Genomic DNA, 144,179 nt, shown 5'->3' with positions numbered 1-144,179 from the left:
TCCGAGTTACTCCCACCATGCCAGTGGTCCAATGTCCCTTTGGCCTCAAACTCAGCCCTTATCTACCCCATAATATCAATCAGCACACCCCCCTCCCATAAGCATGGGCTTCCACCGTGGGCTTTTGCAATTAACAACAATGAAGCTTTTGCCTTCAATTATACACATTCACCAAGGTATTAACAGCTCTGCTGTCAATTAACAACTTCACACCCAGATTGTATATCTCTATCTCTGTGTGCGGCTTCACTCTTGTGGGCTTCACATCCACCGCATTCCCTACGCAAGTCACATCCTCATCACCAACCTGCCAATGACCCAGATCTTCTTGCACGCATTTCACACTCCCAAATTTAGACCGATGTTTACAGCACCACATTCTCTACATACAACATGTTGAGCAAAGCAATGTTTGTCATTTGCCAGATGGTCCGTGTTCCCACACCAAAAACATTAATCCTTCTTCCAATTGTTTTAGGCCCTGCTTTCTTCTAAAAGGTTGTCCTCCCATCCTCTTTTTGTCCAGCGTTGTTGCGATTTTTTGATTTTTCACACATATTCGCAGTTGGCTCCTGCGTCCCAGCCTCAACATCAAGATTCTTAATGCAACATTCAGTGTGCTCCACCATTTTTGCAATTTCTATTGTACTCTTTAAAGTCATATCCACACCAGTGCCACCTTCTCGCCAGAATGCTTCTCTCACCTTGTAATCGCAACATCTGATCATCAGTTGATCCCTTAAATGCTCATCTCTGCAGTGATCAAAGTCACACTTGATAGCCAGTCCGTGCAGGACCATCATAAATTCATCAAAGGATTCACTTTCTTCTGATCTCACACTGCAAAGTGATACCTTGTAAGAAACGTTCTCTTTCTTCGTAAAATGTTTGTCTAGCATCCTCAATGGTATCTCGAAACTATTTAGGCCTTCCACTTCAGCAACAGGCAGGTCTGGCAGTTTTCTGAAAATAGCTTGCCCCTCCTGACCCAAACAATGGTACAACAGCATATCTTTTCGGTATGCCGCAAATATACGCCCCATACACCCCATGCAGCTACTTCAAACCTTCTCTCCAGTCACACCACTTGATCTGCGATTCACCTGTTGCTGGCAAAGAAAACACACATCTTGAAATATTCATCTTTGTATCAGTCAACTTGAATAGTGCTCCTTGTATCAGTCGATCAATCCCAGTCACACCTTGATCCCTGCACGAAAACTGCAATCAATCCGATAATGCTACACTCCATGCGGGACATGATCACCTGCCTGACCCCAAAATAGCTGGCAATTGGGTGAATTCCTGGGATGTCCTGGGGGCGCCTGGCCTCAAAATGGCATCCACATCCAACGGGTCAGACCTGGGACCTCCCCCAATGGGTTATCAGGAAGCACTGGTATCTCTGCATCCCAGCGAACATGGGTTACACCCACCTTGTGTCCCGCAACACAGCGACCAATCCACTAGCAAAAACCTCTTAGCAGCTGTTCACGCACATGGATGGGGCTGCAGTCTGGCTCCATGCACATCACACTTGGTACCAGTATTGTAAGTTATAAAGCAAGGTATCATAAATGAAGATGCAACTTCTACGTGAACAATTTCTTCTTTTATTCCGGATGCACTGGGTCTCATCAGATACAGTGTTAGCAGCCCCAGCCTCTTTATTCTACAACTGCCTCTCTTTTGAAACTAAACATTCTCTGGCACCAGGATTCCAGGTGGTTCTAGGAACCTAGCACACAATCCAGAACCTGGTGTTGGTGGATTCTGTTACATAACAAATAACTCACCTGGCCGTTTTATTCTTGCCGATTCTCTATGGCTCAGAATGTTGGGGTAGCTCTGGCAGGCTCTGTCTTGCTAGAGTAGTCAACACATTTATGAAACAACTGTTATTGATCCATAGTTCAACCCCTAATGCCCTGGTACATTTGGAACTCGATGTATGTCCAATCAGTGATCTGGCTTCTCTCTCTCCAACATTGTACTGGGTGAGGCTTTGGACTTCCAAAGATCTGGGGAAATATTTAGATGCATTGAAACCTCTACTGGTCTTAAGGGTGGCAATACTATTCCTTGGGTGGCCTGTGTGAAAAAAAGCTTGTATGATATCAGTGAGGCCAGACTGTGGGAAGAGCTGCAAGATATAGACAAGGCCACCTATAGAAGAATTAGGAAGGCTGCCATTATCATGTCAAGGAAAAAGATGATTGAAAATGCAAGGAAAGTGCACTGTGGTTCTGGGTATATCTGCTCTAAATCTGAATTTGGTCTAGAAATCTCACCTATCTATCCCCTACCACTCACCCATATGCAAAATGCCTTTTTGTAAGACTGTTCCTTAGGACCTACTTTCTGTTCTCATGTGCGCCACAAAACAACTTAGGGTGAGACATTTATGTCCCCCATTCAGGGAAGCTGGTGTTTGCTCAACCTTTGAGGCATTGGAACTATGTAAAGGGACCATAAATCCATTTATAGTAAGTTGCGTTGCTAAATATGTCCATAGAGCATGGGTTTAAGACAAAAACAGATGGGTTCAGTGATAGAGGAAATGTGACTCTGAAATTATTTTAACATGAAACATGGCCATTATTTCTTAAGTGGTATAAGTGATAATTTGACAAAGATACCAATTTCTGTCATTATTAAGGACCAGTGGGGCTGTGATTATAATCTCCCCACTGGACTCTAAAAAGATACTTATTTTACTTCCTCTTTTCATTTTAGTGGGCACTTTGCATTTTCACATTATGTTTTCTTTTGTACTTGTAATGAATTTTGATACATTTTATTTTAATTATATTTATTCGTGTATGTTTTCATCTTTGTAACTTTTGGAACACTTTGGAACACTTCCGATTGTAAGTTGGCACTATATAAAAACATGTTATGTATATTCTCCTTTCTCAGTGTTCTTCTTCACTCATAGGCATGGTCTATAAACTGAAAAAGCCATATTTTGACATACACAAACAATGGACCTGATGTAGGACCAATCACCTAAAACTAACAACTTCTTGAATGCCACACTTGTGTTACTTTTGGTATGTACCTTACTCACCTCTTTGGCTGGAGGACAATTAACTCTGATCATGTCATGGATTGCTTGCATGTGCTCAGAGTGGGTGCAGCTGATGGCCTCCAGCTCCCTTTGCCTCTGTTCCATTTCCCCCAGCCTTTGCATCACCATGCCCAATGTGAGGAGGAGGGTGTGTCTGTGTCTGGCTCGGGGGTGTGCAAGCACCAGAGGCGTGGTGGGCTCTGGGGTCTCTGGCCGCGCTGTTGGCCACATGGTGGGTTCTCCGGTGTGGGGGCGGGGGAGGTTTGCCTGTAGAGACTGCACCCTGGGGTTGCTGGCACGGCCGTATGGTCAGAGTCACTGCTGCTGCCACCCTGTTCCTCCAATGTCATGTTAGCTGATGGCGTGTCCTCTGTGGCAGTGTCCACAGCAGCAAAGGTGTTGAGCGGTTCTATTGGCATGCTCCTGGTAGGCTCATCTGGGGGTGTAGGCCTGCTCCTGCTGCGATGGGGTGTGGCGGGCTGTGTCTTCCACCTATGGGTGGCATGTTTGCCCCATTGCAGGGTGGTGGTGGTGGCTGTGTTGCAGCATGGCACAATCCCATATGGGCCAGCCGCCTCTTCGTCCTCCGATGCCTCTGGCATTGCTTGTGTGCCTGTACCGGACATAGGTGATAGCGCTAGCTCTCATTCCCCCACGTGTTTTGGCATGCATGGCATTTCATACATGGTGATAAGTTGATCCCCGGGCTATTGAGCCGATGAATAGGTCTGGTCTGGGGCGTTTGCAAGTGGATTGACAATGATGGCAACAGGTGCAGAGAGGGGGGGGGGCACATAGGAGGTTTGCATTTGGCCAGTGTCAGGATGGCAATATGTTGTTGCTGTGCCACCTGTTATGTGGCGTACATGCTTATGATCCCCATGCACCCACGTTGCCAACGCGGATGGTATGGGGGGTGTGGGCTACATGTCACTGGCAGGTCCCTATGAGGCACTACTGTGCTCCCACCTTGCGTGTGTGGTGCATGGCACTTGGATGTGTCCCTTGGCTGCCCTCTAAACTGCTCTGACTCATAAGGGTGGCCTTTGAGGACTAACAGATGGATGCTGCAGAAGGTGGCTGATGTGGCACCCACTCACTGTACAATATTGCAATGCGCGACTCATGGGTGTGTCCACTGGGGCATACTGTACTAGGCTGTGATTGTTACATGCACATCATGGGGGGAGGGGTCACTCACCTTCTGCCTCCTGGCTGCCGGCACCCGCCTCTGCCCATCCAATGCCCTTGATGGCCTCCTTATCCAGCACTGAGCTGCACTTGTCCTCCCATGATGTTAGTGCGAGTGGTGGAACTGTCTCTCCACCCGTGGCCATGCTGTCCTGCCTGTTCTGGGACAGCAGTCTCCGGACATGCACAGGCAGGTCGTTCCACCTTTTTCTACAGTCTTCCCCATCCCGGGGGACGCTGGCAACTGCATGGACCTTCTGGCTCTCGATCTGCCAGATGGATGTGCGGTGCTGGCCAGAGGTTTTATGCTGCCTCGCATCATACAGCACCTCATGGTGTGCCACAACCTCACCCACAAGCACGACCAGCTCCCCCTCAGTGAATTTAGGCATTCTGAGGAGATGGTGTACAGATTTGCCCTGTGCCCTGATCCTCTCCTGAGACATTGTGGATGTTTTACTGTTGTGGATGGCTGCTGTAAGTGGAGATTTTAAATTGATTGTGTTTTCCAAAATACCACCACAATGCTTCCCGTTCCGGCAGCACGCAATTTCTACAGGTGGTATTAGTGCTGCATCTCCAACAGTAGCGCTATTAGCTTTGATCTTCCAGCGGATGCCCTTATTTTGACGCAATCATTGCTGGGGCCTAATAGCATTACCTTTGGGGCGCGTGCATGCCAGGTTGAGATGCAGCGCAAAAACTGTTGCATGACCTGGCGGTAACGCTATTTGCACCCAGCGGTAATTGCGCCGAGTTACTGCCCAACTGGTGATTTGGCCTTAAATCTCCTGGGTGAACAATTACCCAAACCTGTCAGATATGCACGGCATCTGAGGAGTCAACAATGTTGCCCCCTCTCCACAGATTGCATCTCAGTCAGGTCTTATGATAAGCTCAAAGTCTACATCTACTGTGAGGAGCCAGGAATGAGACTTGGACACAAGGAAATCATGGTTTTAATGAAATACTTTTATTTAAATAAAAGAGGGGGGGGAAATGCCACCCTGTCCCTGCTCTAAGAGGTGTTTCCATACCTATAACCAAAACTAAGAATCTGTTAATGTCAGAGTGACCAAAGCAAATGCGTCCAGTGTCCAAAGTACTATTCTGGCCCTCACATTCTAACACAAATAAATCATAAAGTGAAAATGCTAATGTCTTTCACTTTAAAGTGGTTCACAAATGTTCAAAACAGAAAATGTGTAACTCCAACACAAAGATTTCTTATTCCAGAGGGCGATTCCCTTCATTGGATTTCTCCTCAGTTGATTAGTTATTCAACAATGTCAGTTCCTTTTGTTTGCTCTTGAGGAATAACAAAATGAGTGTCCAAAACAACATGGCTCTTTGTCTTGTTACCTGATGTACTTTCCTGACAGGTTTTTACTCCTCTTCTCCTGAGCAGCACAGCCTTTTTGCTAATCCTGATGTGCTTTTCTCAGGGCCTCTTTAATGCATGTATTCCCTGTACAATGTACAACTTGTCCTTGCCCGATTTACTTCCTTACTAGGGATTCCTCTTAAACACACACTTGCAACTTCCAGGGGTACTCTCCTGCCAGGCCTTTCTTGGATGCACACACTTCTAACTGCCTGGTATACTTTCCTGCCAGGGATTTCTAGGATGGACACACTTGCAACTGCCTGGTATACTCTCCCGCCAGGGCTTTCTTAGATGAACACGCTTGCAACAGCTTGATATACTTTCCTGCCAGGATTTTCTCATATATGCATTTTACACTTTTAATTTGCCTGGTATACTTCCCTCACAGGGCTTTTCTCAGGTGGGCTCTGTGCACCTCTCCAAAATTGATAGTCTCTGGTTTCTGCTTTTTCTGATGTTTTTTCTGCCTAGTATTTTATCCTACCTGGGCTTCTTTTACATGTGTATCGCATACACTCACAAACTTGAACGCCTTGTGTTTTCCTTCTGTTCCCTCTTTCGAGGAGATACTCTTTCACTTTGTCTCTCTCATGTGCTTCATTACTGTTTACTTGGTTTTGGCATGGCTGCCAATACACCGTAGTGCCCCGACTACCCCTGGGTGGACTCACCTGATTTGGCTAGCGTATTTTCTTTCTCCCACAGTAAGCCAGCAGCGGTTGTTTGGCTTCTTCTCTTCAGTTGATGTATCTTTTTCTTGGCTTCTCTACATCACACAGCCCCTGCTGGGCTCTTCTGCTTTGTGTCTTCATGCTCCGAAGGCTGCCTCCAAACACTTGTGAACACTGGCGAGCCATCTGTTGACTTCTGGCTTTCCCACAGCTTTTTTCTTCTCGTTGTCAGCTTCCCTGCTTTCGGTTCTCGAGCCGGTCGGCTCCATGGCTCCCTAACCAGCCTCACGTTCTTTAAGCTCATTGCGAGAGAAACAGTTTTCTCTTTCCAGGCGCTCACTCCAGTCAGCTTTTCCACTGGTTAAAATCTGCAGGGTATAGGTTTGCACTCACAACAACTAGAGTGTAGCCTGTGTTCCTGGCCTTCCTTGATCTTCATTCCTCTGTTCATCTTTCTCCTTGCAGTTCTCTGGTAGTTATGTGGATGGAAGTCCTTACTTGAATTTCTAAAGGTAAAGTCTGGAAAGTCTGGGTAATTGTTCTTTTAGGGTAAGTCAGTAGTAGATGACTTGTAGGTAGAAGTTGATACAGTGTTTTCATTAATTTTAGAAGCTAAGTCACATCATGAAAACTTACATACAGCCCCCATTAGAAGGTCTTCAGCATCTTTCCTAGGTGGATTGGGGGGGGGGGGGTTACAGTATGCCATTAAGGCATTAGACAGGGATGGGGTATCCTCAAAAGAAGAAGGGGGATACCATGTCTCATCCAGCAAGGGACCCTTAACTCCATGAGGTAAGGGTCACTTGTCTCCCCCTCCATGGTCCTCCCTAAAATAACAGCCCCAAAGGTTCGGATCAAAGAGAGTCTGCCTCAGCCTGGCCACATTAGGGAAGGTTCCTGTCATGCAAGCAGTGATGATGTTGCCAGATTCATCACACTACCCAAGTGTCAGCCTTCTTCGCTAGAACATCAAGCCTTTGATCAGAACGGAACATAGCCGTATCCTGCACAGGGCCCGACCCACGCACCTCCATACACCTGCAATAGATACTGCTTGAATTGACTCACCCGAATACAATACAGCGGAGTCCCATGGAAAACTGTGGTCCAGCCATTCACATAATCAGTCAAATTACTTGCCTACTCCCATAACAAGCTGTCACAGCACCCATCCTCTCATCTGATATCTATTGGCTGTTATTACGGACCCAGCCATTCCCTACCTACCTCATGCTAGCTAAAAATGCACACAAGCATTTTAGAAATCGTTCCTACACATCTCATCTCTCTGACTATGGTCTTCCGAAGGGCGTTCATCCCCACAGAGCTTCGAGGCCAAAACAATGGCAGCAGGCGCTATACAAATGCCATATAACATAACATATAGTACATTTTAATCAGCCAGCAATTGTTTTGCGTACATTGTGCTGCCTCATAGGTTGTAGAATGTAACAATCATCATGTCAGTTTTTGATTTGGAGTAAGAACCAGCATGCTAGCTGGAGATTGTAGCTGGATAGCTTGCTATCTCATTAATCATTTGCAAAGCAGCCTTGCACAAGTATAGCACCACAACCGCACCCTTGCAGCATAGGGAACTTAGCCCTTGAAAATTGGGCCATAAGGCAATGTGTCAGGGATGGTGAGGGCAGCCCAGAGTGGTAAAATACATTGAAGAAAGTGTATGGGTAGGAAGGTGTTCCTTTAAATAGGTTTGGTAGTGCTAAAGTGGATCGGGTGGTGTAACAGGCACTGTTGCACTCACTATCAAATGGATGGCAACGTTAAATGTACGGTAATTTGTCATTTGTATAATTTCTTTTCCCATTAGTATGGTCTCAAGGTGTTGTAAGGTGAACACCCTCGGGGGACCGAAGGCCAAGGTATGTGTGCATTTTATCCAATATGAAGGTGGGCAGGGGTGGCTAAGTCCTACAAGCTACCCATATCGAGCTGGCATGTGGATGGGTTCTGTAAGATGTCTGGAGAGTATACGAATGCAGGAGACTCATTATGTGTCCAGCTAGATTGAATTTTTGTCTTGGGGGATAGCTTCATCCTTATGGCAGAGTTGTTGTGCGATGTGTCTTAAAAGTGTTGTGTGATAGCAGTTGCCTGCGGGTGGGTGACCTTGCCTTCAGCTATCTTCCATAAGCACTGAGTGTGATATGTAAATGTGTGTTCTGGCTGGTTTATTGGTTTTGTAGATGTGGCGTGGATTCTGTCCTCTGGTCTGCTAGAGTTTATTCACTCTGTCTCTATGTACATTTCATGGCAGGTTCGTTGCTGCCCTGTTCTACCTGAGAGGTGGTTTAATACACTGAAGTGTGGCATGGGTTCTACAGGATGCAGGGTGGAAAAGCTAGGTCTTAAGGGCCTTCCAGAAGTCAAGGTGATCCTCTATGTCTTGGAGGCTAAGGCTAATTGCGTTCCAGATTGATGGGGCTTGGACAGAGAAGTAGATTCCCTTATTCGTGCTGATTTAAAGAGAGAGATTACAAGGATGTAATGATCACAAGCTTCTGCCTGATCACAAGCTTCTGTTGGGTTGATAGCAGATGTGTTTCTGTTGAAGGTATACTGGGCCAGTCTTGTGGAGGGCACAGTGGATGATGCACGTGTTTGAAAGTGGCTTGTCACCCAATGGAGCCATTGGAAGACACAGAGGATGTGTTCTCTAGGACCAGGGGCCAGGAGGAGCTTAGCTGGTTTTGGAACCATTGGAGCTTTCTGAGGTGATAAATGTGGGGGCGCCCATGTAGAGGGAATTTGTGTAGTCTAGGCGGGAGAGGGCGATGGCCATGATTGCAGTGACTCTGTGAAGGTAGGAGAGGTAAGGGAAGATGCATCTGAAAATGCGGGGGTGTACGTTGCAAGATTTAGCCACAGAGTTAATGTGGAGTGAGAGTGTCATATCAATATCGCGGTGCATCCCAGGTTCTTTACTGCTTTGGATGTGGCAGAGGAGTGCCTAGAGAGGATGGCCAAGACGTGGGTTGGGGGAAGAGAGCCGTTTTCCTGCTGATCATGATTTTGGTTTTTCTGGGGTTGAATAGGAGGTGGTTAGCCATCATCTAGTGGTCGATGTCTATGTGGCAAGATGCAAGGTCGGGGTTGGGGATGGAAGAGTCCTTAAGGATCTTGAAGATGATCTGGGTAGATGATCTGGGTATCATCGCATAGTTGAAGAAGGTTAGGTCATCTAGAGGTTGAAGACTGACGGGGTGAGGTGAATGGAGGAAGGATGGTGTTTGTGGAGTTCCTTGCTGCTGATACAGGCATTGTGGATTCTGTTCCAGTAGACAGATTTTTTGGCCTGTTAGCAAGGAATGAGGAAATCTACATTAGGGCTGCATCCCTTAAACTGAGTCAGTGGGGTATGTCAGTGAGGATGCTGTGGTTGATGGTGTCAAAGGCTGCCGTGTGGGAAAGGAGGATAAGTGTAGCACAGCCTTCTTTATCTGTGGTGCTTTTGAGGTCATCCCAAGTTGAGAATATGGACTATTCAGTTCTACAGAAGGGTCTAAAGCCAGAATGGTCGGGTCAAGGGGGAGGTTGGATTCGGTGAAGAGGCAAGGCTGGAGTAAGCTGTTTTACCAGTATGTTTGGGTTAGAAATAGGTCTGTAGTTGGCTGAAAGGAGAGTCAAGGAAGGCTTTTTTTAAGGAGGTGTTTGATGTGTGATGTCTTGAACACTGCTTGGAATAAGCCTGATGTGAGGGAGGAGTTGATGATGGATCTCCTGATAGCGCTGGAACAGAATGAGGAAAAGTTATTTTTGTTTTGAGGAGGGCAGGAGGACACAGATCTTTCGGAGTTCCAAAAGGCGACTGCTAGCAAGTAGCTTCAGGAATTTGGGTCGGGAGATGGGAGAGAAAGAGGAGAAGACATGGCGGGAGATGTGGGGTTTGGAGGGGGCTTCCACGGGTGTAGGAGATTGGGGCTGGATTGCTGGTAGTTTTGCATCGATGGTGCAGTTTCTTTCTACTAAAATGTTGTAGAAATGGCCCCAGTGAGCATCACAAAGTAGGTTGGAGTTGGGAGATGGGAGTGAGCGCACAGGGGGCCATGAATTCTGAGATGATATTGTGGAGTTCCTTGCTGCTGATACAGGCATTGTGGATTCTGTTCCAGTAGACAGATTTTTTGGCCTTCTGTATTTCTGCCTTGTAGACATGGATCTGGCGGGCATAGGCAGCTCTGTTATTGGGGGAGGGGTTGGACTGCCATCTGTTTTCGAGGATGTGGTTAAGTGTCTTGAGGGTTTTGAGAGAAGAGGTGAACCATGTAGGGGAAGGGCCTTGTCTGTGGGAGTCCAATCTGGAGCAGATGAGAGGTTTGAGGGCATTGAGAGCCATTGGTCAAAGATGCTGATAGAGGGTAGACCTCCCCAGACTGATAGATTTGGGAGGGTGAAGATCAGGGAGTCTGTCAAGTCCGGAGTTACTATGACCTTATTCCACTGTGGGAAGCGGGAGGACGGTTCGTGTTAGTCGAGTGACTAGGAGGGACGGCAATCAAAAGAGAGGAGAAGATGGCTTCGTAGTCCGTCCATATGAGTGGTTGGGGGAGCATGGAGATAAGGTTGGAGGAATGGAATATTGCCTCTGGGATATGTTCTGAAGTGTGTGTGGCGCCTGATACCTGTTGAGTCATGTTGAGGAATTCCAGGTTGTCCACGAACGGTCAGGCCTTGGGGTTATGAGGGGCATTGAACCATATGTTGAGCTCTCCTAGCATGGTGAGAGAGGGGTGGGCAACCAGAATGGCTGCTAGGGAGTCACTTAGAGAAATATATGTTAGCCGGAAAGTCTGTAAAAGACTAAGAAGCAGTGCGTAAGAGATGGGTTAATGAGAAATTTCACTAGCCGGGATTTGCAGTCTGCCTTGCAGGCTTGTTCATCTGAGTGTGAGATGAAGAGGTGTGATTTGTGGGGGATGGCAATCCCGTCTGCTCTGCTAGTTCTGTTGTGAGTGATGAGTGTGTAGCCTGGGGGGTAATATCTCATGTGCGATTGGTTGGAAGTCATCAGAGAAACCGGTTTCTGTCATGAGAAGGATGTCTGAACTTTCAGAGGAAATAAGGTTGTATATGTTTGTCGGTTTTTGACAACAGATCTGGCATTAATGAGGATGCATGAGAGAATAGAGGAGTTGGGGTAGTTGGCTCCAGGAGAGGTGAGCGCTGGATGGCAAGTGAGGGTGGTGAAGGAGGGGCTGGGAGGGGATTCCCTGGTGGAGGCACCCGCGCGGGTGCAGTGTGAATAAGGGGGAGGGTAGGAGGACAGGAAGGGGGAAAAAGAGGGGGAAGGGAGGGGGAGGTAGATGTGGAGTGGTTGTGGAAGGCAGAGATTAGAGGGTACGGGTGGTGCGGATTCTGTGTTTGAGGGGAATCTTGTATGCATGTATCATGCGTGTGAGGGTTGGCAGGGCAGCCAAGGACAGGGTGTTGGCAGGGGAAGCTCGAGCGGCAGCTACGGATGTAATGACTGAGGTTTACGGTTGTTTGTTCATCTGATAATTGTTCGTGGTGAACTGTTTGATATAAATCTGTTTGCATGCGAACAATTACCAGCCGAAGTAACAACCCCAATCCCTCTTCACACTTAACCCAAATGAGAGCACTCCCACCCCACCTCCCCTTCTTACCCGCTTGCTCACCTCCAGATCCCCGCAACTTTATCCGATCAGATATGTCACTCTAACGCGGGTCGGATCCGACGCTGCATGGTCCTTTTTCCTTTTTTTCCCTTTTTGTTTCGGTCCCCCGCCTCCCATTTTGAGGAAGTGGAGGACATCCCTGCAATTCCCAAGGACAAAAATATTGAACAACATGGGGAGCTGGGACACCTCCGCAACCCCCGCTTCACATCTTCAGTATGTTTTTTAACTGATCGAATGATAATGGCCTAATTCGGTCAAATGTACCATTCAGCCGATTATAAACGATCAAATAGGCCAATACCAAGACTGAGGCGGCATGGGGTCGAGGTGGGAAAGGAGCGCAAGGGTGGGAGAGGGTGTTGTTGGAATGTTAGGGGCAAGGACTGTGGGTGACAGAGGGGGATGTCTGAAGGGGGTTTGCTTCCCCCAAAGGCTGGATGAGTGGAGGGTGCAAAGGAAGGAGGTGTTGGCAGTGTTTCTGGCGCGCCAAAGTGGCCCTCTGATCTGGGAGTTGGTTGGCAAGATCAATAGTCTGTTGCATCTGCTCTGGTGGCTAGATTGGTTAATGGGCGCCTGCCATACTATCAGTGCACTCAAAACAAGCTAGTTTAGAGAAGGAAGCAGAGTTCAAGGGGACCCTAGAATCCAGCCTGTGGCTACAGTGAGATTCAATGCAATAGCAACACTCAGAATGCAACTAGATTTAACACAGTGGAACTTCGAGTGGCTAGCGGTGGTTCAAGCACAGCTGGAGTTGTTGCATAAAGAATATAAACAATAAATATCCTCCTGATTGGATTGAAGATGTCAAAGCGTCAAAAGAAGGATAACTGCATTTTAAAATGTTTGTCTGCTGGGATTGACATTATTTGCAGAGTGCATGCATAAGGAAAAGATGTCTCTAGGCTCCGCGGGAGTAGTGTACTATGACTGTATTTCACCTTATCTAGGGGGCCAAACATAGGGCCTCCTTCCGAGTTTGCTGGTCTGGAAATAAGGGTGCCGGTAGCAATTTATCGGCCCTCTTTAAGGACTGGCAAACTACAACTCTGCCTGCCAGGGCCATTGCGCCAGGCAACTGTGACCTGCCGGGCGCAAAAGCCCCGGAAAGCAGAGTTGTCACGCAAGTGCCGTCACCGTTAGTAACGCTATGTGTGCTTCCGAATCCCCATTGCTGTAGAATGGGACTCCACGGGAATGGGGACCAATATTATCCAGCGCCTGACTTACCGATTCGCTGGGACTTGTAATGTCTCGGTGGCACCGGGAAGTCAGGTGCCAGAAACGGTGTTACAGAGTTGGCGGCAACCCACCGGTGGGCTACAGCCGACCTCGTAATGAGGCCCATAGAGTAATATAGTGTTCCACATTTAGAGATATGCTCATGTTAGTGGTTCACAAAGTTGGGGAGCACTTCAGCTGCAGATATCATTCAGTCACAGTTGTGGAAGGGTAAGGAGGAGGAAGGAAAGAGGCAGTAGAAGAACAGGAGAAAGGAAGAAGAACAAAATAGGTAGAGGAAATTGATGCAACATCTCATTAGAAATGAACAGATTGTGATCATTTTAGGAGGCAGTCAGAAAGATGATCTGCGAGAAAGTGTCAGCACTCTGAAAGAGCAAAGTCGTGAGAGATCTCAGCAGGGAAGGCCTCGCTATTCGAAATCCCTGTTAATTCAGTGAGAAGCCTTACTTCCAACATCCTATCATAGACCTAGCAAATTGCTGCAGAGGTGAATCCCATATGCAGGTGCTGAATTCAATTGCTTGATATCATGACATGGCAGTATCAGACTCTGAATGGAGAGTATCAAACAACTCAAGGACGAGAAGCAAACATAAGGAGTTTGATGAATAAATGTCAAGAAGGATGCGTGGAATACTTAAAAGCCTAAGACTGAAAGTAGCTCTTTGTGCATACCGGCAGGAGGGAGGATTCACAGGGATGGATGGATTTATGACTAGATGCCCTTACAGGAGAAGCTATCCTAAATTGTGTGCTGTGTTTTGCATTTTCTTTATCTTACACATTTCCCCAACCTTGCAAATACCCCAAATCAAGCCGGTTTTGTTTTTTTCAATGCAATATAGCTGCAATAGTCTTCTTGGCAGTACATAGTCCCTATTTTCTGGGTGACATTCGAAGGTAACAAAACCAATTGTTTGCATTGTTGCTTAGATTGATATCCCAAAGAGAAGAACATCTGAAAGAGTTCACCATGTAAAGGCAGAAATAATAGTTGACTGAAAAGAATCCATTGGCAACACAAGGGCTACCAAACAAAAGTTGAACAAGAGTTCCAAGAACAACTTGAAAGGTTGTGAAATGTGACAAATAGCTCAGCAAAACGGAACTAAGTGGCAACGAAACAACCACAATCGTGATTCTTTCAGGTGTTGGGATGAACCAGCACTGTCTTCATGAGGATCATGCAAACCTAGTCATTACATGTCACTGACCTTGTTTTAAATGACAATTAAAATGCTCTTTGTCAGATCGGTGGCCCCAGAGAAAGTATAATCTTAACAAAGCCATCATATCCAGCTGTTTACATCAGAATAGATTATTCTCTGTGTGGACATCTTTGTATTATAAGGTGCAAACAGTGCAACAATTTAGCTCAACATATGCACTTCTCCCAAAGTACAAAAAATAAACCATTCAGAGTATCATTCGGTTCACTATAATATACTGCATGGTTCAAATAACATGGTGCCAAATGGTAAACTAACAACCACTACACCACTGCTGAAGTAGTGTGAATATCATAGCAGATAGCGTGGAGGCAATGTGCTCACCTCAGCAACAAGACAAGGCCATGCAATGTGTATTTTAATAAATGGGAGAGTTAATTCTGCTACAGAGCTTCACCTTCAAAGGGGAGATTATATTCTGATACAGAGGCTACCCTTCAAGGGGTAGTGTTTATTCTGATACAGTGTTTCCCCCATTGAGGGAGGGGTTTTGTTCTGCGACTGAGTTTACCTTTCAAGGGGAGAGTTTATTCTGATACAGAGTATACCCCTTCAAGCGTGAGATTGTATTCAGCTATACAATCTCCCCTATAAGGGGGAGCGTTTATTCTGATACAGTCTCCCCCCTCAAGTAGACAGCTTTAGATCCACCATTCAAGCACTGGTCCTATCCCACCTGGATGGGGGCAATGCACTCCTCAAAGGCCTCCCATCATCCGCGCTTGTGCCCCTGAGAAGTTAACTACACGTGGCCGCACACCTCATCAAGGGTCTATGCAGATATGACCACATCAATCCAGCTCTCATCGACTTTCACTGGCTCCATTTCATTTTTGGACTTTCACTTCCAAACCACAATGAAAGTCTACGTTTCTGTGAGCTCAGTTAGAAGGCAGATATGAGTTCTTCAATGGTTGCGATATTTTAGTGTGAAACAGATGAGCTTATTATGGAGGAAAGATTTTGCATTGTTCACTCAAGGACGAGCCGAGAGGGGAGTCAGAGATGTGCAGATGCATTCATAAGGGGTGCTGGGAGCGAGCGGCTGAGAGATGAACTGGATTTTTCCACTCTTGTCTCCCATGCTTGCTGTCTGCCCTTCGGCCTGGTGCAGTCTGCAACTTATGAGGGGCAGGGATTTGTCCTCCTTAAGAAGAGAGGTATCCTGAGAGGAGACAGAGAATTGGATCCCCGGGTGAGGAAGTCTCGCTGAGAGGGACGATGCTCCGCTCCAGGCCCCGTAAGTTGAAGCGTGATCTCTCTGCCTACCTGCCTTGGGACTGGGTGGTGTTTTCGTGGCCACAATTAAGGAAATCACACAGCCGGTAAATACCTTCATATCACAAGCCAGATCTTCAGCCTGAAAAGTCAATTACTTTTACCTGCACACCAATGGTGGAGTTCAAATTGTAAAATTACCCTGCAACATGATTTAAAGGAAATATTTGAACAGAAAAGCACATATTCTTCCCTTCGATACAGAACAATATTTCTACAGGAAGATTGGAAAGAGATCATAAAGTCAGCCTCTCTGACTTCTCGCGCCTCTCAGCTTCTCGCGCCTTGAAACACTTGTGTATAGGTATAGGCGCGTTACAAATGCCATATCATATCATATCTGATGCTTACACTCCCACAACCTTCACCATGTAATGCATAAAAGGTCTGAGTTGAACCTTTCTTGAATGAAAAGAAATTACATTAGTGGTATAAAACACTACTGTACATTATCTTTGGATAGCACTATTATATTTGTTTTTGAAAAGCAGTAAGCTTTCTGTAATACCACCAGTAATATTCCAGAAATACCACTATATTACACTGCAGCAGTATTTCTATCTAAAGTTCTGCAGTTATTGTAATGAGGCTCAATGTCTTTGTCTCCATAGGCCAAAAAATGGTCAAGGTAGGACAAAAAAAGATCACGGTATCGCCTCTTATTAATAGTGCTTTGGAAATACATAACACATCAAGGGCTACAGTGTGACAGAATTCCATCTGGCACAGGCGCAACAACCCTAGCTATTTTTGATGTGCATTCAAATATAATGATGCAGGTAATTCTGTTTCTGAAAGTGAGGTCTGCTAACCATGCCAAAAGCAAAGTGCATCCATGTGTCTTTGCTGCACCATTCTCCTGACATCTGCAGCACTGTCTCTTTAGTGGCCCAGGGCAGGTAAAAGGTCACATATGTATTCCTGATAGTTGCTGGACAAAATATCCCTGCAGGAAGAGGTAGCATTTGAATAGCTGTACCTTGTCACAGATGGTCTCCAATATCCACAGACAGAAATAATAGTTGGTGTTTTGTTAAAATAATAAAGAACTTGTCTGGGAAGAATGAGATGGTTGAAACTCAGGAGGTGCCTAAGGCTCTCTTGTCCTCTATTTAGATTCTGTAACTCCCAGAATATGCCCAACGTACTATAAAGCAAGGTAAACCCTACTATATTAGTCTTTCTAATTTTGATGGGGAAACCTAACCTTAAATGCCAAATTATTATTATTACTAAGGGCCATGGCCTTTTGTAACTATCTCTCTCTGGGACTTTCTAAGGGATACTTCTGGTTTGTTGGACTGACTGATGTGGCCAGGGTTTTCTCTTCCAGTCTAATGCTTTCTCACACTCTCTCACTCTCACAATCCCTCTGTCTCTATCTCCATCTCCACTCTCCTCCCTCGATGATCTCACTCATCTCCCTTTCTTCCAACTTGTACCTATTTATTTTTCTGCTCACCTCTCTCCCTTCCCAGCTCTTTCTATCTGCTCCCCTCTCGTTTTTCTGTCCCCTCACGCCAGTGACCCTCACAGTAGCTGCACCTACTCCTGTCCCTCATACCTGCTCTCCATCTCCTCTTCCCTCCCTGTTTCTTCTTATTTCTATCTTTACCCTTCTCCTCTCACGTCTCTCCCTTAATAGCATCTGTCGACTCCTCTGTCTCCTGATCTTAAACACTCTCTGTCTCTCCCAACCACCTTCTTTCTTCTTCTCTGCACCCTCACCACTTCTACATGTACTTCTACTCCTACTACCACCTTTCACTCTCTCCGCAACACTCCCCTCGCTCACTTCACAGAGTGCAGGAGCCCCTCTACTGAGACCAAACATGATTCAAATTACCTGTTCTATGGAATTTCTTCCACTCACAAGGGTTTACAACAACATTTTACGCACTGCCCCCTTCACAGATGAGAAATATCTATTTGCATATCGGTCTGGTCCCACCCACAAGGGCAGTTCAGCACTGAAATGATAGGCAATTCTCCACGGAAAAAGAGTACCATCAGCAACCCTAGACACGTGTTTCGACCTTGTTGGGGCTGCTCAGTAGGGTGAAGTGGAGTCTATCTAAGGCACAGTGAGCAAGGGGTTGCTGTTGGTGACTACCCAAGTGGGTGGGACCAGACTGCTAGGCAAATGGATATTTTTCCTCTTTGAAAGGTACAGTGAGCAAAACTGTGGTTGTAGACCCTCCTGATTGGGCGCCTTCCCATAGGTTATTTTGCCATGTTTGTTCTCGGTAGAGGAGCTCCCAGACCATTTTGTGAATTTTTTGGAACATTTGGTTTCACCAAAGGTTACCTAGGGACATGCAGATGTGGACCCCTTGCTCACTGAGCTTGAAGAGACACCGCTTCACCTCACTGATGAGGCCCGACTAGGCCGAAACACGTGTCTGGGGTTGCTGTTGGTACTATTGTTTAGAGGAGAATTGCCTAGAATTTTGGCGCAGGACTGCCTAAGTGAGTGGGACCAGACTGATATTTCTCCTCTATGAAAGGTACAGTTAGCTAAAACGTGAATGTAGGCCCTCCCGAGTGGGAACCTACCCAGATAACAGGTTATTTGGCCATGTTTGTTCTTGGTAGAGTCCAAGTCTTTTTGTGCATCTCCTTACACACACCCTCCATCACTTACCCTCACGCCCTCTCTAAATTCATATACATTTATCACCCTCTCTCTCTCTAACCTTTCTTTCACTCACCTTTTATCCCCCCATTAAACTACACTGAACTGGGACCACTCTCTTACACACAATAGCGTTCCTGCACACTATCAGAACACGGCTAAGGTCTCCTCAGCACTGCCCTTTGCCTGGTCTCCTGATCCAATGCCGCTCAATCTGATCACCCCCAAACCTCTTGCATTCTCCTCTTTTCTGGCCTGGCATTTATATCCAACCCTTCCCTCTTCCAACATTCCTCCGATCTTCCATTGGTCCACATGGTCAAATTCTCCCCTTGGACAATTTCTGGCTCATCTATCCATTAAAACCTTCAAATTACCCTTTTCAATCTATATTCTAACGTAGCAGCCATGTGCTCAGGCTGATGACTTTCTTGTTGACTTTCTTCATGTGCTGGTGAGTCTTGCTTTCAAATCAGTTTGGGGATGATGTATGTGTCTCACCTGCTCCTTTGCAGTCCCGTTTCACTCAGTTAATTTTCTGATGCTCCACCATTCGCCTGGGGTTTGTATGTCAGGTGTTGGGCATCTCATCCCTCTTTGGCAAGACAAATCCCAGTCCATTTGACTTTAGTTATCGATTACATTCCGCTGGTTCCAGTCCAGGTTTTCCTGATTGCCCCCAGGTGCACTTTGAGTTGCTGTCCTGAAAAAGACAAATGAGAACTGTGGCTAGAGAAGAGCCTAAAATGCATTGTGTAAGGGGTAGAAGTACAAGCAGACATATACATTGTTCACTCATGGGTGAGGCAGGGATCACCCCCATACCACCCACAATTCCCTCTCCTGCCTCTGGGGTAAGATCAGCTGCTCTGGCATACACTTTGGTAGGCCACCCAACCTCTGATCTAAATATATTATTGCTCTTTCCATTCACTACCCTTACTTCAAAGCACAGGGGCACCATTGACATTCCACATTCGATTGTGTCGGAGGCGGCCTCTTTTGATTCTTGGGGAGGTGCGGCTTGACACACTTGTGTTCCTGTTCCTGCAGAGGGTCAGTTACTTTAACTGGAACAGCTTCAGAGAGAGTCAGCAGTGTGAGGCTGTGTGGTTGCGTGGGTGATGCACGTCTATACCGGCCGTTTTTTTATTATTTTTTTTTTACCTGCGCTGGTCTTTTTCTCCTTCTGATGGCTTTTGCTAGTGGGACCAAGCGGGGGCGAGAGTTTTCGTCGGCCCGTTGTTGGAGCGGCAGACTGGACTGCTGACTAGGCAGCGCAGTGATTGGCGTCCGGTGAGTCTCAAAGCCTCGGGCAACCTGCTTCACCTTCTGCCGGCGCTGTGTCTATTAGCTGGTAGAGCAGCCGGCCAAGGTTTACTCTGATTGCTGCTTCAGCTTGTTGGGGCGAGTGGCTGCAGCTCAGGTACTGCAGCTTATTTACCGCCTTACTACTCGCCTACTACTCACCGCTTGCTGACTATTGTAGGCAGGGGTGGGGGCAGGCAAAAGCTTTTTGAGTGGGTGCCAAATAAATTTAAATTACGGGCATGGAGACTGTCGGATTGATTCCTTTGATCCCTGCCAAATGTTTAGAAATTGGCAAATACTTCTGCAATGGCTAACAACAGCTACTTCTATTAGCACACCTATGGTTCAGACTGCCCCTGTGCAAAGCACAAGAAATTATAAGACGAAAACCCTGGTAGACGCACATTGAGTATACAATAAGTACCCTGGTTCTTGACACAGACTAATTCTTAGGTAAAAATGAGCATCAGCAATTCAGGATCAAACTACAACTTGCGCAGAAGGCAAGGTAAAGCTTGCGCAGGTGGTATGGTTAAAAAGGAGAGTAAAGGGAAAACTAAAAAATCGGTACCAGTGGCTGTGAAAACCATTACCTCCTTTTTTCAGACCAATAAACCAGCTGACAACCGGCCACTCCTGGAAATTGTGGAACCACTCACTGTTCATGGCAGCAACTAGCAGGACAAGTCTCATGAGGGAGAAATAGAGAATAACTCGCTTCTGGAGATGTGTCTTTCTATGCAAAGACAAATGACTCCTGCTATGCCAATGGCACCGGAAGACTCTACAACGAATCCCTTGTCACCAAACTTAGCGCAAGCACCGAAGGGGACTGAGAGGCTCTGTCTCGCCCAATTTGGAGGCACATGCAGATCATTTGTTAACAGAACTATCTACTGACTCCTGTGCTAAGGAAAACCCCATACAGCATATCAATGTATTCACCAGGTCAGAGATATTTTTTTTCACGCAAACAGCGAAGACTGGCAAGAAGGGCCGCCATGAGAAAGTGCCCTTGTGTCGAGGCGTCCCCATTACCAGTAACTGCTCCACTTGGTAAGACTATGAAAAAGTCTAAGAAAAAAGCTGCACGGGCGAAAAAACGCAAACGTGTAAAAGATGGCCGCCTGACAAGCTGGTTGATCGCTGAGAAGGAGATGGATGCTCCGGTGGCCGAGGTTAATTCGTCCGAGCTTTCGGCTTCCTTTATGGAGTCATATCCTGACAAAATTTCTTCTACTCCATTAGGTAGAAGTCAGAACTTGCCTTCAAGGGAACAGGTTAATTTAACTATGACAGAGGCTGTCCAAGCACCAGCAGGGAGCAGGAAGAATATATGCATTATCAATAACCTATACCAAAAAAGCGAATCTGACTGGTTGACAAGAACTGAATTTCTGACAAGATTGCATTCAATCCCGCAATTGAGAGTATTAAGATCGGAGGACTTTGAATTTATTGACCACTCAGCTATTTGAATACTAATGTATCAGCCATTCACAGTAAAGTTCAATCTACTATACAACTAATGCGATTATATAAAGACAATTTAGTTGAGGTTGATGTTCAACTTGATGTTGACCCCGAAAAAGAAGATCCGACCTGCCCTATGACAAAGACTGTGGTGCCCAAGAGCAAAATAGTTGTTCCTCCCTTACCTAACGAGAAATCACCACAGTTGGAGGGCATTCAAAACATCTTGAAGTGGTTGGCAGAAGCCCTCCCAGTGGTCCTCAAAAAGGAATTAAATTTCTTAATAATGTCTTGGAATTGCACGGGCTTTAACCAACTGTTCTAGCCAGGAGGTTCACTGTCTGAAATCACGAAGTACCCATGTTTCTGTTTACAAGAAACATGGCTTACTTCGCAAGTGGTATTAAATGGGTATAAACTGTATCAATCCATAGCCAACAAGGGTCCGTGGGGGAGACCATTTGGGGGACTAATTGTGGTGATTGCACATAATATGAACTCATGCCAAATTGATAGCAAGCTTGATGAATTTCTTATTGCTGTGGAATTTGAACTACTCACTGTAGAACATAAAGAGAAAATCTGATCAATTACTCTTTACTCGCCGCCAGGCACTGCCCAAAATGAAATTATAGAAGAATCACTACACAAAACTATGATAAAATGGTTCTTAAAACAGGGTAACAAACTAATTGCGATTGTTGGGGATTTCAACTGCCATATACTGGGAGGGAAATGGCCCTCATGCAACCCTCTCCTAAGAGCTGAGTGTATGATGCTCCACACAATAAAAGATCTGGTGGGGCAGCAATGGCTGAGTTTCGTCAAATCTTGGGATATGCAAATGATTAATGGAAGAACCCAGGTAAAGAAACATGGGGAAATGGCAAACGCATGAGTACTCTCGACTATACCTTTGTAACATCTGAATTGGCAGCATGCGTCAAAGATTTTGAGGTAATTACTAACAACTGGAGTGACCATGCTTAGCTCTCTCTGGCAGTGGCTTTGGAGGAGCCTAAACACACCTCCAAATCCCTGGGAATATGATGGTGAATCATGCGGCCACACAAATTAGTTGGTCAGAGAAGAATATAGCAAAAGCGGCTCTTACCATTTCGGAGGCCCATCATCCTGATATTGCCACCTTTCAGAGGATGACGATTGATAACATTGAAAACTGGATCGCCACTTTCTCCACGAAACATGCTTAATCTAGGACGGGAATAGCCAGGATCGAGCAGCCCAGGACCAATGTGTGAGATCTCGAAATTAGGGACGCCAAAAAAGCACTCAGAGTAGCAATTCTAAAAGCAAAGAAGGCATGTTCCACCCTACTCTCCTATAGTATACCTGCAGGTCACTTAAGAACAAATACAAAGTATGGATTAAACAAAAAAAATACTTAATTAAACTTAAACAATGGAAAGATACTATACGATTACTTTGTACTAAGAACACCCTTAACATGTGGGCACTACTTGGGGAAGAACGAGGGAATAGGCTAACACCTATGATTAATGGGAAAGATTTCTGCAGGAACGTAATATCCCTTGTGGTGAGATAGAGAGCGGTGTCAAGAAGATTGATCCTACTTGTCCTCCATTTACTATCACGGTAGACCAGCTTATTACCAAAATAAAAGCGCTAAAATCTTCTGAGGCTCCGGGGGCGAATGGCTTAGCAAACATTGCGCTAAAGACCAAGCCGTTGTTTTGGGCAGGGCGCCTTAAAATTCTATTCAATAAAGTATTCAGTGAAGGAAGAATACCATGCTCAATGGCAGAAGGCTACACTTATTCCCACACACAAAAGAGGCGACAAGTTTGAACCAGCAAATTACAGACTATTATCTATGCTGGATTGTACCGGCAACATTTTTGCCAGCTTTCTTCACAACGAACTCCAAAGATGGATTGACACGAGGGGGCTCCTTAATTGCTTTCAGAGTGGTTTTAGGAAAGGTTATTCCACTACGTATAATCTGGCCTTTCTTGATATTTTACGCACAAATGCAAGGATAAATGGGAACCCCATGTGTACGCCCTCTTTGTGGACTTTAAAGCTGCTTTTGACCGAGTTTGCTGAGAGCTATTATGGTTTAAATTAGAAACACTTGGTTGCCCTCAGGGACTTCTGTATTACTTAAGACTTCTCCATGAAAATAATATGGCTTCTTTGAAATTAGATTCACAAGGCAATATGACTGCACAAATAGTACAGAATCGAGGTGTCAAGCATGGATGTGTCACGGCACCTACGTTATACAATCTCTTTGTTTATGACCTCCCGGATGCTATTTCTGCAGTGCATAATTGTCCTCCTAGAATAGAGGCAGATGCCTGCCCGGTGCTTGCTTACGCACATGACTTGGTCATTCTTGACCATACCTTCAGTGGTCTACGACGATCAGCCGAAGCCTTATGGCTTTTCACTAGAAGGAACAATCTTATAATCAACTTGGAAAAGATCCAAGTTATGGTCTTCTCCGGCAAAAAGATTGATCGTATAAGTCTTGTAGTGCAAGAACTGGCTATACTTTACACACCCAACTATAGATATCTGGGTATCGAATTTGAGACTACGAGTCTATTATGTATTCAAGCCAGGAAAATTAGAGCCGCTGAAATTACGGCACTGGTCTATCACTTCACTACAACCCATGGGGGTTTCAGAAAATGGGCAGCACAGGTTTTGTTCCAGCAGGTTCTCACCCCCATGATGATTTATGGGCTTGAAGCTCTTCAACAGATCGACCTTAAGTGGATACAGGGAGTGGAGAGTAAATTCTGTCAAAAAGTTCTGGGCCTCCCTACCTGCATCCCGATGGCTCTCATCAGATTGGAATTGGGGTTACAATCTTTGAAATCGATGGTCCTTAAGAGAAGGGCGGAACTCTACCTGAAGATTAGTAGTGCTTCTAATAACCAATTATTAGTTTCGCTTCGACATGAAGTTGGCAGGGAATCTAAGAAGTCGCTCCTAAAGGTCAATACTGACCATCATTTGGCCATAATTAACTGGAGTAGTAGACAGGGAGAATTCATCCTCTCTGTAAAATCTGCTCTGTCAAGGAAAATAGATCTGAGTGATTGATTAGAAAATTATCCCCACCTTGAACATTTAAAAAAATATCAATTTGTGAAATATATGTTGTATAGATATAAAAAGCCACAGCATTATTTAAATCTGTGTCCTGGGATAAGACTTAGACGATTTATCCTGTTTTTTAGGATTAACCATCTTCCAGTCCTAGAAAATATGGGTGTAATACATAAACTAATAAGCACTGAGCGCAGCTGCAGATTATGCGAGGATAAAGACTCGGTTGAGACAGGGAAACATTTATTGACCCACTGCCCAAAGTTGACAAGCACCAATTTTAGACATTATGAGAAATATGTACATAATGTGGATCATATAAAGGAGGCTATCTCCTGGTGGCGTAATATTAGTTCTGTGAACCTGAAGTGTTTCATAGCAATGTATAACATCTGGCTTGTGATCGAGAGTCTATAAGGAATTTCTATTTGAACACTAGTTTCTTGTTTTTTAGTTTTCATCATGAATGTTTTCAGTCATATACGGACATAGAATACAGAATGTTCATTGTAAATGCAAGATAATGCCTTTTAAGGTTTATTTCTTTCTTTAGTAAGTGTATGTTTATATTACTTTTGAATTGTTAAATTGTATTTTTGTTTTTTTCTTTCTGTTTTATATTTTAATGAGAATGTTTATATATTATTTGTATTTATGTGAAAAGTTTATTTATAAACTGAACCACATTAATAAAATAAATACATATAATTCTCTGCCCTAATCAATCTGGTGGCAGGGTGATCTGCAAAAATAAGTAATGTTTGGTTGTGGTTTGGTGACTGATAGAGCACACAATTATGAGAGCCACAACAACTTCATATGATGCAAATAGCCATTCTGTGATCCGAGGGCCAGCTATTTCAGAGAATTTTGGATTAATGGCTAGTCTGGCTTTCTCCACTACTACCAAGTGAGGAAAAAGCCAGGATGCCTTGTATACTGATTCCCAGGAACAAAGGGTAACACCTCCCCTCAAGGCTCGGGAACTCTTAGCAGGCGATCTCCTAGGAGTCAGTGTTCTAATGGCAGCACTGAAAGAAAAAAAGCTAGCCGCACACCAGAGTTCCTTTGAAGTTAGAGGCCATGAGAAAGGGGTGGAGCTCGAATAGCCAGAGAGGAAAGAAAGGTTTTCTGTCAGTGCTTTCTTCCTTCATGTCCACTCCATTTCTTGCAGAAAAAGGCACGATGGGTGTGATGTCAGAAGGCAAGGGTCCCTTGTTGGCACGTGAAGGAGGGGACTCTAGCAGGCTTTCTTTGGACCACTCTGCTGTGACATGTTACCTTTATAAGGAAGGGGTCTTCCACTACTTCTTTGATTTATCATTGACTTACACAAGAACAAGAATAACTTATCTGGACCTTTGTTTGGGCTACAGTCTATCCCAGAGCCCTGTGACAAGGTGGTGGAGACAGAAGGCATCCAAGGCAGAGGAGAGCTGGGAATAGTAGGCTGAACTGCTGTGTACCAAGGCCTCCACTGCTGGCTACACTGAAACTAGGATACTCGCTGAAGGTGACAGAGCCTCTACACCCCGATGCTAGCAAAGCTCCCTGGACTGGGAACGCAGAGCAAGAAGGGCTCACATTGTCTTGGAGCCCCTAGAGTGGAACTCGCAGCAAACCAGAAGCCCAGGAGCAGCCAGGCTCCTATTTTGACACCTCAAGACACTTCCAAGACATGTTCACTGCTTTTGAGCCAACACAAGACCTGTAGTGCTGATTGTGGCACTTTAAGCAAACTTGGAACTGCTCGCTACATCTCAAGTAATCTGATCTGTACACAGTCTCAACTCAATTGCGCTGATCACCTCAAGCAACCTGACCTGCTGGAATCCATCAGACTCACCATTGTGAATGCTGGCTCAACCCTGCAGAAGCCATCGTCTCGCCACTGATAGGGCCGCTGCTCAAACCATTGTTTCACAGTTTCAAACACTGACTCACCCCTTCAGGAGCCTGCACCATCGAACTGACCCGAAGCTGATCACCAATGGGATCACACTGACTAGAAATACCTTGACATCAGCTTCATAGCAGCTAAAGTGCCAAGAAGCCTGGCTCAATGCTGTCAAGTCTCTTAAGACAAGAATATGGTACTTCTAAGCGGCCCTGTACCCTTGGCCCCACTTTCTGGGACCGTAGTGACTCTTGAACCGCTTTACTCAGCCTATCCTCAAGACATATCCTTCAGAACAATGGCATTGTTGCAATTTCTTGCCTGCATACCCCTTCTCAAGTATGCAGCACAATATACATTATCTGTGTTTTCTCTACAGGTTTGCTTTTATGCTTGTGAACTTAGTTATTTTATTTATTCATACATTTGTGTGTTTTAGCTTAAATCAAGCCTTTTGTGCATAACTAGAAGCATGCATCAATAAATAAATGTTAAATACAACACATTAAATATTAAGTGCTATTCACTTCCATTGTACATTATTATTATAACAAAGTTCACTTAATTTGTTTTTAAAACATCAATGCAAAATACAACATGCACATCTAAAATACTCTTCAATGATTATTAATACCAGATTGTGAATTAAAGGGAAATCTATTTTCAAATGCAATGCATTCACAGGATTCATGTATCAAAACCTCCTCCACTAGCTACCAATTTCTCATCACCACGAATCTGAGTGATTGCTGTGTCTCTGATCAACTTCTACCCACAGCATTTTCGTGATGACAGTTGACAACTCATAACTAAAATGAGGGAAGCAATTAAGGCGCTTTAAGTAGAGGTGTTATAGTCCTCCAGGTTCTTTCACTTTTAGGGATGCCACTTTTCGGCCCATCACATCCAGAGTACTCAAACGAGTTATTCTAAACACCATAAAAAGCTTCCTACAATGTTTGTCTGCAAATTTCACCACATATTTTTTATTTTTTCTTAAAGTGCAATATGCGTTGTATGTATTCATTAGCTAAAACTTTACTCCTGAGATTACATTTCTTCCCAATCCTTAATATATGGAATAAAGCAAACCATACCGAACGTTATAAGGATACTAGGCGTTCCGGGTCTAAATAGAGAAATGAGGCCAAAGGATGAGCTTCTTTATAAGGTCATGGAACTATGACTTGTAGTATCCTTTTTACAAACAGTATGGGGTATTTTATCACCACAGACTTTCATCCCTTTTAAAACCTGCCCTTCAGCTTAATATACTGTAAGACATCAACCATTTCCTGATCCATATAATCAATGTAGAATCTGTTTGGATTTTTTAAAAAAACGAATATGCAGCTTTGAATGTGTTGTAGAAACATATTTTAATAAAATATTAACGACTCCTGGACAGAGATCCCTTATAAGAATGAGTTAAAATTGAAACTGGCCACATCGGCCTCCCAAAGTCTTTTATTGCATAAAAGGTTTGGCAGTTACTCTTATGAGCCATTGCTAATTGTTTTATAAACAAAAGGTGGTTCCAACTGTGACGCATGGGTTAGAAGGGAAAATGTTTTTGTCAACTTGGGATTGGAATAAATTGGAGGACCATTTCTGGAGGAGGGTCTTGGGCCTTCCGTGGGGCAGCTTGATACAGATCATACAACATGAGTTTGGTTTATTTTCTTTATTTGCAATGGTAAAATTTAAGTTTCTGTCATTCTTTAGGAAAATTATTATGGGCCAAGGCGATTCCATGCTTCCTGTTTTAAGATCTCTATTAAAGGATCCCTCAGGGGTGGGAGTCAGTGTTATCTGGAAGGAAAACTGCCTAGCCTAGTTAGATGATGCAAATATATCAATTGTCATGCTCACATGGAGACCGACTAGAGCCAAGCTGAAACTCTGGAGAGTGGATTGGTGTAGAACAATTCAAGAATGTCATGGCTACAAGATCTTTCAGAATTATACTCAGGAATGTAGAGCCCTCCACTCTCTACCAAAAATACCTAAGTCGTTTTCCATCACCGAGAATGAGAAGAGGGTTTTTAAAATTGAGACTGAATCTATGGGTGACAAGGGAAATAATGGGTATAAGAGATAGGGCCCAATGGAATCAAGGTTGTGACGGTTCTGTACAAAGCAGGTAGAGACATTAAGACATTTGATCACAACCTGCCCAGAGTTGACTTCAAGAAGACAAGCATTTTTGCACAAGTATTATGAGAATTATACATTTTTGACTGAATAGAAGGTATGGGAGATCATTTTCAGTGGAGAAATTCCAACAATGACTCGGCCGAATATCTTTTTAAAGAATATCATGAAAAGCTTACCATTTTGATTGACAAGGTAGCACCCTTAAAAACAGACTTGTCAGAGATAAACCTGATCACCAAAAATGGTTTAGTCCAGAACTGGATGCACGGAAAAAAGAGAAGCGTAGGCTAGAATCTATCTGGATTAAACATCAATCCAAAGAAAATAAAGACGCCTGAAAATAAGCTGATAAAACCTATACAAATAAATGTATAGAGAACAAGAGAGATTTCTATAACTTAGAAATTGAACAAGCCGCAAATAGTTCTAGAAAACATTTTGAAATAGTAAAGCTACTAGAGAAACCCAATGACGTCCAAGCTCCCTTTGTGCCCACCATCCAAGACACTCTGACAGTGCAGTCGGCACTAGAGGAGAAAATCATCAAGGCACGAAAGAAAATCAAAGACAAAAAATAGTCCAGGGTCTTTACAGGCTTTATGCCTCTCAAAAAGACTGTAAAGTCCCAAGCCAGCCCCCCTTCTCATTCTCTGAAATAGAGATATGCGGCATGGAAAAAATACAAAAATCAATGAGACCCAGAGCATGTTCAGAATACACCACTCCTGTTAAAATTCTTCTGAAATATCAGGAAATCTTTTCTCATTTTCTCACCATGTTTGTAAACAACTCTTTTAGGGAAGCAAAGGTACTCAAGTACATCAAAACTGTTGAAACTACACCACTTCCAAAAAAAAACAACCCTGACCCCAAAGAAACGAACAACCTTAGACCGATCACTAACTACAATGTACTGCTCAAAGTCCAGGATAAAGCAGCGTACATGCAGTTTCAGTGTTTCATTGAAGTAAATAATATCCTACACCCCAAACAGTCAGGCTTTCAGCCTAACCATAGTACTGAGGCAGTTCTAGTAGATCTTCAGTTACACATGCTTCAAATCACAGAAGAAGGCAAAGTGGGCATCCAGGGGCATCCAGACCTTATTGAACTTATCCACGGCCTTTGATCTGGTGGACCATGGTATTCTCAAACACATACTATGCCACTTGGGCCACTGCTCAGACTGCAAAGCGGTGGACTGGTTCCTCACATTCTTGATGGAGAGGCAGTCAAGAATCCAATGGGGTCAAGCACAATCACCTACAGCTCCCATCTGGTGTGGTGTCCCGCAGGGGGCAAGTCTGTCGCCACTACTTTTCAATCTGTACATGAGACCCCTCTGTTCACTCATGGACGATCTGGGCGTGTTATTTACTAACTACGCTGATGACACACAGCTAGTTATTGAAATAACAGGAGTGTATACTACTGACGCTACAATCCTATCTACCATTTATCATCATGTTGAGAACTGGATGTCAAACAACTACGTTATCTAAAAATAGCAACAAGACACAGCTCATGATCTTTGGCTCAACAGCCACACGTGCCAAACTTAGTATTGATTACACCAGCTTCCAAATAGGCGCAAGCTGTATCTCTGTTCTCGATAAGGTGAAGACCTTGGGCATCCAATTGGAGGCCGCTCTCAACTCTGATGCGTGTGTCAATCAGATGACAAAAAGCTGCAACTACTCCCTCCACCTCCTGAGAAATGTTCAACTATACATTAGCAGAGACAACGTGGCAACTATCGCCCGAGTCACCGTTTTGTCCAAATTGCCCTATTGCAACACTCTACTGATCAGAGCCTCAACCAATAATGTAGGGAAGTGTCAGGTACTACAAAATAACACGGTTTGCATTGTCAATAAACTCGCAAAACAAGAGCACATTACACATCATAGGAGGAACCTACACTGGTTACCCATACCGGAACGAATCTACTTCAAAGTAGGGTCTGTTGTCCACAAATGCGTACATGGAACCGCACCAATTTACCTGAAATCTCTCATACCACAGTACCATCATGCTGGAGCACTGCGGTCAGCCGACAAAAAGCAGGTCAAATGCCCTAAATATAAATGTGAAAAAGGCTTAGGAAAATCATTCACTGTCAAAGCGGCAAAATTGTGGAACTCTGTCCCTGCTGCTGTTACAAGTGATGACAATCTAAGAACCTTTAAGAAAGCCCTGAAAACTCATTTGTTTAAGTAGCCTTTTTTACTTTCCCTGGATTAGTTCCGCTGCTCCTGTCCTATGTTTGATGGATATGTCTTTTGTGCATGTATTTCGCGCCACGACGCCTGCGGGCTTTCGGCGCAGTACAAATACATAAATAAATAAATCACCACATTGATTATAGCAACAATTAGATTTTTAGAAAATATTGATATATGAAATAGATTTGGAGAGGAGTGTGTATATACTTAAGTAGTATTTAATAACGTTCTTTTTAAGTATTACTTGCTGTTTTTAATTGATTTATGGATGAGGATGATAATTGTTGTTTTACTGGAATTAATGTTCTTGTTGATTGTATTGAAAGGTTGGTAAATTCCGGCAAATCAATAAAAATAAATGCATAGCAAAAACGTTTTCATTTTGTACTTTAAGATAAGTAATAACATGCAGCTTCTTGCTGACATGTGTTAAACTCAGCAGTGCACAAATTAAACATTCTACCATAAACAGTTCCTTGGCAATTATTTGCTATAATGTTAAACAAGCAAGGAATTTGAAAAGTGTATAATGGAATTCTGACTTTTGCTGTCTCAAGCAGGAAACATTTTGATGTCATAATCAAATCGTAACAACTGATTGCGATGCAGTTGTGATGAAATGTTATTACAGGTCAGTTGTGATGTCACCACTAGCCTGTAATAAAATAATAGGGATATTGCATGCTGCCATCTTTATATATAAAGTTTAATGTTTCTATGTGTATAGTAGAAGGACCGGTCCCGACACGAGGAACAAAACCTTTCAAGGTCCTAGGGTGCACGGTTCATAACATATTTGCACCGCAATGCACCATAACAAGGTGAGGCAACGGGTGGAGAGAGAGAGAGAGAGAGAGAGAGAGAGAGAGAGAGAGAGCACAGATGGTCCCAGTATGCAGCAGCACACCAACTCTCGCCCTCCCCACCAATATCTGCTCTGATGTACGTCAGCCAGCCACACATGCCCATTCTCAGTGCAGTTTACTTCAGATGCAAAGCACATCAAGCGATAAGTGAATCAGAACAGCGACCTACAGGATTATTGAGTTTCAACAATTGATGAGTGTTATGTCTGCCTACAGAACCCGTTTGGTGAACGGGTACTTTTGCTAGTGTATTATAAATGCTTTCTTTTTGCTGCAACTTATCAGCGCTGTTATCATTGTGCTTCATCAAGTCGTACCTAAATCGATTTTTAGAAAAGAAACATTCAATTCTACAAACGTATTTAGCTCTATAGCCTTTGTAGCGCTCATCAGATCACGAGGACAAAAAAAAGAATAAACTGCATATCATTTTTTTCTTTTCAAACAGTAACTCAACCTCTTGGAGAGGGACGTCAAACCTAACTCCAAACGTACATACTTGGTTGGTGGATTTCTTTCTAGCCCCAACGAGCCCCTCACCAAAGATTACTGCAAGACCATAAGTAATGTCAGGAATGATTTTTGGCAACAAGCTTAGATAAGTGGTAGCAACGCGAAACCACAATGTTGTTGATCAAAGCTTCGTAAACACAATATTGCTTTGATAGTTTTCCTTTTCATGTTGTCATTTGCCAGACCCTGGTTTATGCAGGTGTTCTGTTCAATCTCCACACAGCTAAATGTTTCAGCACATTTCAGTGGTTCTCTCTCCAAACATTCATGTTATTGTTTAATCAAATCTCTATATTTTTGTAGTTCCATGATTGGACATTCTTTCTTTTTTTAATTTTTTATTTATTTTAATAAATTGATTTAACATTTTTTTCAAACTAACAGAACAGACGAAGATGAAGAAGAGAGAATCACGTTCCACCATGTTAAATCCAGTTCCTTTGGTCAAGAAACAAAAAAGAAAAGTAAAGTACTAGGGAAGGATGTGTTTGAAAGTTTGTTCGGGGTAAAGCTCCTCCAGATCTTGTTGTTTATGCAAGGTTTGGGATGATAGAATTTATCACGTACACCGAAGCAATGTTCATGTTGATTTTCTCTCCACATATAAGAGCTTTCCAGCGGTCCTCTACGTCCACTGTGACGTGGTTACACAGTATTGGAGTCATATGTAATTCTCTCAAAGTTTTCCATCTTGTGCAAGTCGTCAGCAAGTGCCTGATCGTTTCGGTCTCTTCTGTTGGAGCACAAAAGCGACAGGTTTTCAAAGTTGATCTTCCCTGAATATAGTTGGTCTCATTGGTGTTTAGCAGGTTCAATCTCATTCTAAGGAAAGTGTCTCTGAATGATCTATCTGGGAATCTTTCAGGTAACCTCTCCGATGATTCAACTTTGTAGCGATTGCAGGTGTTATCCTGCTAAACTACTTTTAGTTGCATTTTCGGTTGTTTTAATCCAGTCAAGTCCAAATAGTATTTTTTTTTTATCCTCATTGGATTTTCGACCAGGTCCCTTTCTGTGCTGCTTAGTTCTTCTAGGGTATTTTTGCGCCGGTTGACCGATGTGTTCAAAGTCTTGTTTGAAGTTTTAGAAATCTTATCATGTATAACTTCAAATATTGAAGCGCAAAAAGAAGGCAGTGTTTTCTGGTATAGGTTTAGTCCCTTCCACTCCACAATTGCCTCCAGTGACCTTAGGGCCAGCTTGTTTCTGATTCTGATGGTTCCCGCTGAATTTGGTAGGTTTAGAACTGCTCGCCAGAACTTACCCTTTAATAAAACCACATTTCTGTAGTCATGTGGATCAAACCCTCTGCACCGTATGTTATTGTCGTGACCACCTTATTCCTATAGAAGTTAAGCAATACAATTGTTGAGAACCTTCCAAATCTTTTGTCCATCAGACGCACCTGTGTTGACAGAACTGTGACCTTGTTTTTTGGGTACACTTGTGCTGGTGCCTCTATAGAGCTGTTGTTAATAGTGACCCCAAGGTATTTGATTCAGTCCACTTCCTCGATCATTTTTCGCCCAAAAACCAACTGGGTTTGTTTTTTCTTGGTTTAGCCTTTTGGAGACAGATGATTTTAGTTTTGCTTTCATTTATCTCCAAGTTGTTCTCACATAGGTAGCGATGAAGGCTATCTAGTTGTCTTTGAAGGCCTATTGCAGTTTGGTCGATCATAATCAGATTGTCAGCGTAGAGGAGCCTTGTTAGTTTTATTTTCCCCACCTTGGGTGGGAAAGACCGTATTGATGGTTCAAAGTCAAGGAGGTCGGCAGTATAGAAGTTGTAAATTGCCAGGGCAAGGGGGCACCACTGCTTGACCCCTTTCCCAGATGGGATTGACTCGCTTAGAAGGCCTCCTCTATTTAGGTGAATTCTAACCAAAGTAACTGAGTGTATCTGCATCAATGGATCCAAAATTTCTTGAGGACAATTTCTCTTCTAAAGTTTTTGCCAGAGCCTTCATCTGTTTACCTTGTCGAAGGCTTGGGTCAAATCTACTGAAATGATGTATATTCTGGTCTTTTCCTGGTGACTCTGGGCTTTTAGAATGTTCAGTAACACAATATTCGCTGATGTGCCGATGTTCCGAATGAAGCCCGTTTGAAAGGGGTCAAACCAGCCCTTGGTTTTTGTCCAGTTGTTGAATTTAGTCAGTAGGAATGATCCAAAGATTTTACCTATGATGTCAAGCAATGCGATTGGGCGATAGTTTTGAGGCTCGTCCTTGTTCCCTTTTTTGAAAATTGGCACAATTGTAGCGGTCTTCCATGAGCAAGGGGTTTGATGTTTTCAACAGATTTTATCAAAGACGGCTTTTATGAAGGTCGCCCGTTCTTCCAGGTTTTCTTTTAGCATTGCATTACTTAGACCGTCAGGCCCTGGTGCTCTCGGTGTGGTGAGTTTTTTGATTTTCGATCAAATCTCCTCTAGGCTTATACCCAAGTCCCAGTACTGCTGGGAGAATTCTGTAACGGGTGTTGAAGAGTCTCGTTGTCCTTAAATAAAGTCAAGAAATGCTGTTCCCATTGTGCTTCGTTGACATAGTTTTGCTGAAGATCATGGGTAGTTGATTGGTCTTTAATCACCTGCCAAAAGACTCTTGAGTTTTTCTTAGTTAATGCTTTGCGCACATTTTCAGCATCCTTCTCTAGGACAGTTCTTTTATGTCCATCTACCCAGTTTTTATACTTGTGGTGGCGGTCTTCACTTCTGCTTTTAGAGTTGGTGAATTGGATTTGGCTGCCGCTCTTTTGAGGCGCCTGACAATGTTGCGTTTTTCTACGAGGTCCTCATCGTAGCAATGTCGTGCTGTTTGATCTACCACTTCTCCATTAAATTTCTTGGTTTTCAAATGGTCGAGTAGAGTCACGAAGTCCACCTGGTCTGAGCCTTTATCCCGGTTCTCGTCGGACACTGCCATGCTGTATTTTCCAGTTATTATTTTTATGTCATTCTATTTCATCTGGAGGCGATTACCACCATTATTTACAGTTATGTCTGCAATCATCGTTGGCCGACAAATTTGTAGACCGCTTGTCAAGATCACGAGTCTCAAGTTGTGGTCACTGTTTTTAGTTTGGATTATCTCGTGCCTTGTAATGTGGTCTACCAAGTCAGTGGATACGAACACATGGTCAATGTCAGCTGCCTGGTCTCCTCGTCGCCACGTTGTAATCGCCAGTTTTGTCACTGGGCAGATTAACTCTGTGGAGACCAGGTTCCTAGCTTTCATAGTTTCTGACCAAAGTTTCCATCGTTGTTAGCGTGGTGGATTTGCTCTCTGTGTAGTCACAGTGAAGTTTGGTGTACCCCCGGCTGCATTTAACTCACCTGCTATTAAGAATGATGGAATGTCATGTCTTAATAAAGCCATGTCAATAGTTGAAGTGACAATTTCTATGAAGTCTCAAGAAGAGGTCGACTCCGGGTTCCAGTAGCAGTTGATGATTATCAATTTCTTGGTATTCTTCTCTGTTGTTTGGGGTTCAATCACTGACTATTCGACTAGAATTGCCAAAAGCAGGTCCTCGCAGGTCAAGACTTCCTGTCTCGATAGGCCTGTCCCAGACTTTATTGCCATCAGCATCCCAGAGGGCGGGCGACCTTTTGTTCCTTTTTTTGAAGGGGCCAGTCTTATATCATAACCGTCCATAGCTGGTGGTGTAAGCAGCCATGTTTCCTGGAAGCAAAGAATGTCATATTCGCCCAGGTTTAGGTCACTGGGTGTTGTCAGGTGTTTGAATCCTCTCGTATTCCAGGATCCTAGTTTTAGCTCTTTGCCTTTTAGAGAGTTAGTGATTGTTGGCTTATTTTTCCAGGGGACGCTATTCTCTGGTTGCTATTCAGTCGGGCACATTAGGTGAACCTTTGATGTCCACCTCTGTGCCTTTTCAGTTGTTTTTTCTTTTTTACTTTGTTGTTCGGCTCTTCTCTTGGGTTGTCTGGGTAAACATGATTTTCAAGGTTGTTCTATGGATCTCTCTCTGTTGATTTTGATTAGAGCCGACCTTCAGTTGTGCACTTTCTGTGTCTTCTTTTGAGACTTTGGTACTAGGGTTGGCCGGAGTCAAGCTATGTTTATCTAAAGCTTCTCTTGTTGTGGCCTTTTTGTTGTCCTCTGTTTTTTTTTTTCTCCGGTTGCTCTCTGCTTGAAAATATGTCGGGTGTCTACACTTCTCGGGTTTGGCAAGTTGTCGTGATGTTGGTAGACTCTTAGGTCGTAACCCAGCTTTCAAAGGTGGTCTGTTCCATCGAGAAGTGTATCTGCTACTGAGGGTAGGTTGATGTGGAGGTAAATTGAGTCTGTGACGCGTTTTTCTCCAAACTCCACGATTTGGATGTCGTTCGGGGATATCAATCTTAGGTTCGGGACACAGCAGAACAGCTGTAGAATTGCTTTATGGTTTAGGATCAAGCAGTCTCTTTTCCCTAGAATTCTCGTCAGTTTGACAGAACTTGTCCTCCGTGAAGGTTGTGAGGAGTAGCTTTTTTTCATATAAGTGTTCGGCATAGGGTTTGGTGAAACTTCCCTACTGACTTCTTTGTTATTACGCTTGCCCTGTCTTGTGATTGGACCAAATTGTTTATCAAGGGACCTTACCTTGTCTCGTTTATCAGGGTATTGGCATTTGGTGTGTACAGCTGGTGGTTCTCTGCTGTTTGGCACCGTCTTAACTCAGAGTACTTCTATTTCTTGTCCTCCTTTCTCCTTTAACAATCGTTTTTTGGACAGGTCAGGAAAGGAAGGGAGGGTGAAGTGAGTGTCTCATTTGTTGGTAATCCTTCGCCACTTGAGTCAGGTGAGGCGACCCTCTCGTCTGAGTCTCGACAGACTCTGATTACAGACTTCGCTATTCTCAGTGTAGATTGTGGTGGTGTTACCGATACTGGGACTTCATACTCTGAGTTTTCAGTTAAGTGTTCTGAGACATAAAACAGGTTAGTTGAGTCATTTAGATATAAATCTATGACGACTGCCTCCCTTCTGTGGTCCTTATGCTTTGGTGTCCCTTGTTTATGCTCAATTTTTTTGAGCAAGTTTCGATGCCCCTCAACTGGGGATGATTGTGTTTCTTCAATTCTTAGTTTTGCAATACCGTCTTGTTTTTTCACCTGACATTTGGTCACTTAATCTTCTTGAAGTCCGATTGAGTGACAGGGTTGGATTTCCCGTGGTTCCTGATGAGGATAGGTCAGTTGGGAGTTGGGAGGAAAGTGGTTTTATTTTGCGGTGAATTGGTAGGTTGAGTCCTGACGTCGTTTGCATCTGTATTCCAGTTTCTGGTAGAGGTTTCTCTTATGGGAGATGATCAGGGGATGAAATTTTCATGTCGGTCAATGCCAATATCCCTGCTTTTGGATCGTGATAGTGATCCAGAGTACAGTTGAGTTATAGCAGCCACAGGGATGAGTAACTGTGGGGTTACGTTGTCTTTTCTAGTACCGGTTTGGGTGGTAGGTTGTTTTTTGTGCACCATTCCCTGATTCCCTGTTTCTCTAAAAGGGAGTTTCCAGGGTGAACGTTTTTTTGATGTTCCACTGAGTCCTTAATGGAAAAGTCATCTGTTTCAACGCTGATAACTTTTTGTGGGTCTAGGTTCACTCATTGACCAGTCAAAGGAACTAGACTGGTGACGTTTCTCGTTCCATCATCTACTGCCATTTGCTGAAGTTCGGCGTCTGAAACCTCGTGTATTGACACGGGTTCGGTTTCCAATAACTCGTAATTTGAAAGTTTCTGTTTAAAGAAGAACTTTGCCAAGTCTCCTGATAGCAGTGTTCTTTTGGGACAATCTTCCTATAAGATCTCAATTTGTCAGGAGGTACTAGCTCCTTCCTAACAGGACAGATGTTTTTGGCTTGGTTACGTTTTCACTTTCTTGTGGTTTAAGTCGTGTGGTTAGTGTTCTTTTGTCCATCAATCTCTCCTTTGTTTTGTTTTTTGCTATTGTAAAAGGTTTTGATTTTAGACTAATCTCTTTCTGAGTTTTTGTTTTAGAGGTGCCCTTGTTGTTTTACCCACTTGATTTGTGGCTTGCGCTGGGTTTTGGCTTTCCTCTAATGGGTTGGGTGTTAAGGATGACTATTCATGTCATCCTTAGTCACTGTCTTTGTCGTAGGTCCAGAACATGGGGTTTCCGCAGGGTGCGGATTGTTTGTCGGAACTGTTTCACATTTGTGGTTTACACCGTTGTCGTCATCAAACAGAGTTCTGTTCAAAGGAGACATACTATCATGACTGATGCTCTCACTGAGGCCAGGATCCATGTTGATCTCCAGGGTGTTTGTAGGCAGCGTACTCAGGGTATGATAGATTTCCGCTGTGATGTTCCTTATGGTTTAGGGATCTTGGGTTTTGCAATCCAAATATGGTGTTAATGAGTCGCCTTCTGTACTGGGTACAGGTGGGGCCATGTGAGTTTCTGTTTCTTATGAGGTTGCAATCTTAAGTTCCATAGCTATGGGGTTCATATGCATCCCCAGCCTCTTGTAAAGTGTGGGATCTGATTTGTCCATCGGACCCCCACCCTCACCCACCTCCTGTATCACATCATCACTGTGTACCTTTACCGCCATTGTTCTGACAGGTGTGTGTACGGCTGGTGAGAAGGCTGTTGCGCCCTTTGTCGTGCAAAAAGCAGGTTCAGTGTTTATAATTGGGGTGTCGTTTTCAACACTTTCCGGACTATGTGCATAAACGGCGTTAGGGTGAGAAGGTGTAGATGTATGAAAAGTTGCCATTTACGAGACCTCCTGATGGAGGCTTACCTTTAGGTACTGAAGTGGCACTAACAGGGTCAGGGTCCGCCTCCAAGGTATGCTTGTCACAACTCCTCCTTGAGCTTCTTAGGTGGCAGACTTCCTCCATTTAGTTTAGCCCTGTGTCGCACAGTGCGTAGGTATCACTACCACCAATTACCAGCTACCCAGCTAAGCAGCGAAACAGCAGGTATCAAAACGCCCTCAACTTGCATGAGCTCTACGCCGCAAGGGCAGCTGGGTCAGATTTTACAAGACCCGCTTCCTTGTGGGCGGATCCAACACCGCGCACAAGGGTGCTGGTAACAGTAGTCCGAATGTCCGTGTGATTCTCACAGGGTCATCATCTGGCAGGTGAATCCAGGCAAATCCACTTGTGCAGGCAACAAAAAGCACAAGCAGCAGAGCTTCTCCTTCTCTCCTTCCCCCTTCACGGTGAAACAGCAGGTATCAAAGCGCCCTCGACTATTATATTTCAGATGTTTGGATTGATACTGCTATCACTTCACACCCCTCTGGAGGTGTATAGCCTGCCCAGGGTTTGGGTTAACCCACAAGGTGAAGGAGGTATACTGTCAGGCTGTGTCTGCTTTGACTTTATGCTTGGGACCACTGCTGGTTTAGTAGTAGTGTGGGGCTGAGAAGACTGGTTGCCTCTACTCATCTCGGTACTCATGCAGAGCAGTAGTGATTTCTTCACAAATGGAGAAACACTAGCTCGTTTCCCTGCCTACTCCCTTATTTGCTGCTCATCCTGCTGAGTTAACTTCCCACTCACTGGTCACCCTACCTTATCTACTGATCAATACTCATTCATTACTCACTGTGACTCATTCATTGCTGCTGTGAGTGCAAGGGTGTAGAAGTCCTGGCTTTTTTAATTTGTATTATTTAAATAAAATTATGTGGATAATTACATCTCAGAAAGGGTGGCCTGCTAATCAGACTACCTTTTATAAGCTCCATGTTAAAAGCATAACATACACCTCTGCCTTACAGCATCAGTCCCCTGATCTGCAGCACCTGCTCTTAAGCGGCAGAGAGCAGGTTCAGAGGTCACTGGTGCCCTTTTAACATCTGCTGTGGCAGCAAAGTCACTGTAACACAGAGGCTTGCAGGTTTTTAGATAAATATCATGAATATCATGTGCTCATGAAAATGAAAACCAATGCATGAAACCCAAATGCATATTTAAAATATTGTTTTTATTTGTTTCATAACAAATTAATTAAAAATAAAAGTATTTGGCTTCATACATGGCTTCGACTGAACAGTTGACCAACTATTTGGTATTTTCAGGGCTCAACTCGAGGATACACACGAGTGGACGGAGTCCACCCACTTTTTTCAAAGGGTGGACTCAGTCCCCCCAGCTAAAATGAGAAACATTGAAAGTCTTCTTTGAATTATAAATTAAAGCAATCTCAGGGGTGGCAGTTCTCAGGTTTGCAGGCCGGACACTTCACCACTGCACTATAGAACCTGATGAAAAATAACAAACAAGTACAAGTGAAATGTCCCATTTCGATATTGCATTTTCCAGGGAAAACATTAGTATTGGTTATTGGAGTTTAAAACATGCACACCTTTTAACGTTTAAAAAATACTATTAGAAGAAAATCTCCTGTCTTGGTTTTGTGTGTGTGTTAATTTTATGAAAGGCAAATGCCATTCTTCCTGTGCAAATAGGGTGGTTATGTAAAGCTATTTTAATGAAATGTGCATATTTCATCTGGATATGCCAATTTCTGGCGACGACACACCCCACTGCGTTGGTTGATGCGTGTCCCCACTTTTATTTTTATGACTTGACCCCTGGGTATTTTGGCGAATCGTAAATATGCTATTCGCTACATGCCCATCTGTATGGAAGTTCATTTGAGGAGGCAACTGTGAGGGTGAGTCATGATGACATCGGCCTCAGTGAAAATCCTGTCACGACTGCCTTCTAGAGGAGTGTTGGCACAACATCAAGTGTCTCGGGCCAAGGATGTGTGCACGGTGTTGATGAATGAGGGACCATATTTTTCAAGTTAAGAGGCCTGCTGCTATTATTGGCCTGTGAAAAAGCACTTTAAATCAGACTGAAAGCGGCCCCACCGTAAGCTTATTGCAGCAAGTTGTAGTGGAAGGGCCTGGTGTTGCTTTCTATGCAAGCGCTTACAACCTCTTATGCTATTGTCGACTTTACTGTGTAGACCTTATGCTGCTTGTTGTAATGGGAAATAGCATGGTCCTAGAGCCTCAGACATTTTAGTAGCAAAACTGCAGTACAATTCCCATATGTTTCTGCTGGGTGAACTACTGCTCCATTGGCAAGAGAATACTTTAGAGTAGCTTGTGCTTGCACATGTTGAAGTTGAAGGGCTCACCTTCCCTCCAGAATCCTTTGATCTTCTGGCTCCAACTCTCTGCATGTCAAACTTTTCTCTAAGCAGAGAGTGGGAGGTAGATCCCTCTCCTCGACTGGTGCCTCCCTCTGGAACAGCTTGACTCCCCCCCCCCCAGACTTGAGCCGGATCTTCTTAAATTACGGAAACTTCCCAAGACTTCCTTTTGTCCTCTTCTTTCCCTCTCCCCCTCCTCTGCTAATTGCCCCACCAGCCTCTGCGACTGGGGCATGGTCCCCTCAGAGTCATACAGGGACCAGACCACTCCCTACCAGTCCCTCCCAGCATCCTGTGCCAGCACTTGCCCTCGGGTTCCTTTTCCCGGACTATCCCAACCCAGTACTCCTGTCCACTGCACTTCCCCACCCTTTCCTCTGGCACTAGCCGCCTCGGCCTGAATAGCACTGGTCCACCCTCACACGTGGGGTTCCCCATTCTGCACTTCTCCCTCTACCCCCCTGCACTATCACCTTGTCATGCACTTACATTTTAGGGTTGTTACAAGGCCAATAAAACCGTCTCTTTGTTCTTGTTGTTGTTTTGTCTTATGATTCCCACCCCCTACCACTTCTTGTCTTGTGGCACCTCGAAACACTTCTGCCTAGAGGCCATACAAATGTCAAATAAAATAAAATAAAAAAAATAAACGTGATCAGTCAGAGGAGGTTTTCAGGGCTGATGGAGTGATTGATAGTTATGGACTGTTAGGAAACCTGGCCATATCCATTCTATGCTAACAGGGGACATGTCCCACTCCTGCCGGCCACCAGTGGCAGCCCAGCTGGACCCAAAGATATGTTATGGCCACATGAAGCGCAACTCCACGTACTCCTCGTAGGTTACATGGGGAAGGCCTACCATATCAAGTTGGCCGCATGGATTTCCAACAAGCCCATTCCAAGATGCCCAACATGCGCGTCTCGATGCAAAACATCAAAACGCACTTCCGGCACTTCCCATTCTCTCTCAGCATTCAAAAGGAGAACCCTGAGCGACTGAAACCCATCTCACAACTTTCCACACGGTCCGTGAGAACCAGCCTGCCCGAAATCTCTACCCCCTAGGTAATTTAGTTTCTTCTTGACTGAATTTCTGCTTCTCAATGACAAGATCATTTAGCCTTTCCTATTCTTGAACTAGAGGTCCCATTAGCATTTCTCAAACACCCCAACCCTTAGAGTTTCCGTCAGCCCCTGGGAAGCAACGTGGTTCAGAGGGCCCAGCATTTTAGAGACGAACACTGGGATTCCAAGGTTGGGGGTACGATCCTTGTGTTCTAAAGTTGGGAAATTAATAGGTTTATAACATCTACTTTCCCCTAATCTCTCCTGCTTTCTCACCCCGCACAGCCCCTGAGTCTCACCTTCTGATTAACCAAGGAGACTCATCAAATCAGTCGCTCCTGCCTGGGAGAGTGGATTGTTCCTTCTCGCGAGTATTCATAATACGGCTGAGGTAACCCTCTTCTTTTTCTAGTCGTGGCATATCTTCGCATGATCCTGAGAGATGCCTTTCCTAGTTTCTCGAGGTCTGACATGGGCAGGGGTGTGTGTCCACACCCAGAGTTCATGGGCTCACTTTCATGGAAGTTGATCACAAGTTGATGCCAACAAAACCATGCCTTCCCACTCACCACAAAGACCACAATAATTCCAGATCACAATGGTGTAAAACTGTGTGCCTCATGAATAACCATAAAAAGATGCATTCATGAAAGTGTGCAATCATAATTGCCTCTTTTTTTAAATGGTGCTTCACATGGGAGCACAAGTTCTTTGACAAACTAGTTATGTTTCGTTTTAGTTTTAGGTGCCTCTCCTCAGGCCTACGTCTATGACAAAGCACAAGAGGACGGGCATCCCATTGGACTGCATTACAAGCTGAATGAAAAAGTGTATATTTATGTGTTGCTTACACTTTCCAGCAGCGAGCATAGTGAAGGTTCCAATGACCCCATAAGTGAACAGGCATTGAGCTGACACACAAGCCTAAAAGGACTCCCTGGCAGCTGTGAGGGTATATTACTCCTAGGAATATTCAGCAGGAGTCCTTTGCAGGAGCTCTCCATGACAGATATCACCAAGGGGCAGATGCAGCAGCCGTTTTAACATGTGTATGCGGAGCTTTTTAGGATTAAGAATCATCAGAACACACACATATATATCAAGTTAAAGCCATGTTTTATTAAGTATCTCAGGATGGGTTTGGGATCAACTACTTTCATTTCTAGGGGAATCACACTCGAAACAATAATGGGTATTTGTAGTATTACCAATATTTCATCCCAAGCGTGAGGGCTCGTGGCGAAGCAAGCACGAGAAGTTCCCCAGTGAAGCACGTCACAATACGAGACGACGTATTGTGCTGGGGAGAGCAACATTCAAATACTAACGATTGCTCGGCAGCTGGTGGAGCCTGATAGCATACATCTAGCGTTCCCATATATATATATATGTATATGTAATAAAATATATGAACTCACCTACCTGCTACGTGTCGTTCCTGACACTTCACGTGGCGACGAGGATTCGGGCTCCACCGCCTCCTTCTACCCGCGCGTCCAGTTTGCTGTTTCCAGGACGAGGTTTGCCTAAGGAACCGGGCCGCTCCGCTCTGTTTCCCCGAGCGTAGTAGTGGCCCACTGCAGACTATCGGCCGCTCCGTTCCCATGAACGTAGCAGCGGCCACCACTCAATCGCACTGCTGCCGAGCCAAGTAAGTGTAAGTGCTTCCGCTTTCGTTTCATGTGAAACCAATGACCTTAATCTCTGCCCTCAACCTACTCAGCCTGCCGTGTTGTGCTTATGAGAGTCAATTACCGTATAACACGGTATAGAGGGGCAAGGTACTGCAGTTCAGTACATTACGTGTATAGAGCGGCAAGTAAAATTAACACAGCACTCAGTGCATTTCAAGGAGAGCACGAACATTCAAGAGTGGATGTAAACAGGATCCCAAGGATATTACAGTAACACACAGCCATCACTGTGTGCATCCATAATCAATACCAAGTCTCTAGAAAAAAAAAGGGAAGTTTCATCATGGCATTCAGTGGTGTTCCACCTCCCATATTTTTCTTAACAGATGTAGGGGAACCCTCAATACCCTGGAAAAGATGGATCAAAGCATTCGAGCACTATGCAGGAGTAGTGTGCGGCCAGAATTGTAGTATAGAGAAGAGAAAATCTCTTTTATTACACTGCTTAGGGCCGGCTGGACAAGAAAAATTTGAAGATTTGCCAGACCTATCACCTGAAGAAAGTGCAGATTTGAATGACTATGAATGTTCAGTAAAAAAATGGCCAAACATTATGAGAAGAAAATAAGCACTATCCTAGAACGGTACAAATTCGGGAAGAAGGTTCAAGAAGAGGGTGAAAGTGTTGAACAGTATATAACCAATTTAAGGAAATTGGCCAGAACGTGCAAGTTCAATGCACAATTGGATGAGAGACTACGAGACCAATTCATGTTAGAGTGCAGAAGCAGCAAAGTGAGGGAAAAATTATGGGCTGAAGATGATCCACCCCTTGACATAGTTCTAAGGATAGCCAAAGAAGTTGAACATACAGAAAAATGTGTTCAGGAACTAGAAAGCAGAATGCAGTCTGTGGAAATTAAACAAGAAATCCCAAAAAACAATAGTACTATGAACGTAAATAAGAGCAATGAATCAATAGCCCAAGTGATGGAAGTAATAAGCGGTAAAGACAAACCGGAGAGATCTCGCAGATCATCATGGAATGAAAACAGAAGAGGTAGGGGCGGACCCAGAGTATATGAGAAAAGAAGAAGTCCACGTAGACAAAGAACTAACGCAAGAAGGAGAAATGAAGGAAAATGCTTTAGATGTGACGGCACGGACCATTGGGCTGATAATCCGGAATGTCCAGCTTTAAAAATCATATGTGGTAAATGCAAGGGCAAGGGACACTATGCCAGGTGTTGCAAAGCATCGAATACCTCTATGAACTGGATTGGCAGTGATAATTACAGTGATGTTGATGATGATGAGTGTGTTTTTGTTATATCTGATGAGGAACATGAAGAAGAAATGGAGAGTCCCAAAGCCACAGTGTGCATAGATGGAGTGGATATGCACATGATGGTGGATTCCGGTGCCAAATACACGCACATACCACAAGGAATGTGGGACAAAAGGAAACATGAATATTTGCATGAACCCGATATTCGACCCAGAGCCTACGGTGGGATAAAAATAGATATGATTGGATGGTTTTGGGGTACACTCAAATTTAAAAACAGAAAAGCAAATGGGAAGATTTATATTACAAAAACTGGGAGAATTCCTTTGTTAAGCTGGACCCATCAAAGCAAACTCAAAGTGAAGTTGGATGCAAGTGCTGATGAATCAGTGATGAATATTGGGAGTGATGTAGCAAGGAAACATTTAACATATGAGGAAATAGAGGAAGTGATGAAGGAAGTTTTCAAGAATGAGATTGGATGTTTACGTGGATATTCGCATAAAATCAGAATGAAACCAGGATGTATTCCGGTGGCACAGAAAATGCGCAATGTTCCTCTTTCTATGAGAGAAGAAGTAAAGAAGGAAATAAAGAATTTGGTGGAGCAAGGTGTCATAGAAGCCATTGATGCCAGCGAATGGGTGTCCCCGTTGGTTGTCTTAAGAAAGAAATCTGGGAAATTGAGAATATGTGTCGACATGCGAGAACTGAATAAATGTGTAATTCCGGACAGGCACCCACTCCCGAACATTCAAGAAATAGTTTCTACGATTGGTCCATCGAAGCGGTTCTCGACCCTTGATTTAACCTCAGCCTACCATCAGGTGAATTTACACAAAGAATCTAGATGCATGACAGCATTTATTACACCTGACGGCCTATATCAGTACAAGAGACTACCGTTTGGGCTTATATCAGCTGCATCTGTCTTTCAGAAAATTATGCATAAACTATTCGAAGGAGAACATGGTATAATATGTTTCCAGGATGATATATTGATACATGCTGTTGACCAGAAGACACATGATGAGAAATTGCAACATGTATGCAAGAAACTGTGTGAAGCTGGCATGACTCTGAGTAAGGAAAAATGCAAGATAAATTGTGATACAATTGAATATTTGGGACATACCATATCGGCTGAGGGAGTAAGACCCAAGAAACAACTGTTGGATGCGATAGAGAATATGCCAAGGCCCAAATCTAAGGAAGAAGTACGTACCTTCATAGGTATGGCAGAGTACTATTCGAAATTCATGCGTAATTTTGCTATGCACACTGTTCCCCTCCGCGAGTTATTGAAGAAGAAAACATTTGCATGGGACACAGAATGTGAAGAAGAATTTACATGGATAAAACATGAACTAAACAAAGCTCCATCATTGAGGAATTTCATAAGTGGGGAAAAGACCATTATCACGACAGATGCCAGTAATGTAGGTCTTGGTGTGGTCGTCACGCAAGGATTTGATGGTAAAGAGAGATTGGTAGCCTTTGCATCCAGATTGCTGAAAGGAGCCGAGAAAACATATGCGGCTATTGAAAAAGAAATGTTGGCCATTAAATGGGCTGCAGGGAAGTTCCGGAATTTCATTTGGGGCACAGAGGTGGAGTTCCGCACGGATCACAAGCCATTGGTCCATGTTATAATGAATAAAGGATTGGACAATGTCTCGAATCGTATGAAAAGATGGGTCATACTCCTGCAAGAATATAACTGTACAGTGAAATATGTGCCAGGCACGAAAAATCGTGCTGCCGTCTGTCTTTCAAGGCTCACTAATGTCTCAGAGGTAGATGATGTCGAAGATATGGAATCCGAAGTTGTATTAAATATTGAAGGATTATCTATATCAGAGAAGGAATGGAATGAAGCAGAGGATTCGGACGACACATTCAAGAAGTTGAAACGCATCATTTTGGACGGTAGTCCATTAACAAAAGCCAAATATGAAGAAAATGGACTATTAGAATATTGGAAAGTTGCGAATGAACTAAAGGTGGAGAATGACAGAATCATGAGAAGTGACAGAATTGTTCCACCTGTAAGTTTACGTCAAAAGATAATTGAGTTAGGTCATGAGGGCCATCAAGGAATTGTAAAGACGAAGAGAAGAATACGAGATGAATTCTGGTGGCCAGGATACGATCTACAGGCTGAGAGAGTTATACGTGATTGTATCCTTTGCAAAGAAAGTGATAGGGGATGTGTGAATGAGAAATACCCCATGGTGGTGACTGAACTCCCAGGTAACATTTGGGAAGACCTTGGTATGGATATAGTAGGTCCAATTTACAGTGAGGGTAAGCAACAATATTGTCTAGTGATTATTGACCTTTTGACTAGATGGGTTGAAGTCATGATTAAACCATGCATGACGGCTAAAATGGTGGTTGATTTTTTAAAAGAAGTATGTGGAAGGGAAGGTTTACCCAAAAGTATACTGACAGACAATGGAGTTCAGTTCCGTTCAAGAGAAATGCAGAAATTTTGTGTGGAGAATTCCATTGTGCACAAGAAAAGTGCTATATATCACCCACAAACCAACGGGATGGTCGAGCGTTTTAACAGAGTGCTTAAAGGTGCTGTGCGATGGGCTTGGGCAAATGGTGTTAAATGGGAAGAAGCTGTTAGACAAAAGATTAATGCACACCGTTTTACAACACACTGCACGACTGGCCTGTCGCCATTTGAAATGAGTAGAGGTCGGAAAGCAAACACTAGGTTAACACCATCCTGGTTGAAAAGAATGACTGTGATAAGGAAAGATTTCGGAGATGCATGTCAGAACATAAGAACCATGCAGTGGAGGAATAAAAGAGCTCATGATGTGTCTGTGGGGACTAAGGGAAAAAGACCACCATTGAAAGTTGGAGGACGGGTGAGAATTAAACTTCCACCTGTTTTAAGAGATGGTCCATGTAAATGGTCCAAACCTGTGGGAGTCATTGAAGTGTTTAAACATGCAGTGAGGGTTGAAGACGGAAGAGTGTGGAATATGGAGAGAGTATGTGTGTGGGACACTCCTACAATGAATGCATCTATGCATGAAGATCGTGAGAAACCAAAGAAAGTTATGAATGTTAATAGTGCTGGTATTGTTGAGAAATGTCAGAGAGATGTAGTATGAGAGAAAGAATCATCGATGATTTCCTTGCCAAAACCGAAAACAGATATTTCAAGTACTTCAAGAAGAGGAAGAGTCATTCGTGATCCCTGCGGATTGAAAGACTTTGTGTGGGAACACTAAGCTCAGAACTTTTGTAAAGAGTTAGAATAGTTGTGTCATCAATTAATGTGAGAAGGGGAGATGTGTAGTATTACCAATATTTCATCCCAAGCGTGAGGGCTCGTGGCGAAGCAAGCACGAGAAGTTCCCCAGTGAAGCACGTCACAATACGAGACGACGTATTGTGCTGGGGAGAGCAACAATCAAATACTAACGATTGCTCGGCAGCTGGTGGAGCCTGATAGCATACATCTAGCGTTCCCATATATATATATGTATATGTAATAAAATATATGAACTCACCTACCTGCTACGTGTCGTTCCTGACACTTCAGTATTCTTTCAGCAAAGATGCAGGGACTGGATAACTTAAGCTGCCCCGAGTGTCTCTCATGGACTAACATTTCTAGGTGAGACTCTTCAGGTCTTTTTCATAATCTGGTCTTTCCGAGTGTCTGAGAAATAGCCCTTAACATGCTCTGGGATGTCTCTCTCTCAACTTGGTCTCTCCCATTGTCAGATACTGCCCTCAGCAGGCTCTTGGATATCTGTCCTAAAGCTGTGTCTTGAATATAGCCTTTAGCAGGCTCTGGGATCTCTCTTTTAAAGCTGGAATCTCCCAGAAGCGCAGAGATATCCCTCAGCAGGTTCTTGGATTTCTACAAGGATGTTATTTCTAAACAAGGCCCCCAAACCCCGACAGCACTCCCCTGTGGTCATTGAAGTTTATCTCCCAGTTTCTGGGAAAGGGTCTCATTAAGAGTTTGGTGGTATCTGTGTGGTAAATCCGCTCAGATACCACCAAACAGTAATACAGTTACTGCCCCTTGCTCTAGCGGTATTACTGCTGGATTACAAGTGGCGGTGTAAGTCCCAATTTCTTTGAGTCCATAGGACTCAGTGGGGCATTTTCGGCTGAATTACTGCAACAGTAATTCTATGTCAAGACCGGAGGCTCCCATTATGCTTCTCTTTCTTTATTTTAACACGTAAAGAAAGCTCAGAAGCAAGATATTTTTTCAGTGCACCTGGGTGCCATAGATCATATGCATAGAGAGAAGGCATAGTAGAAAATAACACATATATAACAGGTAGTAACATCTCATAATATGTCCAAAAATCCTAGAGAAACGAATAAACTCCATTTCCTAGAAGGCTTGCTAAAAGTTAATCTCGAGGTCACCAACATGTGACCTGGGTCCTCCAATGGGTGTCTGAGTCCCCTCATAAACAGTCTTGAACATGATGCAACTTCCTCTTTCTTTGTTGCTCACAGCAAGGGATAAGTGCATCATGTTCTAGAACTGTATTATGATCTGTTTGTTTATATATTTCATATTGCATATGTATTTCATATTTACTGCTTTGTTATTAGCATTAGCTTATGCTGCGCACTTTCTGAAGGGTTAATCACCTGTTTGTTTTCATCTGAGAGACGCATAACGCGGCCTCAGCTTTGGTGATTTCCCCCCTCTCCGACGCCAGTTGCTTCCTGCTGGCGTCGGAGAGTACTGTGCGAGTATTGAGTTTTGTTTTTCGGCTTTAATAAGCCGCTTATCAGTGGAACGCGATGGTCCGCTTCCACAAACCCTCACGCATGTCCTTCGTTCACGTCCCCAACCCGGCTCGAGTTGCCAGAGCCCGGGGAAGCAGCTTCAACCTCCGTGTGACCGCGGGACCATAGGGAGCTCCTGCTCTTCAGGTGCTTTATTCAGCATTCTGGCGCTCGCAAGCGCATTTCCGTTACATTTTCATAACGGATTTTGCGATCGCGAGTGCCAGAAGCTGGATTTGCTCACAGAGCACTTCATTTGAAGTATACTTTATTAAAAAAAAAAGAAAAAAAGGGGGAGAGACACTGTAAAGAGGACAGCATCGCCCATTGAATCTGAGCTATACTGAAGCTCTCCATACTATAAAAAGTGGGCTTGAGAGAAGGCGTTTCTGTGCCCACAAACACAAAAAATATAGAAATATATTTATATAATATATTTATAACTATAACACATTTGAAAAAAGAAATAAATAGGGAAGAACAGAAAGGTGTGATTATAAGAATGGCAGCCCAGTTGTAACGCTCACCTGGTATCCACGGGGACGTCACTCAGCCTGTTCTGACCTCTTACGACCTCGAACCATTCCCTGGAGTCTACTCGACTGGAGACTGGGCCTGAAACACAGGATTGGTAGAGTTTAACTCCCTATTACTCTGTGTGCTTGAACCCCTTCTTGCCCGGGGTCCAACCCTTACCTTTGATCCACAGCTCACCATGTTTTCTTGGAAAGTTTGCTCTCCAACCTTCTTTCAGCGCAGGGGCGCGTTGATTGATGCGGGCTTGTTGCTGCCTAGTTACTTCACTAGCAAGAGTCTGACAGGTAAGTATAATGAGTCTTTTGAACAGTTCTCTTCCTTCGATGATGGCCGGCGTCCGGGGATGGCGACGTGCTGCTGAGATGAGTAGCGCTGAAGGTGAATGAGAGCGTGATGCGCGATGCGACCCTTTCGTATTTGTATTGAACTGAGTTCTTTTTCTTTGTCTTTTAGGTGCCGCAACGTTTTCAGCATGGATGCCGGTTATGAAGAAGAAATGCGGTGAGTAAGCACGGTATGCGGCGCCTCTAGATGTTTCCACGCTAACCTGGAGTGTCTTTTCCCTCTTGCAGATGGATGAGAAGTTCCGTACACAGAGTTCCCCCAGAGCGGCTGGGATTAAAGTAAGCGTTTGAAGCTTGTACAGTCTTTAAAAATAAGCGAAGATTTGCTGAATGCTTACTAATGCCTTTTTTCTGTTCTTTTCCCTTTTCCTTAGGAAGCGGCGTGCCAGGATGGGAATGACACCGCCGAAGATGCCTGCAGAACAGAAGGAGCGATGAATGATGGGCAGAAGTGCCGCAAGGTGAGGCTGTTCCTAACAGTGTTCTTGTTCTTGCAGGAGCTGAGCGCAGAAGAAAGATGCAGGCCTACTGGAGACCGATCGGAACACAGTAAGTGTCACGCTGCAGAAAACGCAAAGCATGTTTCTCAGCCTGGGCATGGCTTAAATAGTCTCTGGGTATCCCGGGTGTCTCTGGGCTGAACCACACCCAAAAGACTAGACTGCACATGCAGTTCTGGGAACCAAAATAAGTGGGGGCATCCATCTTGTCCCCATCAATGCACTACAAGTCCAATCCCCAATGTTATCCTTGGGAGTGAGTGAGTCTGGTGCCACAAGCGCAGAGTCTGACTCCAAGTGGGTCTTTGGAGGGATGGAGAGGCCCTTGAGGGCCATGGAAGTGATCGTGGCCTGGCTCCAGCCTGACATCTTGGAGGGCTGGGGACATGAGGGGCAGGAATCATGATACCAGTACTTCCCTCGTGATGGCCAGGATTGGTCTGAATATGAGGAAGATATTTATGAAATAGATGAAGTGGCAATGGCAAACAGCCTGGAAAAGGTGCTGCGTTCTACAGTGGAGACCAGTATCAAAAGAGCTGTATCAGAAATGCTCCTGCCTATTCAGCAGCACCTGGACAACCTGGAGGAGCACCTACAAGAGAACTCCCTACCAAGAAAACAGACTCAAAAAGAAAGCATCTTTCAGATGGGGGATGTATTCTGGCTCGCTTGAGTAAAAGCTCTACGACCCCCCGAGCCAGCCATAATCAGCCACTGCTGCTTTTTCAGATGCCTTCTCCAGGCTGAAAAAGGCCTTTTTGGATAAGAAGGAACCGCCTTCCGCTGATGGACCCTCTTACCCGAGGAAGAAAACAGGGGTAACAGACCCTCAAGCCCAGAGGGATACCAACAGGGCACTGATCAAGAGGGATATGATTTTGGCAAGCAATCTCCCGTCTTTTCAGATGAAGACACACAAACAATAGGGTTACAACCCTCAACCTCAGGGATTGTGGCAGCCCCCATCCCTAAGAAGCCAGCCAAGGAACCTTCTCCTTCTAAGGGGATGTTTACTCCGGAAAACTTAGTACATCCCAGATCTACCGACTGGGAACCATCTCCAAGAACAACGGAGAACATCAAAGACAGGCTACGAAGCCCCTGGACAAGGAAGTACAAGAGCGACCCAAGGAAGAATGCCCACGCCCGGAAATCCCAGGCAAAGCGGCGCTGACACCGGAGTTAGACTCCAAAATTATTACTTTTCTAGGAAAGAATGTCAAGATCCACGAAAGGGCACAGATCGTGCCTGCATGTCCTGTCAGGACAGGGTATTGGACGTCACTGGTGCTCTAGCGAAGATGATGGACCTAGCTGAAGCAGCCATAGCCACAGGTTACCCTATCGATCCAGTAATCCTCTCGGGTTAGGACCAAAGAGCCATCTGTTTGCTGGGTAACGCCAGCTGTGCCCTATCAGCTGAGTGCCGCAAGGGTATCCACTTCAAGACTGACACCAATCTAAGTGAGCTAGCAGATACCGAATACGGGGCCGCAGCCCAGGGACTGCTCTTTGGCGACACCTTCATGAAGGAAATGTCCAAATTTGTTGGCACCTTCACAGCGCTAGACAAAGCGCAAGCCTCCATCAAAAGAGTTTTCCCTTCAAAAATTGTTCCAGGGCCGCGCGAGGAAGAGATCGCTCCTCCGGCCCATATTTTTTTGATCGAAGACCTCAACAATCCAGGGATCAACACAACGCCTGGCAAGATCGCTCAGATACCTTCTTCCCTTCAAGAGGACGAGGAAGAGGTCGAGGTTGGAGGAGAGCTGCACGATACCCGGCCCAGCAACAAACCACAGGTGAGTCTGCTTGTAGCAGCGCCAGCGTCGCAAACGCCTATAGGAGGGAGACTAGCTCATTTTGCGCATGCATGGGATTCCTTATCTGGAGACGCATGGGTCAGAGGCACAGTCTGCAGTATGTGCCTAGAATTCTTTGCACAACCCTTTCAAGTAGGTCGCCCCGCCCCAATTACGATGTCTGAAGCGGACGAAGAAGCGCTGGACAAGGAAATACACAGCTTAGCTTCAAAACAAGCGATTCGTCCCTGCCCACGACAAGGCGGTTTCTTCAGCCCCATATTTCTGGTACGCAGAAAGTGTGCCCAGTGATAAACCCAAGGGCTCTCAACAACTTCATTATTTACCGCCATTTCAAAATGGAGGGGATTCACATGCTCAGGGTTATCCTGAGACCGAACGACTGGCTTATGCGTCTGGATCTGAAAGACGCGTACCTCGTGGTACCCATACATCAGGACCACGCAAGCTATCTAAGATTCTCTTGGAGAGACCGAGACTGGGAGTTCACGAGTTTGCCATTCGGTCTCTCCTCAGCACCTTGGGCTTTCACCAAGCTCCTGAAACCGGTAGTGGCCCATTTAAGGGAACAAGGTGTTCGGCTGATAGTATACCTGGACGATATTATTTTCATGGCACAATCTCAAGCTCTGGTAGAGCAACAGACCAGGCTAGCCATAGACCTGCTACACAGTCTCGGATTACTCATAAATTGGGAGAAATCGATCCTTCACGCATACAGGAACCTAGAGTTTCTGGAATTTGTTGTAGACACCGAAGATGCTCTGCTCCGCCTTCCGAAGGACAAAATTCACTCCACCAGACGAGAGATTTGCAGACTCCTACAAAAGGATTGCATATCCCTTCGAGAGATAGCGAGGGTAATAGGACTTCTCTCCTCCTCTATTCAAGCTTTATTTCCCGGACCTCTTCGTTACCAGGAATTGCAGAGACTGAAGGGCCAGCACTTAAGACACAGTGGGCCTCATTACGAGTTATGCCGGTAAGGGAAAAATGATGCCGGTATGTAAATACCGGCATCATTTAACGTTCCGTAGCATTCTGACCCGCAAACCCGGTATTAACGGCACCGTTATTTACGGTGCCGCTAATAGCGGCATAGGCGCGTACACGCGCCTCTTCAGGTAGTAAATACCGGCATGCCGGTAATAGGGGGCAATCACAACCCACACAAACATGCAAATACCGGCATCGCAAACACGGTAACAACGGGCTGCATGATGCCGGAAAACCAGGCATCGCTGACCACCCGCAAACAGCAACCAAGATACAAGGCAGCTGCCACATGTGCACACAATCCCCACAGGTGGAGTCAAAGGAGGCTGCGCCAGTATGAACTGAGCACACCCACACACCACAACCCCCCCCCCAGATGTAGGCAATGCAGAGTGGCCCAGTACAAAAGGAGCACACCTACAAACCACACCCCTTCCTACACCAAAATGCTACCACTAGCATTTGCAATCATGGTGCAGGAGGACATGCCTATACTGCTACAACTACAGCAACAACAGCAACAACAACAACTACAGCAGCAAGAACAGGCAGCACAGAGGAGACGCAGGAGGAGAAGGAGGGTGAGACAGGCCCAGCAATTACCACCAGCGCAGCCACCAGCGTCTCGTAGGCAGCCACCAATCCCTCGCACCAGACCCAGCCCATTCAACCTAACCCCTGAGCAGATCCACACCCTGTACCAGTTGGACCGTGACACCATCACCACCATAGTGGACATGATACAGAACGACATTGCCAGCCACATACAAATACGCACTGCCATCCCCCCACTACTGAAGGTGGTGTCTGTGCTACACTTCCCGGCCACAGGCACCTACCAACACACAGTGGGCCAGCTGCATGGCATTTCACAACCACTATTCTCACGCATGCTGAACCAAGTGCTGGATGCCCTCCTGAAGCACGCAAGCACCCACATATCCCTACCACGGACTGGCCAGGAGATAGCCGAAACCAAAGTAGGCTTCCATGCACTGGCAGGCATGCCCAATTGTGTCGGTGCCATCGACTGCACCCATGTGGAATTGGTAGTCCCCCATGCCATAGAGGCGGTGTACGGCAAACGCAAGCAATACCACTCCATCAATGTGCAAATGGTATGTGACTCCAGCAAGATCATCACCCATTGCTGCGCCTGATTTCCTGGATCCACACATGATGCCATGGTACTGCGCAACTCCACGCTACCCCGTCACATGGAGCGACATGCTGGACCACGTGCCTGGCTGCTCTGTGAGTTGCACAACAGGCCCATGGCCATGCTGTGGGGTACTCATGTGTGCGGATGCAAAAGGGGGGGGGGGTAGTACACCTGGGTGGGAAAGGGGAAGGGTAGTTTACCTGGGTGGGAAATGGGGGGGATAGTTTACCAGGGTGGGAAATGGGGGGGATAGTTTACAAGGGTGGGAAAGGGGGGGTTAAAAGTACACCTGGGTGGCAATAGCCAGTGAGTGGAGAATGAATGCAGAGCTAAACACTCCTCACCTGACACAGCCAAACTGAAAATGATACATCACTGGGCCACATATCACAAATAATGCAAATGGATGACAACAAGTAAGAGGCACAACCGGGGCACCATGGTGATGGCAAGCAATGCATGACTGAATAGGATGGCAACTGTGCCAATGCGGCCAGTGTGACCATGCATAATAAAGAGTATACAGCATGAATTGGAGGCTAAACATTGTCGCACTGCCACAGCACATCTGCCTCAGCATGTATGATTACACCCTGCATCATCTATTCAACCCCATCCAGTGTTCCACACCTCTTTACAGTATACATTCCATATAGGTGACTATTTGGTACACGTACAGGGACATGTGCATGCTCAAACCTAATAGCTGCTGCCATGACCGTGCTCCCTGAAGGTGTCAGTTCAGAGTGACACACACTTATTTGTATCTGCTTGCAGGTGATGGAGGATATCCCTTGAGGCCATGGCTACTTACCCCTGTGCAGAACCCGCAGAACAGCCATAAAGAGGAGTACAATCGTGTGCACACTCGTACCCGTGTTGTGATTGAGCAGACCTTTAGCCTGTTGAAGGCGCGGTTCCGCTGCCTAAGCAGGTCTGGTGGGGCACTCCTATATAGGCCTGAGAAGGTGGCAAAGATCACCATGGCCTGTGTCATGCTGCACAACATGTGCGTTCGAAGGAATGTACCACTGCCACCTGACATTGACATGCATGGCCTGGGTGAGGATGAAGGGGAATGAGACGGAGGCGAAGGAGCCCCTCTGCCAGTACGTGATGCACGGGACGGCCATGCTGTACACCAAGCAGTAATTGACGAATACTTTTAAGACACAGGGACCATGAATGACTTTTGTCAGTCAGACACTGGGCCAATGTGAACATGCACAAAGGTAATTTGGACACTGAACACCGTAACACATTAAATGGATGCACACCAAAAATAACAATGTCCAGCCATGGATTGTTCTCCAGAAAACTTGTGCATTATATGAAAGTGCAAAACTGTGCCCACTCCCCCCTCCCACAATCCCCCAACAAACTCCCTCACCCACCCCACAGATCCCAAATGTCCCCATGTGTGCAACAAACAGTGTTGCTTTCACCAATGTTACTCCTCACATTTTTTCCATTTTTCAGAAAGTCACTTTTTGGCGACTTTTGGGTCTGGGGGTGCCATGGCCATGCGCCGTGCACTCTTGCGCGTTAAGCGCACAGGGCTTGATTGAACAGAGGTGGAAGGTGTTGACGTGGTGGAGGTGTCAATTGTCAATCCCCTTGCAGACCCATGGTGTGGCTGCTGCACTTGCCTGATGTTGGCTAGTAGGGCGTCGGTCAGTGACCCCATGCACTGCCTGAATGCAGACGTGGAAGCCTCCACGGCAGCTGTATTTGCAGCAATGGCCGTGGCTATGGCCTTCATGGCCTCATTACCGGCAACAACCTGTTGCCGCATAATCTGCAGCATCTCTTCTTGGCGGGCCTCCACCCTTGACAGACGGACCTCAAGGGGGTTTCTGTCGCAGGTGTACCGGTGGCTGGTGGGGTGGTGGAAGGCAGGGTGGTGGAAGGCAGGGTGGTGGATGGCAGGGTGGTGGCAGGCACCTGCGTGGGGCCCTCGTCCTGGGCACTGTCGTCTGCGAAAATGCCGATGACCGAATCTCCTAGGTCGGAGTCATGGAGACATGGGTCATCCAGGCTCTCTGTCACCGCAGGGGGGGGGGTTGCCAATGGGTGTTGGGCTGGGAGATCCCAAAGATTCTTCGGCCTCTTCGACCACCTCTGTGGACACGACGTCTGTGGTGTCCTGCGGTACAGCTGGCACTATCGCAGCAGGTGCACCCTGCAGAGATGATGCCTTGCGTGGCACACTGGGAGTGGTCGCAGGCAATTTTCTGGAGGAGGGGGTTGCAGTGGCCCTGGTCCCCTTGCGTGCACTGGATGTGCTTGCCCCCCTGTCCTGGGTTCCACCTTCCTCATCGGTGCCTGGGGGATAGAAGAGATGCAGGTCAACAGTGAGATTGCCAAATGGCAGCTGTGATTTGTTGCAGTGTAATATCTTGATACATTCAGGCATGAATTAATTTCTGTTGTGTGGCATTTGGTGTACTGAGGGGACATGTTGGCAATGATTGCATGGCTGGTGGCAATGGATTGTCTAGGTATGGGGGGGGCATGGGCATGGATGGGTCATGTTACACCTCTGTTGGGTTTACATATTTCACGCAGCATGCGTGTGGTGCAGGGGGTGGCCATCAGTATTCTGTTGGTGAGTTGATGTTGCCTTGGGTAAAGGAATTGCCTTGCCTAATCGGACTCCCACCTCACTTGTGTCACATCATGTTTTGTTATTGGTGGATGTGATGGTTCACTCACCTTCCTCTGTTGTAGTAGCTGCCCCGAACTCCTGCTCTCCGATCCCCTCTATGGATTCTGGGTCGATGAATCCACTTGCAATCTCCTCCCATGTGGTGAGCTTAACAGGGGAGTGTGTGCCACCGCCTGTCGCCATTGCGGCCCTCCGGTTCTCCGCAAGGATCTTCCAGACACGGAGGCGGAGGTCGTCCCAGCGCTTTCTGCAATCCCAGACACTCCTTGGGGTGCTCCCCACTGCTGTTACCCTCTGCGCAACCTCTGCCACACCTGTTTTTTACGTGTTTGGGCCGCATGCTTCAGGTCCGTGCTTCGGATTATGTCAGCATGCTGTTGTAGGGTGTCCACTAGCATTGTCAATTCAGCATCTGAAAAGCACTGCTTCCTCTTCCTTTGTGTGCTTTTTCCGGTGGCCTTTGACATCCTGGTTGTGTTTTGGCACTCAACAAAACTGGTGTAGTGGTAGTAATGGAGGATGGCAATGGATTGTGTTTTTAAAGATGGCCGCTGGCCCATTTCCCGTTCCTGCGCGATGACGTAATTTCCGGGTCAGTTTTTTGCGAACACGGTAATAACATACCGGTATTACCATGCCGGTAATTACGGGTTAGTGTGAGGCGGTAGCGCAATGGGCGGGCCCCGCGGTATAGGGGGCTTGGAGGCCCTTTACCGGCATGGCGGTATTGCCACTACCGGCATGGGGGAACGCGCGTGCTCGCGCACTCGTAATGACCCGCTATTAGCAGGTTCGTATGTGCACGGACCCGCTCATTCCAGCATGCCGGTAATGAACCCGGTTTTACCGGGCAACTCGTAATGAGGCCCAGTCTCTCTTACTCCCAGCGACTATCGCTCTCGCCGGAAGCAAGGACGGAGCTCAACTGGTGGCTCACACACATGGAACCCTGGAATGGCAGAGCAATCTTCGGATCTGCTCCAGATATAGTGATAGAGTCAGATGCCAGCCGCTCCGGCTGGGGAGCGAGATGCGGCCCGGTTGCCACAGGAGGAACATGGTCGCCTCAGGAACTCGAGATGCATATAAACTGCCTAGAGCACTTCGCAGGAGCCTTCGCAGTATGCTCCTTTGCCAGAGGCAGAGCGAGTTGTATCTTGCTGAAGATGGACAACATTTCAGCAGTAAGATACATCAATCATCTGCATGGTACCAAATCTTGGCCCCTAGCGGAACTAGCCAAAGACTTTTGGCATTTCTGCCTAGAGCACCGGATTTTGGTTATGGCGGAGTATTTCCCAGGCCTCACAAATGTAGTGGCGGATTGGTACTCCCGGCATACAATCGATTACAGCGAATGGAGGCTCAACAGAGACATCTTCCTTCGCCTTCAGCAGGCTTGATGTCCCTTGTCCAAAGACCTGTTTGCCTCACGCCTCAACACCCAGTTACCAGTGTTTTTCAGCTGGAAACCAGATCCAGCAGCGACTGCAATGGACGCTTTCCTGCAACTTTGGACCGAAGGGGTACACTATGCCTTTCCTCCCTTGAAATGAATGCGAGGACCCTGGCGAAGGCCCGTCAGGAACTAACAGAATTGGTCCTCATAGCCCCGGTCTGGACCTCTCAGACCTGGTATCCAGTTCTTCTGGAACTTTCTTCGAATTCTCCAATCCTTCTACCCCGATTTCCAGGTCTCCTATTGGATCCAGCGGGGCAGTGTCACCTCCTACTTCTTAATGGATCCCTGATCCTAGCAGCCTGGAGGATTTCAGGTCAAGATGGAGAGTCCCCGGCTTGTCACACAAGGTGGTCAGCCTCATTGAGGAGAGCTAGGCTCCCGCTACTCTCAAAAGATACACCAACTCCTGGAACACCTGGAGGACCTGGTGCCGAGACAAAGGATTACATCCAGTTTCAGCACCTATAGAGGAAATTCTAAATTTTCTGGCATCCTTGGTTGAAAGAGGTCTTGCCTACAGGACAGTTAACGCCTACCGCTCTGCTATTTCGGCAGGCCACGACCTCATCCAAGGGATTCCAGCAGGAGAGCATCACCTCGTTTGTAGATTGCTCAAGGGTGTCAGACTTACAGTCTCACCTCCATCCTTCTACGATAAGCTTTGGGACGTTAACAAAGTGTTAAATCTTTTCCTATCTTGGCCAGACAATGAGGAATTATCTTGCACTGCTTTATCCGGCAAACTCACTTCACTGCTCTGTCTTGTCTCCTGCAGAAGAGTTTCCGACGTCAGAGCCCTCGACCTAGCGAGCAGAACCTTTTCCCCCTGATGGCATTGTGTTCCACATACATAGGAGAACGAAATGCAACTCAAGGGTGATTTCTTACCCCGCTTTCAGGGACCAGCCCAAGCTCTGCTTAGTCAGATGCTTGAAGGCCTACGAAGAGGTTACGGCTCCTCTTAGGACCTCTCCTAATGGGCAGCTATTGATAGCTCTGCGCAAACCCCATAATGCAGTTTCTGCTCCAACCTTAGCACGCTGGGTGCGGTGGACTTGAACCCAAGCAGGAATAGTCACTTTGTACTTCGGAGCCCACTCCGTGAGAGGAGCCATGGCTTCCAAAGCCTTTCAGGTCGGAGTCCGACTGGAAGATATTATGAGGATGGGGGACTGGGCAGGTGAATCTATATTTAAGCAATTCTACCTGAAACCGCTAGAACAGCCGGCATCCATTGTGGTAAGTAAGCTTTAAACAAGCATAATGGGAGTCTCCGGTCTTGACATAGAATAAAGATTTTCCATAATAACTTACCAGAAAGTCTTAATTCTATTAAAGACACAGAGGAGAGCATTATCCCACCCAGCGAGAAATAAAGCATGTACCATGTTTGAAAATTATCATATACATTACTAAGTATAATTGATAATTTTGAATGTATGTATATTCTCCTAAATAACACAATGAATTTCTCTCCCATCCCTCTAAGGGAACTAGGGTTGTAATATACATGAGATAATTTAAATTTTTTATCTCTCTCTTGACAGCGCCAACAGACAAGTCCGCCTAATGCACAGCACGTTTCTGTCTTCTGCTATGAGATGGCTTCAGTTGCAGTTTTTTTTTTTCTACCAGCCAAGTTCGCAGCCTCCTAAGATGTTGGTGACCTTGAGATAAACTTTTAGCAAGCCTTCTGGGAAATGGAGTTTATTAGTTTCTCTAGGATTTATGGACATATTATGAGATGTTACTACCTGTTATATATTTGTTATTTTCTAGTGCACCTTCTTTCTATGCATATGATCTATGGCACCCAGGTGCACTGAAAAAATATCTTGCTTCTGAGCTTTCTTTACATGTTAAAATAAAGAAAGAGAAGCATAATGCTCGCCTCCGTGTCTTTAATAGAATGAAGACTTTCTAGTAAGTTATTATGGAAAATCTTTATTCTGCCACGGTAATTCTGACAAAAAAGGCCAGAAAGTTTAGCAGATTTCCCTCCAGCTCATAGCTAGATGTGAATCCACCAAGTTTCTACCCAACTCATAGTTCGGTGCTTGAAGGCAACAGTATACAGTAATACTGCCGCGTTTAACCTGCACCACCCAACTTTTAATGAGGACCAAATTGTCTTTTCAAGAGGGAGCCACTGCTCTTCCAGCAGCCCCCTGGTATGATATGATATGATATGATAAATTATATGATATGCCAATGATAACAAGCCTATACACAAGAGTTTCAAGGCGCGACGAGGCAAGGGAGGGGAAACAGAGGGAAGACAGAGACAGCGATCCAACTAGGCCAGGTGACATTGAGATCACACAAGTGCAGGGGAGGGGGGAAGGGGAAAAGTGCAGGGGAACGGGGAGGGGACTGTGCAGTATATAGGATAACAGTAAGATAAATAAGGACGATAAATAAAAGTGCGGCCAGCTGGTGGCAAGTGCAAGGGTAAGTGCAGACATCAGCTTTCAAGTGCTAGCAGCGGCTTTAGGGATACAGAACAGTCCCTGGGTGCAAGGGTTGCCAGGCGAGCAGTGCAAGTGTGCAACTGGCAGGGAGGGGACCTGGGCCCGAAATCAGAGGATAACCAGCTAACCAGTGCAGTTTCAGATTCAGCCAGGAGATCAGCAGGGGAGAGGAGGAGAGAAAGCAGAAGCAAAGAGGAAGGTCTTGAGGTGCTTCCGGAACCAGAGATGGTTCTCCTCAAGTTTCAGAGAGACGGGGAGGCTATTCCAGAGGGAGGCCCCAGCAGAAGAAAGAGATCTACCACCGCTGTTTGAAGAAGCGACTGACCCTGAGGGAGTTGGAGATGGATGAGCAAATAGCTCGAGAGGTAAGATATTTAGGAAGATAGAGTTGAAGGTATTGAGGTCCCAGGCCCCAGAAGGCCTTGTGGACAATGCAAAGTGTTTTGCAGTTAATCCTTGCCGCCACTGGGAGCCAGTGTGGAGATTTCTTTCCTGGAGAGATACGATGCCTGGGCTTGAGGCCAAGGACTAGTCTCACAGTCCTGTTTTGGATAAGTTGCAGAGGGTCAGAGAGTAGAGGCAAGCAGATTTAGAAAGAGGCTGTTGCAGTAGTCCAGCCTAGAGAGAACCAGAGCTCTGGAGACATTGAGCTTCTAGGGGAAGGAGAGGAAAGGGAGAATACCTGCGAGGGGGTGCAGCTGGTAGTGTGACTTCTAAGAGACGTCATAGATGTGAGGAGAGAAGGAAAGTGTGGAGTCAAAGATGAACCTGAGGTTTTTAGCCTCAGAGGTGGGAGCAGGAAGAGGGCCAAGAGAGGCCGGCAAGAGAGTAACAGGAAAGGAGGGAGCAAGTGTGCCAATGAGGAAAATCTCAGTCTTACTGGCATTAAGACAGAGATCATTGGCGGCGCACCACTACTGGATGGCGGACAGAGAGTCAGAGATGAGAGAAGGAGAAGAGGTGGCGGAAGGGAGCCTGACGATAAGTTGAGTGTCATCCGCATAGCACTGAAAGTTGGGGCAGAGAGCGGCAATGCGGTGGGCAGGAAGTGCCAGGTATTTGTTGAACAGCCAGGGAGAGAGGTTAAACCCCTGGGGAACACCAAAGGTAGTGATAGAGATAAAGGAGAGGAAGGACCCAAGTTGGACCTGGGAGGGTCGATCGGAGGGGAAGGAGGTCAGCCAAGCCAGGGCCTGATCGGTGATAACCAGGTTATCACGGAGACGGTTGAGCAGGATGGCATGGTTTACTGTGCCAAAGGCAGAAGAGAGATCAAGTAAGATGAGGACAGAGGGGGTGTTGGAATCAAGGTTGGAGAGCAGGTCTTCACGGATGTTCAGGAGAGCAGTTTCCGTGTTTCTGGCAGCTCTGAAGCCAGACTGATGTTCATGGAGACAACCAACAGATTCAGTGTGAAGATTAAGCTGGGAGATGGCCAGCTTTTCCAGGAGTTTGCCCAGGAAGGGAGTGATGGAGATTGGACGGTAGTTAGCCAGGCAGGAAGGGTCAACAGAGGGTTTTTTAAGAAGAGGGTGCAGAGGGGAGCTCTTCAGGGGGGAGAGGAAGACTCCAGTGGTGAAGGAGTGGTTGCAGAAATCAGCCAGAGCATGAGCCAGGGTTTCAATGTGGTCGTTGATGATTTTGGAGGAACAGGGGTGAACCTGTTTTGACGAGACTTTAATAGATCAGACTTGTCTAGAAACCTCGTCTGAGGAAAGGTGGCCACAGAAGGGCCATAGGAAGAGCAGGGAGTATAGGGAGGAGGGGGAGAGCAAGAGAGAGAGGACAGGATGTCCTCGGCTTTAGAGATGAAATTAGAAGCCAGGGCCATGCAGTGGGCCTGGGAGGGGACAGGAGAGGTAGAGACTGCAGCAAGATTGACCAGCTCCTTGCAGAATTTAAAGAATTCGTCCGAGCTGTTAGATGCCGGAGAGATGTAAACTTGGATGTGGGCTCCCTTCTTGGTGCGGACAGAGAGCCGGTATTGCCTTTGGAGCAGGCGGCAGGCCAGTTTGTCAGAGGATTTACCAGAAACACACTATTTCCTCTCAACCACCCTACCCTTGCGTTTAAGGGTGACGAGGGCTGAGTCGTACCAAGAGTTGCACTTGGCTTTGGGCTTCAAGTGGATCCTCATGTCCGGGGCAAGAACACCAAGAGTATCAGATATAGCAGAGTGGAGCATGGAAAGGGCTGTGTCATGGTGTGAGTCAGCCAAGGGGGAACAAGGGGGGGAGAAAGTGGCAGCGAAAGCCTCAACTGACACAAGCTTCATGGGTCGAATAACCGAAGAGGTAGGTGGCAGTGCTAGAGTTGGTTTGGCCTGAGGGGTAGAGAGGGTGAGATGGGAGGAAAGGAGAAAGTGATCACTCCGGGAGAGAGAAGTGGTGAGAGGAATCAAAAGGTGAAGGTCTGAAGAGATCAGAACATCCAGAGTGTGCCCTGCAGAGTGAGTCTGGCCAAGAGGGTAGAATAGAGAGTGAGAGAGAGTCGTATAGGTCAAGAGTTGAATGGTCAAGACCAGGAGGGAAGAGGAGAGGTCCGCCCACTCAGAGAGGAAGGCAAAGATCTGACCAGGTGGCCGATAGATGGCAGCCACAGTAAAGGAATGGCCAGGAGTGAGAGAGAGCCTGCAGATGAGGCATTCGAAAGAGGAGTAGGCCTGTGTAGGAATGACAGAGGCAGGAATCCACTCAGGGAAGATCAGGGCTACAGCCCCTCTGGAACGTATGGACCTGGGAGTGGAGAGGATCTTGTAGCCATCAGGGAGGAGAGTGTCAAAGCTTGTGACAGAGCTGGCCATGAACCATGTCTCGGTGGGACAGAGGACATCAATGTCAAGTTCCCCCAGGAGGCGGCATATGTCAGAGCAGTGTTTGACAGCTTAGTGAGAGTTTAGAGTGGAAATATGGAGAAGGTTGCCATCCTTGAAACACTTCCAGGGAGGGGTACAAATCAGAGGTATGCCCTGCGGAGGTGTAGATGAAGCCTGAGGGGGGGCAGAATAGGAAAGAGGAGAGGGCAAGGTAACCAAGAAGGAGACAGCAGGGGGAGGCGAGGGAGCAGTGGAGGGGAGAGAGGGGACAGCAGGAGAAGAAAGTAAATTGATGAGGCGCAAGAAGAGTCTATCAAAGAGGAGGAGGTTGGCTTGAGGGCCTTGGACCAAGACGGTACCATTCAAGTAAACATTAATGATGACCTCAGAGGAGTGGAACAAGGCATGGGGGTGCCACCATTAATGGGAGAAGAAGAAAAAGGAGAGAGCACAGAGACCATATGAAGAGTCCATAGGTCTGGCGAGGGAATGACAAAGAGGATGTCAGTGAATGTTTGCCCGAAGGAGGCACTGGTATAGGTGTCAGCGATAGGGGGGCCTGGGTATGAGACCAGGATGTCCTTTTTAAACTTCTTCCTGTCAGATTTAGTGAGCAGAGCAGAATGGTCAATAGATAGAGAAGCAGTTAGAAAAGATAGGAGAGACAGAGAGCACCATAAGAGTAGGTAAGGAGAGAAGAGGAAGGGAGTGGGAAGGGGAGAACACTCTCTCTTTCTCGTCTGCTTGCACACTGCCCTGTGTCCTTACACAGGGCAGGGTGCAATCAGACAAGAAAGAGAGAGATGAGGTTCGTTCACAATTGGACAAGACGACCGGGCGCTTAGATTTTAAATACTTTCACGATGCAATTTAAAAAACAGGAGAAAACACACCTCAGTTAGAGAGTCCTGAATAGTGGGGAAAAAGACCTAGGTTTCGCAGTGCAATTTTAAATACTTTCACAGTGTGTTAAGGAGAATTCTCAAGAATGTGCTAATTTCCCGTACCTTTTGAGACCCCCAGCAACTTTGCTGGATTTCTAGGATTTGATGTTTTTACCTGGGAAGAGTGGAGCCTTTTTTCCCACTCTTCCATGTATTTTGATGTGTGTTTTACTTTTGTGTTCTTTGATTATGGAGTTTTAAAACCACTCAATGGGCATCATCTTTTTCTGTGTGTCACACAGCACCTTCAGTGCAGTGGCACAGGGATGTCTTTCAGACTTCCCAAGGTTTAAATACCTTCTATGGGACTGACTACCATCTCCCAGAGCATGTAAAGTTAAATTAACTTTACTAGTCTCTTTAAATGTACTGACTGTTAAGATGGATTTCTGAACTCGGACCTGGAGGGGCAAATGTTCAGAAGGCCAGACTAGTTTCTTGGAACAGGGTAACCTCTGTACAAGCCAGACCAATCAGGATAGTGATGGCGGCGGTAAAGGCTAAGTCTCAAGAGGGGTGAGGGTGACAAAGACCTCAATGAGCACACAAAGCAAGGACACTTACAAATTACTCCAGACAGGTGTTGTATTAAAAATATAGACACATTTATTACAAGGCCTTTGTAACATCACCCTTAGCAAAAAATCACAATAATACTAAAGTAAATCAACGCATCACAATCAATGCAATATATATACAAGACTGAAGGGCCTAAGGAGTTATGAGCACGTAATATGTAGACCACCTAGATGGGCAGGAGAACAGGCAGTGCAAATAATCATTAGTCCCAGTTCGAGATCAGAATTTCACGTAACTAGGAGGAAGTCCGAGCCCTACGAAGAGAGGAGCCTTATGCTCAATAGTACATGCACGCGCTTGTGCCAATGGACAAAAATAGGGTCTCTTCAAGGGTTTCTGACTGTTCAGGAAGGTGGATGAAGTGATGAAGAACAGGTCCCCCACTACTTGAGCAAGACCTCCACTTGCGGGAGGAGGCAGGGTGAGAGTGCGGGACAGATCTGCTATTTCGCAACAGCGGTGGAAGAGAAGTGGGTTCCTGCGCTAAGGGCCACCGGTTGGGGTATGGACTACTCACCGGTCCCCGACGCAGGCAGACCCAGACTTCGCCAGTTCAGTTCACGTTGCTGGCAGATTCAGATACGATGATCAGGACGTCTCGACACTGTGTAGATTCCGCACTAGCAGGATGCAGGGGTGAGGGTGTCCCAAATGCAGCGAACGTGCACAAGTTGTTACCCAGCAGGGCAACACAGCAACCGTGTTTACTCTGGTCCGGGCGCACTCGTCTCACTTCAGACCTGGGAATGCCAAGTGTACGGTATTTGGTGTGAGGGTGCTGTGCAGACAGAGCTAGCAGTATGCCAAGTTTCGAGGGCTTCCCCGAAACGGCGACGGTGACAGAGCAAACATCCTGTGTAAGCTGGTCAGCCCACTGGTTGGCCCAGGGACACTTCCGAAGAGGCTTACTTGCAGGGTTTGATGAAGGTGCCGGGAATAGTTGATCCCACTATTCCAATGGGTCGAAGCACCTTTGCAGACCTTCTAGGACGATCAGATGCAGAGGGGTCTTGCAGTACGACAGCGGTTCAGGGTGCCAAACCATCAGCGGGTCACCAGCGGTTCCTCGACTCAGCTTCTTGTTGCAGGATACTTGGTTCCTTATCCCTCGTTCGGTGTGAACTCAGGAGATCGACATGGTAGTGGTGTTTCCAGCCTCCTCTTATCCAAAGTTCCCTTCGCGCCAAAACGGAGCGGACCCAATGGGAGATCTGCTCACAAACACTCACTCCATATGTGGACCAATCACGGACCACAGTGGTCCCAGGCATTCAGGACACTCCAGACTCTGTGGCACCCAGGATGTGTATTGGGAACAGACATCCCAGCCCACATCCTGGAGGCACACACACAAGGCATGCAGAAGCCTGAGAAAGCGTTGGGTTTTGCGGGAAAGTGCATGACCAAATAAGGACTGACCCGGGTCGGCTCGACCTGGGGAAGGTGAAGGGGCAAGATGGCCAAAGGACAGGGCAAAGAACCTCGTGGCATGGCCATTTTGGAGCCAGGCCACTTATTTGTGCCAAACGTGGTATGCGCGGATAACATGGCGAAAAAGGGTTCAAAACACAAGAGAAACGATAGCTGCCACCAGTCCTGTCCGTGACACACTTGCACAGTTCATAATAAGTCCAGCGAGAGTTTCTAGGGCCTTTGGAATGACTAGAGACCCAAGTGCGCGGTAAAGTAAGTTACAGTGCACTCTTGTTTCATGTTGCACAAAAGCTGCAACATGAGGAAAGGACTAAGGGAAACAAAGTCTCCCAGTACTGACTGTCTTAAGGGTATGTCAGTTTCCCCATAAGAGTTGAGCGAAAGCCCAGAGGAGTGCGGCGGAAGGCTGCGCTTCTCTGGCAAAGTGTAGATCAGGGTGTAAAACAGCAGCAAAAAGTTTGGGGGTTGACACATGGAGGGAAAATTACATCCAATCATGAAATCTTTCCTACCACTAACCCAGCACACACTATCTTCCCATAGAGTGCTGGAGGGGTAGCCTAGCTTCCCCTGAGTGTAAACACTCATGTAACAGTCAAATGTTACCCTTACCTACTGTAAATGGCTGGTAGCAGTGGTTTAGATCAAACTATCGTGCTTTCTCCCGACCGCTAACAACGGTAGCAAAAAATCAGGTCAGCCATGTTTTTCAATATGGCTCCCCAGACCTACCTGTAAAAACAGACACCGGTTGACTTTTTTCGCCATTTCTTTTAGGAAAGGTCCTTCTTGTGTTTGTCTCTGCGTGCCAGACCAGGGTTGGTCCCTTTGTTCGTAGGCCTTTGGCGGGCTTCAGTGCTGAAGCCCTCCTCTGGCGCCAAGGTGTCTGGGGTGGACAGGATGTGAGGGAGGTGCCCGAAACTCCCTGTGCTTAGTCTCCTAGGATTGATTGATTGATTGATATTTTATTTCTATCGCGCTCGTACACAAGTGTTTCAGAGCGCGACAAGGCAAGGGAGGGGAACAGGGGAGAAAAAAACAGCAATCTTACTAGGCCCAGTGACATTGAGAACGCGCAAGTGCATGGGAGAAGGGGGAGGGGAAAAGTGCATGGAAGGGGGAGAGGTGGAAAGTGCGAAGTAGAGGAGAAACAGATAAATAACAATAAATAAATAATAAAGGCAACAAACAGTGGTAATGCAGCCAGCAATTTGCAAGTGCTAGGTTTAAGGCAGCAGACAGGGTAGGTCCGATAAGTGCAGGAAGAAAAAGGGGGGCTGTATGGGTACAGAAACAGACCCCAGTGCAAGGGGTGGCCCGGAGGCAGTGCGGGAGGGTGACAGGATGAGCAGGTACCAGGGCCCAAAAGACAGAGGGTGGCCGGGTGCACGGTGCCAAGAGAGAACAGATCAGCAGGGGAGAGGGGGAGCGAAGGCAGAAGAAAAGAGGAAGGTCTTGAGGTGCTTCCGGAACCGAAGATGGTTCTCCTCAAGGTTTAGAGTGGCAGGGAGGCTGTTCCAGAGGGAGGCCCCAGCCGAAGACAGAGATCTACCCCCAGCTCGTTTCTTAGAAAAACAACTGACCCTGAGTGAGTTGGAGGTAGAGGAGTGAAGAGCTCGAGAGGGAAGGTATTTGCGGAGGGATAGCTGAAGGCATTTTGGACCCAGGCCCCAGAAAGCCTTGTGGACAATGCAGAGGGTTTTGAATTTAATCCTTGCATCCACTGGGAGCCAGTGAAGAGATTTCAGAGCTGGAGAGATACGATCCCAGGGCTTGCGCCAAGGACAAGTCTCGCAGTCCTGTTCTGGATTAGTTGCAGAGGGCGGAGAGTAGAGGCAGGTAGATTTAGAAAGAGGCTGTTACAATAGTCCAAGCTAGAGAGAACCAGAGCTTGAGATACCATGAGCTTCTGGGGGAAGGAGAGGAAAGGCAGAGTACCTCTGAGGAGGTGCAGTCGGAAATTTGAGTTTTTGGAGACCTCAGAGATGTGGGCGGAGAAGGAAAGGGTGGAGTCAAAGATGACCTTGAGGTTCTTAGCCTCACAGGTGGGGGTAGGAGGAGGGCCAAGGGAGGCCGGCCAGAGAGTGAGGGCAAAGGATGGTGAAGGTGTGCCGATGAGGAGGATCTCCGTCTTGCTGGCATTCAGACAAAGATCATTGGCGGCACACCAACCTTGAATGGCAGTTAGGCAATCAGAGATGAGAGAGGGAGAGGAGTGGCAGAGGGCAGCCTGAAAATGAGTTAAGTGTCATCAGCGTAGCACTGGAAATTTGAGCAGAAAACGGCAATGCAGTGGGCGAGAGTTGCCAGGTATTGGTTGAAAAGCCAGGGCGAGAGGTTAGACCCCTGGGGAACACCACAGGTAGAGAGGAAGAAAGATGAAAGGAAGGACCCAAGTTGGACCTGGGAGGGTCGATCTGAGAGGAAAGAGGTCAGCCAGGCCAGAGCCTGATCAGTCATACCCAGGTTTTCACAGAGACGGTTGAGCAGGATGGTATGGTTGACCGTGTCGAAGGCAGAAGAGAGATCGAGGAGGATGAGGACAGAGGGAATGTTAGAGTCAAGTTTGGTGAGCAGGTCTTCACGGATGTTTAGGAGAGCAGTTTCCGTGCTTCTGGCAGCTCTGAAGCCAGACTGGTGGTCATGGAGACAGCCAACAGAATTGGAATGAAGGTTAAGCTGAGAGATGGACAACTTTTCCAGGAGTTTGCCAAGAAAGGGAGTAATGGAAATTGGGCGATAGTTAGCTGGAAAAGAAGGATCAGCTGTGGGTTTCTTGAGAAGAGGATGCACAACGGAGTACTTCAGAGGGGAGGGGAAGGATCCAGAGGCAAAGGAGTGGTTGCAAAAATCAGCAAGGGCTGGAGGGAGGGTGTCAATGTGGTCCTTGATGGTTTTAGAGGAAAAGGGATGAACCTGTTTTGAAGAGGCTTTCATAGATCGGACTTGTCTAGCAACCTCGACAGGGGTGAAAAGAGGAAAGGATGAGAAGGATGGTGGGAGGGTGGTTAAAGGAGGGTCAGCAAGCACAGATGGAGAGGGAAGAGGAGGAGTGTGGGTGGAGAGGGTGGACAGGATGTCCTGGGTTTTTTAAATGAAGTGAGAGGCAAGGGCATTGCAAAGAGCCTGGGAGGCAACAGGAGGGGTAGAGACTGCAGCAGGGTTGGCCAGCTCCTTGCAGATTTTAAAGAGTTCGGCCGAGTTGTTAGATGCTGCAGAGACACGAGTTTGAATGTGGACTCTCTTCTTGGTGAGGACAGAGAGTCGGTATTGCCTTTGTAGCAGGCGACAGGCCAGTTTGTCAGAGGATGAACAGGAAGTCCTCCATTTCCTCTCAGCTGCCCTATACTTACGTTTAAGTGTAGCTAGGTCAGACTCATACCAGGAATTGCACTTGGCTTTGGACTTCAAACGGATCCTAATGACAGGGGCAAGAACATCAAGTGTATCAGAAATTGAAGAGTAGAGCAGAGACAGGGCTGTATCAGGATGAGAGACAGCCAAAGCTGGAGGGGGGGAGAGAAAGTGGCGGCAAAAGCCTCAACTGACACACGCTTCATGGGCCGGATGTCCGAGAACGTAGGTGCCAGTGTTGGAGTAGGCTTGGCTGGGGGGGAAGAGAGGGAGAGATGAGAGGAGGGAGTGATCGCTCCAGGAGAGAGGAGTGGTCAGAGGGATTGAGAGGGGGAGGTCAGAGGAGATAAAGACATTGAGTGTATGCCCTGCAGAGTGAGTCGGGCCAGAGGGGAGGATGGACAGGGAGAGGGAATCGCAGAGGTCACGGAAAAGTACAGAGGAGGAGCAAGGAGAGTCTAAATGTATATTTAGGTCACCGAGGAAGAGGAGTTGAGTGGTAGAGGCCAGGAGGGAGGAGGAGAGGTCTGCCAACTCAGAGAGAAATGAGGTGATTTGACCAGGAGGCCGATAGATGGTAACCACAGTAAGAGAATGGGTAGGCGAGAGAGAAAGCCTACAGACAAGGCATTCAAAAGAGAAGTAGGTCTGGGTGGGAATGATAGAGGCAGGAATCCACTCGGGAAAGATCAGGGCTACCCCCCCACCGGACCGGGAGGATCTGGGTGCTGAGAGGACCTTGTAGCCATCAGGGAGGAGAGCGTCAAAGCTCGTAACAGAGCTGGCCGTGAACCATGTCTCAGTAAGACCAAGGACATCAAGGTCTAGTTCTTCAAGGAGGTGGCAGATGTCAGAGGAGTGTTTGAAGGCAGAGCGAGAGTTGAGAGTGGCAATATGAAGAAGGTTGCCAGCCTTAAAGACCTTCCAGGGAGGGGTACAGATCAGAGATAAGCCCTGCGGAGGAGAAAGAGCCCTAGGAGGGGAAGAGGAGGAGGAGGAGAGAGAGGGCAAGGTAGCCAAGTGGGGAGAGGAGGGGACAGCAGGAGATGAGAGGAAATTGATGAGGCAAGGGAAGCGCCTATCAAAGAGGAGGAGATTGACCTGAGGGCCTTGGACCATGACAGTGCCATTTAGGTAGACATTAATGATGACTTTAGAGGAGTCGAAGGAAGCCATGAGAACTTCCCAGCATTAATGGAAGAGGAGGAGATAGGGCAGAGCACAGAGACCATATGAGGAGTCCATAGATCTGGCGAAGGAACGACAAAGAGGATGTCGGTAAGGGTCTGTCTGGCGGAAGCATTGGAGTAGGTGTCGGCGATAGGAAGACCAGGATTAGAGGCCAAGATATCCTTTTTGAACTTCTTCCTACCAGACTTAGTGAGAAGGGAAGGATAGTTGCAGCATGCTGCTTGTATTGGTGCACAGATGCAAGCAGTGGAATGTTGCCTGGTGACTGGAACCTTTACTACATCAATGTTCTAGTGGAGACAGTTGACACACACAGGATGGGAGAGAGATGGATAAAGATGTTTCTACCTTGTGCTCCTACCCTCTTTCCATAACTTCCCTGTAACTCAATAAAGCTAACTTCTTTTATATATATATCTGCCTCTAGTCTGGTCCCTATATAAATTAAGAACCCTAAATGCTACAGTGGCGACGAGGATGCTGTTAGAAGAGGACCATTGATGGCAGTTGGCAGTTCAGTGGTGTGATGGCGCCCAGTGGTGAAGCAGAAATGATGAAAAGCACCCACAGAAGTGAAGCTGGTGAGGGCAGCTGTGGAAAAGATGCCCTGAAATCGACGTGGCATAAGTCCTGTTGGGGATGGGAATACACATTCTCCCTTGCAGGCAGAAGTAATGTTCTGAAAATGCCCCTTTTCACAAAGGATAAAAGGTACTGAGAAATGGCTGTGAAAAGTAGTTGAGAAAGGCAGTCGGCAAAAGGGTGGAAATGAAGCCATAGTCGGTGTAAATAGTAGCTGTACTGGGTATCATAATGTATACATCAAGATGAAGGATGCAGAGGAAAAGTGCTGTCTGCATAAAGTTTCTGCTTAAGTACTGTAAAATGTGAGGACTGTGTACTGCTGGGGCATGACCTCCTTTACTACATCTGCATATGCAATTCACTAAAACTCACAGCTAGGGTGTCAATGTGGTCCTTGATGGTTTTAGAGGAACAGGGATGAACCTGTTTTGAAGAGGCTTTCATATATTGGACTTGTCTAGCAACCTCGTCAGGGGTGAAAAGAGGAAAGGATGAGAAGGATGGTGGGAGGGTGGCTAAAGGAGGGTCAGAAAGCACAGATGGAGAGGGAAGAGGAGGAGTGTGGGTGGAGAGGGTGGACAGGATGTCCTGGGTTTTTTAAATGAATTGAGAGTCAAGGGCATTGCAAAGAGCCTGGGAGGCAACAGGAAGGGTAGAGACTGCAGCAGGGTTGGCCAGCTCCTTGCAGATTTTAAAGAGTTTGGCCGAGTTGTTAGATGCTGCAGAGACACGAGTTTGAATGTGGACTCTCTTCTTGGTGAGGACAGAGAGTCGGTATTGCCTTTGTAGCAGGCGACAGGCCAGTTTGTCAGAGGATGAACAGGAAGTCCTCCATTTCCTCCTAGCTGCCCTACACTTACGTTTAAGTGTAGCTAGGTCAGAGTCATACCAGGAATTGCACTTGGCTTTGGACTTCAAACGGATCCTAATGACAGGGGCAAGAACATCAAGCGTATCAGAAATTGAAGAGTAGAGCAGAGACAGGGCTGTATCAGGATGAGAGACAGCCAAAGGTGGAGGGGGGGGGGGAGAAAGTGGCGGCAAAAGCCTCAACTGACACACACTTCATGGGCCGGATGTCCCAGAACATAGGTGGCAGTGTTGGGGTAGGCTTGGCTGGGGGGGAAGAGAGGGAGAGATGAGATGAGAGGAGGGAGTGATCGCTCCAGGAGAGAGGAGTGGTCAGAGGGACTGAGAGGGGGAGGTCAGAGGAGATAAAGACATTGAGTGTGTGCCCTGCAGAGTGAGTCGGGCCAGAGGGGAGGATGGACAGGGAGAGGGAGTCGCAGAGGTCACGGAAAAGTAAAGAGGAGGAGCAAGGAGAGTCTAAATGTATATTTAAGTCACCGAGGAGGAGGAGTTGAGTGGTAGAGGCCAGGAGGGAGGAGGAGAGGTCTGCCAACTCAGAGAGAAATGAGGTGATTTGACCAGGAGGCCGATAGATGGTAACCACAGTAAGAGAAAGGGTAGGCAAGAAAGAAAGCCTACAGACAAGGCATTCAAAAGAGAAGTAGGTCTGAGTGGGAATGATAGAGGCGGGAATCCACTCAGGAAAGATCAGGGCTACCCCCCCACCGGACCGGGAGGATCTGGGTGCTGAGAGGTCCTTGTAGCCATCAGGGAGGAGAGCGTCAAAGCTCGTAACAGAGCTGGCCGTGAACCATGTCTCAGTAAGATCAAGGACATCAAGGTCTAGTTCTTCAAGGAGGTGGCAGATGTCAGAGGAGTGTTTGAAGGCAGAGCGAGAGTTGAGAGTGGCAATATGAAGAAGGTTGCCAGCCTTAAAGACCTTCCGGGGAGGGGTACAGATCAGAGGTATGCCCTGCGGAGGAGAAAGAGCCCAGGAGGGGCAGAGGAGGAGGAGGAGAGAGAGGGCAAGGTAGCCAAGTGGGGAGAGGAGGGGACAGCAGGAGATGAGAGGAAATTGATGAGGCGAGGGAAGCGCCTATCAAAGAGGAGGAGATTGACCTGAGGGCCTTGGACCATGACAGTGCCATTTAGGTAGACATTAATGATGACTTTGGAGGAGTCGAAGAAAGCCATGAGAACTTCCCAGCGAGTGCCACCATTAATGGGAGAGGAGGAGATAGGGCAGAGCACCGAGACCATATGAGGAGTCCATAGATCTGGCGAAGGAACGACAAAGAGGATGTCGGTAAGTGTCTGTCTGGCGGAAGCTTTGGAGTAGGTGTCGGCGATAGAAAGACCAGGATTAGAGGCCAAGATATCCTTTTTGAACTTCTTCCTACCAGACTTAGTGAGAAGGGAAGGATAGTTGCAGCATGCTGCTTGTATTGGTGCACAGATGCAAGCAGTGGAATGTTGCCTGGTGACTGGAACCTTTACTACATCAAGGTTCTAGTGGAGACAGTTGACACACACAGGATGGGAGAGAGATGGATAAAGATGTTTCTACCTTGTGCTCCTACCCTCTTTCCATAACTTCCCTGTAACTCAATAAAGCTAACTTCTTTTATATATATATATATCTCTGCCTCTAGTCTGGTCTCTATATATATTAAGAACCCTAAATGCTACAGTGGCGACGAGGATGCTGTTAGAAGAGGACCAGTGATGGCAGTTGGCAGTCCAGTGGTGTGATGGCGCCCAGTGGTGAAGCAGAAATGATGAAATGCGCCCACAGAAGTGAAGCCGGTGTGGGCAGTTGTGGAAAAGATGCCCTGAAATGGATGTGGCATAAGTCCTGTTGGGGATGGGAATACACATTCTCCCTTGCAGGCAGCCAAAGAAGTAATGTGCTGAAAATGCCCCTTTTCACAAAGGATAAAAGGTACTGTGAAATGGCTGGGAAAAGTAGTTGAGAAAGGCAGTCGGCAAAAGGGTGGAAATGAAGCCATAGTCGGTGTAAATAGTAGCTGTACTGGGTATCATAATGTATACATCAAGATGAAGGAAGCAGAGGAAAAGTGCTGTCTGCATAAAGTTTCTGCCTAAAGTACTGTAAAATGTGAGGACTGTGTACTGCTGGGGCATGACCTCCTTTACTACATCTGCATATGCAATTCACTAAAACTCACATCACTCATATTGGTATACCAAAATGTACTGTGGATAGTCATACACTCCATATAATCAGGGGCTTGCACTTCACCTAACTTAATGCCCCACCTATTTCATGGATTTAAAACATTTTCTTTAAAATTCTAACATTTGCCAACCAGAACTTAAATATACAAATAGTGTAATGCATTTCCTTTCCTAAATGTCTCATGTAAAACATTGTTCCCTTAACGTCCATATGAATACCTATAATTCCATATACTCACCCTGAAAATCCTCCAATTTGTTAAATCTACACATCTGTAAATATACATATTCAAACACATTTTAAAATATTTGCTTACAACTACATTTTTCAAAACCATTAAGCCACTGTCCATAGACGACTATATGTCCGTATTCACCCTGCAAATACTGAAAACTGTTAAACACCCAGCATACAACCTGTTGCATTTTCCTAACACCACTTTAATACTATTATGCACAAACATACATTTCACATTAATTCCATTTCATATCCATTGTCATTGCCAACTCACTGCCAAAATCATAGCACCTTCCCAGCCAGGTGCCAAACTCACACTAGCACATATGACCTATGGTTACTTCCCCTTAGTCCTGCATTGCTAGTTGAAGTACATACACATAACAACATTAATTTAAAAGCACACATTTACTCAAACATTAAGTTGTGAAGTCCATAAATTGCTCGAAGATCAACGGCTATGCACACATAAAATAACTAGTCATAGAACACTAGGGCATTCCAAATCAGTTTCCTCTCACAGCAAGTGGCTGCATTAACATTTCAAATCTCCTCTTGTGCAACATTCAATCAAAACATGCTTCCGTAGTCCATAAATTCCACATTGCGAAATGCAGTAAAAATGAGACAGAAACTCATGTCACTTTCCTTTCCAGCATATACAATGAACAGTGCTCCGTAATTCCCCACATCTTCAGCGTGAGAGAAATATTCCTTTGCTTTCCAGTATCAGCACGAACATTGCAGTCTTTAACAAAAATGACAGCATGCAGACCTTTTAACACCTTTTCTTACCAGCACGGCATCACAGTTCATCAAAAAAACGGACTGCATAAAGTCATATTGGCTTTCCCTCACGTCGGATCCAGTCCTCCTCTATGCGATCCTTGGCATTTCCTATGCATTTCATTTCTGCTGCTGTTCCAACTGTGCCCTCTTCATCTCGTAGATGCAGTTTCACTCAGTGCTTTAAGTGGGCCGGGGCCTGCCGGGGCTGGGCCCCAGCAGTCTCCAGAAAGTGGGGCTGAGCCGGGGCCCAGCCGGGGCCCCCGTCCCACACAACATTGGCGGGATGCATTATCCCGCCGCGGCCGCAGCCGCGACAGGAGATGCGCCCGTCATTATGTCGGCCAAGCTGACAGAAGTGCCAGCCAGCCACAGCGACCCTGAGGCTGGCGACACTTCTGTCAGTTAGTGTAACTCCCTCTGATGACCCCTCATCAGGGTCATCAGAGGAAGTTACTGTCCCTTTGTTTTCCCTCCCCAGGTCACTGACCCCCACGGGCTCCATGATCTAATATGCAGATGAAATCACGGAGCCCGCGGGTTCGCAGAGGGTGAAAGACGCCTCGGGCTCAGTGATCTATTTGCTCTGAGCAGATAGATCACAGAGCCCGAGGTGCCTTTCTCCGTCGGCAAAGCTTTATAAAAGATGCCTTGTACTGTGTACGTTTCAAGCCATCTTTTATAAAGGTAGAAATATTTCTATGTTTATAAAAGACGGCTTGAAACATGCACAATTCAAGGCATCTTTTATAAAGCTTTGTCAACGGACAAAGCCACCTTGCGGTTTGTTTTGTCCGTCATCAATGCTTTATAAAAGATGCCTTGAATTGTTTACGTGTCAAGCCATCTTTTAGAAACATAGAAACATGTTATAAATATCTATGTTTATAAAAGGTGGCTTGAAATGTACACAAACCATAGTAAGGTAAGCACACAAGTGTGCGTAACTTACTATGGTTTGTGCACTTTTCAAGCCACCTTTTATAAACATAGAAATATGTAACATTGCTATGCTTATAAAATATGGCTTGAAAAGTACACACACCATAGTAGTACGCATACAAACATATAAATGCTCACATACATTTATATATTTCTTTGCGCACCTTACTATGATTTGTGCACTTTTAGGCCACGCCCACAATGAAAGCCACGACCCCAAACGAGGGCCCCCCCTCAATTTCTTACCCCACTTAAAGCACTGGTTTCACTTAATCGGACACTGACAGGCTAGCAGACTGTGGTCCACCAATGATTCATTTTTTTTTTAAACTGTCTTTCAGAGAACCGCGGCCGCTTTATAAATCACAGCTGCCTCTGCTGTCAAAAACTTTCGCAAAGGTTCCTTTGTGCTTGGAGTCCTTCCTCGTTCATCATGGTCCTTCAGGAAAACGTCATCACGCTACCGTACGCTCTTAGAGTCCTTCTTCTAATGTTCTCTTTGAACATACGGCACGAAGAACAAACGCTTCCCTGTTCTTCATCACACATTGGAACATTGAAGTTCACATTCTTAGGCATCGCCATACTCCGCACATTCTGCAATACGTCATCATTAGCCTTACAGCAGCAGAACCACACAGAGCTGCGTATCATGACCTTTCCAATGGTCGAAGCTGCGCAGTACCAATCACTCATGGGGAAAGCAGTTACATATAATGAAAACCGAAGCCTGCGCTTAAAACTTGCATCTTTGTTTAGTTTGTATCTTTTCTTTATTTTCCTACTTTTTCATGTTTCTTCGGGCAAGTTGAGTATTTGAGTGATGTGCAATCTGCAGGTTCTTGGTGTGAGAATGAGAGGTGGTGTTGTATGCTATGTTGGTGTATTGCTAAGGTTACAGAATGTTAGTTTGTGTATTTGGTTGGTTGCGTTAGTGCTGCGGGTGTGGCAGACCCGAGACTCCGTGTGGCAGGTGGAGTGGAAGGAGTGTAAGCCGTGCTGTATGAGCCGTGAAGGTGATGGAATGTGGTTAGTATGTGGTTTGTGCTCGTAAGTGGCAGTTATGAGATCCAGTGGTGGCAGTTCTAGATATATGGTTGGTTTGTGATATTTATGATGGTTGGGGAATGTTAGTTACGCAAATGTAGATGTACGCTGAGAGGGTTGAGAAAGTGGTTTGTTACAGTGAGTGTGATGAATGTTTGTTTGGTGGTTTGATGTGAGTCCCTGTTCAGTGCTTGTTGTTGGTGTGTGTTTCTGTTTATAAAGAAAGGGGATGTGTAGCATGCTGCTTGTATTGGTGCACAGATGCAAGCAGTGGAATGTTGCCTGGTGACTGGAACCTTTACTACATCAAGGCTCTAGTGGAGACAGTTGACACACACAGGATGGGAGAGATATGGATAAAGATGTTTCTACCTTGTGCTCCTACCCTCTTTCCATAACTGCCCTGTAACTCAATAAAGCTAACTTCTTTTATATATAGATCTGCCTCTAGTCTGGTCCCTATATATATTAAGAACCCTAAATGCTACAATAGTCAATGGAGAAGCAGTTGGAGAAGATAGGAGAAACAGAAAGCGCCATTGGGGTGGAAGTAAGGAGAGGATGGAGATACTGGGGGGCTAAGGCAGGTAGGTGTGAGACAAAAGAGAGTGGTGAGGTCACTGGGCTGGCAAATTACAGAGAAGAAACAGTATACAAGCAAAATACAGATAATTTTGCACTGGGCAGCAAGATATGACTTTTTAGCACAAAGCAAAAACAGCAAGATTTGAGTTTTAAGAGCAAAGCAAAAACAGCAAGATTTGACTTTTTAGCACAAAGCAGAAACAGCAAGATTTCACTTCTTAGCACAAAGCAAAAACAGTAAGATTTGAGTTTTAAGAGCAAAGCAAAAACAGCAAGATTTGACTTTTTAGCACAAAGCAAAAACAGCAAGATTTGACTTTTTAGCACAAAGCAAAAACAGCAAGTTTTGACTTTTTAGCACAAAGCAGAAACAGCAAGATTTGACTTTTTAGCACAGGGCAAAAACAGCAAGATTTGACTTTTAAGAGCAAGGCAAAAACAGCAAGATTTGACTTTTTAGCACAACGCAGAAACAGCAAGATTTGACTTTCAAGAGCAAAGCAAAAACAGCAAGATTTGACTTTTTAGCACAAAGCAGAAACAGCAACATTTGACTTTTTCAATCTTGGAATCGGATGTTGGCAAAGGGTTTAGGAAGCACTGCGCAGCAGGGTGACAACATGGGAGTAACAAGCAGAAAGAACAGTGATAGTCAAAGGCAGTAGAAGTGAGTCCATAAGGAGGGAACTAACCCATAGTTCTGGAGGTGGCAAAGTCAAGGCAGTCCGGATTTCTTAGAGGAGTGAGGTGGCAGCATCATTGTGGTTAAGGTGCAGGGAGGACCCCAATTAGCGTTCTGGAAGCGGACAGGGGCAGACAGGAGCCTTGGAAGTGGGTCTTTGCTGAGAGGGTCGGCTGAAGCCTGCCGGTCCCTGAATTGGATGGAAGAAAACACTCAGCAACCAATGGGAGTGCAGCACAGGGAGAGGTGATTCAGCACAGCCTGTCTACACAACAAAGAAAACCACAGCGGCCATCTTGGAAGGGCCAAAAACAGTCAAATAAGCAGCAATAGGAGGAAATAACGAGCGCTTTCAAAATAGCAACGCAGCTCCAGGTATTAAAAAGCTCAAAAAATGGCTGCACGATGAAAATGCCAAATAAAACAGTCCTTTCCAACAATATTATGCAAATTTCCTCTATTTTTCTTTTTCTTCTTTTTTTCAAATTTTGATTTTTCAGGTTCAATAATTCCCCAGGAGGTGCAGTAATGCACAAAAAGTGCACCTACCTAATGGAATGGTCAGCAGCCAGGCACAAACTCCACATAGCAGGGGAACAACAGATGGGCAGGAGGGTGGAAACAGGACCTGACTCCCAGGAGACCTGAATGCACTCTGGCATGATTGGCCGTCTGACTGTTCAGTAAGGACAGCCACCCGGCTGTGTGAGTTACAGCCAGGCTGGAATTAATGGGGAAAAACTGTTTAAAAGCAGGTCTCTGGGACTTAGAAAGCAGAGTCGACCACATGGAGCGAAAGAACCGAAGACGAGCTGAAGCAAGAGGACTGCTGCAACTCCTGGACGACCGGTGAAGCCCTGCTGCAGGTCCGCATTGCCTGAAACTCCATCGACAGAAAGCCGCCCTTTGGTACTCTAGATCTGGGCTCTAGAAAAATCTGGGCTATTCCCCTCAGCAAGTCCTCAATCTCCCTCTAAATCCCTCCCAGGTTGGTCTTCTACTTTTCTAGTCTCGGGAGTATAGTTCAGGGGCAATGTGCCTGCCTTGAAAGCAAAACGATGTGGAGCAACACAGGTTTGATCCCTGGGTCCGTGCTTAGAAACCTCTGGGTATTAAGCTTGTTATAAATAACCAATTACAATGTTCCATCTCTCGTCGTTGGTTTGATTGATTGCACTCCAGTTTATACATTGTAGCAGGCTGGGATTGGTTATGCTGCTTTCCTAAACGTATTCTCACAGTTGTCTCCATTTCCCTACTAATGGTTACTAGTTGGTTCTCCTTACCATCTCCTTCGAAGCAATTTTGTCTAATCATTGTGTGGATTGTGTGGCCCTATTCACCATTTTGTGGTCAGGTAAGGCACATTACTGTGGCGAGAGAGTGACAGAGAGAGAGAGAGAGAGAGAGAGAGAGAGAGAAAGAGAGAAAAAGAGAGTGAGAGAGAGAGAGAGAGAGGGGTCAGGAAACTTGATGTATTATGACAGACATAGAATGGGCTTGTCTCCTCAGAGTTCCTTGGTTTTGAGCCGGTGATTGTCTTTCCCTTGGATATGTCATAAGTAGGGTGGGCTTTGATAGGATAGGCCTTATGCTTAAGTCTTTATTACACTGGACATTGGTGGTTATGTTTGCGTCGTGCAAGAACGTGGTGGTTAGGACAGGAGGTTTTTTGAGATGATGAGGGAAGGTCTAAAGTATTGCATTGCTCTAATGCTGAGTTATGGAAGGGCTTCCAGGATAGTTGGTGAAATATGGAGGGGGTCTGTCCCTGTACTTTTGCAGTGGCACGACCAGGTGGTTGGCGTCAGTGGAGTAGAGGAACCTGCTGGGGTTGGTGTCATGAATTCTGTTCGGCAGTTAAGGTGTATCCAGACTGCTAATGCTTTTGGACATATATATAGCATTTCTAGCTCACGGGAAGTCGATGTAGGTTTCTTAGTGGGGTTACCGAGTTTGTGGTCAGAAAAGGAGAGTTTTGGGCTTAGCAACCTCTAAGACATTCCGTTGCTCTTCTATAAGGAAGTGTTCGAAGTGAATAGGAACGGTCGGGAGCGGTGTTCAACTAGTTTTATTTTTTACTGTTAACAGTTCCACTACTTTTTGCAACCATTTTTCCCATTCCGGAAATGTTCTTTGTGAACTAAAAAAACACTTCTCCACTTTACTAACCAATGGCCGTTACAGCTAAACTGAAATCTGTTTCAACACAATAGGCCTTAAATCAGCGTGGCTGCAACCCTTGAAAAATGTGTTGCACTTTTCTCCCTTCCGACTACTATGTTCCCCGCTGGGATCACAGTTCCCCTACTTATTTGGGTGCACTTCTAACATTGCTATAAGGGATGGAGGTGCAGAACTGGTGGACAATTACAGGGGAGTGCACTTCCCTTCTTCTCGCGCAGATGGAACGTGGGGGGGGGTCAGGGGACTGATGCCAGAGGAGCTGTGGGACCCGATTGGACAGTGTCGTGGATTTTGCGGTTAAACTGCAGGCAGCCATATATGTTTTTGGATATTAGGATTTTGATTTTGCACTTGATTTGCGCACCACCGGTAGCCAATGTATGCTTCCCATTTGGCTGAAGACTGACAGGCATTTTAAGTACACCTATGCGTTGGCTAGACGTATTATTGTCCTATTAGAGCCACCGTCTTTGGTATGTTAGGTGGGCTGCATCAAGGTTGTTGCTGTAGTGCAGCCTTGAGTTATCTAGCGCTTGGAAGACCATGGGGTCTTTACATGGAGGATGTAGGGGAGTTCATTTGTTTTTTACCACTTAAACTTTTCACTTGTCAATTTCAACATAACCACTCGTTTATGCACAGTTTGAAATACATTATTTGTTTTTACCACTTACATTTTTCAGTTGCCAATTTCAACAGAACCACTTCTCGCGAATGGGATCGTTTGCACCCGTCATTTTTAGCTTGGTTACCATGACGATTATATGGCGCCATCATTGGGTCTTTGGGTAGGCGTCCTAGTGAGAAACCCCTTCAACCCATGAAGTTCAGCTCCCACAGCCCATCTGCACAAGTGAAGTGGCATAGGTGTTCCAAAAATAACCTCATTTCGTAATGTCATTTGTGAATCGATTTCAATAAGCAGGCAGTGATTTCATTTTGATAGCCAAAGGCAAACACAGTTGTTCGGTACACAGCTGTACATTCTGATGTCCTCATGGAAGGAGGCACGCCGAGGATATCGAAGATAGCACTAACTAATCTTATTTAAATTAGATAAGAGAGATACGCGTGTTAGGTAATATTTCTAGTTATGTAAAAAGGAAGGGCTAAATAGAAGAAAAACTTTTTTTTCAAGCCGCATGTGTATCACGCTCTTTGGGATGACGCCAGGTACCTGGAACAGCTCATAAAGTTCCTGATAAGGCCTGATTGGAATGTTGCGGCTGGAAGACATGGTATATAAGCACCCATCTCGCTCTGTCTCAGCCTCTCTCTCCTGGGCATTGAAGCTAAGGTGTCACTGAGCACAGAGACTTCTCCAGTGATCCTTTAAGACTCACAGCATTAGCAACAATGTCTGGTCAACCAAGCCTCATCCACACATTCAATGGAATCCCGTTCACAACGAGATCTTCGACTGAACTTCTGAAGTCCCTTGATACCTTTCAGGCGAGAGAAGATGACGTGGTTCTCGTGTCCTTTCCCAAATCTGGTAAAACCTAATTTTTCAAATTTTCCAATTCTTTGCCTTTGAATTGTTTCCTGTGTGAAAGCAGAAAGACAATTCAGTGTTTGTTTGCACATGCACATTGTATGCTCACATTATGCTGCAGCTATACCCACCTCCAATCCTTGAGAACAGGATCCGCACCATGTTTCAGAATATCCACACAAACTACATTTACATGCAGTGAGTCTGAATGGGTGTAATTTACAGACTCAATGATTATGCTGAAATCATGGTGGGATTGGAGCATTAGCGGATCAGGGTGTTGTAGACCCTGGTTGTAGGGTAGTGTGTCAAAAGAGGCGAGTGTAGGGTTAGAAAATAGGATTTGAATGTTTATGGCCATAAAATCTGAATGTGCTAGCAACAGTTAGTGCGGTCCTATTAAGGAGCTCATTGTAAGGTAGCCTGTAGAGTCTTAACGAGTTGTCCATATAGGAACATGGCAATTAAATGACAAAATAAATATTTCGGTAATGTGTCAGGAATGGCTGATTTCCAAGGTTACACACATTTATTTTCAGTTCAGTGAAAGTAAATGACCTCCTCGTGTTCCTACAGTCAACCAATTACAAATAGGAAATAGATATTATGGACAATTGCAAAGAAAAGTATACTTCCTGCTTGGGTATTGCTCACTTTTGGAAATGTCTTAACCCTGGCTCCAGCATCCTGAAGAGAAGAGCGCCTACCATCCGTACATGCTGGCGCGCTTCTGTACAGCTGAGCCCCTCTGCATGTTCACCTGCGTGTTCCAAGCACATAATATTCTCCCAAGCCGAGTATTATTAGTAACATTGACAATAATAGATTAATGCTCTATGGCCAACTTCCTCTAACCTTTAGGCCACTAATCTAATTTTCCTTAGATGCACTTCTCCAACATTGAGTGCAGTCTGGTCTTCATATCAGTACTTTGATGTATTGTGCCTATTCCAACACATGCTTTCCTTTGCAGACATAGATTATTTTGGGACACTTAGGGAAAGGGCACTTGGATTTGTTTTTGTGTCAGGGCCCAAGCAATCATTCACCATCTGCAAGACACTGAGAACCCAACGCGCAGCTCTCCAGGATTGCTCATGGAGTTGTCTATGCACAGTAGCTTGTTCTCTATGTACAGCAGGTCAAGGGATTAGTCATTATATATCTTAAAGGTTTTAGAAAATGCCAAGTATATGGTGGCCCTTAAAAAAATGTCAAAGGCATGCATCTAGTTGTAAAAAGTATAATCTAAATTTTAGATAGTGTTTTTTTCAAATAAAATATGAAATGCTGGACTATTTGCTGAAGTGGATAACCCATGTCGATTGTAATCATTCTATGGCTTTTCCATGAAACGTTTAATTGAAATACATCAAAAATGGGCATTGATTTTGGCAGTCTTGTCAAATTTGGCCAACACAAACAATACTAAAGTGCTGGACTTTTCTTCCAGGAACTCACTGGCTTGCGGAAATTATAAAGCACTTGTATGCCTCCAACGTGACCCTGACCTCCCCTATTGAGTTTGGAGAACTTTCCAAACTAGAAGAAATGAAGAACCTGCCGTCCAGAAGAATCATCCCCACGCACCTAAGCTACGGCATGCTACCACGTGACCTGAAAGCAAAGAAATGCAAGGTACGAGACGTGAACGTAGGACCATTGCGTTCTAAAATATATACGGACTCATTAGGTGTATGTGTAGGGCAGCCCATTGGCCAGCGCAATATATTTACACGACATAAGATGGACAGGCAGAACGCAGAACTAGAAAGCATTCAAGAATCGCAGTCAGTTAATCAAGAATCTAGTTCATGTCAATGTTCACACCATTCCCGGGAGGATAGCTCAGTGGCAACGTGCTCGCCTTGGAAGCAAGACGACACAGAGCAACACAGGTCTGGGTTTTAAGCGTGTTTCAAATAACCCATCATATCATTAAAAAAAAGGTTTGACTGTAAGCAATATCCTCTATAAACAACAATTCCAACTGCATGAGATGCGTGCATATGTATGTGTGTGTTGGTTTGTGTATAAGAATATATATGTATTTGTCTATGCAAATAGTATGTCTGTCTTGGATTGATTAAACTATGTATAAAGTAGCACTAACCTCTAAGACAAAGACCACTTCCTGGAGAAAAACGTTTGCATTTGGGCTAATTGGTATGCCCACAATTCAGTGTATTGTCTAAATTGCATGTCCTCAAATGGCATCACCCACCAAATCTGGCCTCTCTAATCCAGGCGAAGCCGGGCACAACATATCTTCCTGCTCAGTGCTCTGCAGCTCATGCCTGACAGTCTCCTGCTGATGTAAATCATTTTTTGAAGCACTACAATGCTTCTTGGTTCTATGTCTGCGACATACCAGGTCCCTGTTGCAATAACCAGTCAGTGTAAAGCGCTGCACTGCACCTTGGAGCTACTTGTCTCGGGAGGATAGTTCAGCGGCAACGTGCTGCCTTGGAAGCAAGACGACACAGAGTAACACAGGCTCGATCCCCGGGGCACCGCTTAGAAACCTCTGGGTATTAAGTGCGTTATAAATCATATCATACTTCCTCAATATATCAAAAACCAGAAACAAGAAGTCTGCTGCCTAATACACAAATGGCCCATGCTATAGGAATAATTTTTATTAGGCTCATGGGAATGGGGAAGAAATTATATTTTGGGGATAATACAGAGAGTGTGAGAGATGATTGGGTTATTCAGAGGATGTTCGGTGTACCGGGTAATGTGCATGATTCAGTGTGGCATGGGTAATGTGTATGATTCCGTGTGGCATGGATACTGTGCATGATTCAGTGTGGCATGGATAATGTGCATGATTCAGTGTGGCATGGATAATGTGCATGATTCAGTGTGGCATGGATAATGTGCATGATTCAGTGAGGCATGGATACTGTGCATGATTCAGTGTGGCATGGATAATGTGCATGATTCAGTGTGGCATGGATAATGTGCATGATTCAGTGAGGCCTGGATAATGTGCATGATTCAGTGTGGCATGGATAATGTGCATGATTCAGTGAGGCCTGGATAATGTGCATGATTCAGTGTGGCATGGATAATGTGCATGATTCAGTGTGGCATGGATAATGTGCATGATTCAGTGAAGCCTGGATAATGTGCATGATTCAGTGTGGCATGGATAGTGTGCATGATTCAGTGTGGCATGGATAATGTGCATGATTCAGTGAAGCCTGGATAATGTGCATGATTCAGTGTGGCAGGGATAGTGTGCATGATTCAGTGTGGCCTGGATAGTGTGCATGATTCAGTGTGGCATGGATAATGTGTATGATTCAGTGTGGCATGGATAATGTGCATGATTCAGTGAGGCCTGGATAATGTGCATGATTCAGTGTGGCATGGATAGTGTGCATGATTCAGTGTGGCATGGATAATGTGCATGATTCAGTGTGGCATGGAAAATGTGCGTGATTCAGTGAAGCCTGGATAATGTGCATGATTCAGCGTGGCATGGATAATGTGTATGATTCAGTGTGGCATGGATAATGTGCATGATTCAGTGAGGCCTGGGTAATGTGCATGATTTCGTGTGGCATGGATAATGTGCATGATTCAGTGTGGCATGGATAATGTGCATGATTCAGTGAAGCCTGGATAATGTGCATGATTCAGTGTGGCATGGATAATGTGCATGATTCAGTGAGACATGGATAATGTGCATGATTCAGTGAGGCCTGGATAATGTGCATGATTCAGTGTGGCATGGATAATGTGTATGATTCCGTGTGGCATGGATACTGTGCATGATTCAGTGAGGCCTGGATAATGTGCATGATTCAGTGTGGCATGGATAATGTGCATGATTCAGTGTGGCATGGATAATGTGCATGATTCAGTGTGGCATGGATAATGTGCATGATTCAGCGTGGCATGGATAATGTGTATGATTCAGTGTGGCATGGATAATGTGCATGATTCAGTGAGGCCTGGATAATGTGCATGATTAAGTGTGGCATGGATAATGTGCATGATTCAGTGTGGCATGGATAATGTGGATGAGCGAGCAATGCGTTCGCAGCTGCTGACGGCCTTTTCCCTTCCTCTAGGCAATCTACATCGTTAGAAACCCGAAGGACACGGCCGTATCACTGTACCACTACTACAGAGATAACCCCAATCTGCCCACTATTGAAGCCTGGCCTACTTACTTCAACATGTTCCTGCACGGAGAAGGTAAACACGCCACCGCAGATAGCATGTTACAACCACTGGAAGGCGTCTCCCAATCCGATGCAACCAAAGGGCCTTGCTTGGGCTGGCAATGTTTACCCCACCCCGGTAACAGCTGATCGAGAACATATTAGGAACATGATCAGATGTAGCCAGTTGAATATTATCCGGTAGACTTTCGTATTAGAGCTATGAACACTGGTCACTGATTGTCCATGTTTGCACTGGCAACCCAATGCCGTTTGCACCTTTTCGTTGTGGGTGGCAATGGTTACTATAGGGTTTAGGGGCTATAGGAAGAGCTCCGCAGGTCAACCCAGTGAATAGTAGAAGCCCGCCAGGTTTGGAGGATGACAGCAATGCATATGTATCGAAAAAATACAAATGGGATTCGATTTGGACTTTTCTTTAACTATGTGTTGGTCGTTGTGAAAACCCACCTCTGGCCACACTCTCTCCCCTCCACACCTGCCCTCCTGTTAATGCTTCTGCTTTCGATTGTGACACCAAGTAAGAAATCAGTAAATTAGAAAGAAAAAAAAACATTCTCCTGGGGACTCAATGTAGTTTTAAAAAAAAAGGCTCATGCATACCAAGGCCGTAGCTCTGTTCAAGGCTAGTTACCTTGGTCTTTCCTCACATGACGCCAGGGCTGGAAGGCATGGCGGCCTTTACCTATTTCTCCTGGATAATTTTGTGTGAGAGGCGGGGGACATATATTCAAAGAAGTTACATTGTTAACCTTGACTTACACCTGGACAGGGCCCTGCTGTCCACAAAAGAGGTGACACAGAGTAACTATGACTTGCACTTCACCGACCCCTGGAGAGCACTGTGCTATTCTCAAAGAAGTGACACAGAGTAACTCTGACTTACCACTGACTTACACCTGGAGAGGGCTATGCCATTCACAAAAGAGGTGATGCAGAGTAACTATGACTTGCACTTCACCTACCCTTGGAGAGCACTGTGGTATTCTCAAAGAAGTGACACAGAGTAACTCTGACTTACCCCTGACTTACACCTGGAGAGGGCTCTGCTGTCCACAAAAGAGGTGACACAGAGTAACTATGACTTGCACTTCACCTACCCCTGGAGAGCACTGTGCTATTCTCAAAGAAGTGACACAGAGTAACTCTGACTTACCCCTGACTTACACCTGGAGAGGGCTCTGCTGTCCACAAAAGAGGTGACACAGAGTAACTATGACTTGCACTTCACCGACCCCTGGAGAGCACTGTGCTATTCTCAAAGAAGTGACACAGAGTAACTCTGACTTACCCCTGACTTAAACCTTGAGAGGGTTCTGCTATTCACAAAAGAGGTGACGCAGAGTAACTATGACTTGCACTTCACCTACCCCTGGAGAGCACTGTGCTATGCTCAAAGAAGTGACACAGAGTAACCCTGACTGACCCCTGACTTACACCTTGAGAGGGCTATGCCATTCACAAAAGAGGTGAAAAAGAGTAACTATGACTTGCACTTCACCTACCCCTGGAGAGCACTGTGCTATTCTCAAAGAAGTGACATGGAGTAACTCCGATTTACCCCTGATTTACACCTGGAGAGGGCTCTGCTATTCACAAAAGAGGTGACAGAGTAACTATGACTTGCATTTCACCTACCCTTGTAGAGGACTATGCTATTCTCAAAGAATTGGCACGGACTAACTCTGGCTTACACCTGGAGAGGGCTCTGCTATTCACACGAGAGGTGATAGAATACAGAGTAACTATGACTTGCACTTCCACTACCCCTTGAGAGGATTATGCTATTCTCAAAGAAGTGGTACGGAGTGACCATGATGACTTGCATCAGGATAATGCCATTTTATTCTCACAAAAAGTTAGCCTTAGTAATTTTGATTTACTCTGAGTAAGTCAGGTGCAGGTCAGAGCTATTCAGTGCAACGTCTTGGTGAATATGGGTCTAGCTTTACAAGAGCACCAGAAAGGTTGCACACAGCCTGATCACTTGACCCTGCCACATTTATTCTAACGAATGTATTCTAACGTCTTTGACGCCCAGTCCCTGGTACATGCCAACCTTTTCAGGTAACATCCTGTGCTTCATGCACGGCTTGTCTCGTGGAAGCCCCTAATTCAGTGCCTTAATGAATGGGCTGCCTGGGTGGTTCATGCACCTGCACGCACATGAAATGGCTTTTTAGTGAGGTGGTTTGTTAAAACTGAAGTGCTCTGCAGAGTTTCTTCGGCCCCACTCTCTCTAATCACGTATGCTTCACTGCCTCACAACAACAGATGTTTAGACTGTAAAGTCACTTTATTCTACGCCTTCAATGCATGAAGCAACAAATGTGGCAGTCGTCTAAATGGGCAGGGCACTTGTGTATATTCCATATGCATATCAGTAAGAGTATGCACCTACACCAGACCCCACAGCTCTGTGCCTGTATAGCTCTCTGATTTTTACGTGTGGACCAGCCATGATGAACATTCAGGGGCGCTATATTGGAAAGGTTTGCTCTGGTGCTTGTGAAAGGAAACTCTAAGGTGAATCTGAGCACTATTAGAGCTCGTGAGCAGTGAAGGACAGCATCTTGGCAATACAAAGCTGACAGGACACGTGGTGTCTAGTCCCAGGGAGCCGAGATAGTAGGCGGAGCCTATGCAATAGAATGTCAAAGCGCAGTTTAGACTCTGGGCAGTAGGCCCATTAATATGCGCGGGAGGAAAAAAAACAGTGCATAGGCATTCTGGCATCCGTGTCAGGTGTTTACTGGACTAGGGAGGGGCTCTGAAGTGTGCAAGGCCGGGGAGGTCAAGGGACTAGTCAGGCTAAAAACGTCTGCAGGAGGATGGGACCTCCTTGCGGCTCCTCAGGTTGTGAGGAATCTACCCGTGGTTCTGGCCTGCATGGAACGCAAGCCCATTGGTTGCAGGGCACCTATGGACTGATAATTGTTATTCCATAAAAAGGGCTTAACCTGCACCCGGCTTCATTAGATTCAGTCCCACTCACAATGTTGGGTGGATACGCGGATGTGTTGAACTTTGCCTGCAAATGTATCACGGTTTGGGGAAAGCCAGATCAACACATGCCAACATACATGTAGGATAAATCTAACTCTACCGTACATTATAAGGAACTCAAGGGTGACTTGCAATATCCTTTTCATGTACACTTCGGGGTATGGATTTATTTATTTATTTGGTTACACAGTTCTTGGTTTCTTCATAACATCGTCAGTTGATGTCACATATGATCAATTTAGAATTTGTTGAAACAACACACCAATATGCAACTTGCACTATGAAGCAGTGTAGTAAAAAATGGGTTTGCTTTTTTAAAAAAAAGGTGAAAACACCCAGATCGAGCTTTGCTGCCTTGTGTCAGCATCAGTACACACTAGAAGCATATATAACAAACAGTTCCTTATCAACCAATGGCTATAAAGTGTCACAGAAAGATATTTTAGAAGGTAGCCATCTCTAAAGCTGGTCACTGCTTTAATTAAGTACTGCAGTAGTAGCTGGAATTCTTCTTTGCGCTGCTTCTATCAGCAGGCATTGGACTATCACAGTCCAACTGTGATAGGTTATTGCAGCCAACTGTGATAGGTTATTGCAGCCAACTGTAACAGGCTATTGCTGCTGGGAAGTGTTGGCTTTTACTTACTACAGGGGAGTAAGGATGGCAAAGCCAGACTATAATAAAATCGCGATTTACAGCCTGTTATATAGATATTGCAGGCTGCCATGTAGTATTTGATTTACCAGACCAGTGCCTGGTTTTGTTTTTAATTTTGTTTTCAGACTACAACTTGCTTTCCCAAAGTACCAAGTAGTTTGTACATCATAGAGAAACATTCTGTTTGGTTTTATTTTACATATTATAATAGTTTTAGTTTCTTATGGTCATAATGTTCCCTTATGTTAAGGGGAATCTATCCTATTAATGGCGCTGTGCGCTCTAACTGTTTCCTTCCAAAAGATTATCGTATTCTCTGGTTGGTGGTTTAACTTCATTGGGGCCCTGAACGTGGCCCTGTCCTGGCACCAACTACTGGCGGAACTGCCCAGCTGCAGCGTATTGCTTACAGTTCATGCAAGGAATTGACTATATTTAGCTGTGACTGATCCCCTTCCGGTCAGTGGCTTATATGACAGGCCAAGGTTCACACCCCTAACAAAAAAGTAATTAGCTTAATCTCAATAGCAATGAAACTGAGTCGATTCAACTTGGAGTAAAAACAAGTGTGAGAGCAGTCTTGGATTTTACAAGTAGAAGGAAATACTCTACAGAAAAAAATCCTTATCACTTTTAACAATCAATAGTAAATACAATCAGTTGTAGGGAAATTACTTCTGGATGTTAATTGCCGTCCTCACACTTTCAAGAACTTGAGTTGTAAGGAAATGCTTGTACATATCCGCATGCCATAAACTAATTAGGCTGTATTGGCCTGACGTCACCAATAGATTGGGGTGACCAGATTTTCAAAATAAAAAAAAGTGATGGCAACAAACATAAAATTAGGACTAAGCCACACCCGTTTACCCCACTCGTCACCACCCCCAATATCCTCGGCTCCCCCCAACCCAGTGATCACACAGTAAATAATAATTTCCATTTCCAGCATTGCTTTATATAAAAACAACAAAATTAGGGCAAACCTTTTTTTTAGTGCTCTTTGGACACGGGTGATATGTAATGGCGGGCTACAGTGCTAGTTTGTTTGGGTCCTACCCTTGACCTAAAATAATGTAAGTATTTATAAAGAGTAACTAGTTATCTGCACTCACCAAAAATATTCTAATGAGTTATCATACCATTGGCATGCATTTGACATGGCTCCATGTATACTTTGATCAGATTCTGACCAGTTGTGGACTATGTAGGCAGAAATAGTTGAACCAAAAACAATTAAGGTTTTACTCTTTCTCTTAGAAAAAGAAAGATATATTTCTGTAGACAGCAGGCAACCTGGCAGTAATTACATACAGGTTATGTGTCTCCACAAATAAGATTTTTATTTTCGTATTCCGCTCAGCCGACACGTGTTTCGACCCATGGTCTTTCTCAAGGCGGATTCTGAACTGCTTTACCCCTACAGTATCCAATTCACCCTAATACATAACATATAATAACAGTACAATGTTCGTACAATATATATATATATATATATATATATATATATATATATATATATATATATTGGTCAAGGTTGAGAGACAGACAAAAAAAGCAAACAAAAGACATAAGGGAAATACAAATTAAATTACAGAACATCAATGGTTTTATATCCTTCTTAAATTAAAATAAAGCATTAATCATAAACCCTATCTTGTATATAATCATACCACATGATTGTCAACTCTAAATCAGCTACAGTGTGAATTCGGTGAAGCACCCAAAATCCATAACATTTCACAATTCCAGGGATGCAATGGACACCTTGTTGGGAAAGGTCCTATTGCACCCATGTACTGTGCAAAGTGATCCCTTATAATTAGTGTTCTTAGTAAATAATAAGCTGCAGTGTCCCTGCATTTCACTACTTGATATCTGGAATGTGAATTCCCTGTATTAATCCAGATGGATACCTGACAATATATCTAAGGTGAGATATATGTAAATAGACTGACCAACTGCTGTGGTTTATGGTATTCTGTAAATCCAAATAAATAATGTCATGTTATTGCTCTGCTCATCTCTCACCTGTACTGTTCCTTAAACTGGTGAAATATGTAATGGTGCACTTACCCCATGTGCAAGTGAATGACAATCATTCCGACTGGCTGTATGCACATGGACTACTTTCCATAGTATCTTCTTTAATGGCTGCAAAAGGTATCATCAACATTGTTTTGATTCGAAAATTCAGATTGAATATTGTTATTAAATACCAGCATCCATTACTAGGGCATGGATCCCATAAACGTTCCTCTGGTTAACTCTGTGTGCATTTACATATGCTACAATTGCATGATAGATGTCTTCCGCTTCATGCCGGGATTTCATACCTGCAAATGGCAGAAATAACATGTAAGTATCTATGTTTGTGGCTATACTTACCACTAATCTAAAATGCCTAATTGTGACTATTGTCAGCGGGATTCCTAAATTGACCAATAATACAAATTGGAACAATTCCATCTTATGCCAATACTCCTTGCTTGTAAAATATATGAATTCTTTAGTTAATTCTTGAGCCATTGATAGTCTGTAAGAGCTTATTATCTAGCTGGAATAATATTATTAACCAACCTGGTGGTTTAAGGATAAAACATTACAACATCTGTATCATCTCAAATGGTGGTAGCCTTACCTTTACTAAGAATGGGATGTCCTGTCAGGAATCATCCCCTGGCGACCCGCGTTTGATTTTCTCGCAGGCGCCATCTAGAAACGCCATTATATGCAATGAGCGTGTGATGTCACACGCACGTTGCGTGTGCCGTCGCATCTTCATTTCAAAACAAAAACACTTCCTTACGCCAACACTGCTCGAGGAGAGCGCTCACTGTAATAACGTATACATACAGTACACTCAGAATGATCCATTATCGCATACTGTTTATAAATTAGAATTACTCTGAGGTGAAACGTTTATTATTAAAATTACGATCCATTTTGGGACAATACCTGGATAAGGTTGGGTGATTCAGGCTGCTACATCGTTGATGAGTATTATCTTCCTAATCTGCTCCAATTTGGCATTGGGGTAATAGCAACCCTTTTTACTGAGTTGTATTTAATATATTAGACATTTCCAATGACATTAATTGGTTATATGCACACAGATGTGGTTATGATCCATCTTGCTACATCCTATGAAGTGCTATTTGGTTCTTTAATGAATGTTATCACCCTAATCTGCTCCCAATTGCCAATGGGGTGATAACATCCCCATGTACTGATTTGTACTTAATGTGTTGTAAGTGTCCAATAGCTTATGTTAGTTATGTGCAGAATTTCGGCTGCTTCATATTATAATAGTTTTAGTTTCTTATGGTCATAATGTTCCCTTATGTTAAGGGGAATCTATCCTATTAATGGCGCTGTGCGCTCTAACTGTTTCCTTCCAAAAGAGTATCGTATTCTCTGGTTGGTTGTTTAACTTCATTGGGGCCCTGAACGTGGCCCTGTCCTGGCACCAACTACTGGTGGAACTGTCCAGCTGCAGCGTATTGCTTACAGTTCATGCAAGGAATTGACTATATTTAGCTGCGACTGATCCCCTTCCGGTCAGCGGCTTATATGACAGGCCCAGGTTGACATTCCTAACAAAAAAGTCATTAGCTTAATCTCAATGGCAATGAAACTGAATCGATTCAACTTGGAATAAAAACAAGTGTGAGAGCGGTCTTGGATTTTACAAGTAGAAGGAAATACTCAACAGAAAAAAATCCTTATCGCTTTTAACAATCAATAGTAAATACAATCAGTTGTAGGGAAATTACTTCTGGATCTTAATTGCCGTCCTCACACTTTCAAGACATTGAGTTGTAAGGAAATGCTTGTACATATCCGCATGCCATAAACTAAATAGGCTGTACTTGCCTGATGTCACCCATAGATTGGGGTGACCAGATGTTCAAAATAAAAAAACCTGACGGCCCCAAATGTAAAAGTAGGATTTACCCCTACCTTTTCACCCCCCCTCGCTCCAACCATATCCTCGGCTATCCCCACCCTAGTAATCACACAGTAAATAATAATTTCGATTTCCCGCATTGCTTTATATAAACTGTGGGGATTTGGCAGTAAATGTAAGCATGTGACAAACAAAGGAGCCTTCAGACTCATAGCTATTATAAGCTTTGGATTAAGCGTTAACCACCCGTTCCAAGGGACCTCGTTAAATGCCCTTGCTACGCTTGGGCCTTTATCTCGGCCATTTTATGAGGGCCCGGGATGTTCCAGACCTTGGAACGGTGGTTAACGCTATTAGAAACTGTCCCATAGTCTCGGACGGCACTAATTTAAAGTATTTTCTTTCCATGAACTGGTCACCTCGCGGTGTCTGTTTCACAGAAAGAAAATACTATACAAACATGGGCGCCATGGAAAAGGAGGTGAGGCTCTGTATGGAGCCCCCCTTCCATTTACAAGGGGGGCAAATGGGGCAGAGCTGAAGGAGAGGCTGCCACCAAGTGCGGAAGGGGGATTGAAAAAAAGGGAATGGAGGGTGGGGGAAGATGCGGGCGGATGAACCAGTCAGCAGTCAGCCTGGAACATGGGCTAGAGCGGCAGTATCAGCCCATGGTCCTAGGCTCCTGATTGGTTGGCTATCCCCTGCGGGGTGCTACTATATATTTATCACCCAACTAGTCTTGTGGCACAATCAGTTAGTGCATTGGGCTGTTATTTCAAACGTTGGGGGTTCGCAGTGGGATAGCGTGTAAAAATACTAAACTGCTAAAAACAAGCATTTTCTTTATACATAGTATGTTCAATTGTTGGAGCTCACCCTCCCTTGCCCCAAAACCAGGACAGGTTTTTAATTATAAGAAAACTCTTGGCACAGGGGAACAGGGGGCTCAATTCTGGGACAGTCCTGGCAAAACCGGGATGTCTGGTCACCCCACCATAGATGGAAGGCTGACGCTTCAGGCATACTGTCACCCATAGAAAGTATCCAGATGCTTCCAGGCTGATGTCACACATAGATGCTCATGCTTCCGGACTAATATCACCCATATAGTTAAAATGCAGATGCCTTCAGCCTGATGTTAACCATGGATAGAATGCTGAAGCTTCCAGCCTGATGTCATTCATAGATAAAATACTGATGCTTCCGGCCTGATGTCATCCATAGATAGAATGCTGACGCTTCTGGAATGATGTCACCATAGATGTCAACCACAGATAGAATGCTGATGCTTCCGGCCTGATGTCACCCATATAGATAGAATACAGATGTCTTCGGCTTGATGTCACCCATAGAGAGATTGCATATGCTTTATGTCTGATGTCATTCATGGATATAATGCTGATGCGTGCAGCCTGATGTCACCCATAGAGAGAATCCTGATGATTGCAGCCTGTCATCCATAGATAGAACTATGCTGCTTCTGGCATTATGTCACCCATAGATAGAATGCTGATGCTTCCAGACTAATCTCACCCATATAGATAGAATGCAGATGCTTTCAGCCGGTTGTCACCCATAGACATAATGCTGATGCTTGCAGTCTAATATCACCTCTGGGTAGAATGCTGATGCTTCCAGCCTGATGTCATCCACATAGATAGAATGCAGATGTTTTTGGCCTGATGTCACCCATAGACACACTGCTGATGCCTCCAGCCTGATGTCACCCATACATAGAATGATAATGCTTATACCCTGATGTCACCCAATGATAGAATGCTGATGCTTTCAGCCCGATGAGACTCAAGCTTCTGACCTGATGTCATCCATAGATAGAATGATGATGCTTCCAGCCTGATGTCACCCATATAAAATGTAAATGCTTTGGCCTGATCTCACTCAGACACAATGCTGATGCTTCCGGCCTGTCAAACATAGAGAGAAAGCTGACGCTTCCAGCATGATGTCACACATAGATATCACCCACAGATGGAATGCTGATGCTTATAGCCTGATGTCACCCATATAGATAAAATATAGATGCTTTCGGCTTAATGTTGCCCATAGATGGGATGCAGATGCTTCCGGCCTGATAACAACCATAGATAGAATGCTGATGCTTCCGGCCTGATATCGCCCTAGATAGAATGCTGATGCTCCCAGCCTGATGTCACCCATAGATAGAATTATGATGCTCCCAGCCTGATGTCACCCATAGATAGAATTATGATGCTTCTCTGTTGGCCAAAAGTGAATATCCAATAGATATTTGGAGACCTTTATTAAATATGTCTTTTTGAAGAGCCCAATCTTTAAAATTACATGACGATAACTTGCTCTTGCTAATGCATCAGTCACCTTTCTTTTGGAATATGTACCTTCAACTGGCTGTTTGTCATTTAACAGACAGATATTTAAAAACAAACTAAGGTTTCCATGCAAAAAGGCATATAATGCATGAATGTGTACCCCAGTCTTAAGAATACAGACCCACGATTATTCCATTTTATATAAGGTCAAAGCAAACTACGTCAATTATAGCACCAAAAAGACCCTAGCATTGAAACAGTCAATTTGGAATGGTTGTCACCTCAGTTACTCTCGCAAACCACCCCTGCCCTTGTTCCATTGCCAGAGCTGCAAAGGCTGCTGGGAGATAACACAGGCAATAGGTTTGGATGGGTTTTGGGGGGTGTAACCCCCTCCCCCAAGGTCCCCTCTAATGCCTACTTGCACCATTAGATTTCAGAGAGAAGAGGCCATTTTGGAAAGGTCACTTCATGATCTTACCTGCTCCATCTTTGGGTCACGCTGCCGGGGCAGGGTTCCCAAATGCAACGTACATGCTTCAAACGAAGACTAGACTTCTTCAAGGGGAGGTGCCTATCTCAAACGGTGCAATCGAAGAATGAACGTACACTAACAGGTGAAATGCACAGGATCTTGCCACGCTCTAACCCCCTTTAATGACCACGTTCTATACAGCGACCCAAAGTGGGTGTCGCACAATCATTCATTCACCTGCAACCCACATTGCAGTTTCTCTTAATCATGCACGCATACATGTGCCCATACCCCAAAATGATGCACATGCCCGCTGCCATCTACCCACGGTAGACCAGCAGTAGCAACTCATGCCAGATCTAGCACCCCCAGATGCCCGGCTACCATCCTGTTCGGTTTAGTTCACGTGCTCAGTTCATAAGCACAATGTATCTGGTCAGCTACCTCCGTGAGTTCCTTGTGCTGGGCGTTTGGGAACTGGCAGGGAGAACTCCGCCTTTCATCTATTTGACCTCAGTAAATTGAGTACTCCTAAGGTATCTATTGCACTACAAAATGGGCAAATGCAGCGTTATCGACTGGCATTATAAAAACAATGTGTTATTATTCCTAGCAGCCCACAGTAATGTGTTTCCCAATTTACACCAAAATAGTGCAAAGAACTTTATCCCATGTTTGAAAATTCCTATGTCTTTTGGATTGCTTCAAAATTCCTATTTAGAGAGCATGCATGTCTATACTATTCACTTATTGTCAAAGAATTTCTATTCGATGTTTAGCACATTGTTTAAAACTCTGTCCATGCAAGGTGTTTTATTGAGAAGAACTGGGCTTACGATCTCTTCTGAAAAACCCTAGGTTTGCATTGGTTGGCCATACTGTGCTGAGCAGAGCTAGCAAGCAAAAGGCTACTTCCTGAAAGCGCATGCTGGGAGAGTACACGCTCCCACTGTCCTTCCTGTATTAGTCATCAGTGACCGCAAACGCTTTCTGAGGTGGCATTGCAGCTAAGGGCAGGTGTTCCGCAATTACATGGTGTTCATTTATTGCATTTCACTCCCAGCCTGCCACGTCACTCTGAACTTTGACCCACATGACACAGGAAGTATGAAAGGTAGTTAAACGTTCACTCAGATAAATAAAAAATGGGACGGAAGGATCAGGGCCTCTTTATGGGAAAGTTACCGCAAAAATGTGACAACTAAAATACTGTCCATATAGGGGAAAAAAACGAATTACAGTAAACATTGAACTCACTTCTTTGTATGTATCCCACGCCGGAAACATGCCATGCGAGCTCACCTCATAATGAAATGGTATCTTCCAAAATACATATCACATAAAGAGGCTCTTCGTGTACAATGTAAGTTTTCGCTTCAAAAGTGGGACTTTCCCAATACTTTTTTTGCACAAAATGAGGAAAACCTCTATATCTTTTTCAAACCCTGTAGCTTCATGTGGAAAGGTGTGCCCATATTAAGGAGCAATCTTTCATTGTGGAAAGGTGTGTTTTAGTAGAACCAGAGGCTATGTGAACGAGGGCAGGAAAGCCACGTGGCACTTTGCTGCATTCCTTTATCCACTGCGGGCATTCATCTTTATGCTGGAGGCTGGCATTGAAAACGAATTAGGATGGCCCAAAATATCTTTCATCACTTAAAAGATGTGTGTGCCCACGTTGCCACATGGGGAGGGATTCGGGCTTCATTTTATTGCGATTGAAATGTTTAAACCTGCAAATACCCTATTTCATGGGAGATTCAAATCCTCATTAATTGGTCATGTTACTTTTCTTAATGCATGTAAATGGTTTTGAATGTCTGTAACCAATGGGATTTCAGTGGCTGGTTTCTACAGCGCTTGCTCGGTCATTAATTGGGGAACATATCTGAGGCTGCTGCAAAGTGAAAAAAAAAACTTCCAACTGTAACACAGTGTCCCATTTCTTTTACAGTTGTATGTGGCTCTTGGTTTGACCATGTCCTGGGATGGGAAGAGCACAAGAATGAAGGAACAATCCTCATTTTATATTATGAGTCGATGAAGAAGGTAACCTCCTCTGCATTCAATTAATAGTTAAAATAAAGAATAGAACACCGTCCTCCATTTATTTCAATGACATATTTCCTCCAACAACATCCACCTTAGACTTTCACACCAAAGCTAAAGATTTGTGAATGGACGAAAGAACAGGGGCAAGACCACGCAGAGCAATAGAGGTTCGAATCCCGGATCTGCACTTAGAAACCGAACTCAGGTGTGGGATTAGACACGTTATAAAACAAAAAACAATAAAATAAACAAATAGTTTGTAAATTGCACCTAGGTAAACTCTCAAAAGTTTATTGCAGAATTGAAGGTGACACCAACCCCAGGCTCCTTTATTGTGTTTTGTGTTACACCCATGTACAGAGAGGCAGAAACTGAGAATCTGTGTGTACTTATCTTGGGCACAGTGATTGCATTGGTATGGGAACTTGTAGGTGCTCAAGCGCAGTAAAGCACTATGAAGGTCTTCCTTTAGTCTACCTTTGCACTAGGGCAATGTGTGCCGATAGGGCACCTATTTCTGCCCTTGCATGATCAAAACCTCTACTGGTTGATAGAGTGGGCATCGCAGAAGACTTCATTGCAGTTTTTGGTCTGAATGCTTCCAAGGCCTGTGAATGATCAATGGTTTGTACCCCCTTCCTTTTCCTTAGGGTCTCCAAGAAACTGCACTGTTCAGAATCGATCATGTACAAATCACTGATAAATAAATAACAAATAGGGCCTGTGCACTGTCGGTCTGGACTTTGATGCGTACTTGTCCTGCTCGGACTAGCCTATAGGGCAACAGGGAACAGCCTTCCTGCCTCCCTGAAACTTGAGGAGAACCATCTCCGGTTCCGGAAGCACCTCAAAACCTTCCTCTTTTCCTCCGCTTTCTCTCCCCCTCTCCCCTGCTAAACTTCTGAAACTGCACTGAATCTGCAACTGGGGCACTCACCATTCCCGGTCCTTGGCCTAGCCACTCTCCCCTGCACTGTGGGACTGTGTCTGTATCCCTACAGCCCCCCTTCCCAGCACTTGTCTGCACTTATCTCGCACTTGCCACTAGCTGGTGCCAGGAAGTGTGTACATAGTCTTACCGTCCAGTTAGAGCCAACTATCGAGAGGCGGAAGTCACATCCTGTCTGTTGACTGATACACACATTGTGTAATTGATCTTGGAGTGAGGCAACTCTTGAGGTAGCCTTACCAACAGTGTGTTAGTCACAGGTGGGTTACAGCTGTGCAATGACATACTTCTAAATCTCGGAAGTGGGCTTTCCTATGTCAATAATTCCTTTAAGATCAATTTCCACCGCTTGATTGATGTGATATTTGCGAATTAATGCATGAGAACTAAAAGGTTTTACTACGTACTGCATTCCTTTCTGATGACTTAACGATGACTAACAGGTATGTGACTTTTTCTATTTCTCAGAACCTTCCAAAATCCATCAGAAAAATAAGCAATTTCCTGGGCATCAGCATTACGGAGCAGGAAATCAATGAGGTTTCGAGGATGTCCTCCTTCAGCGAGATGAAAAACAACGTCGATAAAGAAAACAATGACCCAAACCACACAGTTTGTGCCCTCACCTCCAACAGGAAGCTAATCTTCAGGAAAGGTAAGTGAGCAGGCCCGACGGTCATCTGTAGGGCATTATTGCCCTCAAATCCTAGTGGGATTACCATACACGCCTTATTCAATCTTCTATACTACTGATCTGATAATGATTATGAAATTGTGTACACTTATACATTGTACACAACAAAAAGAATTGCCTTTAGTCTCCATGGTTGCCTTAAACATGAGGACATTCTATCCAAACTTGTTTTTGCTTTTTGCATTACCAAAAGCATACAAAAGAAAATGCCCCTTATTTTTTTGTGTATATATGGAGACTGGCTGCATTGCAGAAACTTTGCAACGTTACAAATGCAATTAGCCCCATAGCGAGGGAAAAGGTATTCTTTAAAGACATTTTTGAAACAGGGCCCAGTACTAGGAAATGGGGCAAACATTGCCATGTTGCAAAACTGCATTGAAAGAATATGTTTTTGGCACTAGGGAAACTTAATTGATGTGCGCCACAAGAGTGCTCTCCAGGAAAAATGGGAGCCTACCCACTGGCAGTGTAGCAGTTCCTTGGAATCCAAAGTGACTGCTTTGAGGTAACCGTTGGAGAACAAGGTGGTTACTAATGAGCCTTGGGAGGGTTTGAGGCAGGAAGTGGATTAAATGAGAGACACTGGCTATGAGGCAGACGGGGCCCTTACATAGTTTAAGAGCCTATCCAAAGCATGGAGTGAAACATGAAAGATAAAAAACAGAACAAGAACCTCTAATTGAGCTCCTAATGGTGATCCTACTTATTCTGGGATTGAAAATGCTGTCCTGACTTTCTGGCTAGGATGGTATTTTGCTTGTCCCGTTCTCATAGACTCTTCCAGAATCCCTATATAATGTGTCTATGAAGCCGAGCATCTCTGAGGTGACAAACGTGTCACCTCGAATGCTCTCAAGGCAAAATGGGGGCCTGCACATAGTTCTTTCCTTTGTTTTTGACTATCTAAGAGATAGTCAGATCAGAGTGTGCCCATAACTCGAGAAACGAAAGCGCGATATTCGAAATGTACCAAAAACACATTTCTATCAGGTTGAATGGAAAAACCATGTCTAGCATAATATTTGTTAAACTCAGTGATACATGCCTAGCTCCCAGGAATAAGCAAAAAGGAATAAGCAAAACGTTTTACAAATTCATATTTAATGTGAATATTTTATAAAACAAATAAACATGTATTTATATATAATAACCATGAAACATATTATACACACATTACACTGTATTAAATTGTATTAAATTATTCTAATGAAAATACGACAAATTAGCAACAAAAAAAAAAAGGCATTGCACTGTTAAAGACTCTGTAGTGAACATTGTTAATTGGGTTTTGGGGTTCATTTGAGTGTTTATTCAGGGATTTGTAGTTTCACGTGCGGTGATGGGGACAAAGGGGAGGCAATATGGACCTTTTTGCATGCCTCATTTTGCCCCATTGAAAATTGATGACGGTTTGAACATCACCTGCAGCCACACACAAATTAATGAAAGCGTAGTATTAGTGTGCATGACATATCTGAGGTACTTACTTTCTGTCGGTGACTGTTGTGACGCACATGACTTCCCAGGAGAATATCTGGGACAAAGGTCGGCACATCAGGCAAAGATTTAACCAGCCGCAGTAAACTCCCTCACTGTTCTGTAATGCACACATTTGCACTCTGGGAAAATGGCCTCGTGCCAGGGGCGTGCCTTCACATACCGTCACACATTTTCAAGCCCTACTTCCTTTTGTTTTCCCTGGGACAGTCCTGGAGGCTGATGTGACTGCAAATCCCAGAAAGTCAACAGTAGCATTTCTTCACTTGTAAGATTAGCACGCAGCCCTGAATGAGGAAACAGAAGACTGATGATAAGACAGGATAGGCCCCTGGGTTCACTTTCCTTGATGCACTTTCATCTTTTTTGTTCACGGTTTCGCAAAGTGTTAATACAAAAACCAATACAAAAGCTTGTAAAGGTTAGACCTTCATTTGCCTGCCTCATATTTCTGACTGAGAGCTTTGAAGACGAAATACACTTCTTCCTCATATTCTTTTTTTAAAAATGTTATTATCTTTATTTTGATTTTAACAGGTACAAATAATTCGTAAAAATACAAAGAAATGAGCACAATAAAACTAAGTTATAATCATCACAACAATATTACATTTCAGCCTTGTCAGCATAATAATATGTACAATATTTATCAGTCTTTAGTCACCGTAATAGTCGGTAATTTAGTAGACCCTTTGGGCAATTTTCCCATTGAAAAGACATTCCATAAACGAAATGGTAATAAAGCTTCCCTTTCTATAGTTATCCAGACTGGTTCCGTCCCCCCTCCTTCATTCTCATATAAGGCTGCTTTTTTCAAAATAAAGCCCCTATAATACCTCTCCAAATCCGGATATCCAAACCCACCCCCTTTCGCATTCCCGTAGCAAAATAAATCTAGGAATCTTAGGAGCCTTCCCTTCTCCCCACAGAAAGTCTTGAAAGGTCTTTAAGTAATGTTTTTGGTAAAGTAGGGGAAGCGATTGCATAACATATAAAACTTTAGGCAAAAGTGACATTTTAATTGTATTAATCTTCACCCAAATCCCTAAATCTAATCTCGACCATCTCCTAATATCTCTTTTAAGGGTATCTAACAATTTAGTTACATTAAATTGAACAATTTTCTGCATATCTTTAATCAGAAAAATCCCAAATATTTCACACTAACTTCAGACCATCTATAGTTCCATCCTACAAAATCTCCTCTCCTTACTGCATTTGAAAGCGGGAACAACTCAGTTTTATCCCAATTGATTTTTTAACCTGAACATTTGCCCACTCTTTCAAGCACCTCTTTAAGAATCACACTACTCCTCTCCGGATTCGAAAGTACAACCACCATATCATCCGCATAAGAAAGAACTTTCACTTCCTTTGTCCCAAAGGTCAAGCCATTTATTCTCTGTTCATTCCGTATCAAATCTACTAATGGTTCCAATGCAATGTTAAACAAAAAAGGTGATAAAGGACACCCCTGTCGTGTCCCTCTACTAAGTTTAAAGGGTTCAGACATCATATTATTAACCCAAACAAGCCCCAATGCAGAATTCTGAAGACAACAAATCACTCCTCTATACCTATGCCCGAATCCCATTTTCTCCATATTAAAATCTAGAAAGTCCCAATTCACTCTGTCGAATGCTTTCTCAGCGGCCATAACAACCAAGGCAGCATCAACACGATTATTACTATGAAGGCTTATTATGTCAATTAATGTCCAAATGTTATCATAACCAGATCTACCTTTCATAAACCCTACTTGAGATTCATGAATGATATTCCCAATGCAACCACTTAATCTATTAGCCAGTATTTTTGTAAAAAGTTTGACATCTACATTCAATAAAGAAATGGGTCTACAGTTTTTACATTGCTTGCTATCTCTTCCCTCTTTCGGTATTACAGTAATCATAGCTTCAGTCATTGATCGACATAGAACTTCCCCATTTAAAAATGAATTAAACAAGTCTCACAAAATTGGAGCTAAAAAAGATTCAAATTTTCTATAGAACTCAAAGGGTAGTCCATCCAAACCCTGAGATTTCCCTAAATGTAACTGTCCAATGGCCAGCAGGATCTCATCAACCTCAATATCTGCTTCCAACATATTGGCATCATCTGATGCCAATACATTAATAGGTATGTTCCCAAACAAAGTGTCCAAATCTCGTCTGGCAATTGAATCCTCCTCCATATACACATTTTTGTAATAATTCCTAAAGCTTGAACAAATGTCAGAATTCTTCCACACCAATTGCTCATTCTCATCCCGGATTCCCTGAACAAATGTCCCTCCATGCATACCTTTCAACCTGTTTGCCAACAAACTACTACTTTTCTCACCAGATGCCCAATATTTCTGTCGTGAAAAGAAAAGACCCCTCTCTGCCATCAAATTATTGACATTTGGCAACTTTTCCCGGGCTCGTTCCATTGCAGCCCTATCTTTTACCCTCCCATACTGGGCATATTTTTGTTGAAATTCTGACAACAGTACCTCCACAACTTGACTTCTTTCATGGAATTCTTCCGAAGATGAGACGTCCAATCAATCAGAGCTCCTCTAATAGTTGCCTTAAAATTATCCCATGCAACATCTTTCCTAGGAGAACCTTTATTAAGTTAAAAAAAATCAGTCATTTGGGCCAACAAATCGATCGCCACCTCCTTCTCCTCCAAGATTCCGGCTTGTAATCTCCATTTCATAAAAGGCGAGGTCATCGCATCCATCTGCAAACAAATATCACAGGTGCATGATCAGAAATTTCTCTCTCCCTTATGTTAACATCTAGAGTTCTATCCAATAACGTCTTGGTAATTAAAATATAATCCAATCTAGAAAAAGATGCTTGCACTGGGGAGAAAAACATAAATTCTTTGACAGATGGATGTAACTCCCTCCAAGCATCAACTAGCTCAACTTTTTCAAGAAAGAAATTGAAATCCCTGCAAATACCCACATTAGTATATCTGCACAAGCTAACCCTATCCAACCCACAATCCCAAATACAATTAAAACCACCATCTAAAATGATCATTTCGCCATGCATTCCCTTCAAAAGATTCGAAACATCATCAAAGAACCCTTTACCAGCTGCACATGGACCACAGACACAGCCCAGGGTGATCATCTTTCCTTCATATACAATATCAGCAAAAATCATTCGTCCTTCTCCATCCATTGCTACCTTTTCAATTTTATATTGCAGACCTTTCCAAAATAAAATATTCACTCCTTTAGAGCTCGCAGAATAACAATTCGACAAATCCTTATTATACTTGGAATTATTCAGCCATTGTCTAGTTTCATCTATTAAGTGCGTTTCCTGTAAAAAGACAACATCAGCTTTGGACCTCCACAACCTCGCCATAACCTTTCTCCTCTTCCTAGGGCATTTCACACCTCTCACGTTCCATGCCACCACAGTTAGATTGTTTACCCCATCTTAACTTAATCAAGAATATTAGATAAAATGCCTTCCCCATTTATTAGCAACATAGCGCCCATCTCCCAAATCCAAACAGTCATGTACCAGGAATTGCCAAAAGCACATACCATCAAAAAATAGACAGTCAAGTAAGGTATCGAAATACAAAAACAACACAAAACAAATACACACACCACACTTACACAAGACACAACAATAAAACACAAAGCAATAACAGATTAACCGAATCCTGCGGAACCCCGCAGGCAATACTGAATTCCAAATCACCTCAACCAAATAGTATTTCAGCCCCATCCCCTCAAGTTGCACCTGCCAACACATAATGTATAATATTCACAGTAAAAATTATAGACTCCCTATCATTCAGAATGAAAAAATATAGACTATAGCATTACATTCAAAATACCTCACAACCAAATTTATAGAACTACACTCAAACCCATAAGGGCGAACCATCACATAACCTGACACATTGCTAAACAACAACCTAATTCCTAGGTAATGTAACCCAAAAGGACAACGAGCCAATGTATGGCATTTAACATTTTGAAAACAATATATAAAATTACAATCCAAACATCACCCCTCTTACCAAATAGTTAGATCCATCATATATACAATGAGATCCCAATACAGTTGAACCCTCAACCCTTCACGTAGCCATTTATTCCCATTAGACTCAAATGCACATAGCAGAGCACCAAATAATATATATCACAGGGATCAGTGTCATATTTGTTTCCAATAACACCTCGAAAAATACAAATATCCATTCTTACAGTTGCGAATTAATGCACACCCATACACTTCAAATGAACTTGTATATTGGCTCAGAATGCATGTATAAGGATTAGAACTTACAAAAAGGCTTTAACCAACACACAGGAGCGCTCGAGTATCAGAGCAAGACAAAAGGTGGAGTAAAACTTGTGTGCAAGATTTCACAGAGAATGCCATTCTGCGCTACACGCAACCCATCCTTCCTCTCACCTGTCCTACAAAAGGGGCCAACACATGCATGGCCGCCTATCTGGCAACTCATGTGAACAAGTATAGGAACAAACATTTTTAACAGCCTAAAAAAAAAAAAAAAAGGTTTTCCCTCCCATACCACCCAAGAAGCAACCACCCCGCTCTAAAGGGCAATCTAAATTTGACAGAAAGAGTAACTCAACCTTCTCCCACCTAGTACCGTCTACATTTCAAATAATGAACATCAAAGCAAATCGCCTAACACTTCTCCAAGGTATCCAATTACATGTTTGATGGAAGCTTTATTTTTCCCCCTTTTTTTGCATGAAACAAAATCATTGGCCTGTGCAGCATTCAAAGCCTGCATATCTGTGTCTTTTCTCTACTGGTGTTATCTTTACTCAGCCAACCATTGCATCTCATGAGTGGCTGGTGGTTTCACTGTCCATAAACAATCATAGGCATGGCAAACACGTTGTCTACATTTCCCTAACATAACAGACAAGAGATCGAAAGTGAAAGGACAGCAGTCCCTAAACCATTTGGCACAGATTTGTCAGTGATTACTGGAATGCTCATGTAGAGGAGAACATGATCTTGAATATACTCCAGATGTATCTATCGAGCAACAACTGAATCAATACACTTCCACCAGTGTGTCAATGCAAATCCAGAACTCAGAACGGCTATTAATCATGCATCAGTGCCACGCTCTTATGGGTATTTAAGAGATAATATACAACAGATAAGCATTGTAATCGATCAGCAACAACAAACACAGAGCAACATGAATATTAATATGTGCCAGCCCATCACATGGCAGCTCCACCGCAGGCCACACTCATATGGGCTGGCACAAACATAGCTTCCAAAGTACGAAATAAAAAATGCACAACAATAGGAATCACTATTCCCTTCCCATGTTTGGAGTCAAAGTCACACCTGATCTGGGAGGAGGTGCGCCAATGTGTATTGGTGATGTCCGACGGCATCAACTAAGCCTTTCACAAGCCGTTCAGACTCCTAGCATGGCGGCCAACGTGTGTTTTCTGGAGCGGCACCGGTCACACCAGATTACGCTGATTCTAAGGGCTGTGTATTAATGGTCCGTACTCCGGCTGCCGCTCCCCTCCCCACACGCAGAATAGTGCAGTACTGGCTCCATGTCGAGCTCGGGGACAGAGAGGTCTGCGAGCGCTTCCCTGGCAATGCTGCCTTACATTGCCTGTCCTGTGCATTAAGCTGTGCCCCCAGAGTTTTCCCTTCCAGCCCAGCGAATGTGTCAAGTAGGGAGCGTGACTCCTGCCACAGCGATGGGGGAAAACGCTCAATCCGCTTCCGGGAGGCGTCACAGTCCTCCTCATGTTCGACGCATATAACACGGAAGTCATAAAGAAGAGAGGAAACCCTGCACGTCACGTCACGCATGAAAGCTCCACATTGCAGTGTCCCTTCCTCTAAAGTCCAATACATTACAGCATCCACGCGCAGCATTTAAACCAAGCAAAACAACGGTAATATATGCATATTGTTATTTAAATTAGCAATAAAAAAAAGGTTTAACTCAGAAAATCCCTGCAATAACCAATTAAAAAGAAAGAAAGACAGAGAAAATAATAGAAATAACAATGAATACACAGCAATAGCAACCACAACCAGTGTAATCATCTCTTCTTTTTTTAAGTTGATCCTGAATACTCAACAGGGGCTTCTTCCATAGGTTGGTGGTCCAAATCAGTGAGTCCTCAGCATTTCTATGATCCATAAAGGAGTGCACAGTTCCATCAAGCACCACTCTCAAAATCACTGGGTAAATCATGTAATATTTCAGATGTTTCCCCTTTGTTTTCTCCTTAGCTGTCACAAAAGCTTTCCTTTTCTCCAGTATATCACGACTTAGATCGCCAAAGATCATGATTTTCTGGGTAACCCAAAATAAATCTTTCTTCTCTCTTGCCTTCCTTATCACCAATTCACATACTGGGAACCTCAAAAACGTTATAATGAAGTGACGGGGTCTCTGTCCTGGTGCTTGCTTAGGACCCAAAGACCTATGAGCCCTCTCAATTACCAGAGGGGTCTTAGGATTAAAACCAAGCATTTTAAACAGGGCCCTTTCCAAATAGGCTGCAGGAGCACCCTGCTCTATATTTTCTGGGAAGCCAGCCACTCGGTGTTATTTCCTCCTGTAGTTTTCCTGTTCAGAGCATTTGAGAGTCAGCCTTTCAACTTGAGCTTGTAAATCCTTTATCTGGATAGCCATCCTCTGAGAGTCATCAGACACCACTGTTAAATAATTCTCCATATTAGTACATTTTCCAGACAGTTCATTGTATCTGTTTTCAGCAACCATAAAAGAGGCTTTAATGTCAAATTTGAGCAGGAGTTCCATTACTCTATCTTCTCTATTTTCAGAGCTGGACTCCTCTCCTTTCTGTCTCTTAGAAGGCTGCAACTTTTCTGATAATTCCTCAGCCATTGTAGTAAAGGGAGAGATAAAGATAGGTACAGGAGCTCAAGCTTCAAGCAGCCATCCCATGAGGTGTAGTTTCTGGAAATCTCTTTCCTCATATTCTTAGCCCCGTGCCTCTAAAGTAAAAACAAAAAAAAAATGAATTAGCCAAATATCTTAAGTAAGATAACTAAAGTAAATTAACACTTAGCTAACCAATATAAAATCTCTGAATGAACTAGGTTTGTTTTGTTATTGTTTAAAAAAGATCAAGGGTTGTACCATTTTCGATTGGCTAATACAGTATTCCTCTCCCTTTTTGATGATTGCACAGAAACAAAGGAGGGCTGTAATTCACTATGTTATTGATTGGAGACAGACTTAATAACAGATATTTACATATCGCTTCATGACTGAACTCCTGCTTCATTTATTACGTAAGACTTAAAGACTAAGGAAGCAGTCATTATCACAGACTAATGCCCACACCCAGGTTATTGCCTATGGTGAAGCAATAATATGTGGAAAGGCATAATCATCCCTCCCGAGGTCTATAAGGCTATTTGCATTTGTTGGTATAATAAAGTAGTGTATTCGGTGCCAGCTGGTGGGCCACTGTTGAGGTCAGAATGTTTGGAATGAGGTCAATAACAGATATTATTGACTGCATTCTTATTGGTCTATTAGAGGACAGCAATGACTTGTTTTTAATAACTTTGGAAGAATGAAGTGCAGAGTCATCCTTGCTGGGATTTGAACTTGAACATTGTAGACTGCCCCCTTGTTAAAGATAAGCGTTCAACTCACTGAGTTATCGTTCCAACAGTATATAAATATATATAAATGTAATGTAGATCAACTGTACGGAAACCACGTTTTATAACCTAAAGGATTTCCTTAAACTTCTCCTGTAGCCAAAAATATTTAGAATTATTATAATTCTGGCAGTATAGCCAGTTAACTGCACTGCTAAGATTTCACAAACACAGGGAATTTCTCTTTACTCTCTTTACTCTGCATGTAAAGTCATTCCCAAAAGAAGGAGACAGATATTTAAAGACACCTTTAAATTCCTACGTGTTTAGAGGATCACTTCCGGGTGTGATGGCACAGAAGTATCTTAAATTGGTTCGTGGGCAGGTGTTTTCTTTTATAAGTCACGCAAAGATACCTCACTCCACAGACTGGGCTCAGATGGGGACTCTAACCAAAGCCATTGGACGCTCTGCTTTTCCACTCCTTCTCAGACTTGACAAATGGCAAGTACACCTTCGCAACTCCTCCAAATACCATGTAATGAAATACATTTTTGGGCAATCCAGTCATTTACTAGCAACATTTTATGTACGGAAATGTGTACACTTTCAATAAAACGCAATCACTCCCCAATTTGTCATCAAGGAATAGTAAGAGGAACTCTCCCATACAGTCAAGAAGAATTCTACCTTGAATATCTTTGATATAGAAATGACAGGTCGCCTGACAATACTGCTCCTTGGTTGCCCTTCATTGGGCAAGACACTTAAAATGGTGTGGATCGGACCACTGTAATTCTCCAACCCAGGAGTGAAGAATAACAGTTAGTGTCAACAACCTTGCATGCAACCAACTAAGAACATAGGGTGAGCCATCGCGCTAACTCAGATCTTAAAGCTCAAATATCTGACTACAAATAAGAGGTGCACTATTAGAAATGAAAAACCGCAGTGAACAATCCACCGTCCCCATATTGTATACATGGACTGCACAGTTGTCACTTAATTCAGTAATAACAACTTCTCTGGCAACTTAATATTACCTCACTTTATATCGGTTGAGTGTTTATTCCCAGCCTATATGATTATTGTGATATTACCTTGGGCTGTTTAGGACTTAAATCCACCATTTTTATCATAGAATGATAGAAGGTGTGTATCAGAGTGCCCTTGTGTGTGTCTTTGCACTGCAGATTCGTTCCATTAAGAAAGAGTTTAGACCCTACAGCTACAAGACTAGCTCCTTCTCCTATGCACTTCTGAAAGTAACTAGAGACACTACTCCTTGAGAAACACCTTGCAACTAACTGAACTCCAGAAATAACTTCTCCCCACTTCTTCTCTGACTCCCTTATCCTCACTCTCTCTCGCTATTACTTGTCTTTTTGTACACCACTCTGTTACTTTCTATATTGGTTTGTATTATATATATAAATGGCATGTATGCATGCATATATACATGTATTTTAAGTCCAATCCCATTCCTTTATGAAAAAAAGGTTTCTAAGAAAAGGTGGGCCACTTTATCTATGATCAAAGCCCTTATATATAGTTCAGTGGTCGCTCCTCAAATATTGATATGGTGCCGGCACCGCAAATGTGTCTTCCTGGGGCATGGGACTGTTGCTATTGTGTAGTGTTAACTGCCTGCAATTCTTTTTATGTAAGGTGCCTTAAGGAAGTACTATCTAATAGGGATAGGTTTGAATGGCTGCAGCAATGGACTGATCTCCTCTGGCATCTTCCCTGTCCACCAATTGGTTCCACTGTAGCCCAGCCAAGTGCCATGTTCAGAGGAGGCTATCTGAAGCCTTGTCCTCTGGGTTCATAGTCAATGCTGGTCAGCTGGCCCTTGCAAATCCCTGTAGAGAGCTTTTGGGTACAAATAAGTATCACCCTCTTTTCTGAGTCATGACAGGGCTGTAAATTGATATGATCCCTGGCCGAGGCTCGAGTTGGTGACCAACCTCACCCCACCCAAACATGGGAATGATAGCTTAATACTTAAAAGTATCATGTAGCAAAAAAAAGTTTCAAAAAGCAAACGGTACCCAAATGATAGTAGGTGTTCTACAGATTTCATGGGCTCGGTCGTCTTGGTCTGTCACCCCTTTCTATGAATCCGTACAAATTGGGACTACATAGTAAAACATTTATGTGTATTTAAAGAAATATCGGTTCACCACATATGGTTAATGAATTAAGAGTTCTGCATTGCAATTTTTAATAATGAGCCGGTACCATCATTTCAGTTGGCATTTTGGCTAAGCATGTTGTGATTATCCAATATTAGAAATATTTAGGAAAATACATAACTAACAGATTGAGCTTGAGTGATCAACCTAAATATATTATTACCTGAGTAGCTCAGTTCATGGTGGTACTGCAAAACGGCTAACACCTGAGGCCAGTCACTAAAGCGTAAACGCTCACAATTACTCCAGTGAACCTAGAGGGATGTGAGCTATGGACTTTGAAATCACAATGGTTGAACTCAAAGACTTGAATAATCATGTCGGAAAAAAGTGCCAGATTTAGCATCTAGCATGCCAGTAGTGTTTATTGATTGATATGATTTAATGTCCAAAACCACCCAAGTCAAATGTAGAGCTTTCATCTTTTATGTCAAAATGATAATGTCTCATAGTGATTGCCTGCTAGTAATGATAAAAGTGGCTTTATTGGCTGACTTGCCTTCTAAAGTAGGACCCTCACACTGTAGCTTTTATGTTAGATGCTCTAAGCTGCTGCTTATATTGACCTCGAGATAGGACACAAACACAATATTGGAATTATTTTTAGGCACATTAATCAAAGGTTAAGGGAAAAGGATTATTTGATTAATTATTAACATGTGATCAAGATAACCAATGACCGTTAAAAGATATACCTTATTACTGGTCCAAACCTTTGCATACAGAGTCTTTCCCTTGGCCCAAAAAGAGGAGGACTTATATGTGCCTTAATAGCCCTTTGGAGTAAAATATAAAGAGCAGACAGACATTGTCCATTATGCAATGATGGTGGTACGAGTGAATCACTTAAACATTTGTTTCTAAATTCTAATGCTCTTCAAGTTTTCTGTTCATTTATCAAAACTAGTTATAGGAGGACAACAAATCTGGCACATGTTGTTGAAGGGAGAGTATTACTTATTAGCAACCGAGAGGGGGTCACAGGGCCTCCCAGCCAATCAGGAAGCTCAGAAGGTAGGCTATGGCTCTTGGTAGTGTCCATATTCTGAGTAGCGTGAGGCCACCATCTTTCCTTCCAGGCTCGTAAGTCTTTGCCGCCGCATTCCCCCTTCCTTTCACCACCTTCACCCTTCTCCATCCCCTCTCCATTTCCCACTTCCCTCCCAAACCCAACCCGGCCTCTCTTAAATGCAGTCACCTCGTCCCATCAGGAACACTCACTGTTCGAGCACTTCCCCTTCACGACAATGGCCGCCATGGAAAAGGAGAAGGGGCAACATGTCGATCCCTTCTTCCTATGTCAGTAGCAGTCATTTTGTTTTGTGCGATTTTTTATTAAGTTAAGAAATAGCAACCGTGCCATTTCTCAACTATAAAAAGTCATTGGCATCTTGCAAAGCATGTTGGGTTGCTAATAGCAATTAACTTTTCAGTGGTTGGGCATTACTGGGTCTGGTCCTGGCCCACGGTCTTCATTAAGGCCCTTGCTTCGCTTAGGTCTGCAACTTAGGCCCCAAGCCCCTTACCTGACCCGGTAATGCACGCCCTTCTCTGTGTTTAATTGCTTAATTAATAGCTGATAATTTAATCATCTGGACTTATTCACTGCCGATGCGTGAAGTTAACCCGACATTTTTATTTATTTATTTATAAAGCATACCAAGGCCATAGGCAACTTGGCGCTGGTTACAGTGGTGGTAACAGCAGGGTAGAGCAATGCAGTCTAATGGCGCAAAGTTAAGAGTCAGTTGAAAAGGTTGTGTTTTAGATTCTTCCTGAAGGAGTCGTAGGATGGTTCATTGCGCAGGTGCCCTGGTAACTCATTCCAGAGCATGGAAGCCTGAACAGAGAAACTGGAGCCACCTGCCCTATTCCAGTTGAATCTCGGGATGACGAGGTTATGATTGTAAGCCAATCTTAGAGGCCTTGTAGAGGAGTGACTTTTGAGTTGGCTGACAAGGTATGGCGGAGCACTGTTAGAGAGGCAACGGTGGGCAATGGAGAGGATCTTGAAGTTGACCTTGTCTTTGACTGGGAGCTAGTGGGTGGCTCTTTTCGCCTCCGAGGTGTGTTCTCGCTACTGAGGTCTAGAAGGGCAGTTTCCATGCCATGATCGGCCGGAAACGTAATTTGATGAGTGCATAGGATGTGGTGGGTGTCTACGAATTCTTAAATTTGTAAATAGACGACTTTGTTGAAGATTTTCAAGAGGAATGGGGCGGTGGTTGTTGGGAATGCCTGGGTCAAGGGAGGGCTTTTTTAGGAGTGATGAGACCCTTAATTCTTTGAGGATGGGTGGCACAGAGCAGGACACAACAGACTTGTTTATTATGGCAGTTATGAGGGGGAGCAGAGGTTCTATGCAATCTTTTACAATGGTGGCTTGGGCAAGAGACCTCTTTACACTGAGAGGGTTCCAGGTCCTTGATAATGGTACTAAGAACAGAGACACATGTGGGCTTGAACTTGAAGGGTGGGAATCGGGCGGCATCTGCAAGAGGTGGGCTACAGTTTGGGGCTGGAGCTATTTTTGGTCCTACACCAAAGGTGACATGTTTAGTGGTGATCTTTGTTTGCAGAGAAGTAATTGTGTTGGTAAATGTCACGGACCATATTGCACCAGGTGTTGTCTTTCATAATGATGGAGGGTGGGAGAGTAGGGGTTTCCAGTTCTCTGAGGATAGCAAATAGTTCTCGAGTGCCGGAGGAGGCTTTGGTGATTCTGTCATTGTAAGCATTGGCAGTGTGTATGGATTCTCTGTACTGGGGTGAGGTGGAGTTGAGGTCGGCTTTGTTGGTTTGAGAGGGGTCTTTGCACCATGCTATTTCAGCTGCTCTTTCATTGGCGTGGGAAATTCTAAGTTCAGGTGTGAACCCTGAGTTGAGATGTTTGGTGTTTTTAGGTTTTCGGTCTTTAAGGGGAGCCAGGTAGTCGAGGGTGTTGGTTAGCAGGGAGTTATAGTGTTGCACCAGGACTTCGACTCTTCTGCTTATCCTCATTAATAAGTGTACGAGTATCAATTCTAGATTGTGCAGCCAACCATAGCCGCGGAACTCATTGGTGAAATATTGTGATTTTCATGATAATTATTTAATATTTTAATATTTGTACACAATATTAGGATTACCCACATTATAATTAGAATAAAAAAATAAGGGAACTTAAAATGTGGATATGGCAAACATATGTTCTGTCCTGGGTGGACAACACAGGTATCTCACAGTGTCTATTTTGTCCAATTTACAAGGTGCCGTTGGAGATTGGAAGAACCACTTTACAGCAAAACAGAACCGACTCTTTGACGACGTCTACGAATCTAAAATGGAGTCCAGCGCTCTGGCCCGGCGCATCAAATATGAATGAGGCATTGAGAAAGAAGTGCGCACTCATCATGTTCACAAAGATGTTAAAACCCTGCCCCTTGTGAGCTTCCACGTAAAAGGTGGGGGCGCAGTTTCGGAAGGAACTTTTCAAGGAGAAAGGCTGCTGGAGGATGAGATGAAGGAAAAGCACCAACCAATTTCTGAATCAAATGTATATATTTTCAATACAATGATACTCTATGTTTTCTACAATTGGTTGCCACTTTTACCGATGATCCGGTGCATGAAGCTCTGAGCCGGGTAATGCTTCCAAGCCTCTGGCTCAAGCGTACTAATTCTGGGAAGGACAATTCTCACTCTTATTATTTATCAAAATATAAAATGAGGTCTCACTGCTGTTAGGTACTGATACAATACATCATTGGTTCCAAGAAATCTGGAATTGTAATGCGCGCATACATGTTTTGATGCATTTCCATGTTTGATCAATGTCAACAGTACCAAAGGAAAAAGTTAACTAAAGCATATGAAATGACAAAGCAATTAGCAAAGTTTGCACAATGCTAGGGCAAAACGTCATTGTTCAGCCTTACTCATAATGCAGACTTCATTAAGAATATCTGGGTTACCTGAACAGCATTTGGCCCTTCATATCATCCAATCTCAAACAGAGACTAACTCATACATTTTCCGAGGCGTGAATGTTAAATTGAGCAATTCATATAAAATGTGCCGCAACCCTGATGAAGGAAAAAAAAACAGGTGTTCTGGTGGCTGCACCTCATGCAGTAGAGTATCCCAGTGGCTTGCTCCGTGGCCTAAAAAGACAACGACGAGAGCCTAAAGTCAGCCCCTCCAAGGCAGGTAGGAACAAGTCTCTGAAGAAGGTGACGTACCACACAAAGGCAGGGTGCAGACGGGGGCTCGGGGCAAAGCACTGTGGGACAGAATCAGTGGAGGATGAGGCAGGACAGGGGAGTCTGAGGTAAGCTGACCCACAGTAAGGTGACCGCAATCGCCTAAAAACACACACACGCCACTGCACATGCTTAGTGGGGTGAACTCTGCAGCATGTAACTCTTTAAATAGTCCAATCTCCAATCCAGAATATCTCACATCTAAGTAGTTCCATACTTCTAGTTCGGCAAACAACCTTTGTAACCTCATATATTCGAGTCTCTTACATCAAAGGAGGGGTGTACATTTAGTTGGGCTAACTGTGTTATGGTCCTTCAAATATATCCCAATCTCACACATCAGCGGAAGTGTGTAAACTAAACTGGATGAACTGTTAGCCTTCAAGCCCCGAATATACACTACCTCCCAATGGACTAGTCATCACACAGCAGCAGAAGAGCATCACGCCTAGCCGGGTGACCCTTTCAGCCTCCGGCAAATTCTATATTCACCTCAAAACTACAGTACCTCATAGCTCAATGTAATCATGAATTTCATGTTGTTCCTGAAAGCCGCAACGAAAAATCGAAAGATGTTTCAAATGGTCCTGTGAGGGATACCTCAAGGGAGCCATGCACTTGCACGATCTGAATGTCACCTGGCCTAGTAGGATCGCTGTCCGTCCTCTCTTTGTTCCCCTTCCTTGCCTCGTTGCGTCTTGAAACACTCGTGTATAGGCGCGTTATAAATGCTATATCATAACAGTACCGTGATATGTGGTGATGGTATATGGATCTAAGATTAAGGCATACCCCTGACTTGGTCAACCAAACACATGTTTGATCCTGGGCAGACGTTATGGGACAGTCACTTCTTTTTGAAGGCACACAAAGATGTTGCAACTTGAGCTACCACGCAAAAAACTTCAGCTGCTGACTTTTCTAGGAGAGAAGTCTACCAACTTACTTTTTTCCATGGAAGCAGGACATTTGGCGAGGGAAAAATAAAATCTTGCAACCGTTTGCATGCTAAAATTTCACATTGGTGTCATTGGAAGGCGAAATCACTATTCCAGAGATAACATTAAAAAAGCAAACCATTTTAGGTTAAAGCGACTCAGTAATTTATAAATGTTAATGCTGTCATGTGATCTAACCATCAGTTCTGAGTTGAATGTATAAATGTGTGTATTTGTTTCTTTTCTTATCCTTCTAAGCTGTGAATTCGGAGTGCACCTAGCAGCCATGTTGAGATTAATGACAACATGGAGCGGAGAGTGCTCTCTCTAGAGTCAAGTCAAACCCATGCGGGTGAAAAGGCGGCGCAAGGCGACGAGCCACAGGTCAAAATGTTTTTTAGGAATTATCACTTGGTGAATAGCTTAAGCAGACATGTGTATACTTAGCATTAGCGGGCAATGTGCCCCTTTAGATTGTGTTCTGTGTATGCACCGAGAGTAGAACGTTGCCTAGACAACAAGGCGTGCCATAATGGAGTGCAGGCTCCGCCTTCTTCTATAGAGCACGGACTACACCATTCCATTGTCCAAAAGAGAGCAACACAACTAACTGCCACACACCATGGTGCTTGACTGTAAAAACGTGCATCTCTAGATGAAATGTGTGGCAGAACCGCCTGTAGTAACATGTGCATATGTGTTGATACTATTGTGATTAAACTTCATTGTCTCACATAGGTCATAGGTTCCCGATATAATACAGTCCCGCATACAGTATGCATGTGTGTCGAAATGATTCATTCTCGGTGAAAAGGGTAAACGGTTCCTAAAATACAATGCACTTTCATAAATAAAATTTAAAAAATTGGTTGCCTGTGTCAATTTCTTGTGCAAAGGACAGAAACAGCACTATCATTGTATATGATTGTATGCGCCTTAACATTGGGCCTCATTCCGACCCTGGCGTTAACCAAGGCGCTATTAGCGCCTTGGTTGACGCCGTTATCATTCCAACTCCGCCATGGTGAATGGCGGAATTACCGCCCCATTCCAAGGTTGGCGGGGTCGGTAATTCCCCATTCACCATGGGCCCTTCCCCATTCCCATTTTTGCCCCATAGGGCTCAATGGGAATGGGGAAGGTGCTAATTACGGCACCGTAAATTACGGTGCCGTAATTAGCTCCAAGGTCCCTTTGCGGGTTGGTTTTTTAACGCCTGCAAAAAGCAGGTGTTAAGTTCCAACCCGCAAAGGGAACTCGGAATAGGGTGGTAAGGGTTTAACGGCACTGGTCTCGTTACCGGTGACCGTTAACCCTTACCGCCCGACTCGGAATGAGGCCCATTGTGTTGAAAGACGGCCGTATGAGTGAAGTCTAGGGCTGAGCTCAGCGAGTCATCCAATGGTAAAATCCAGGGAGGTTTCCAGGATAAATCAGCTTGAGGCACATTGAGATATAATGAATTTCAATAAAGACTATTGTGATATGTTGCCATCTTCCTTAGTGTGACCCAGCCCAGTCCTAGTCACTGGCTGGCTCTCAGCATTAGAAGGGAGATGTGGAAGTCCCAGCAGCAAACAGCAGTGCCTGCAATATGCAGTCATCATGATATCGGCCATTCGCCTTGTGCGTCTATTCCCTTCCTGATCTTTTCCCCACAAATTCACTTGAGCTCGACACTACTGGTGCCGATGGTGCAAGACTTTGTGAAGTTCACTTACATTTTTTAATCTTGGCACAAAATTAAGCCAATTAATTTTCTTCTCCCACTCTTCAAAACTTCTTTAGCAGCGATTATTTACAAAAGAACTCAATGGCACCCTTTCATTCCAAAATCCGAGTATACTAATGTCCGTCTCCAATCCCTTCCCTCGATAAGATTTCAGCAGTCTTTTGCAGGCATCAACTTTCTTTAGGCCACAATTACTACCCCTTCTCCGTGTTTGTCCTCTGGGCCATCATCCCTTTGTGTTTCCACCTGTTTCACTTCCACACACAAATTCTTTTTTTTCCCTCATTACTGTCGAAGAATCTTAGTAATTCCTCAAAACGTGGGGTAAGCCTGGTTGCCATCCAAGTAGAATTTTTATAATTGTTTATTCATTTATAGTGCGTGCCGGGCCCGTAGGCATCTGGGCGCAGGTCAAGTTACATGGTTACAAGGTTGTACTGTTACATAAGACAGGAAAATAAACTACAGAGTAACGAGTGCAGAGAAATATACAGTGTGCAGATATAAACAGATACATACAGGTGAATGTGGCAGCGAGTGCATGGTTACATGGTTGCATAAAACAGAAATATAATATACAGAGTACGAGTGCAGAGAAATATACAGTGTGTAGATATAAACAGATATATACAGGTGAATGTGGCAGCGAGTGAAGTCAAGTTACATGGTTATATCATTACATAAAACAGGGGTATAATATACAAAGTAACGAGTGCAGATATAAACAGATGTATACAGGTGAATGTGGCAGCGAGCTACATATTTACGATTTTCTGTTAGGGCTACAGAGTGAAGTGCAGGAGATCAGACCAGATGGTCAACAGTACAGGGAGTGCAGACACTTTTTGACTTTGGCCTGAAGCAATGGAAGGGGGATATGTCTCTTAGTTCGTCTGGGATAGAGTTCCAGAGTTGAAGTGGAAAATCCTAGGGTTACTATCGAAGATGACCCCAAGTGTGTGCCCCTTAGAGGAGAGGGGGAGTACGTCAGTGGAAATGATATGGAGGAAGGAAGGAGAGGAGAAGGTTTTGGAAGCAGATAGATTGGTAGTTCAGAATAAGACAGCAAAGTGCCATCCAGTGATGTGTCATAGGTAGCTATGCGAGCAGATAGGTCATGAGAAAAGGTGGCAAAAGTGTGTAATCCTAAAGGGGTTGGAGGAGACCAGTTGACCAAGAGAGGACATCTATAGGGCAGAAATGGTCCAGAATTGTACCTTGAGGACACCAAACAGGAGGAGGGTTGAATCAGCCATTTTCCACAAGATGGGGAGGGGTCGAGGAAAGGGGTAAGAGGCAACCCAGTCAGTAGCCGTATCTTGGATTCCAAGATCAGTGAGTGTCAGAAGAAGAGAGGAGAGGCCCAGATGAGCTGGACTGTAGCTACCTTGAAGCATGCTGGGACAATTCCAAAGGAGAGGGAGAAGTTGAGTAGGGAAGAGAGGAGGGAGTGGGTGTGGAGTACAAGCTCCTTGATCGGTTTCAGGGCAAACAATCATCGAAGCCACAGGAGTGGTTGACAGTACTTAGGATGGGTGCCAATTTGTAAGCAGAAGTTAGGAGTGAAAAATGGAGGTGCTAGCGATGGGTGGTGGGGGAGAAAGAAGCAAGAGAGAGAGAGAGATAGGGAGTTGTCAGGGTGACTCACATTTTTTCAATTTTAAAAGAGTATTTTAAAAGAGTAGTAGTAGGCAAAGTGTTAGCCACTTGTGAAGGTGACGCTGCACGTCTGGTTTTAAGAAGATGGATCTGAGAGGTAACTCAGGGTAGGGGGTGAGAGGTAGAAGGGATGAAGATACAATATTCATATTGTTGCTCAAACGGGGAGCAGAGAAATATATTCAACAGTAGAAGACCTGTTCAATAGAGGAGGCCTGGGGAGGAGCAAGATGAGAGGACCTGCCTTTGGCTAGTTGGGCAAGGAGTCATGTTTGAATGTATGTTTAGAGATTGTGGTGATGGGAAGGAGAAAAAGTGATGAGGGAACAGTGAAACTGAAGTAAAGGATGGAGCAATTAGAGGGGGAGTGGTGGATAGTGAGATTAGATGTGGTGAGGAGAGGTAGACAAGGTCAAGTGAGTTCTCTTTGAAGTGAATGGGTACATTTTGAAGTGAGGAAAGGACGTTATCAGAGAGGATGGATTGCATATCATGTTGGTGGGAGAGGACAACGTCTTTCTGTATTGTCAAAGGGGCTACAGTGGTAATGGGGTAAAAGAGGGCATATCGACCAGAGAAGAATATGTTGAAAGGCAAAATGGGAGTATGGAAGGAATTGGGTGGCAGTGAATTCTAAGGAGAGTGGTAGAAATTCAGAGTTTGGAAGAGGAACGAGGGATGGGCCTGTTGATCACTAGACCAACCCCCCTGCCTCTTTTGGAAGATTGAGAGGTGTGTAGACAGGCAGTAGAGACAATGTGTAAGGTAGCAGTGGTAGTACCGTCCTGAGGGTGTGATCCAGGCCTCTGTGATACCCATGGCTGCTAGAGTGGGCTTGTTAGAATCAGTGGTCAGTGATGAAGAAGGATTTATTACAGATAGATTGGGCATTCCTGAGCCAGAGAGTTAGAGTAGTTAGAGTAGTGCTAGATGATGGAGGGAAAGCAAGGCCCTGAGGACTTTGTGGGCCAGTTTACTTATCAGTGTCACAATAGGAAAAGGTGGGGAATATTGAGGGAGAGATAAGGGGATGAGCAAAGTGGGGAAAGTCCTTAGGGACTGGGAAATAAGTAAGAAAAGAGTGAGTAGTGCTCCGCTGCCGGTGCTCTCGAGCTAGGTCTGCACTTCAAACAATGAAATAAAATATAAAATAGTATGAGCAGTGAAGGATGCATTTAAGAAGGAGTATGTGGAGAGTGATATAGGGGATTGAGGTCTGGCAGAAGAGTGTGATTTACAGGGATTAAGAATGATCAGTGCAAAGTGGTGGTCGGGGTGGGAGGAGAGGTTATAAGAGAGGTCTCCCCAGGGAGCACAGTAGCAGTGTTTTGATGCAATGCAAAAAAGGGACTTAGGCAATCAAAATACCGTGTGCAAAACACATTTATTGGTACAGGGCTTTAGGCTCCCAAAATATGTTTAACCATGGCAACACTAAGTGGATCAGAAAACCTGCTTTGCCATTGTCTGCCCACTGAGCATAATCTAACCGTTGGGGATGGGCCCAGTGAGCCAAGGGGTTATATTCAGACCTTTAGTCTTACGAAGGTGAAAGTGTCAAAGTTCAGATTCCTATGTTATTAGGGTGCATGTCGGTACTACCCCGATAAGAATTCTGGAAACGTATCTCCATCTCTTCTCACAGTCTATCGTGACAAGATGGAGGCTAGATTGAGATATTCAAGACAGAGTTCAAGGAAAACTACCAGCTAAATTAATTTGCATGAAAGATAAAGTTTGTTACAAAATCTGCCAGTAAAAACGGGACAACACTTCAAGGGACCATATTGCACCGGGCGATTGCTTTCCAGGTATTGATTTTTATCTGCCAACAAGTCTTTGAAACTAAGGTGCTACTGCTTTTAAAGAGAGAAGAAATCTGCACGTGGGACAAATATTAGAATTCAAAATGTTCCAAATGTATGACTATCACTTGTACGCGATTCCACATAAATACAGGAGAACTTCAGACTGAACACAGAAATAGGACTTTGCTTGTAAGCATTCGAGTAAACAAAGCACTGGATCATCTTGGCCTCCCTCTTCGAACTCCCATTATAGAGGCAGAGCATAGCCAGGGCTGAGCAGTGGTGGTGGTGAGGGTGTACTTGTTCTTCTAGGCCACACCGCACCAAAATGCCACTATAGCATATTTCAAACCCATTCTCTCGCAAACACAGTAGGCGATTCACAAGTCAAACATCCATGGGACAGTGTCACATATGTGGGTGATCACAGATCCTACATCTGGAGTCTGCCAAAACTAACCTGCACACTTCTCTCCTCCCTTTCTCCGGGGGATCCTTTCAAGCACAGAACTGCAGCTTATGTCTCAGTAAGGGTGTCCTTGAGGACCAGACACTCAGAAACATCAGGGTATATACAATAATGGAAGAAAAAGGCCGACACTGGAAAGATACTCGTTGCATACAAGTGACTCTGGAACATCGTGAAACACAACTAGGTTTAGAATAACATTGAAAAAGTATGTGGTGGTCAAAAACACAAAAACAATAAAGGCCATGGAATCTGTGTGCATAATGCTACTGAATCCTTCACATATTGTAATCACCTATCACAAAAAAATCAGTGATAGCGGAAACACAAAGCAATATTAAAAGGTGCTAAAATACAGAATCCAGGCATTGGTCCTACTCCACCAATCTGAAGATTTTAACTCACTATTGCAGCTGTACGCTTCCCTACCAGTTTACTATACTTGGCATCAGGGTCGGATTGGGCCATAAAATTGTCTTGGGTACCAATGAAAAAGTGGCCCACAGTTGCAAATGACAATTCATCCCTTTTGAGACAGACTGAGTAGTACCCAAGGGGGAGGCTTTTGATACAAATGTGATGCAAATTGTGCTTATTAAAGAATATCTATGCAGTAAGACTGGTCAAAACGTCTAGCCGCGTAGTTAATTAACTCATCAAACTGGCCCACATTGGCCCAAAAAATTACCCACTTTAAGCAAAGAAACTGCCCCACACCAGTATTTTATGTTTTTGGTTCAGCCATGAGCCTATGGCCCTATAGGCCAGCCTGACCTCGCTTGGCACTTACGTCTGCTGCTCACCTATGAGTTCCGACATGCCAGCACTTACCCCGCCCACTCCCTCCTCTACTCTTTACTCTGCACTTGCACGTTCTGATTACTCACAAGGCCTAGTAGCTTCATCTATATCCTCCAGTGTATACATTGTTTTCAATCCCATGTTCCCTCCCTGTTGCCCTGTGGGTGCTTTGAAACACAATTTGCTTGCTGTATAAGCGCCTAACAAATGCACAATACAATAAATAAAGAAATAAATTGTGCGATACATAGATGGCCTCCTCCTCCGAGCACTGTCTCTATGCCTTCCTCCGAGTGCAAAGCCTAGTCCCACTTCAAGATTTCACTTCCTTTTTGCAAACACTCAAATAAGACAAAAGCAACGCAGCCACAAGGCAAGTGACTAGGGAAAACAAATGCATTCAGATAATACAGAGACAATTAGAAAGAATCTTTCGGCACACAAAGACAAAGGAAGGTGACTAATACACAGGAAGCATTCCGTTGGTCACACGCACATTTCACAAACGAGAGGAAACCACGTTTTTGTATTTTTTTTTTAATTTAATGGGGTTTAGGGGACAGGCAACGTATGGAAAACAAATGTAGGAAGCATACAAGGCCAAGTAGGAGAACAGATGGAGATTGGAAATGCCCATTTTCTTTGCTTTTTTAAATATTTTAGTGTGATCAATTGTTGTGAATGCTTTTCGGCTTTTTGCAGCAGAAAAAAAGGAACGGGAACATTTGAAACTTATCTTTTAAAACAATTTTAATGAGGGACCGTAAGGATCAAAAAGGATAGAGGAGAAAGGGGGCCTAAAATACACAGAGGCAAAAGAGAGCAAGTCAAGATCAATACGCATTAAAAAACTGAACTTTTAACTGTTACTTTTAGTAATTCTAGAAAGCACAAAGCTTCTAACAAAAGCCAGGCCTTTAGAATAATCAAAGGTTGGTAGCTATACGTTAAGCAATTTGTATAACCCTAAACTCGGGGGGGGGGGGGAGGAGGGGAGGAGGCAAGGGAGGGCCAACATCTCTACTTTCATAGATCCCATCTCTCCAAGAGGCTCTAGGACATGGAGTCCAAACAACAACATATTTGGTGATATTAATTGTTCGAGGTAATGGAGTGGACATTTTTAGCAAATTAACCTAAGGCTAAGCACATGCTATAGGTATACTGGTTCTAAGAGAAAGCAGACCACATACTGAATGTTTAACATTTGAGCCGTATTTATGGGAACTTGATCTTCAACAGGGAAAGTGTTGACTGTCGGGAGTCTGTCCAGGTAATTACACCTTTGATAACGGAGGATTAAGGAGTGTATTGATTATATCCTACTCCCAGATTTACTTTGGCGGTTGGTAAGGGCTTTTGGGGTGCTACCCTGAACTGAAAGTGATCTCAACTCTTTTGTTACAGTACAGTCTTGGAATAACTGAAGCAAGCAATACTTGTCTGGCAAAGGCCAAATTGGATTCTTTGTAGAAGAAAATAAGGTGGAATTACTCAAACCAGGAGACAATCCACAATGCACAAGCGAGAGAACTCTACAATTTGACTAAGACGCGTCAAGGCTGGGAGGATGGTTTGGAGGGAATATGAGCATGTGGCCAGCTCACCACTTTGATTAGCACACTGCTCACATTTGTATCTAGATAGGTGAGAGTAACTTATAAATAGCCCTGGCTGGACACTGGTCATCTTCAAACAATAAAGGAAGTCCCAGTTAACAGAAACAAACTAAGAACATGGCAAAATAATAATGAAAGGTCTTTAGGCAAAAGCCAGCTGCCTTTTAAAGAGCAGATCTGAGGTGAATTTAAGGTAACCGTGAATTTGAAAGATATGTGGCAGCTCAGGAAACCAGTTGCTAAATGTGCACAGGTTGGTGTAGAGGGAAACTCTATTACAATGCACATTCTTCAATATTGCTAGATTTCTGATTTTACTACTTTATATGGGCATGGAGCACAGTATCAGAGAGAATGAGTATGTCAATTGTACCAGCCATGATTATGGGAGATATTCAACCTAAAACAATAACGTAATTAAATATCTTCAATCGAAGCTTGTTTGATTTGTATGAATTGACAACAGTACTGTGCAATTGGCCATCATTTAGGAGTCCAAACCCTGATGGGGTGGTCCTCACTGACATATTGCAATATATATTAGTACCCGGCGAGAGTCAAGCTGAATGCAACATGCATTCTGATTGGCTTTCGCCGGGTCCTTACTTGGCGGAGAATCCTTTTATTCTTGGCCGGGATTCCAGCGGCCTTGTCCTCGGCAGGGGGCGTGGCAGCCCCTCAGCCAATAAGGAGGCTCAGAGCAGGGCCATCCCCGCTCCGAGCCTCCCCTCGGCTGAGAGGCTGTCTTCGCCCCCCCCGCTGGAGACTCAGGTAAGCTTTTTTTGTTTCCCCTTCCCTCCCTCCTCCCTACCTCACCCCATTTACCTTCTTACTCCTGCGTCCCTTGTGGGGGACGATGGCAGCCTCCAGCAGTGTGGAGATTCCACGCCTCCACACACCTGTAGGCTTCCATCGTCCCCTGCCGGGGACGCAGGTACGTTTTTTTTTTTCTCTACCCCTTCCCCTCCCTCCCGCCCTCCCAACCCCACTTACCTTCTGCTTCTTTTTTTTCGGGAGCGGAAGCTGGGAACACTTGTGCTCCCAGCGCGTCTGCTCCCGAAGGCCGTAATGGAAAGAGAAAACGGACTCCCGTTTTCCCTTTCCCGGCGGCCATTTTCTTAGTCGGTTTTTTTTTTCTGTCCCGAAACGCTGCAGCTTTTTGGGACAGAAAAAAGTGCTTTTAGTGCCCCGGTCACGCATATATTGCGGGCCGGGGTACTAATAGCAATATGACCCTCGTGACGGGGTCATTACCAACTCAGGTAATGCTCAGGGGCCATCGTTAAGGCCCTCAATTCGCTCTGGCCTATAACTATGGGCCCCAGGGCATTATCTGAGTCATTAATGCACCCACCGCTCGGGTCATATTGCTTAAATATGAAACTATGTGTTGTGGTACAGTGGAGACAGTACGTTTCCAGGTCCCGTGCTCCGCGTTCCTGGTGCTTGCGTCAGCAGTTCAGAGAATGAGCATGAATGGGATAACTACACTCCCAGGAGGCCAAGTGATGGTGAAACCATCACACCAGCAATGTTCCAGTCAAACTTGGAAACAGATGACTGCAGAAGACACTCCCGGCCCTTCTCCACTTGCCTTCACGATGTGAGCAGCATTTTTCCTACTATTTCCAGTTATTGGCCTTTTTGGCTTCAGCTTCGTTTTTTTGGACTGCGCCTGTAGATTTTCCTTGTTTGTTACTACGTTTGGAGAGGATAGGTGAGCACCTTGCATTTCCTGTTGGGTTTTTCCTCCCTCTAATTTTCTTTATTGGACCCTAGGATCACTCCTGTTTGGTTTCTCTTTTTTTTGTTTCTCTTGGGATGTTCTCTTTGGATATCCTATCCGTAACATAGTTGGGAGAAGAGTGGTACCCTGGACTATGCTTTCATTTTGATTTGTGGAACTAATTTGGACTACCTCGTTCTGGATAGTGTATGGGAACTGTTTCTTGAACTCTGGACCCCAAGGTGTTTGTTTGATGCTTTTTTCCATTCTTGGTTGTTTTCTGTAACCAGGTAAGGTGAAGAACACGGGAGAGCATGGCAGGGTACATGTCTGTATACTAGGTACGAGCTTATCAACTAACCCCGGTTTATCGCGTTTTCTTTTCAGGCTTAGAAGAGGGCCTTTGGGCTACCCGCCACCATTCACCCTACTGCTTTACACAGGCCTACCATGCAAATGTCTGTGTTATGTGGTTGGGAGGAAGGTCTACCATCCTCCAGAATCATCCTTGGTGCCTTAACACTATGGGCTTCTTTGATTATGTTGCTGTTAAACCCAATATTGGCATGGGGCATTTGCCACCATTTGGGGAGCACAGGGATCATAGTTCTGATAAAAAAAGAAAGTTCCCAAACTGGCACCCTAGCTCATCCTCCTATCTACTTGCTGCATGGAAGCTCCACATTGTTTGGAAATCTCATCCATGATAGGATGATGGATTGGATAAAAGATAAGGTACTTCTGTGTTTCTGACCACTGGGATTCTGAATGAATGTGGGTAAAACTGAACAAGTTATGAATTTATAGCATAGACATCTAAATGATACCCTGAGAAGAGTGTCCTAATATATCTCTTTTATGGACCTATTGTCCATTTTCAATGTTGTTAATAGGTCAAATCTATGATTTACTTTGAGTAAAGTTGCACTTCCACCCTGTTGGCTGAGTTTCTTGGTTCATCTTCTCAGGATAATACTGCAAAGGTTATGTATGGGAGGGACAGACAAAGTTGGCGGCTGTGTCAATGGATGCCCGGCATGGATGCATGCTTGCACCCTGCTTTTTAAATCTACATACCTACTACTTGTATGAGGAATTGTAGAGGGTGACTGCACATGTTACACACATCAAAGGAAGAAAAATACCAGTTGCAACCTACACCAGTGATGCAGTTCTAAGAGCCAAATGCCCCTTGGTTGGCGACAGTCTATAGAGATTATGTGCTAGCTCACACTCTTAAAGTCATTTTCAAACAGTCTTCTATGAATGCCATAGAAAAGGGCAAAATCCAAATGTGAGATGGTCTAATTAATTGGACTGAGGCTGGATCAATATTCTACCTTTGATTATTTGGGCCTAATATTTATCTAGACACTAATTTGGAAAGATCACATGGTCAAATGACTTTAAATAATGCATCAGGCCAAATGGCATCTTTAGATTTGCCATAGGTACTCTTCATCAAGCAGTTGGCCAGATGCTGGATATTTACTCTCTAAACACTGTTGGGATAGTAAGAAATGCAGCAGGAATTTTGGGACAAGATCATTTATCGAAACTCCAAAATGAGCCAAAATAGGCTTATATTCTCAATACTAGGCGTTCCCTAAACAACATGCATCTACAATGCTCATCAAGAAACAGGTGAAGCATATATGCATGCCAGTGTTGCTTCTCAACTAACTGAACTATGGTCCTCAGTTTGGAACAATGAATAGGCATCCCTGACCCATGCTATAATAGGGAATGCAATATCCTATGGTTCAGCGCATAAAATCTCTTGGTTGAATAATTGTCACGCATCCGAAAAGACAGTCTCCTCTGCACTCACCCTGGCACGTCTTGTGGTATCTAAATGAGCAGAAGGCACTTCAGAAGTACACTTCCTGGTGGAATCCAGCAAACACATCCGCTGCATGTTCAAATGGCCAACTTTGCATGCTTACTACATCATTGTGGCTTCGACTTTTCCTCCTGACGCTAAAATATTTAGATTCCTGCTAAACTACACACCTTGGACTGTCTATTGGACTGTATGAATTCCCTTTCTTTTGTTGACGAATTCTGCTTCCCATAGGACACAGAGTTGACTATTTTGTTGTGTTTTGAGCACTTGTTTGGATATAGACTGTCTTCCTTGCTCCGCTCTCTCTAGTTATCCTCTCTCTATTAACAGTGTTGACCTCATGCCATTCAGCTTAGGTCCCTCAGCTAACCCGTTTGATTTCTTGTTCCCCTCTGAATGGGTTCTCTGGCCTTAAAACGTTATCCAGACCACAATGTTCCACAACATAAGTATTCCGTATCATTCTTTTTCCATTGAGGTTGGTGGTAAGTTTTCTGGAGGAAAATAATTCTGTGTCACATGATAGCTAGTAGCAATACAGTTCTGTTTTGTTTGCAGCTCTAGGAGAGAGTCTTCTTGGGATGCCATGATCTTTTTGCTTCACCCATCCACCTATATATTTTTTACTTTTTTTTTTTTATTTAATGCTTTTGGCTAATACATTTTGGCTTTTTGTATACAGTACAAGACATAAGATTACAAATAACAACAACATATTCTCTAAATTTACAATCAACTGCAAGATAAATGAATAAATAAAAAGAAAAAGAGAACATTATGTACGATACTGAGAATGTATATATTAACAGCATCAACATCTAAAAATACTCAATCAATTCATTTACTACCATTCGGTGGTCGACATAGATTCAATCTTAAAAGGCCTATTTGCTAAAATTATTAAAAATAAGTAAATGTTTCCATACAAACTCCTGCTGGTACATCCGTATTTGGTAATTATGCTCCTGTGTATTTGTCCAGTTCATTTAAACGCATTGCACGTTTCTGCCGATTATACAGTTCAGTTCAGTTTCAGTGCTCTTAGTTAATAAAATGCATTGAATGGTCTCCCAAATAGGCATAGCTGCAGCAGTAATCACAAGAGAGTTGACGGCTGCAATCATGGACCAAAGCTGATCTGTTGCAATACTGCCTGGCTGTGTGCAAAAACACTCATATACTTTAGAATACAGTTTCATTAACTTTTCACATGTAGTCAATATATGTCTACCAGATTCTATAGACTTTGCACACAGGTGACAGTCTTTTTTCACGTGGGATGGTCTGCCAAGCACCAATATACTGCATGACTCAGAAGGATAGCTCAGGGGAAACGTGCTCTCCCGGAAACCTCTGGGTATTAAGTGCCTTATAAATAACCTATACTATCATGACAGCAAGATATTTAGGCATAAATACATAATAAAGCGCCTTGAAGCACTAGTACAGGCCTAACTCAATTAACGGCATGCTTATAGTAGGGAACACTTTGCTTTACATACTCTTCATAGCGTTGCATTTTCTCAAGAATGTCAGTGCTTCTTACTCTGTGCCATAATTGTGTTTTATACTTTAATTCATGCGAATATTATACTATATCGGCTGCCCAAAACATAGGTAATATGATATTTTCAAAATATTCTTGTACTGATAATGCCACTTCAAGATGTGTATTTTCCCTCCGGTATTGGGCATGTGCATTGCACATCGAGTATGTGTCTGGTATGGCCATTGTGATGCTGGCTCTTTCAATTTTTAGGAATGATTTACTACATGCCAATTTCTGGGTAGTATATATAGATGTAATACCAAGTTCCATTCTCATGGCAGCCACTGCAATTGACGACGGAAGACCCAAAAGTGACCAGAGTATTTTCCCTTCCAACTGATCAAGCCAGCCCACAGGCTTTTTTGGAACTGTTTGCATACCATACAGAATACAGGGAACTATTGCTTTGGTAACTGCTTCAATGAGTCCCTCTATAAAGTTTCCACCCACTCTTTTTATAAAGCCCCTCAATATCAGCTATCGGCACAGTGCTTTAGCTTTGATATATGCATAATATTTGGCAGATGTCGGGACACTAAAGAAGGGTAAGCCAAGATACATGTAGGTTTTGACCAATGATAGTCTAATCTGCTATCATTAATGTACAATTATAGCTGGTAGAGGAGTGGCCTTTTTCATGTATATACATGCTCTTGGTCTTCATATAGTTGAGTTTTAGTCGATTATCTTCTGCAAATTGGGCCAACCTATCAATGGCTCTTTGCAGGCCTAGAAGTGTGCGGTCAAGTAAAACCGTGTCATCAGCATACATGATCCATGGAGCCTCAACCCCCCAATCTAAGGCGGGAAGTTTCAGGGCCTACCAGTAGTCTCAATATAGGTTGAATAGCAGGGGCGCCAGGACACACACTTGTTTCAAACCCCTATTTGTGGGTGTTGTATCCGAGTCCTGACCCTGTATGTATGCCTTGGTGAGTGGTGATGTCAGTATGGAATGTTAGCCTGTGTGTCTGAGTAGGATGTTGTGTGAGTGGGGTTCTGACCTGGGCAGTTGATTAAGATGTAGCCTGGGTGGTGGGAGCCAGTGGGCTCTCCACTATTATCTCTGTTGATGTTACCAAATAAACTTGAAGCAATAAACCTGTGAACTACAACACTGAGCTGGCGTGTCATTGAGAAGCTTACTTCATAACATTGGCGACGAGGAATGGTCTCAGACAGGGACCCATGGAGAAGCTAAGCAGAGAAGCAAGGAAGCAGAGCAACAGGTACGAGGCATCACAGAATGGGAAATGTGCATGACTGCTGCGGTGGGTGCAGTTATGAAACTGATAACTGCTTGGATGATGGAGACTGGGAAGTGAATTCAGAGTCGGACTGTGAGAAGGATGATGGTCACTCTGTTCCAGTGGTTGGGGCCCAGAGGCTCCTTTCCCCGCCGGGCTTAGAGAAACAATGGTGACGTCAACATGATGGAGGGTGGATTGGCGAAGATAGAGTATGTGTTTGTTTTCTTTTCAATTCAAATGTAAGTCGGAGCACGTAAACCAAAGTCCTTCGAGTAAAGGACCCGCCATGTGGAAGTCAAGTTACGTATTCACATCCCACATAAAGATAAGTGCCGCTTTAAGCAACATGGTGCAGTGTTAATGCTGCAATCCCCAAGGGAAGGATATCTGTGCTGACGGTGGCAGTTGCACACAGACATGGTGGGAGCTGAGAAAAAAAGAATGTTAGATGACTTTGGGTAGTAAATCATATGTAAATTATCGGGAGATAAACTTCAACGAGAGTCGAAATGAAACAGTTCAGTGAGGCTCCGTACAGACGGTACATCAGTCCATGGTGCACATAAAGTGGGACCTGCTAACGAAATGAGGCAAATTGGCATTGATCATATGAGAAACGCTGAAGAGTTGAAAAACTATGTGATATAAGGAGACTGTGTGGGTTTAACATATTATTAAGATGCCATGGGAGTATGGCTCGAAATGTTTGGTGTCATTCCAGTGTGATCAGTGGAGTATTGCACAGGTGTCAAGTGGAGTGATGTTTTAGGTCCCCTGTTCCTGGGTCTAAAACATATATTCATGTCACGTTTGAAGATACCCACTCTTAGCAGAAGTTTATATGTGGTGGGTCGGTTACAGGGTTAACAGTACGCAGATGGGTTCTAAATGTTTTGTGACTGTTTGGGTAGTGTTTAAGCTTTTTGAGGAATTGCTAGAAATTCTCTGTAATGGACGGTTGCCTACAAGGAGGCAGCAGTTTGGCAATTTATTTTTTAATTTAGACAAAAAAAACTTTGCAGATACTGCTCAATGTTTTAAGTTATCCTGCTACACTAATAATTTGTCATTTTCATTACAGTACTGGGTTAGGTATTTGGATAGGGTTAGGTCAGATTCGACAATTAGTGGTGAATTGCAGGAATCTCTTGTCTAAGAGTATGACACTTAATGTACATTTGTCATCTGTGTTGAGAAAAATAGTTTGAGGAAGTGCAAAGTGGGTGAAGTGGAAATATGCAATATTATTACCCGGTGAGAGACAAGCAGAATGCAACACACATTCTGATTGGCTCTCGCCGGGTCGTTACCTGCCCGAGAATCCCTCGATTCTCGGCTGGGATTCCAGCCGCCTTGTCCACTGCGGAGGAGGCTCAAATCGGGGCCATCCCTGCTCCGAGCCTCCCCGTGGCTGAGAAGCAGCCTAGGCCCCCCCGGAATTAGGGTGCAATGTGGGGTGTGTGAAGTGACTGCATTTCGCACCCCAATTAAAGGTGCAAAATTTGGCGAGAGATGTGTACCTGGTCTGGTTGGTTAAGAAGCATGGTGCATACTTATGTCAGTGGTTGACTCTGTAATTATGCGTGAGGAGGTTATTTGTCATACACCGTTGTCAATAGGGGACTCAGTGGATATGTGCAAGTATTATCTGGTTTAGGTATGAAGATATGATTAGCGTTTTTTTTTAGTCACTGATGTCATTGGAGGACTCAGTGGTTATGCGTAAGGATAGTGTCTGGGTTTGGGTAACCAGTTTGGCTAAGATACTGATGTGTATATTGAGGTAAAATGAGGATTTGGAGTTATTTGTGAGGACGTTAACTTTGCTGAGAAAGTTTCAGCAGTGAGGTCAATTGAGTTTGGAATGATTGTCACACACGCGAGATGAGAGTGATTAGGGTTTGGTTGATGATGCCTGCCGGCCAATCTGTGTGTTGTGAATTTTAAAGGGGTTTCATGACTGGTGGAGTTCTGCAGTTTCAAGTCATGAGTTAGATTACGTAGTTTCTTCAGAGTGTATTCAGATTAAATGTACTTCCCATTATGGGTCCTGTGTTGCAGTTTGATTGTTTGTGACTCTTTTCCATCTGCCTTTTGGGAGCGTGGTTTGGAACTGTTTTAGTGTTCTTGATGCGTCTCAATGTTGCCTGGCCAGCATATTGAGATCGTTTGTAAGTGGAATGTTCGCAGTGTGTGCTGCGTCTGCTTCCACATAGCTGAGTCCGATGTGTGTGTGAGAGAGAGAGTTTGAGGTTCCCGCCAATTTAAGTGTTTACTGAGTGAATCGAAGTTGGATGATGCCATTGCAAGGCAGTCCAGTTCCTTGATGGTACAGAAGGGGCAGCATATTAGCCCATTTAGGGGCATTGTACTGCTCTAGAGTGGAAGTCTGGAGGTCCAACAGTGGCAGGGATGGATGGAAGGTGTTGTGTTTTCTTTTATTGGTGGTGTGAGAATGCGGTTTGGTAGCCTATGCAGGGCCAGGTTAGTTATCTAGGGTGGCAGCCTAGATGCCCATTTGTGGCAGGGATAGACGGGAGGAGTCGTGTTATTTCCTGATGTTTTGAAGTGTATGGAGTTGTGGTGGTGTCCCCTTTTTTGCATGTTAGTTACGCCTGGCTGGGTGGCTCTATCTCATCTTGAGGAACCACCTTTGGTCTTCAAGGAAGTGTGAGAATTGTTTGAATGGTGTTTTCAAAACTCGAGTGTAAGTGTGATGTTTCCTCATCCCATATGGTAATTTTAATGGTAATGTTAAAGGATATTTGTACCACGCACTATCACCACCGGATTGGTCCCCTGGCGCTCTGGCGGCTCTGAAAAAGGGAGTGGAGAAAGGTGTGTTATACCTGCGTGTGAGTGTGACATTTCCACAATTCTTTTGGTAACCGGGGGAGGTGTGTTGTATCTGAGACCTGACCCTGTATGTATGCCTTGGTAAATTGTGATGTCAGTATGGAATGTTAGCCTGTGTATCTGAGTAGAATGTTGTGAATGAGGTTCCGACCTGGGCAGTGAATCAAGATATAGCCTGGGTGGTGGGAGGTGGCCAATTGGCTCTCCACTAGTATCTCTCTTGTTGTTACCTGATCAAGCAATAAACCTGTGAACTACAACACTGATCTGGTGTGCAATTCGGAAGCTTAATTCATAACAGTGGTCATAGGGGAGGTAATGCCCCCCTCTTGCGAAAGTTGAAAAGTAACTGGTGTGTCATTATAAAGGGACCTTATGAAGTACAATACATGATTATCAATGCCCCATCTTTCCAGTTTGGACCAAAAAATGTGCCGATCAACACAGTCAAATGCTGTCGTACAGTCAACAAAGCATAAGTTAAGGTTTCCATCCGACTCATTTAGCACGTCAGCTGTTAGCAGGCGCAATGTCCACATAGCCTGTAGACCTATTCTGCAATTTTAATAGTATTGTCACAAAATTTTACTACTTGCGTCTAGCTAGTAACCTATATTTATTGGGATCAGTACAGGACCCACTTTTGTGGATCAGGATCAGTATTGAATTTTGCCAGCTAGGGGGAAGAATACCAAAGGTGCTTATTTTAGTATACATTTAATGCAAAATTCGAGCCCAAAACTGGGGATTGGATGTCAATACAACAATGGCCAAAACATCCAGTCTGGGGGCCCTGGACGGTTTTAGCCTTGCCAAGATGTCCAATATATCCCTAAATCAAGGAACCTGCATAACGCTGCCTGGATCTTAGAAGGCCAGCCACATCTACCGACTTGGGAGAGAAACCGGTCTTCAGCCACTCTAGATTACATCTTCGCCTCCCAAGCACTGTGTGCAATTATTCAAGATTTTCGCGTAGTCAAAACTCTACCAAGCGACCATAATATGCTAACAGTATCCTGGCCTTCTACCGGCCGCATTGCACCGAGTTACCTGACATCGGTCGAAACGAATCCCCAACTAACGCGTCTCCGCTTGACATCGGCCAACATCAGAATGATCACTCAACAGTACGTCTCAGACATTAAGTCAGAAACGGTTCTCGTTCCATCACCAAGGCCGAACTACCTACCTATGCTTCTCAAGCATATGCATCATGTGAAACAATGGCTGGCGTCCCCAAAAGCCCATATTCATCAGTACGATAAACAAATAGCACCGAGAAAAAAAAGCACTGAGACTACTCAGAAGACGCGCCAAGGCTGATAACACCATTGTTGCATGGGACCGATGGAAAGACGAAAATAAAATCTATAAATCATAGATCAGAGCGCGCCGAGCCGCCCTTTACCAGCACGACGCTGAATCAATGACGAGAGTCTTAATGTCAAAGAAAACCGCGGACTTCTGGTCCCTGGTAAACGCCTCCCATGGTATCACAACCTCAACTATGATCAACGCAGTCCCGGAACAAGTCTGGGTCACATTTTTCACCAATCCTTTCGCCAGTCCGCCCTCTGCCACTAACACGTCTTTTGATACTACGGCCGCCCCCTGGATCGATCTGTCAGCTCCAGCAGACATAAGTGCAGCTATTCTAAAACTAAAATCTTCACGAGCTCCGGGCCCAGACGGCCTGACGAACATAGACCTAAAGAAACACCACCTGGAATGGTCCAGCTTCATCAGTATTCTGTTTGACCACTGTCGATCCACTAGAAAGATTCCAGCATCATGGTCCAAAGCAATCATCATCCCAATCTTCAAGCAAGGAAGCAGGGAAGCGCCTGAAAACTATCGCCCAATCGCCCTATTGGACATAATTGGTAAACTTTTTGCGTCTCTCCTCTTGAACCATTTCAACCGATGGGCGAAATTGGCCCCCTGCAGTGACCCATTCCAACTAGGCTTCAAGAAAAACGGCGGCAACGCATTAAACATCCTCATACTCACCATTCTGAAAGCCAAAATAAAACAAGGGTCCCCCACAGTCTACGTGGCGTTCATCGACCTCTCTCAGGCATTCGACAAAGTTGAGAGATGTAAACTGTGGAGAAAGCTGGAAAACTGGAACTGCCCGAAAGACGTGCTACTACCAATAATAGCCCTCCATACCAACAATACACTCAGTGTCCGGTTGAACAGACAGGGAGCACTGTCTAAAGAAATCCCCGCTCACAGAGGAGTTAAACAAGGCTGCCCTCTAGCCCCTGCTCTGTTCGTGGCTTTCCTGGGGGACTACAAAGACTCGGAAGCCCAGGTCCGAAGCTTCCCGCCGAAGTTTGGCAACAGTTCCCTTTCATGCCTTCTCTACGCGGATGACCTGATTCTGTTTGATCAAACCCCGATCGGCCTCCAGCGGCAGCTGGACAATCTGGAAGCCTACATGACCATCAACAATCTTCAGATCAATCAGACGAAAACGAAAATCATGATCCTCTCCAGATCGGGTCGCTCCAAGAAAAAAACTCGACCCTGGTCAGTGTGTAAAACCAACATTGAAGTGGTCTCGCACTTCAAATATCTAGGAGTGATTTTCGATGCCTCCTCGCAGGAACTTACAATGCAACAACGTCTGTGGTCTAAAACTAAACAACTTACATCTCAACTAAGAGCGATCGACAGAAAGTATGGCAAATTCTCGCTAGTACCGGCCATTAATTTCTACAAAGGTAAAATGGTACCGACCCTGACCTATGGCATGGACGCCATGTTCACTGTTCCGTCCACACTGTGGCGGTCTCTGGAAGCCTACATTTGGAAATCGCTCCTAGGCCTACCCACCGCCACTCCAATCGAAGCCATCAGACGAGACCTGGGCCTCTTATCACTAAGTGCCTCCGTCAGTGGGTCCTCATTGGCCCTCTTCAGGAAGATTCTTATTAAGGACGGCCTGCCAATTTCCAACATCATCGGCCAAGAACTCAAGTCATCGAACTGTAAGGCTGTCCAAAATTGGACTCACCTTCAAAAAACCAAACTGGAAGACTTGCACTGTACATTAAACGACCTGATCTCAAACCCGCAAAGAGTCAGTGAAAAATTGAAACTACAAGACTGGATCAACACTTCTGACAAAGCGGCGGCAACCAAGTTCCTTAATCATCTTCCACCGACTTACAATAAATTGAAACTTCCCATGGCGTACTGTCTGAGATTCCCGGACAAAAAGCTTCGCTCTATATTTTACTAAGAGCTCGCTTAAATCTGCTCCATACGCGGGAAATCTTAGCGATGAGAAGGTTGGCGACCGACACTACATGCAGACTGTGCAAACTTCCGGACTCTACTGAGACCGTTCGCCACCTTCTCCTAAACTGCCCCGCTTTAACTCAAGTTCGTACAGCCTTTCTATCTCCCCTATGGCTCGACTCGGTACTGATCGATGAGCAAACATGGTGGTACCGCTTGATATCTGGTGAAAAATCCCGCTGGGCTGCTGCGACGGCCAAAATAATGGAAGCTGCCTTCAACAAAATCAACGCTGCAACGTAGGCGCTCCCTTGGCCATTCACTTCCAGTGGCAAGGCTCCTAGCATCTGATGTCCGTGTCACAGAAAACCTTTGAGACCACTACTGCACACGACACGCTGTGATTTTGTCCCCAAATCTCAAGATGCTCCCCATATTCTTAGGTCGCATCCTTGTAAAAATCTTTCTCTTTGATTATATACAAGTAATAAAAAAAAAAAAATAAAAAAAAAAAAATATATCCCTAAATCCAATAATCAAGACCATCCACCCGTATTTGTAAAAAAGGATTATTGTTTCACATTGCTATGGTCCTAGTATCAAACCTTTACGTATACCTTCTATTCTGCTTCTTCAATGGCGCAAACTTCCTTAGGAACTATTGCCGCCAAATAAGTTTGATAAAGGTACCAACATTTCAGAGAATCGTGTGTATGGATCAGGGCATTCACTATTTTCCAGTTAGCTAATTCAAGACCGGATTCATGGTTATGCAACCATTTCTTATGTTTGGTACACAACGTCCCAATCTCCATTTTTGTTTTCTTGACAGGTCAACATCTTGCTGGTTTTAATGGCCCTCCCTTTCCTGTGAAACTGACGCTTTTCTATATGGATTTTATAATCAAACATTATGGGGTTGTCCCTTCCTTCTATTGACCTTTTGCCTTCCATATGAAGCAGCAGCTTTGTCAATATAAAACGTTCAACAAAATCTCCTTTGCAGTACATTTTCCAGAGGACAAACTATGTCTGCAACGTATTCATTAGCCCTTTTTAGATTAACCTCTGTCCATAGAATTCTGTTGCCCTGAGCAGTAACTGACACTTTGTCTAGTTCTAATTTCCTGTTCTTCTGACCATGCACTTGGAGAATAACCTTCAACATTGCATAGCACTTCATGTTTTTACAGTGCAGCATATCAGTTACAAAGATACAATCCTAACATGCACTGGTGCTGTTAGTCCATGTAACAACCTCCAAGACTGATTCATTCTTACAAGACAACTAATGTATAAAGTTAAATTCAAACAGTGCTTCCAACCACCTTGGGCCCTTCTCTATTAGTGCTCGATTGTGTTCTGTTAATGATCTCCATTGTTCCTCAGTTATTACTCCATGTTCTAGATTTGTACATAGTGTGTTAAAGTCACCAGTTATAATTATATGTCCCTTGGGATTGGTTAGCTTCCACCTATAGAACAGCTATAACACCCATTCCAACAATACTCAGTTTGTGATCCCTCTGGGGGATCATATAAGTAGGGTATCATGCTGCTATAGTTCCCGTTAGGGATATTTTTTGATTTCAACATCTAGTCTATTCGCACACTCGACTCCTGTGCTACAGGCCACTGCCTCATAGCTCAGGCATAGACCAATGCATTGGCCACCCTTGGGTCTCCCTTTTTGCGCTCTAGTAGCTGGTTGTACAAATGTTTAGTAACCGTCCATAGTTAGGGTCGTCATCAAACAATTCTCTTGCCGGAGAACTATATCTGAGATCTGAATCCCCTGGTATTCCATGATAGGATCGGGCACAATGCGGTCTGTACCGATGGTCAATATGCTTTATCATCAACAAATGGTCTACAATACTCATTGGGTTGGGATTGCTGTCCCAATCGAGGCTGCAGGGCTTGTTTGTTTTTCTCAAGTAGATTTGGCTATTACTTTGCCCTCCATGGTATAAAGAGGGGATCTAAAATGCTCCTCGTTAGCCAAGCCATAATAGAACTGACAATAAAAGCCCATAGTGCAAAATTCATCGATAAATGACAGGCGTCTTTCTACAACCATACAGCTGACAACTGTAACCACTACCCAATTAGTTTGGCTATGAAAAGTGGCCAGTTCCACCCTTTCAATGTCTTGAAGCGTCATGAGAGATAGCTCTTCAATCTGTCTGAACAATGTCATTAAATTTCCTCTGTTTAGAAATGTCCTACGGCTGGTAGGCTCAATGTCCTCAATGCACACGCAACGTGGATATCAGAATGAAAGTGTAGGTGTATTATCTCCTGGCTGGTTGTATGGTCGATTCTGCATACAATAACTATCCACTAGACGCATTTTGTTAGAGCCAGGTTGCTCTGCAAGTGTCCCCATTTGGTCAGATGATGCATGGGCATACTACTCGCTGCTAAAGGGGCTGCCCTGGCAAACGATTTGTCTGCAAAATTCGTAGGGGGTCAGTGGGCAAATTCAGCCTACATTGGATACCACTGTCTGCTTTCATTTGGAGAACTTCCACGGGCTGGCCTTTGTCTCCTTGCGCAGATGGCATTGCTCACAGGATTAATGCTCTTTCCTCTAGAAATTGCAGCCATTTGTCCAAGGTACCACACCTACACCCATGCAATTAAGGTTTGTTACTTAAATGCCCATGATTTAATTTTGTATTGTTCGGCGATGACACAATCTTAGACGAATTGGTAATCACTGCCAATGAGGATGCGTTAGAAGCTGCTTTGGGAGGAACTGCTTTGACCGGTTTAGGCTGCAGTATGGCTTTGTTTTTTCTCCTTTGTTTCATAGCCGTTTTTGACAGGCTGCTAGGAGATGAAGTACTAGCGGTTTGAGGATTGGTGGCTGGCTCTTTGTGCGTTTCCTGGCTTTGATTCTTTTCCGAAAAAAACAGAGTGATCAATAATTGAGGGTGGGGCATTGAGCATGCTAAACTCAATCGTTGAATCCTCACCCATATCTTCTCCAATAGCCACATCCACTATTTGACCAGGGCCGTTGCCTTTCGTCCTGACTATTAGATAGTATGACATCCACTACCCTGGTCGAGAATCCTCTTGATTGCTCGCTGTTTGTTGGCCAGCATGGAACATAGGCCAAAAATGTCATCCATTGCAACTGTGATGGTGTTCAAGCTTGGCCTAAAATTAGAGTCAACAATGATGTCATTGTCCTGGGTAGTTACTGCTAAACTATCAAGGCTTGAATCAACTGCGTTGGGCACGTGCCTATTTATTATATCATCAAGATCAGGCATTGCAGACAGATAAGTAGGGAGTGGTGATGTAGATGGTTCGTTGTTACAAGCCTTTCCTGACAGTGGTGCACATCTGAGATTCAGGCACATATTCAACAAAGAATTGTTGTTATCGATGTTGGACATCAGGTTTGGTGAGCTGGCCAATATAGCCGGACATACAGGCTTTGCAGAGGAAAATAATGGGAAGAGACTGTTGATCTTCTCTTGTTCCATGGTATTCTATCAACAGATTGTGTGCGCCTTAGAGTGGTCAAATCTTTGCTGGCATCAACACGTTCCATGTTCGTCCTCTGTGCTTCAGGTAAACGGGGCTCACCCCCTGAGCACCACTTTGGGTCTCCAGGGGCTCACCCTCTGAGCACTGCCTTGGGCCGCCAGTGGTTATGTCACCCATGGATCAGTGAGAACCCTTGACACCAGCTGTCGGGAGAGGTTGGAGATGATCAGACCCCTTTTAGCTATGGTCCAATTACAGTTCGCCCGACTGCATAGCAGATAAGAGCGAGGGGACAAGGGCTTGGATGCTTTTTTCTTGAGTCGGAGACTTTCCCTTCTAGGCATTGGGCTTATGAGTTTTATTACAGTGTATGTGTAAAAGTCGTTTTGCAAAAGAACACTCACAATCTAATGTGCATGTCTGTTAATTAGCTTCAATTCATTATATACCAATCAAGGGTGTAGGCTGTCTCAAACAAGCCGTTAGATTACCCCACAGCTCAAAACCTGCAGGGTCTTCAATTGAGTGCAAAAGATCGAGAATATCCCAATGAAAGGAGGAGAAGAAATGCCTCAGTATGGTCACAGTGAGAGTGCCACTTAAAATAAGTACATATGTCCACAGTCTTGCAGGGGGGAATTCAGTTGATGGGGTATCTTATAAGGTGCAGGCAGCTCAAAGGGGCCCCGCAGTCACTGCACGCACACTCTGGAACTTTAAGGAATTTTAGAGATACATCCAGTGCATGTGAACACAGTACACCAGCAAAAAGATCAGTGAATTGCCAGTAGACAGTCCTGATGCGACAGTATGCACACCTAAGATGCCAACAAACTAATCTGATTTTAAACCTATATTACTATCTGACCTCACATTGATTATACATAATCTCAAACTGACCACTTGTAAAGGGGATGTTTGCCTTGCAATGGTTATAAAGGCATGTACTTGTACTCATACACTAATAGTCATTCTCTGTACATTTGTCAATGCATCTTTTAGAGAAAACTATGCTCCTATAGGACTCAAGAATGCCTGGAATACTTCGTTATTAAAAAAAACAGGCGGTGCCCAGAAATGACACAAACTAGCAGACTATTACTAATACTTTGTTTCTGCTTAACATTTTAGACTGTGTAGTTTATACTCAAATCTCGGCACAATTGAGCGTAAATGGGATCTTAAATAAATGGCAGTCAGGTTTCAGGCAGGGACATGGGATGGAAACGGCTTTGCTAGATCTGAAATCTGGACTATTACAGATCATGGACAGGGGGCAAACTGCAATGCTTATGCTGCTGGATCTATCAGCGGCTTTTGACCTGGTGGCCCACAGGCTGCTGGTCACCAGGCTAAAGGAAGCTGCAGGATTTTCAGATAGTGCTGCCCTCTGGATTAGCTCATTCTTGAGCAATCGTTGGTGCAGAGTGTGTCTGAAGGATGCAGAAGATGAACCGGCTCTCCTGGACTATGGTGTGCCACAGAGGGCTTGTTTATCACGTTCCCTCTACAATATTCTTAGTTTGCCCTTTTTCAAGGTCTTGGAAGAAAACAGTGTTGACTTTACCAATTATGCTGATGACACCCAATGTGTCATCCCACTGTCTGGCAATCATCGAAATGAAAAGTCT

The 144,179-nt window shown here is 44.6% G+C and overlaps 1 protein-coding gene across 1 annotated transcript; it reads left to right on the top strand.

Annotated features, from left to right (window-relative positions):
- The first annotated feature begins 83,584 nt into the window (after positions 1-83,584).
- Positions 83,585-119,313, top strand: LOC138513519 (sulfotransferase 6B1-like). The gene is made up of 6 exons (XM_069628449.1): positions 83,585-83,723; positions 85,177-85,361; positions 87,809-87,935; positions 100,235-100,329; positions 101,750-101,936; positions 116,547-119,313. Exons 1-6 carry the CDS (start codon positions 83,585-83,587, stop codon positions 116,660-116,662), a joined length of 849 nt encoding a protein of 282 aa, XP_069484550.1. The 3' UTR covers positions 116,663-119,313.
- The last annotated feature ends 24,866 nt before the right edge of the window (positions 119,314-144,179 follow it).

This window comes from Ambystoma mexicanum, chromosome 12 (assembly GCF_040938575.1).
Source record: "Ambystoma mexicanum isolate Mex_15411 chromosome 12, UKY_AmexF1_1, whole genome shotgun sequence".
NCBI classification, from domain to species: Eukaryota; Metazoa; Chordata; class Amphibia; order Caudata; family Ambystomatidae; genus Ambystoma; species Ambystoma mexicanum.
This window is presented reverse-complemented; position numbering and strand designations above follow the sequence as displayed.

Excerpts from the sequence above, each read along its gene's own strand:
- LOC138513519 (XM_069628449.1), top strand. The coding sequence starts at position 83,585 with ATGTCTGGTCAACCAAGCCTCATCCACACATTCAATGGAATCCCGTTC. Across the intron at positions 85,362-87,808 it reads TGAAAGCAAAGAAATGCAAG|GCAATCTACATCGTTAGAAA; the intron begins GTACGAGACGTG and ends CCCTTCCTCTAG. Across the intron at positions 101,937-116,546 it reads GAAGCTAATCTTCAGGAAAG|GTGCCGTTGGAGATTGGAAG; the intron begins GTAAGTGAGCAG and ends CCAATTTACAAG.